At 53.3% G+C, this 102,359-nt stretch overlaps 3 protein-coding genes and 1 long non-coding RNA gene across 27 annotated transcripts; 3 read left to right on the forward strand and 1 right to left on the reverse strand.

The window, feature by feature from the left end:
* Positions 1-16,791: 16,791 nt before the first annotated feature.
* On the forward strand, positions 16,792-62,571 carry DOCK6 (dedicator of cytokinesis 6). 15 transcript variants are annotated; one of them, XM_060145100.1, is made up of 51 exons: positions 16,792-16,865; positions 27,804-27,891; positions 28,512-28,687; positions 28,926-28,994; positions 29,244-29,373; positions 30,327-30,539; positions 31,831-31,916; positions 33,637-33,703; positions 33,803-33,952; positions 34,871-34,951; positions 35,067-35,220; positions 35,385-35,512; positions 35,621-35,714; positions 36,220-36,382; positions 36,665-36,769; positions 39,424-39,541; positions 39,613-39,683; positions 39,906-40,044; positions 40,139-40,240; positions 40,913-40,999; positions 41,415-41,646; positions 41,897-42,058; positions 42,739-42,902; positions 43,571-43,675; positions 45,824-45,916; positions 46,161-46,256; positions 46,601-46,741; positions 49,702-49,815; positions 50,009-50,179; positions 50,529-50,668; positions 50,756-50,925; positions 53,093-53,253; positions 53,523-53,705; positions 53,815-53,941; positions 54,245-54,329; positions 54,485-54,581; positions 54,716-54,850; positions 55,402-55,554; positions 55,736-55,894; positions 56,010-56,110; positions 56,791-56,983; positions 57,076-57,219; positions 58,319-58,450; positions 58,547-58,561; positions 59,862-59,987; positions 60,103-60,192; positions 60,520-60,756; positions 61,122-61,265; positions 61,347-61,453; positions 61,722-61,883; positions 62,328-62,571. In XM_060145100.1, exons 1-51 carry the CDS (start codon positions 16,807-16,809, stop codon positions 62,368-62,370), a joined length of 6,462 nt encoding a protein of 2,153 aa, XP_060001083.1. In that variant the 5' UTR covers positions 16,792-16,806; the 3' UTR covers positions 62,371-62,571. The 15 variants fall into 15 exon arrangements, 13 of the variants coding, with proteins under 13 accessions (XP_060001083.1, XP_060001085.1, XP_060001086.1 ...); XM_060145102.1 differs by having other exon boundaries at positions 39,996-40,044; XM_060145101.1 differs by lacking the exon at positions 16,792-16,865 and adding an exon at positions 20,249-20,378.
* A 1,064-nt stretch (positions 62,572-63,635) lies between these two features.
* Positions 63,636-88,027, forward strand: KANK2 (KN motif and ankyrin repeat domains 2). 7 transcript variants are annotated; one of them, XM_060145116.1, is made up of 12 exons: positions 63,636-64,412; positions 65,015-66,363; positions 66,822-68,033; positions 77,403-77,576; positions 77,672-77,774; positions 78,794-79,045; positions 79,680-79,767; positions 80,321-80,540; positions 81,358-81,500; positions 84,133-84,333; positions 84,413-84,502; positions 85,919-88,027. In XM_060145116.1, the coding sequence occupies exons 2-12, from the start codon at positions 66,327-66,329 to the stop codon at positions 85,970-85,972; spliced, it is 2,574 nt and encodes an 857-aa protein (XP_060001099.1). In that variant the 5' UTR covers positions 63,636-64,412; positions 65,015-66,326; the 3' UTR covers positions 85,973-88,027. The 7 variants fall into 7 exon arrangements, with proteins under 7 accessions (XP_060001099.1, XP_060001101.1, XP_060001098.1 ...); XM_060145118.1 differs by lacking the exon at positions 63,636-64,412 and having other exon boundaries at positions 64,421-66,029; positions 66,248-66,363; XM_060145115.1 differs by lacking the exon at positions 63,636-64,412 and having other exon boundaries at positions 64,421-65,237; positions 66,248-66,363.
* On the reverse strand, positions 75,626-94,879 carry LOC132517613 (uncharacterized). 4 transcript variants are annotated; one of them, XR_009539780.1, is made up of 4 exons: positions 94,724-94,852; positions 94,530-94,584; positions 93,594-93,801; positions 75,626-75,878 (listed from the first exon to the last, which is right to left on the reverse strand). It is a non-coding gene; the product is annotated as an uncharacterized LOC132517613 (long non-coding RNA). The 4 variants fall into 4 exon arrangements; XR_009539781.1 differs by lacking the exon at positions 94,530-94,584 and having other exon boundaries at positions 94,763-94,879; XR_009539779.1 differs by lacking the exon at positions 94,530-94,584 and having other exon boundaries at positions 94,724-94,861.
* A 237-nt stretch (positions 94,880-95,116) lies between these two features.
* SPC24 (SPC24 component of NDC80 kinetochore complex) lies at positions 95,117-100,398 on the forward strand. Its single transcript, XM_060146680.1, has 5 exons — positions 95,117-95,276; positions 98,524-98,684; positions 98,841-98,941; positions 99,098-99,174; positions 100,179-100,398. The coding sequence occupies exons 1-5, from the start codon at positions 95,117-95,119 to the stop codon at positions 100,283-100,285; spliced, it is 606 nt and encodes a 201-aa protein (XP_060002663.1). The 3' UTR covers positions 100,286-100,398.
* The last annotated feature ends 1,961 nt before the right edge of the window (positions 100,399-102,359 follow it).

The raw sequence follows: 102,359 nt of genomic DNA on the forward strand, positions 1-102,359 counted from the left end.
ATGTATACAATGGAATATTACTCAGCCATAAAAAGGAATGAAATAATGCCATTTGCAGCAACATGGATGGACCTAGAGATGATCATATTAAGTGAAGTCAGACAGAGAAAGACAAATATATGGTATCACTTATAGGTAGAATCTAAAGAAATGATACATATGAACTTATTTACAAAACAGAAACATACTCACAGACATAGAAAACAAACTTATGGTTACCAAAGGGGAAGGGGTGGGGGGAGGGATAAATTAGGAGTTTGGGATTAACATATACACACACACAAAAGATGATCAACAAGGACGGACTGTATAGCACAGGGAACTCTACTCAATATTCTTTTTTTAAAAAAATATTTATTTATTTATTTGGCTGCACCAGGACCTAGTTGCAGCACGCAGGATCTTCAAGACAGCCTGCAGGATCTTTTCTTTTTTTAAGGTGCCGGCATGTGGGATCTTTAGTTGTGGCATGCGGGATCTTTTTAGTTGCAGCATGCAGGATCTAGTTTCCCGACCAGGGATCAAACCCGGGATCCCTGCATTGGGAGTGTGGAGTCTTAACCAGTGGACCGCCAGGGAAGTCCCTCTAATCAATATTCTGTAATAACCTGTATGGGAAAAGAATCTGAAAAAGAATGGATATATGTATATATATATAACTGAATCACTTTGCTGTACACCTGAAACTAACACAACATTGTAAATCAACTATACTCCAATATGAAATTTTTTAAATTTATTTATTTATTTATTTATTTTTGGCTGCATGGGGTCTTCGTGGCTGCGTGCAGGCTTTCTCTAGTTGCGGGGAGCCGGGGCTACTCTTCGTTGCAGTGCGAGGGCTTCTCATTGTGGTGGCTTCTCTTGTTGCAGAGTGCGGGCTCTAGAACGCAGGCTTTAGAGCCCGCAAGCCACAACTACTGAGCCACATGCCAAACTACTGAGACCGTCCACCTAGAGCCCATGCTCCGCAACAAGAGAAGCCACCAGAATGAGAAGCCCGTGTACTGCAACGAAGAGTAGCCCCTGCTGGCGCAACTAGAGGAAGCCCACGCACAGCGATGAATAAATAAATAAATAAAAAGTCAAACGTGGGACTTCCCTGGGAGTCCAGTGGTTAAGTCTCCGCCCTTCCACTGCAGGGGGCACAGGTTCGATCCCTGGTTGGGGAATCAGGATCCTGAATGCCACACGGTGTAGCCAAAATAAATAAATAAATAAAATTTAAAAAGTAAAAATAGAAAAGTGAAATATAGAATTACTATATGATCCAGCCATTCCACGCCTAGGGTATATACACCCAAAAGAATTGGAAGCAGGGTTTCAGATATTTGTACACCCATGTTCATAGCAGCGCTATTCACAATAGCCAAAAGGTAGCAACAATCCAAGTGTCCATCAGTGGATGAATGAATATCAGAATGTGTATGTATACAGTGGAGTATTACTCAGCCTTAAAAAGGAAGGAAATTCTGACACGTGCCACAACATAGGTGAATTTTGGAAATTTGCTGGGTGAAATAAGCAAGTGCATTAGTCAGCCAGGACTGCCTTAGCAAAGTACCAACACCCTTTTATTTTCTCCCAATTCTGGAGGCTAAAAGTCTGAGATCGAGGTGTTGGCAGGGCTGATTTCTTCTGAAGCCTCTCTCCTGGGCTTGCGGCTGGCTGTCTTCTTCCTGTGTCCTCATACAGTCTCCCCTCTGTGTGTGTCCTCTTCTTATAAGGACATCAGTCATACTGGATCAGGGCCCACCCCAGTGACCTCATTTCATCTTAATTATCTCTTTACAGCCTCTATCTCCAAATAAAGTCACATTCTAAGATGCTGGGGATTCAAACTTCAGCATAAGAATTTGAAGACACAACTCAGCCAGTCACAAAAAGACAAATACTATGTGATTCTACTTACAGGGTGTCCCTAGAGGAAGCAAATTCCTAGACATAGAAAGTAGGATGGTGGGTGTCAGAGGCTGGGGGGAGGGGAGAATGGGGAGTCAGTGTTTCATGGGGACAGAGTTTCAGTTTGGGGTGATGAAAAAGCTCTGGAGGGCTTCCCTGGTGGCGCAGTGGTTGAGAGTCTGCCTGCCGATGCAGGGGACGCGGGTTCGTGCCCCGGTCCCGGAAGATCCCACGTGCCGCGGAGCGGCTGGGCCCGTGAGCCGTGGCCGCTGAGCCTGCACATCCGGAGCCTGTGCTCCGCAGCGGGAGAGGCCACAACAGTGAGAGGCCCACGTACCGCAAAAAAAAAAAAAAAAAAAAAGTTCTGAAGATGGGTGTTGGGGATGGTTGCACAACAATGGGAACGTACTTCATGCCCCTGAACTGGACATTTTAAAATGGTTAGAAATGGTAAATTTCTTGTCGTGTGTATTTTACCACAGTAACAAATAATAATACAATGAATAAATGGAGAGGGGATAGAGGCCTCCGGGTGGGAAAGAGGGAAGTGAATGATGTCAACACACATTTCCTGCAGCTCCTGTGGAATTTCATCCCTTTCTGATCACTTTGGACAATGTAGTGGGTGGGATAGTGACCTCCCCCCAACCCCGAATTCAATTTATTTGACCTGGAGCCTCGAATGTGACCTTATTTGAGGATCATCGCAGATGTAACTAGTTAGGGATCTCGAGATAAAATCATTCTGGATTTAGGGTGGGTTTGGGCCCTAAACCCAATGGCTTAGGGTAATTGTGTCCTAATTTAATAAAAAAGAAAAAAAAGAGGGAGATTTGGACACAGACGCAGAGAGGAGAACGCCACGTGAAGACAAGCTTGGAATGCCAGGAGCCACCAGAAGCTGGAGGAGGTAAGAAAGGACTCAGTTCTGCTGATACCTTGATTTCACACTTCTGGCCTCCGGAAAGGTGCGAGAATAACTTTTTATTGTTTTAAACCACCAAGCTTATGTTAATTTATGGCAGCCATAGGAAACTAACAGAAGCAGAAAACAGTGGGTAGCCGACAGCATGTATTGCAGCTGCCTGTGTGTGTGAGAAGCAAAAGGTTTGGGAAAAGGGTCCACGTCCAGGGTCCAGGGAGGGGTCCTTTTCTAAGAATAGGGATGCTGTTCAGATCTTGCTGGTGGCCTGGGCTTTTAAAAAAAAATTAAAACATTTTCAATTGAACATCTCGATTTGGAGTTTCTCTTGGAAAATCCAGAGATGTGACCATGCTGGAACTGCCCTCCTCCATTCCTCCACGCCGCGCCCCGTGGCCACTTGCCGCTGAGCTGAGTACCTGCTCTTTTCTTCCTGGGTGGGGCATAGGGTCAACTTCCAGTTTGCCGGCGTGCCTCCACCTCCCTCCAGCAACCTGCCGGTCAGGTAGGCATCTCAGTTGTGGCCCCCTCAGCCAAGACAGCCACCTGACTGAGATATCCAAAGGATGTCCCCGCAGGTAGAACCCGGCTGCAGCCGCCGGTAGAAAGAAAGGTTCAGAAAGGACGATGGTTAGATATCTAAGTGTCTGGAATTCCTCTTCCTCGAGAGGAAATGGAGGGCGGGGTCCACCCACCATTAAGATCCTTCGAAACGCGACCGCTTTCCACCACTTTCCGTGTCCATCCCCTGACCTCGCTCACCTGGACCAGTGCAGTAGCCTCTTCCTTCGTCTCCGGGCTCCTCCCCTCCCCGACGGCCGCCAGAGGGCGCCTGTGAGCACCTGAGTCGTTTGGGTTCATCCGCTGTTTAGAACCACTCCCCCGTGGCTCCCACTTTACTCAGAGCAAAGCCAAGTCTTCCTCATGCCCTGCAAAGCGCTGCTGTGTCCTCAGAGCCCAGAAAAGTGCCTAGCACACAGTAGGTGCTCAATAAATGCTTCTTGAGCGAGCAAACTAATGCAGTGACCAGCCTTCCACATCATCTGATTATTATGGCAAACCTTCTGCCTCACGATGAGAAATCATTGCCCAGCCAAGCTACTGGACATTCAACTGTGAGGCTGGAATTACTTTTATGCCCATTTTATAGATGTGAAAGCTGAGGCCAGAGCGGGGGGTCTGACCTCCACAAGCTCATCCAGGGAACAAATGGCAGAGTTGGGATTTGAACCAAGTGTGTCTCTTTCATTTCACTTCGGTTATAATTTGAATTCCTCAGGTAGATTTGCTGACACGCCTTCCAGGCTATCATTCACTGTCTGACACACGTCTCCTCGTGGTTTGCTGGGTTCTATCCACCTGTCATTGTGTTGTTGGTTCTAGCAAGCCAGGAGACAGGCCCACAGCCAAGCCAGCGTGCTGAGATTCAAGACTGAGGGTCATTCATCAACCAGGCAGGGAAGTTAGGCAGCGACACGGCATACTCACTCCACTTCTTTTTATCATCAGTCTCTGAGATCTTGCAGGACCCTGCTCTAGCCTGTACAGGCCAAGGGATATGTTTGTACCTTCTGGGAAGAATGCAAAGTCATGATCAGCATAGCTGTTGAATTTCGTCTAAAATGGAGGAAGATTTACTTGTGAACTTGAACTGCCAAGTTGCCCTGAATGATTCAGCAGCTGGTGGTGTCGATTCTGGAGCTGCCTCCTTGCACAACTGTAGGGGCCGCTGCTCCCATTAAAAGCATATAAATGGCATCTCCTAGAGCTTTCTAGCACAGCAGTTCCCATCTTAGGGATACATACCATTCCTTCTGTCTGTGTCAGGCCTTCCCCCAGACACTGCCCTCTCATGGCAGTGGGTGCGGCTACCTCTTCTTCTTACTGCGAAGGAAACAAGCCACAAAGCTTAAAGAACCCCCCAGGAGAACACATCTCACAGGAATTCCCTGGCAGCCTAGTGGCTGGGACTCCTCGCTTTCACTGCCAAGGGCCCGGTTTCCATCCCTGTTCAGGGAATTAAAGTCTCACAAGCTGCGTGGGGTGGAATGTAAATTGATACAGTCACTGTGGAGAACAGTATGGAGGTTCTTTAAAAAACTAAAAATGGAATTACCATATGACCCAGCAATCCCACTGCTGGGCATATACCCAGAGAAAACCATAATTCAAAAAGACACATGTACTCCAATGTTCACTGCAGCACTGTTTACAATAGCCAGGTCATGGAAGCAACCTAAATGCCCATCGACAGATGAATGGATAAAGAAGATGTGGTACATAGATATACAATGGAATATTACTCATCCATAAAAAGGAACGAAATTGGGTCATTTGTAGAGACGTGGATGGACCTAGAGACTGTCATACACAGTGAAGTAAGTCAGAAAGTGAAAAACAAATATTGTATATTAACGCATATATGTGGAATCTAGAAAAGTGGTACAGATGAACCTGTTTGCAAGGCAGAAATAGAGACACAGATGTAGAGAGCAAACATATGGACACCAAGGGGCTAAGGAGAGGGGTGAAATGAATTGGGAGATCGGGATTGACATATATACAGTAATATGTATAAAATAGATAACTAATGAGAACCTGCTGTGTAGCACAGGGAACTGCACTTCACTGTACAGTAGGAACTAATACCATATTGTAAAACAACTATACCCCAATATAAATAAATAAATAAATAAAAACTTGGTCATTTTACATCAGATTTGGGAAGCACTCCAGGCCAAATAAGTCCCTGGAAACCTATCCAATTAAAATATAGGGTCAAGCAGGGTGTAAATTGGTACATCTAGCAGAAGGGTAGTTTGGCACTAGGTATTGAAATCTGCAGTTGCGAGCAATTCCATCTCTCCTAAGGAAGCCCAAAACTGTGGCTCTAGAGATGTTCACCACGCCATTATTTATAAATGTGAAAAGGGAGAAGCAACCTACATTCCATCAACAGGGGATTGGTTGTGACTGGCGGTTAAAGAAAGAGGCTATATGTTAATTCAGACAATATTTCTGCGGAACAGAATTGATTGAAGAGGAAGCTTAAATGCATATTGTTAAGTGAAAGAAGCCAGTCTGAAAAGGGTATGTACAGTGTGATTCCAACCATGTGACATTCTGGAAAAGGCAAAACTATACAAACTGTAAAAATCATTAGGTGAGGGACTTCCCTGGTGGCGTGGTGGATAAGACTCCAAACTCCCATGCAGGGGGCCTGGGTTTGATCCCTGGTCAGGGAACTAGATCCCACGTGCATGCTGCAACTAAGAGTTCACATGCCACAACTAAAGATCCCTCATGCTGCAACTAAGGAGCCGGCGAGCCGCAACTAAGACCTGGTGCAACCAACCAAATAAATATTTTTAAAAATTAAAAACATAAATAATTGGGGAACTTCCCTGGCTGTCCAGTGGTTAGGACTCCATACTTCCACTGCAGGGGTTCGATCCCTGGTGGGAGAACTAAGATCCCGCATGTTCCAAGGCTCAAAAAAAAAAGAAAAAATCATTGGGTAGTAGGGATTCAGGATTGGGGTAGGGACAGGGGTTGGGGGGAGGAATACAGGGAGCACAGAGGATTTTTAAGGCAGTGAAACTGTTCTGCACGACGACGCTGTACTGGCGGATACAAGACATTGTGCCTTTGTCAAAACCCATTGAGGGGCTTCCCTGGTGGTGCTAGTGGTTGAGAGTCCGCCTGCCGATGCGGGGGACATGGGTTCGTGCCCCGGTCCGGGAGGATCCCACATGCCGCGGAGCAGCTGGGCCCGTGAGCCATGGCCACTGAACCTGCGCGTCCAGAGCCTGTACTCCGCAGCGGGAGAGGCTGCAACGGTGAGAGGCCCGCGTACCGCAAAAAACAAAACAAAACAAACAAACAAAAAAAAAACCCATTGAATGTACAACACCAAGAGTGAACTTAACGTGAACTATGGCTTCAGTTGATAATAATGTATCAATATTGGTTCATCGGTTTTAACAAATTTACCACACTAATGCTAGATGTTAATAATAAAGCAAACTGTGAGCAGGGACAGAGGAGATATGTGAGAATTGTACTTTCCATTTAATTTTTCTGTAAGCCTAAAACTTTGAAAAACTAAATTCTATTAATTAAAAACAAAGTTCATTATTTGGTAATCACTTTAAATGGAGTATAACCTATAAAAATATTGAATCACTATGTCATACACCTGAAACTAATATAATACACTATGTCATACACCTGAAACTAATATAATACTGTAAGTCAACTATACTTCAATAAGAAAAGAAGTACTGGGACTTCCCTTGTGGTCCAGAGGTTAAGAATCTGCCTTCCAATGCAGGGGACGTGGGTTTGATCCCTGGTTGGGGGACCAAGATCCCACATGCCACGGGGCAACTAAGCCCACACACCGCAACTACTGAGCTCACACACCACAACTAGAGAAGCCCATGTGCCACAATGAAGAGCCCGAGCACTGTAATGAAAGATCCCACATATTGCAACGAAGATCCTGCCTGCCGCAACTAAGACCTGACACAGCCAAATAAATTAAATTAAATTAAATTAAAATACTTTAAAAAATACCTCCCAAAATAAAATAAAATTAGTGAGAAACTTAAAAAAAAATTAAAAATCTGGTAACGGGACTTCTCTCGTAGCTCAGTGGCTAAGAATCCGTCTGCCAATGCAGGGGACATGGGTTCGAGCCCTGGTCTGGGAAGATCCCACATGCCACAGAGCAACTAAGCCCGTGCGCCACAACTACTGAGCCTGGGTGCCTAGAGCCCGTGAGCCACAACTACTGAGGCTGCATGCCACAACTACTGAGCCCGCGCACCACAACTACTGAAGCCCACACGCCTAGAGCCCGTGCTCTGCAACAAGAGAAGCCACTGCAATGAGAAGTCCGTGCACTGCAATGAAGAGTAGCCCCCCTTCGCTGCAACTAGAGAAAGCCTTCGTGTGGCAATGAAGACCCAATGCAGTCAAAAAATAAATAAAATTAATTAATTTTTTAAAATATCTGTTTGGCTTCCCTGGTGGCGCAGTTGTTGAGAGTCCACCTGCCGATGCAGGGGACACGGGTTCATGCCCTGGTCCGAGAGGATCCCACACGCCGCAGAGCGGCTGGGCCCGTGAGCCATGGCCTCTGAGCCTGCGCGTCTGGAGACTGTGCTCCGCAACGGGAGAGGCCACAGCAGTGAGAGGCCCGCGCAAAAAAAAAAAAAAAGAAATCTGGTAATGGCATCTGTTTTTTGCTCCAAACTCATTTGTGCTGTTTGCCATTTAATTTATTTAAACAATCTTTTTTTAATGAGGACATAGAACACAAATACAGAAAGCTCCATAGAGCATGTAGGCTGGATATAATGAATCATGGCAAAGCAGACAGCGTTGAATGAGTGTTTTGTGATTTTATATAAATAACGTAGCACTGAAGGTGTGATTTTTATAACTTGCTGGGAAGGCAGTGCGGTGTCATCCTTAAGAACATCTTTCTCTGCTGTTGACTCACTGTGGGGGCCAGGGTTGTTGTGAGATTAAGTGGAGTAATATATCCCCATTTTACAGATGAGGAAACTGAGGCACAAAGCTTAAAACTGTCCCACGGAGTCCGAAAGTGGCGGGAGCCAGAATTTGACCCCAGGGCCTCAGTCTTAACCACCACATAGATGTTTTGCTGTCCACCCATCTGCCCACAAATATACAGTCTTTCTTATCTTTTTTTTGGCCACACCATGCATGGCATGTGGGATCTTAGTTCCCTGGCCAGGGATCGAACCCGGGTCCCCTGCAATGGAAGCATGGAGTCGTAACCACTGGACCACCAGGGAAGTCCCCAATCTTATCTTAAAGTACAGAATCCACCATGGCCTTGGAGGGTCAACGGTGGGGAAAACCCACAGAAAAATCCCGTCATGTTGCCAAGAGGACACAGCAGTTCCCAAAGTCGTGCGTTCAGAACAATCCCAACTTTTGAAAAATTCGCACAGATGACTGTTCTGTAGGGAAAAATGACCAGGAGGAAATTCACAAAAATGTCTGCATTGGTGGGCTTTTGGGCAACTTTTTTTTCTTATGTAGTCTTTTCTGAAAAATGTTCCCAAATTGTCTAGAGTGAACATGGATTCCTTTGGCACGCAGAAGAAATTGTTTAGAAAATGGAGGGATGTTTTGATTGTTTGTAAAAGGTGCCTGGGGGCGGGGCAGTGGCACTGGAGGACAGGCTGCCTCTTCGGCCGAGGCCTCTGCATTCCTGGGAGGGTTTTCTCACCATCTCAGCGGATGCTCCTCGCTGAGCCTGGCAGGGATGTTGGAAACCACGACTTCATCTTGGACCATGCGAGAGAGAGATGATCTGCAGAAACAAAAAAACAGCTCTGACCCGAAACTTAGCCAGGACCTCAGGGGTCATGGAAAACAGTCCCACCCAGCACAGGAATTTCCTTTTCAGTCTGGGTTCAGACTGTTTTCTGTGGTTCTCTCTTAAAAGACCTGAGAGAGTGGGTGTAGACATTTCCCGTAGCCCTTACTCCATGTCAGGTGCTTGAAAAATGGTCTGGATTCTTCCCTCCCCTCCTTGGAGGTAGGTGCTCTTACTACACCCATTTTACAGATAAGAAACTAGAGGCACGGTGGCAGAAGCCCTGTGCCCCAGCCCACACAGAGGAGATGTGAAGGCCTGTCTCCTGGGTCCAAAGTCAAGTCTCCTTTCTGATGGGTGGCATCTCCCCACTCTCTAATTCATTCAATTTTTTATTCAAAGAACATCCATTGAACACCCAGTATATGCCCACCATTGTGCCAAATAAGACAGACGCAGTCCCTATCATCCCAAACTCAGATATTTTGGGGACCCAGATGTGTAAACAGACAATTACAACATTGAATCTGGCTTCTTTCTTTTTTTTTTGGCCACGCCGCGCGGCTCAAACCTGGGCCCCCAGCAGTGGAAGCACAGAGTCCCTAACCACGGATCACCAGGGAATTCCCTGGACCTGACTTCTTTCTGAGAACATCGGGTGACGGGGATATCGCTACCTGACAAAGCAACTTGGTCAGTTATTGGTGGACTCCGGTCTGACCCCCTTATTCCTTGGGCCAGGGAGCTCTCAGGCTTCCATGAGGCAAAGGAGACTCTGAGCCCACAGCTGTCTCCTTTGGAAGTCCAGCCTTACATCTGCATCCTCACCTCCTGTTCCTGGGCCTGGCTTTCAGAGTCTGCCAGGGGTAGCCTCTGGCCCCTCATCTGCAGCCCTTCTAACACCCGAAGACCCAACAGGCATCCCTTGACACCTTTTGTGTGTTTAATATGGGCAGGTGTGACTGCTGGCACCAAGTATTTAAAAACAAAATGAAGTCTGGCCATTTTTCATCACAAAAATAGTCTGTGCTTATGATGCCACTTATATGAAATAGCTGGGGTGGGGGAGGGGTGGACTGGGAGTTTGGGATAAGCAGGTGCAAACTATTATATATAGGATGGATAAACAACAAGGTCCCACTGTATAGCACAGGGAACTGTAGTCAATATCCTGTGATAAACTGTAATGGAAAAGAACATGAAAAGGAATGTGTACATGTGTATAACTGAATCATTTTGCTGTATACCAGAAATTAACGCAACATTGTAAATCAACTACACTTGAATAAAATAAATTGTAAAAAAAGAGAGAAAGAAACTAATAAGGACCTGCTATATAGCACAGGGAACTCTATTCAGTACTTTTTAATGGCCTTTATGGAAAAGAATCTGAAAAAGAGGGGATATATGTATACATATAGCTGATTCATTTTGCTGTACACCTGAAACTAACACAAAATTATAAATCAATTATACTCCAATAAATTTTTTTTTTAAAAAGAGAAATACCTAGAATAGGCAAACTGACAGAGACAGAAGAGAGAATAAAAGTTACCAGGATTGGTATCAGGGAAGTTATTCCTAATGGGTGCAGAACGTCTGTTTGGGGCGATAAAAAATTTTGGAATTAAATAGTGGTGATGGTCCCATGACATTGTGAATGTAATTAACACCACTGAACTGTACACTTAAAAATAGTTAAAATGGCAAATTTTGTGTTATATATATCCTACCACAATTTAAAAAGAGCATAAAAAAATAACCTATGCTTAGTGTAAAAACACCCAAACATTGTAAAAATTGATAGCCACCTAGAAAAAGAGAGTCCCCCCAACTTATTTTTTTGGCAGTGAAACTGCTTCTAATCACTGGACCGCCAGGGAAGTCCCAAAAGAGTTCCTTTTAATCCCATATATTCCTCCAAATTTTTCTACCTTATATTAAACTTAGTAACATTATTTTAAATAATCTAGGTCCTCTCCATGCCCCTACTCCTCACAGTTGCAAGGATTCCTGTCTGCTTTGTTCACTGGATGTCTTCAGTGCCTGGTACACAGTAGGAGCTCAATAAAGACCCATCAACTCTTTATTCAAGCTTCAGTGAAATGAGAAAACCCTTGTGTCTGGGGTCTAAAGATCTGGGTGCCACACCTGGCACTGCCCCTCACTGACTGTGGGATCCTGATCCATGCTTAGCCTCAGTATACCTGAGTCTTATCTGCAAAATGGGCTCAAGGAGAGTTTTCATGTGAGGATGTGCAGGAATAGATGCCCTTATACACTGCTGGTGGGAATGTACAATGGCACAGCCACCTTGGAAAACAGTCTGGCAGTTCCTCAAAAGGTTAAACATAGAATTACCATCTGACCCATTTAGATATGCACCCAAGAGACATGAAAACATACGTCCACTCGAGTACTTTGCTGACTTTTCCTTTTTGGGAGGGGGGGTACTTCTCGCAACTTGTGGGATTTTAGTTCCCCGGACCAGGGATTGAACCTGGGTCCTCGGCAGTGAGAGCTCGGAGTCCTAACCACACACAAGTACCTTGTACTCAGATGTTCAGAGACGCGTTCGTTATTCACAATAGCCAAATGGTGGAAACAACCCAAAAGTTCATCCACTGATGAACGGATGAACAAATTGGGGTATATCTATACAATGAAATATTTATTATTCAGCCACACAAGAAATGAAGTTCCGACACATGCTACAAGGATGGACCTTGAAAACATTATGCTAAGTGAAAGAAGTCAGATGCAAAAGACCACATGTTATTTTATTCCAGTCATAGGAAGTCCAGGATAGTAGGTTAGTGGTTACACAGGGCTCAGGGGATGGGCACAGGGGACAGGAGACAAGAGGGTGAGAGCTAAGGGTACGGGAGTTTCTGAGTAATGAAAATATTTTACAACTGACCATGATGAAGTTTGCACTTATCTGTGAAAATACTAAAAACCACTGGAGTACACTTTACATGGGACATTGTGTGGTATGTGAATTATATCTCAATAAAGCTATTTTTAAATTAATTTAATTTATTGAAGTATAATTGATTTACAATGTTGTGTTAGCTTCAGGTATACAGCAAAGTGATTCAGTTATATATATGTATTCTTTTTCAGATTCTTTTCCCTTACAGGGTATTACAAAATATTGAGTATAGTTCCCTGTGCTATACAGTAGCTCCTTACTGGTTATCTGTTTTATATACAGTAGTGCATTTGGGTTTTTTTTAATTTTTATTGGTGTATAGTTGATTTACAATGTTGTGTTAGTTTCAGGTGTACAGCAAAGTGAATCAGTTATACATACACATATATCTACTCAGTAGTGTGTATATGTTAATCCCAAACTCCTAATTTATCCCTCCCCCACAGTAAAGCTACTTATTTATTTATTTATTTATTTATCTTCTCCAGGTCTTAGTTGCGGCGTGCAGGTACTAGTTCCCTGACCAGGGATTGAATCCAGGCCCCCTGCATTGGGAGCATGGAGTCTTGACCACTGGACCACCAGGGATGTCCCAAAGCTTTTTTTTTTTTTTAAGTATAGTTTTTGCTTCTGAGCTGGAGGTAAGCAGAAACTGCAGGCTGAGGGTAGCCCGAGGTCAGCTGTCCATCCATGGGAGTGTAGAGAGAAGCTGTGGAGAGAAGATACCCACAGCTCAGCCCGAAAGGCTGAGGTCAGGTCAGCCCATCCCTGAACTAGTAACTATTTCCTCTGTGGCCTTAAAGAAAACAGGCTGAGACCTTGCTTTGTGGCTTGAACCCTTGGAGCAGGTTTTTGTCATGGACCCTTCCCTCCCACGTCGGAAGTTTTTCCTCATGGGTTTTTGGAGCAAGCACAGTGGCTTCTGTCGCTCTGAGGTCTGGCCCTGCCCCCTTGGAGACCACCCCCTCCTCTGTCTGCATCGCTCCAGGTGGCCTGGTAATCCCAGGTCCTCTGAGATTCTCTTCTTTACCCATGGCACCTCTGTACCCTGGGGTGGCTTTGTCTTAACTGGACCTCTTTTTTTTTTTTTTTAATTAATTTATTTTTTGTCTGTGTTGGGTCTTCGTTTCTGTGCGAGGGCTTTCTCTAGTTGCGGCAAGTGGGGACCACTCTTCATCGCGGTGCACGGGCCTCTCACTGTTGCAGCCTCTCTTGTTGAGCACAGGCTCCAGACGCGCAGGTTCAGTAGTTGTGGCTCACGGGCGTAGTTGCTCCGTGGCATGTGGGATCTTCCCAGACCAGGGCTCGAACCCGTGTCCCCTGCATCGGCAGGCAGGTTCTCAACCACTGCGCCACCAGGGAAGCCCTGGACCTCTTTTTAACTTAACGACTTCTTTAAAGACCCTATCTCTGATTGACACATACACACTACTATATATAAATTAGATAATTAATAAGGACCTTCTGTATAGCACAGGGAACTCTACTCAATACTCTGTAATGACCTGTATGGGAAAAGAATCTAAAAAAGAGTGGACGTATGTATATGTGTAACTGATTCACTTTGCTGTACAGCACAAAACTAACACAACATTGTAAATCAACTATACTCCAATAAAAATTAATTTTAACAAACAAACACCCTGTCTCCAAATACAGTCCCATTCTGAGGTCCTGGGAAGTAGGGCTTCAACATATGCATTTTGGAGGGAATTCCCTGGTGGTCCCGTGGTTAGGACTCTGCACTTTCACTGCCCAGGCTGCCAGTTCAATCCCTGGTTGGGGAACTAAGATCCCGCCAGTCATGCTGAGCAGCCAAAAGAAAAAAGAAAAAAAAAGGATGAATCTCAAAGAAAAAAAAAAAAATCTCTATACTCAGTCAAATAAACGCCACCCGGTTTCCTGAATGTCTCTCCTCTGGGCCTCTGTTCATGCTGTTCCCATGGCCTGGAAGGTCCTTCACCTGCCGGACTCCAGCACAGCCTGTTAAGTCTCAGCTCAGATGCCCCCTCCTCTGAGAAGCCCTCCGGCTGGGTCAAACATTGCATCAGGGCCCCCTCAGTGCCTCAGTGCCTGGCATTCCCCCCACGACAGCTCTGATTACTGGGTCATCATCATCCGCTGTCCTGCCAGTGAGCTCCAAAACTCCGAAACAATCCCTCAGATTCCCTCATGCTGGCCTTTTGTAGTCAGCCCCAGGCAAATACTGACCTGCTCTCTCATGCTAGAGGTCTGTTCTCTGAGAATGTTATATATTTGGAATCATACGACATGCAGCCTTTTGAGCCTGGCCTCTTTCACTGCAACATAAAGCATTTGGGCGTAAAGCTTTGCTGCCTGTATCAGTAGTTTGTTCCTTTTTGTTGCTGAAGAATATTCCATTGTACGAATGGACCCAAGTTTGTTTTATATTCACCCATTGAAGGACAATTGAGTGTTTCCAGCTATTGGTGATTATGAATAAAACTATTGTAAATAATGACATACAGGTTTTTGTGTGAACATAAATTTTCATTTCTAAATTCACAGCAGTGGGATTGCTGGGCCGTACAGTGGTTGCATGTTTAGTGTTTTAAGAACCACCAAACTGTTTTCCAGAGTGGCTCACCATTTTGCATTCCCACTATTCCCAGCCAGGGTTCTTGGCCTCCTTAATCGATAGAAATTGATAAGAGGCCAGACAAGAAATTCAGGCAAGGCTTTATTGGGGCTCCTGTTGCAGCAGGAGGGAGCAAAAACAAGTAACAGGTTCCCTGGAGGGGTGACTTAGGCGGTCTGTCCACCCCCATGGTTGTGCTGTGTGGGTTTTTGGCCTTTTTGTATCTTGTCCATAATTTGCCCCAACTGCCCATGCATGCAGTTGTTTTTAGTCCCTTATAGTTTCTTTGTATTTTGTTGCTGGAGGAGGCGTTTGTCCAGGTGCAAGCACGGCAGCAAAGGGTCCCGGGTCCCGGCCTGTCTCACCACCAGCAGCATCTGAGAGGCCCAGCTTCTCTGCATCCTCATCTGCACTTGATATTGTCGGTATTTTTAGTTTAGCCATTCTAATAAGCGTGAAACGAGTCTTTTTAGGCTGGCATCATAGCCAAGGTGCAGGATTTGAACCCGAGCATCGGAGCACGTAACCACTGCAAGGTGCAGTGGTAAAGATACAGGAAGTTGCTGGCCTGAGAAAACTTGTTCCACCTAGAAGATAGAGTTTTGTGGAAGTCATTGCCGCCTGCTCCAAAAAGTTGTGCTAAGGAAGAAATGCCACAGGATGGAGGGCACGGCTTTCATGCAAGAGGTGGCGCTGGGTTCAAGTCCTAACTCCACCACTTCTCAGCTGGGTCGCCAGAGTCTTTCTGAGCCTAGTTGGCTCATCTGGTGAATGTGCCTCATAGGTTCCATCTCACAGAGGCAAGGTGTCCCCCAGAGCCCTGGTCGGTCGGTGAGAGAGTTCTTGCAACGTGTGCCCCAGTTCCTTACAGCCAACTCACACTTGTGCTTCAATGGTGGGACAGGTGACACAGGGAACTTGAGAGGAGAAAAGGTCACTGTAGGGTCCAGTCCGGACAGGAGAATCAGATCTTCCTGAAACAAACCAGAGGGTGCCCCTGTCTTGCTCTGCACCCCTCCAGGGTTCCCCAACTACCCGCTGGGCTATGCCCAGGCCCCCACTGGGAGGTCCTGCCGGACCTGATCCCACAAACTCACCAACCATGAGTCTCATCCTCTCCTCCCTGCGCTGCACACGGGTGACTTCTACTTCTCCTCTCCATCTTTGCCTTGCTGGTCCGTCTGCCTAGAACTCCCTGCCTCCCCAACTCAGCCTGAACTTCAGGTCTCAGCACTGACATTACCTCCTTCCCATGCCTGGCATACAGCAGGTGCTCAATAAATGCTGCTGGAGTGAATGAATGAGGTGGGAAAAGGAAGGGGGAGCAGTCTTATGGGGCAGATGAGGGAGTCTGTAGGCCACAGGGAGGAGCTTGGCTCCTTCCTGCAGCAATGGGGAGCCACAGCAGGCTTTAGGCAGGGAAAGGCGTGTTGTAGGGGGACCTTTTTGTGCCGTGGGCCCTTATCAGTGGACGTTTGTAAGTGCCTAAAATAAAACACCTCAGATGGTAAAGGAAACCCATTACAAACCCATTACATGCAATACAGTTATCAAAATATGCTTTAATTGTGATGGAATTTGTACAACTTTCCTCACACTTAAATACCGAGGCCCGGTAGCAGCTCTAATGACTGTTAACGTTAGGAGCAGGGGCAGGCGTGAGTGATGCAAGTTTTTCCCCTCCAAATTCATGGACCCCCCCCACTTCTATTTGTGGACCCCTTGGGTGTCTGGGACCCCTGGAGAAAAATTCCCAGACGTTGGAATGTGACCAGAGCACTGGAAATGAGCAAACTGGACAGAAGTGTCACCAGGAGGGATAAGAAGTGATTACTAAGGACGTGGATTAGCATCCACACAGACAAGCGTCAGGAGGCTTGGCCATCTGTTCAAAGAAAAACAGGAAGCCTGTGGCCTGCCCCTCTGGCCTCTCTGGGCCCAGCCTTTGTCTTTGTGACTTAAACTCCCAAAGGCAGGCCTGGACACCCTGAGCCGGCTCCCAGCTTCCTCCCCCGGCTCCGGAAGCGGCAGGAAAAACAATAGGACAAAGGCAGCATCTCCCGGGTTCTGTGCTCTCCTGACAACATCTCATGGGCACCGAACATGGGCCCACAGGGTTGGCTCTGAAGGTAACATCCCCATTTCACAGGTGAGGAAACTGAGGTCCAGAGAGCCCCACCCCCACCTCATCCAGGTCACTTAGCCTGGCTGTGGCCAAGCCAGCATTGGAATCCAGGTCTTTTTGGACTCCAAGCCCTGCCTGTGATCATTCCTACTCTGAACTCACCACCTGGACCAGTGCAGTCCCTCCTCCTAGGTCCGCAAGCTGCTGCCATCAGACCCCACAGGCTGTTCTCCCACACCAGCCAGAGGAGGCCAAAGTCCCCACCAAGCTCAGCCTCTGTTTGAGCAGCTGCCGGGGTCACCCCAGCCCCGCCTGGCTGAGTCAGGCCTGGTCATATCCTGGAGAGGAACTGCCTTGTTAATCAAGTCTGGCGGGCACCAGGGTGGGCAGGTAGCTAGAGCAGAACCTTTATTTGGAGGGTTCCTTGAAGAAGTTTTTCCACTAAGACAGGGCTCATAGCCCCCACTGGCTCCTGTGTGGAATCAGCTCCCACAAGGGCCTGAAGCTCAGTGCTGACCCCACCCCTCACTGAGCAGATGAGGAAACAGAGGCTCAGAGAGGTTGAGAGATTTACCCTGGGTCACACAGCCTGGCCTGGATTGGGATCCAAGTGGTATTTATTTTATTTTATTTTGTTATTTTATTTTTTATTTTTGGCCATTCCTGAGCGTCACTTGGGATCTTAATTCCCCGGCCAGGGATCGAACCAGTGCCCCCTGCATTGGAAGCGCAGAGTCTTAACCACTAGACCGCCAGGGAAGTCCCCCAACTAGTATTTATTTATTTATTTATTTTAAAATATTTATTTATTTGGCTGCATTGGGTCTTAGTTAAGGCACACAGGATCATTGTTGTGGCATGTGGGATCTTTTGTTGCAGCGTGCGGGCTTCTCTCTAGCTGTGGCGGGTGGGCTCCAGAGCACGTGGGCTCAGTAGTCGCAGCGTGTGGGCCCTCTAGCTGTGGCCCACAGGCTTAGTTGCCCTGGGGCATGTGGGATCTTCGTTCCCCGACCAGGGATTGAACTCACGTCCCCTGCATTGGAAGGCGGATTCTTAAACAGTGGATCACCAGGGAAGTCCCCCAGCTGGTATTTAGAGACAACCACTTTGGAGTCAGGCTTCCTGGGCCACAGATCTGGAATGACAGATCTGACACTGATTCGTTGGGTAAAATGGCACAAGTCACTCTGCGTCCCTGAGCCTCAGTTTCCTCATCTGTACAAGGGGTATGGTGATGGCACCGACGTGTGGGAAGGAGAACAGCATGTACAAAGGCCCTGAGGTGGAGTTGCGCCCTAGTCTTTAGAGACACGTGGAAGAGGTGGGCAGCTGGAGTGGCATGATTAAGGAAGACGGTGGGAGGAGGGGATGGCAGGGAGATGACAAGATCAGATCATGCAGGGCCTTGTGGGCCACAGTGAGGACTTTGGCTTTTACTCTGAATGAGGTGGCAGCCATGAAGGATTCTAAGCAGAGGAGGGAGCTGATCTGATTCGGGTGTTCCCAGGCTCTTTCTGACCATCGAGGGGAAAACAAACTGTGAGGGGTGAGGGCGGGAGCTGGGAGACCAGGTATGATGGGGGCTGGACTGGAAATAGGCAAAAAGGAGTGGAGAAACTCGCCAGTCTTTGCTCATCTTCACGTTTCCTGCCCAGCAGCTACCAGCAGACTGAAAGGCGAGGCAAGGACTTTAGCCTGGGAGGCTGCAGGTTGCAGCAAGGGTAACCCGGGGTGGGGCACACCAGGGCGTGATGAGCAGGGTTACACCTGGCATCTCCCGGGCCAAAGTGGCTGGACCACTTGGGAAGGTGCGTGGGCTGCTGACACATGTGTGCGCATATCACATGCCAGGCTGGGAGCCACCCTCCTGTGCCCTCAGGAGCCTGGGGCCCCACAGTCCAGGCCTCCCTCCTGTGGGCTCAGGATCTGACACTGATCCACTGGGCAACTGGGGCAAGTCACTCTGCTTCTCTGGGCCTCAGTTTTCTTTCTTTTTTTTTTTTTAAAGATCTTTTTTGGTGTGGACCATTTTTAAAGTCTTTATTGAATTTGTTACAATATATATTTTTAAAATTTTACTTATTTATTTTTATTGTTGGCCGTGTTGGGTCTTCGTTGCTGTGCACAGGCTTTCTCTAGTTGTGCTGAGCGGGGGCAACTCTTCATTGCGGTGCATGGGCTTCTCATTGCGGTGGCTTCTCTTGTTGCGGAGCACGGGCTCTAGGAGCGTAGGCTTCAGTAGTTGTGGCACGCGGGCTCAGGAGTTGTGGCTCGCTGGCTCTAGAGCGCAGCCTCAATAGTTGTGGCCCACTGTCTTAGTTAGTCCGCGGCGTGTGGGAGTTTCCCGGACCAGGGCCCCGCCGTGTCTGGCAGGCGGATTCTTAACCACTGCACCACAAGGGAGGTCCAAATTTGTGACAATATTGCTTCTGTTTTATGTTTTGGTTTTTTGGCTGAGGCATGTGGGATCTTAGCTCCCCGACCAGGGATCGAACCCTTACCCCCTGCATTGGAAGGCGAAGTTGTAACCACTGGACCACCAGGGAAGTCCTGGGCCTCTGTTTCCTCATCTGTAAAAGGGGGGAATAATGACAGCACCCATACACAGGAATGGGAACAGCACATGCAAAGGCCCTGAGGTAGAGCTGAGCCCTAGCATTCTTCAGCCCCCAGTTCCTAGGCCCTTTTCTAACCAGGGCTAGAAGGGCCATCAGGAGGAGGCACCTGGGCATGCAAAGCCTGGGAGGTGAGCGAGAAATTGGCATATGCAGATGCTGAGTGGGGGCTGGAGAATCCACTAAGACTGCTGCCTTGGGGCTGGTAGAGGAACCTTTGGGGAGAGATTTTAGACCACATACTGGCCAAGACATCCGCACATCCTCCTTGCACTGGAGGCGGCTGGGCCGGTCCAGCCTCCCAGACTGGCTCACTCAGGTCCCACCACTGGGTCCTGTGTCACATCTCCTAGCGCCTCGGAGCCCAACTGGACTCCTCTGCCCTCACCCCAGACTGGGGCACATCCCATGGAGACCCCTAGGTAAGCGCCTGAACATCCCTGTGCCTCAGTTTACTCATCTGTAAAATGGCGGAAAGAATAGGTCCTCCCACATATCAGAACTACAGGGCCGTGCTTAATAAACACTCGAGATTATAATTATTATGGTGATTATAGTGATTGCTAGCCAGAGGGCAGAAAGAGCAGCCCCCGGGAGGAAGTCCGAGGCCCCCAGCCTCAGTCCCGTATCCTCTCCTCCCCTGCCCCCCTCAGTTTCCCCAGGCCAGCCTCGAGGGCCGCAAAGGCGGCCGGGGCACCCGCGCCCCCTCCGGCCAGCAGGGGCAGCACGGAGCGGCCCGGGACACCCGGAAGGGCCCCGCCCCCGGCCCCGCCCAGCCCGGGCTGCCCAGAACCGGGAGGCGGCGGTGGCGGCGGCCACGGCGGGGACGGTGCGCGGGGTTGCAGCGGCGGGGCCGGCGGCTGGACGCGCGGAGCACCATGGCGGTAGCCGAGCGCCGCGCCTTCGCGCACAAGATCAACAGGTAGTGCGGCCGCCGGGCCCCCTCCCGGGCCGCCCCCACGTGTCGGAGCCCCGCCCCGGGGCGGCCCGGCCCTCCCTCTTCTGGGCGACCCCCATTCAAGCTCCTTCCGCCTTGGCCAGCTCCGGCCCGCTTCCTCCGGCCGGGGGCGCAGGCGTGGGGAGGTGGGGAGGACGGGGGGTTCCGGGCTGGGGGTCGCGGAGGGGCTGCGGGCGCGGTGGTGGCTGAGGTCTTCCCTTGGAACCGGTGGGACGCGTGGGGGCGTGCCCGGGGGGCCTTCCTGGAGGAGGCGGCGCGGGGAAAGCGCTGCCCGGCGCCCTCCGCGCGTCCTACCCATCTCCTGGCCCCTCCCCCGGCCCCCTAGCTCCTCAAGCGTGGGAGTTGGGGGGCTTTTTCCGTCCCATCCTCTGGGCCTGGTGTGGGGCAGGGACGCATCAGGCGCCGAGATTTGGGAACAGGGATGGTGCTCCTGGCGGCCTTTGAACCTCCTCGGGAAGTTTCCCGTGATCTTCTCCCCGCGAGGGTCCCGTGCCCAGCTGTCTGGGGGGCAGGGGACAGCTGTGAATGTCCCCCCGCCCCCAGCCCTGCTTCAGGCTCTCCCAGCACCGGCTGGACGCTCTGGAGATGGATGGTGATTGAATGGAAGGAGTGGGGGCGGGGGACGGAACCAGCTGGTGGGCAGACGGGGGGAGGGGACAGGCGCCAGGCGCTGGGGGATCCATTTCCGTGGCCACTGGTGATTGTAAGAGATTGACCAGGGAGGGGGATGTCAGACTCTCTGGGGCTGAAGAGCCTTTCACCCATTCGGGTCTTTGCCTCCAATAGTGGGATCAGAATCTGCTGGGGTGGGGGGTGTTTCTCTCACAGCGGGGCAGGGGTGGGGTGAGGTGGGGTGGGGCGGGAGGCGGGCAGGGACCTCCCCTGATCAGCCCCAGGTGAAAGAGTCAGCCCTGCCCTGACGGAGACACAAGAAAAGATCCCACCCTTGGGGGCAGATACAGTGGGGGAGGCAGAGGAGAAGCAGGATAAAGTAGATTATATGTTAGTGGTAAGTGGTATCAGGACATACAAGGCAGAGAAGGGAGATGGGGAATGTGAGGACTATTTTAGATCTGGGAGGCGGGTCAGGAAGCCCTGGAGGAGAAGGTGGCATTTAAACAAAGATCTGATGGAGGTGAGGGAGGGGTCCATGCCCAGACATGGGGGAAGAGCAGTCCAATCACAGGGAAGGGCAAGTGCAAAGGCCCAGGGGCAGGAGCAGATGTTCACAGAGCATCTGAGGAAGCCAGTCAGGCTGGAGCAGAGTGAGGAGGGGGGCAGGTTGTACAGGGCTTGTGGGTTGTGGGGAGGAGTTTAACTTTTACCCTGAGTGAGGTGGGGGCCATGAAGAGTTCGGAACAGAGGAGGGACATTGTGACCTGGTGTCTGGGGCATAGTGGTTGGGCAATTTTTATGTTCTGTTATCTCTGTGTGTCTGAATCGTTCCTGTCTCTTGGACCTTTGGTGTTTCTGAGCTTGGGGAGGTTATTGCTGTCTGTTTTTTTGCCTCTCGGTCCCTATGTCCTTGGGTCCTGGCGTCCACTCAAGTGAGAAAGAGAGGCCCTGGGTTTTGCCCTGGGGAATGGTTGCTCTATAGAGTTCAGGGTAAGAAAAGCAGAGAAAGATCCTGGGGCCCCAGTGAACCACAAGCAAATGGCTCAAGTCTTCCAGCCACCCTCTGACAAGGTCTCAGCAGACTGGTGGGCACCCAGGTATCTACATGCTCAGACCTAGGCCTATATTCATCTGCTTGTTCATTCAACTATTCATTCCACAAATGCCATATTAATCTGAATATTAGACAGTCCCCCAGTTTCCTAATGAACAGGTCCATTTAAAACAAAGATTTGGGGGGACAACTTAAAAATACAGACTCGGGAATTCCCTGGTGGTCCAGTGGTTAGGACTCGGCGCTTTCACTGCAGGGGCCTGGGTTCGATCCCTGGTCAGGGAACTGAGATCCTGCAAGCCGTGAGGCATGGCCAGAAGGAACAACAACAAACTCTTATGAACGTACACAACACGTACAAATAGTATTGTATGCAACATAATGTTCTTTTTTTTTTTTTTTGACTCGTACTCTTGAAAATAAAGTCCAATCTGGAATGGTGATAACGACCAGCACTTTTTTTTTTTTTTTTTTTTTTTGGCTGTGTGGCTTGGCTTGCGGGATCTTAGTTCCCCGACCAGGGATCAAACCCATGACCCCTGCAGTGGAAGCCTGGAGTCCTCACCACTGGACCGCCACGGAATTCCCATGACCAGCCCTTCTGATGTGCTTATCGCATGCTGGTCCCCATCTGAGATGTCACTAATTGTCACCAGAGCCCGTTGACATCGGTATAACTATTGAAACCAAAACCCAGAGTGGTTAGGTCACTCTCAAGGGTCTCTCGTGGGGGGGAAGTAGCCCAAGAGTGTGTGGCTCTAGAGTTGAGAACAGTCTTGGAAACCGTGCCTCTTCCTGCCCTCTCCTGTCCGCAAGGATGTCCATTCATGCTTCCCAGGCTTCTGAGAGCAGTGTCATTATTTTGCCCCTCAGTTGTCTGATGTGGGGCAGTTTGCCCTTCTCATTTAAAGAAATGCTTTGTTGGAGGGGTGGGAGCGCAACCAGACATACATTGACGAAATTCCAAAAGTACCTGTGGGATTTCCAGGAAATATCTTCCTCCCACTCCTGTCCCCAAATATATTTGCAGACGTGAGCTTAGGCGTAGGTGATTATTTTTTACCTTTAAAAAAATTGTAACAGGTGACATGTAGACAGAAAAATGCTAAGTTTAAGTAAGGAGTAATCATGAAACAAGTGCCAGGGGAAAAGTCACTCGGATCAAGACGGGCTGTCTTGGGAATTCCCTGGCTGTCCAGTGGTTAGGACTCCGTGCTTCCACTGCATGGGGCACAGGTTCAATCCCTGGTCGGGGAACTAAGATCCTGCATGCTGTGTGATGCCGCCAAAAAAAAAAAAAAAAAGGACGGGCTGTCTCTACCTTCCCAAGCCTCCCCACTCCAGCAGGCCCCTCTCAAGGTGATCTGCACTTGATTCTGCCCCTCAGGGAACGGCCATGCTGGTGGCAGGTACTGTTTCTTCCTCACTTACATTATGGTTTCTCCATCCAAGTTGGCTTCCCATCTGCAGTGGGTTGGCTTTGTCTGTTTAGAACATCTCATAAACGGAACCACACAGGATGTCAAGTCCTATGTGGCAGCGTAATGTCGGCAGCATCTGTGCTGCCGCCTGTAGTCTGGCTCATCCTTTTTCATTGCTGCATACTATTCCCCCTGCTTCTTGTGTGTTCTCCATCTTTGGTCAAGGAACTTGTGAGTTGTTTCCCTTTGAGGCTGTCATGATCAGAGCTGCCATGAACATTCTCGGCCGTGTATTTCCTCCTGAGTATCTACGCCTCAGAGTGGAATTGCTGGATTGGCATATTTTCAACTCTGCCTGTAAATTTACAGATGGTTTTCCAGAGGGGTTCCTCCAGCAGCAGATGAGGGTTGCCATTGCTCCGCATCCTTGCTGGCACTCATATTATTTGCCTTTAAATTCTTCTGTCAGTCCAGGAGGGGTAGGGTGGGATATGAGGAGGAATCTCTTCATGGTTTTATATTTACTCATTTTCTTCCCTCACTCTTTACAGAAGTGGGAACACAGCATCAAGGCTTAAGCCATTCTTGTTTCTGGTTTTGTCATCCTCCTCCCCTGTGAGAGTAGTCCTCTGTTAATCTGGCCAGCCCTGGAGGGGAGGTACACAGTCTCACATGAATTCCCAGTGATGCCACTGCTTCATGTTTCCCCTCTGAGCATCTCTTTAGTAGCACATAGGGTTGTGGAGTTTTCACCTTAGAAGGATATATCTCACCAAGAGCTAAAACCCACCACCTGATCTTTGCAGTTTCCCTCATTGAATGCTGAGATTCCTTCCTGAGAAAACCCACTAAATTCAGCTCAGCATTTCGCCTCCCTTTTTGAAATGTGGTCCACGGGAACATCTGAAGCAGATCTGATGTGGGAGCGAGAAAGAGAGAGGGGTTGACGGTGACTCCCAGGTGTGGGTCCCAAGCATCCAAGAGAGTAGGGCTGTCCTTAGTGAGACAGAGAGGATGATGGGAGGGCAGGTTACGGTCATGGGGCAGATTTGAGGATCTGTTGGTGTTTAGATGGTGTTGAAGCCTCGAGACTGGATGGGACTGCTCTTCGGAGTGGGGAGCGGGTGAGTGTGGACAGGGAAGGGGCAGGTTCTGGAGCCCCTGTTCTTGGCCCTGCTCCCCGTCATGGAATGCCTAGCGCTAAAGGACTTTGACCTCCAGCTGACCAGGGTTCAATTCTGGGCACCGCTGCATTCTGCTGTGTGACCCTGGGTGCCTCACGACCCCTCTCTGAGCCTCACTCACCTTTGGTATACAAAGCAGGGTCAGGAATTCCAGTTTCCCAGGATGCTCTGTGAGGCAACGTGGGGACAGCTAGCTTTAATTGAGCACTTACTATGTGCCAGGCCCTACACTCAGAACAGCTCAATAAGTCGTGGGTACTGTCCCGAGCCCAGAGGTCCAGAGAAAAGATGTCATTCACCCCTGCTCGCCCAGCTCCAAGTGCAGAGCTCTGTGACTCAGTAAACTGGCTCCCGTGGCCACACCGTTGTGGACCCAGCCTTCTCCCACTCTGGGGGCCTCACTCTAAGGCCCGTGGCAAAATGAAGCTGGAGGCTCAGCCCTCCCCACCCCCCTCCCTGTTCTGGGGCAGCAGCTGCAGAACAGCTGGGACCAGGGCACAGACAGGTTCCCTGATACGGCATCTTTCGTAAATCACCCCCAATCCTCCTCTGTGTGCCCATGCTTCCAGAGGAAGTGGCCTGGACTTGGGGAATTTGAGGACAAATCCCTAATTTTTCCTCCCCCCAAGCATCGCCTGGCTTGCAGGATCTTAGTTCCCCAACCAGGGACTGAAGCTGGGCCCTCAGCAGTGAAAGCACGGAGTCCTAACCACTGGACCGCCAGGGAGTTCCACAAATCCCTCATTTTTAACATTCTTTGAATTTCCTACAAGCTTCTCTTCCCTTCCCCGCTTCCCCGCACCTCCCGTCCAACGGAAGCAAGACTCTGAGACAGTTGACAGAGAAAAGAAATAGAATCCAGGGACAGAGAAGGAATGAGGCTGGGGTCTCAAATTGGAGGCCCCACATTGGATCAGGGTCGTGGCCAAGTTTTGTTTGACTCACACGGATTTGAGTTCGGAGGCTCGCAGGCAGAGCTGAAGCTCCTAATTATCCCCACTCCACACCTGTCTTTCCTGGGCCCACCTCACACATCCATTGCACTGGACGCTTGTGGGCCACATTTGCAATCCTCAACATAGCGCTTTATGGGGCACAACTTTTTATTTTTATTTTATTTTTAAAAAATGTTTATTTATTTGGTTGCTCTGGATCTTAGTTGCAGCATGTGGGGTCTTTAGTTGCGGCATGTGGGATCTAGTTCCCTGACCAGGGATCGAACCCGGGCCCCCTGCGTTGGGAGCACGGTGTCTTAGCCACTGCACCACCAGGGAAGTCCCAGGGGTACAACTTTTTATTAAGAAAATTTCCAAGCATAAGAGAAAAGAGGGAAGCAGGAGCGATTGAGGCCTGAACCCCTCAGCCGTTGCCTTGCCTTGCCTTGCCTTCCTGATTTTAAGAGAAACTGAGGCCCAGAAAGGTTGTTCCACCTGTCCAAAGCCACACAGCTAAAAGATAAGGGGCTTCCCCCAACTGACAGTAGATTTACGCAAGTTGGACCAAGAGGGAGATTGGAAGGGATTCACTCATTCCATCAAAAAAACATTTATTGGGCTTCCCTGGTGGCGCAGCGGTTGAGAGTCCGCCTGCCGATGCAGGGGACACGGGTTCGTGCCCTGGTCCGGGAAGATCCCACATGCTGCAGAGCGACTGGGCCCGTGAGATGTGGCCGCTGACCCTGTGTGTCCGGAGCCTGTGCTCCACAACGGAAGAGGCCACAACAGTGAGAGGCCCACGTACCGCAAAAAAAAAAAAAAAAAACATGTATTGATGGGAATTCCCTGGCATTCCAGTGGTTAGGTCTTGGTGCTTTCACTGCCGTAGACTGGAGTGTGATCCCTGGTCAAGGAACTAAAATTCCACAAGCCGGGCTTCCCCGGTGGTGCAGTGGTTGGGAGTCCGCCTGCCGATGCGGGGGGCGCGGGTTCGTGCCCCGGTCCGGGAGGATCCTGCATGCCGCGGAGTGGCTGGGCTCGTGAGCCATGGCCGCTGGGCCTGCGCGTCCGGAGCCTGTGCTCCGCAGCGGGAGAGGCCGCGGCAGTGGGAGGCCCGCGTACTGCAAAAAAATTAATTAATTAATTAATTAAATTCCACAAGCCATGTGGCGCAGCCAAAAAAAAAAAATTTATTGAGCATCTACTATGTGTGGGATCCAGTGCTGGGGCCTCCACAGGGAAACACAGCCCTAGTCCTGTTTTCACAGAGACCCCAGGGAGCAGGGATTTCCAGGCCCAGAGAACAGAGCCCAGCCTCAGAGCCTTTGCACTCGCTGTTCCCTCTGCCTGGCACACTCTTCCCCCAGATAACTGCATGGCTCCCTCTCCTTCCAAGCTCAGCTGAGGGAATTGAGAGCCTGGGGAATCCCTGCCCCTGTAGGGTTTGTTCGAAATTCCCGTGCTGGCCCCCTCCGCTGTGGGTCTTGCCCCTTCACCGTCATCCTCTGGGACTCTGAAGGTCAGCGTAGATGCAGGCGGCCCATGAAGACCACGGCACCGACCTTGGTGGCTGGGTTGTGCTCTCTGAGAGTCATGCTGGCCTCTTACACACAGTCAGCCTCAGTCTCAGACTCCCTGAGAAGGTGGGTGTGTGGCATGCCCACTGAATGCCAGGCCCCCTGCTCAGCTCCACTGGTCTGTGAGAGCAGGGCAGCTACAGATGGATAAACTGAGGTTCAGAGGCAGAAGTGACTTATCTGGCAAGGGTGGAACGGTTCTCACGTTCCTGATGAGAGGCAGAGGTCCTCCAGATGAGGAAGTAGAGGCCTCTCTCCAGACCTGGAAGCCAGTCCTGGTGGGTCAGGACTCAGAGCCTGGGGGCCAGGGGGAAGAAGGACGCGCAGGAATCAGTGGCCCTCAGGCCCTGCCCAGCAGCAGCCCTCTATCTGTGCTTGCAGGAGGAAAGGGGACGATGTATGCGCCACAGCCTTGGGGCCCACACGCTGAGATCTGTGACTCCTGAAGCCTGGGTTCTCTTGGCCCGGAGCCTGATTTTTTTTCTTTCCATAGCCTGGATTTTCCTCTCATGGAATGAACTTGTCAGCTCTGAAGCCCCGGTTCCCAGGGCCCCGCTGCCCAAGTTCTCCTGCCCCCAACTACCCCCTTCCTGTCCCCCACAGGACGGTGGCTGCCGAGGTGCGGAAGCAGGTGTCCCGGGAACGCAGTGGCTCTCCCCACTCCAGCAGGCGCTGCAGCAGCTCCCTGGGGGTGAGTGTTTGGGAGCCCCCCCCCCCCGCCGCTGCTGTGAGGACCCTGAGGCTGGGAGGGACCCAGCTGTGGCAGGGAAGGGGGTCCCTGTCCTGGCCCAGCACTGTCCCCATTCCTGTCCCCAGTGAGCATGAGTGGGAGGGTGGTGGACCCCCCTCTCTGCAGGGAACAGCCCTGTGGGTGGTCGGGGTTGTGGGGGAGAAGTTCAGCCTGCTGTGGCCCGCAACTCCTGCTGCCTGGACCACCCAGCTGGGGAGGGTGGGGAGGGCGGTCTGGGGGATGGGAGGTGCTTCTGGCTGCAGTGGGGAGGGGTGGGGCTCTCTCGCCCCAGGGCCTGAGGAGTTGTCTCTTTCTTTGCTGCAGTCCACAAACCTTTCCTTCCACCATGAGTTTCCTGCCCCTCCAGGCACAGGGTGTGATTTCCTGCCTGGAAAGAGGGTCGGGGCCGGCCAAGCTGGGGTGGGGGTGGAGTGGCTGAGGTCACTGTCCTCCAGGGCCCCTCCAGCTCCAACACCCTCCATGGCTCCCACCGCCCTCTTGTTTGTTCAAGGCCAGCCCAAGTCCACACTCAACCTCCAGCCCCCTGGGGCACAGGTCACAGCCACTCTGCTCCAACTCAGGTCCCACTGACTGAAGTCATTGAGCCACTGGACTTTGAGGATGTGCTCCTGAGCCGGCCGCCAGATGCAGAGCCTGGGCCGCTCCGGGACCTGGTCGAGTTTCCAGCTGATGACCTGGAGCTGCTGCTGCAGCCCCGGGAATGCCGCACCACGGAGCCTGGGATCCCCGAGGATGGGTGGGTTCAGCCCCACACCCTCCCTGTCTGTAACTCCACCTACCTCTGTGCCCCCCGTGAATACCCTCTTTCAACTCTTGGCTCCACTGTGTGACCTTGGGCAAGTCCTCTGCCCTCTCTGAGCCTCTACCTCTGTATCTCTGAAACAGGCAGAAGGACAGGCCCCACCTCACAGGCCACTGGAAAGATTAACACTGGGCCCTGCCTCTGTTTATTACCCTGATTGTATTTTGTGCAGAAAGCTGGATGCCCAGGTGAGGGCTGCCTTGGAGATGTACACGGAGGACTGGATAATCGCCCACAGGAGGTGGGTCTGGCTCGGGGGCAGCTCAGGGTAGAGAGGCCAGGTCTGAGCCCAAAAGAGCCCATTGTGTGCTGCCGGTCCTCCTGTTTATCCACCCACCGTCCCTTTAAGGGTAGCCAGACTTCTCCGGCAGAGCACTGGGAGGGTGGATGGCCTTGCAGGCATCATCTGGACCTTGGAGGTGTGTCAGCACATCCGGGAGCCCTGGGGAGCCCTCATTCCTGATACCCACCAAGCCCCGCCTCCTCCTAGGTACCAGCACCTGAGTGCAGCATACAGCCCCATCACCCTAGAGACGCAGCGAGAGAGGCAGAAGGGCCTCACCCGCCAGGTCTTCGAACAGGACGCTTCTGGGGATGAGAGGTCCAGCCCGGACGACTCGGTAAGGAAGCCCTGGGCAGGGGTCACTATAAGCATATGTACATGCATGGGCTGCGGCCCCAGCTCTCAAACGCATATGATGGGAAATAACCCAAACAGCCTTGAACCCAAAAGGAAATGTATCAGCCCTGTAAGTGAAAAGTTAAGGGTAACAATTATAAGCATTTATTAAGGGCTTAGTGTGTACTAAATGTTTTATACTTGTCCTTATCTTTCATCCTGTGAGATCGGGCAACACCCATTTTACAGATAAAGACGGAAGTTCCCTGGTGGTCTAGTGGTTAGGATTCGGAGCTTTCACTGCTATGGCCTGGGTTCAATCCCTGGTTGAGTCTTGAGCCTGTATTTTGTCAGCCAATATTTATTGAGTGTCTACTTTTACCAGTAATAATCATGTCAAGAATTATTGTTTCCTTGTTACTATTTATAAATGTAGATGGGGAAACTGAGGCCCTTAGGGTTGGGATCAGAGACCCAGGATCACAGAGCTGAGCTGGGATTTGAACCAAGGTAGTCTGCTTCTGACCATAGCTGAGTCTGGGAGGTCAGGCAGGGTCCTGGGCCATTGACAGCCCCAGTGAGAACTCTCCCTCCCCTGGCAACAGTGAGCAGAGTCCCAGGGAAGGCTCTCATTGGCCCAACCCAGGCATATCCTGACCTTGGAGCCAATCCCTGGGGTTGGTACCTGTTTTGTTCTGACTGGCCAGACAAGGGTCATGTGATACCCAGACTGGGATGTAACCTCCCCACAATAGTAAAGGAGGGAGCTTCCCCAGACAGAAGGTTCTAGAAAGAGAGTCAGCAGAGCCCTCAGGTGACCCTTGTAGTGGTGACCCCAGCCCCTGGCCCTCAGTTTCCCCATCTGTAGGTTGGGCATGAGGACAGTCTCACCTGAGTAGGATGGAGATGCATTCAGCTGGCACTCAGCGCTTGCCCATTCTCTACTGCTGGCAGGATGACCCCCGGCACTCCTCAGGCTCCCCAGACGACACCCCACGAAGCAGTGGTGCCTCTGGCATCTTCGACCTGAGGAACTTGGCAGCCGACTCATTGCTGCCCTCACTGCTAGAGCGCGTGGCCCCGGAGGATGTGGACCGGCGCAATGAGGCCCTGCGGCGGCAGCACCGGTCCCGTGCCCTGCTCACCCTCTACCCGGCGCCCGACGAGGTGGGTGCCCACTAGCCTGCACAGGCCCTGAGGTCAATACACATCCAACTGACATGTATCACAGTATATGATCCCAGCAAGATTTCCTGGGTGCCTACTGTATACCCTGCAATGTATACTTTAATTCAATGGCTTCTATTGGGTGCCTACTATATACCCCTATATTTTTCCACCCAGCATTTATTGGGCACCTACTATATACTGCTATATTTACTCAACCAATATTTATTGTAAGCCTACTGTATAATCTTTTCTTTAATCAAACAGCATATAATCAACCAATATTTATTGGGTACCTACTGTGTACCCTATTTTTTATTTGATGACTTATTATATATACCCCTATATTTATCCATTCAGCATTTATTGGGCACCTACTGTGTACCCTATATTTTTATTCAATGACCTTTATTTATTATACATACCCTTATATTTATCCACCCAGCATTTATTGGGCATTTACCGTATATTCATATTTATTCAGTCAATGTTAACTGTATGCCTACTGTATAGTCTTCTATTTAATTAAACAGCATTTGAGCAACTAATGTTTATCGAGCACCTACCATGTGTACCTATATTTATCCAACTAACTTTAATAGGCACCTAGTATATACATCTGTGTTTTAATTCAGCCATTTATTGAATGCTTGCTGTATACCCCAATATTTTATTCAACTAGTACTTATTGGGTGTCTAGTACACGTCTCTATATATGTCCAGTCAGCATTAATCAAATACTTTCTGTATATGTCTATTCAACCACTTTTTAGTAGGTACCTACTACATACCTCTGTGTTGATCCAGCCAAGATGTTTGAGTGCCAGTTATATAGCAGGCACTGGGGATACAGCCACGAACAAGATAGAGCCAGTCTTTGCTCTCCGAGTTCACAGCCTAGGGGAGGAGAGATACCAGGAAATGACAACCCAGAATAGTACCATGATGAGGTGTGTGTCATTGTCCCTCACATGGCCCACAATGTCCCAGCCATGTGGCCCATTGCAGCAGGGCCTGTTGAGCATCTGGAACATCAAGTGGCTCTGAGTGAGGGAAGGCTTCCTGGAGGAAGTTCCAGCTAAGGTGCGACCTGACGATGAGCATGTATCGGCCAGGCAAGGAGGAAGGGAGAAGAAGGGCATTCCAGGTAGTGGGAACAGCATGTGCAAAGGCTCAGAGGCAGGGGACTGAAAGAAGTTTAGTCAGCCTGCGGGTAGAGCTGGTCTCAGGCCACACATTCCAAGCCCTTCCTGGAGGATGTGTTCCCAGCTGCCCCTTCGGCTCTTGGCAGGATGAGGCCGTGGAACGCTGCAGCCGCCCGGAGCCACCCCGAGAGCACTTTGGACAGAGGATCCTGGTCAAGTGTCTGTCGCTTAAGTGAGTGTGCTGACCCGTCCCTGGGGGGGGGGACCATGTGGCTTATGGTGTGGCACACACTCGGCGCTCACTACTCGAGCTATGCCATTACCGTGTGCAGCCCTGAGACCTATGAGGACACCTGTGGGCTCTCAGGCTGGAAAATAAGACTCCCTTTTGCATTATTCAAAACCGCCAATCCTAAGCTCCAGTTGTGTGTCAGGCTCAGTTCTCAGCCCTCCATGTGTATTAACACTGACCTTCACCACAACATGCGATGTGGGTGCAGGTGGGAAACCAAGGCACAGGGTGGAAAGGTCATTGTGCCCAAGATCACGAGTTGTGAGGCCAGAGTCTGGCCCTCGCCCAGGCTGCTGCTAGGACCCAGGCTAGAGGGGGCGCTGGTGACCCTGGGCCTGGCTTCCAGCTGCCCAAGGCCCCCTCCACATCGCCCCCTGGGAGCAGCCAGCGTTCGTGGGAATGGAGCTAAACAGGATGTGGCCTTGGACCTGAGCCCGGCCCTGCCCCTCCCCAACTCTCAGTTCCTGCCTGGATGGGGGCAGGAAAGGGAGGTCCCATCTGGCCTGAGGCCCGGGTGGGCCTCCTGCCTCAAGCACACGGGCTGGGAACTGGCTCTCTGAGCTCATCCAGTCATTCAACAAACACTCATTAAGCATCTACTGTATGCAAGGCCGTGTAACTGTGGGATGACCACACAGGGCTCTGTAGGTGGGGGATACAGCACAAACAGAGGCCAGTAGATGTCTGGAGAAAGGAAAATTGAGGCCAAGAAGTGGGCGGGACAGGGCCACGCAGGGCAGTGAGGAGCCTCAAATTTTAAGTTTTGGGTTTTTTTTTTATTCTTACTACCTTCTTTTTTTAAAAAATATTTATTTATTTATTTGGCTGCATCAGGTCTTAGTTGCGGCATGTGGGATCTTCTTTGCAGCATGCAGGATCTTCGTTGCGGCATGCAGGATCTTTCGTTGTGGCACACGGGTTCTTAGTTGTGGCTCACAGGTTCAAAGTTGTGGCACGCAGGCTCTCTAATGGTGGTGCGGGCTCAGTAGTTGCGGCGCGTGGGCTTAGTTGCCCCGCGGCATGTGGGATCTTAGTTCCCCGACCAGGGATCGAACCCACGTCCCCTGCATTGGAAGGTGGATTCTTAACCACTGGACCACCAGGGTAGTCCCAAATTTTAAGTTTTAAGATGTTTCCTTAGGAGGCACGTGGATGATGAGTAGAAATGAGCAGGGCAGAGTAAGACAGGGAGGCGGTTATGGGGGCTGTTTCGGCGATCGAAGATGGGACTCAGCCCAGGATGGCAGAAGCCGTAGAGGACACCTCAGGGAGGGGAGGCAGGGAGGCCCAGGAGTCGAGAATTTCAAGATGGGACTCGGGTGTGGGGGGGGATTGATGTGCCAAAAGCTGCCTCCATGCCAACCGCACAAGGGCCGTGGTTTCAGCAGGAGGGACTCTGTGTGAGTTACTTACTGAGGGAGGAAGGCGGGTGGGGGAGGTGGGGGAGGGAATCTCTCGGTGCCTTGGTTTCCCCTTTGGCAAAATGGGACAGGTCTTTCCTACAAGCCCTTGAATGGTGCTTCTCTGTGACCCAGTGGGAAACAGATGCCCCCCGCCCCCACAAAGCACCAAGGCTGGGCTGGACCTCAAGAGGGAGTGGGGTGTATGGAGGAGGGAGTGTCAAGGTCATCCTCTGCCAGAGAACCCCCGTTTACTGCAGGTTCGAGATAGAAATCGAGCCCATCTTTGGCATCTTGGCCCTGTACGACGTGCGGGAGAAGAAGAAGGTAGGAACCCCTTTCTTCCCTTTCCTCACAGTCCCCCTCCTCGCTGCAGGGTAGTGGGCTTCCTGGAAGTGGTGGCCCAGCTGCCTCTTGTGCCCCCAGATCTCGGAGAACTTCTACTTTGACCTGAACTCAGACTCCATGAAGGGGCTACTGCGGGCCCATGGCACCCATCCTGCCATCTCCACCCTGGCCCGCTCTGCCATCTTCTCCGTGACCTATCCCTCGCCCGACATCTTCTTGGTCATCAAGGTACCCACTGGGGCTGGCAAGGGGGTGATAATGGTGAAGGCTGCAGGCGAGGTCCCCACTCTCATGAAAGAAGACAGACATGTCACTAAGAAGGGGGATCAGGGCTGTCATGGGGGAAGTACAGGCAGCTGGGTGAGAGCCCAGAGGAAGCTTCTGACCCAACCCAGGTGGGGAGAAATCACCAAGGGCTTCCTTGGAGAGGTTACAGCTCAGCCGACACCCATGAGTGGGCAGCCTGGGGAGAAATGGCATCCCAGCACATGTGGGTGGATGTTTAAAATTTTTTTTAGTTGAGAGTTTTTCAGTTTATTAGAGGAAGAAAGACCTAGTTGGCACATTCGTTTGGGATTTTCTTTTTCCGGGAGTGAGTTCAAATTTCCTTCCCCAAAACATTCAATTAGGTTACGCTAATGACATTAATTGAACACCTTAAGGCAGGCGCTGCTCCCAGTCGGTTAGGCTTCACAGGGATTCTGGTCTTTGGTCCTCACAGCAGCCCCGGGAGGTGGGAGATGACATGGGGCCCATTCTACAGTTGGGGAAACTGAGGCACAGCACTGGTAAGGAATGTGCTCAAGGTCCCATAGCCCCTCAGTGGTCAGGATTGGAGTCCAGGCTCAGAGCCATGCTTGATGTGGACTCTGTTTATACTAACAAAGAAAGATGTAAATGTGGGGGAAAAAATGGAGTCTTGGGTTTGGGGCCGGGTTTAAAAGGTGGGGAGGGTGTAGCTGGTTGCCCAGGCTGAGAGCTAGTACTCAGTCCCAAGGACAGTGGGAGCCATGGTTGGTGTTGGAACCGAGAGCCCTAGCTGGATGGAACGGAATGTGTGGGAGGCTGTGAGGGTCAGGGAAGTTGGGTGTGGCTTGGGGAGGTTGCAGTCCCAGCAGTGCCTCACTGGCCTTGTCTGCCCCTCAGCTGGAGAAGGTGCTGCAGCAGGGGGACATCAGCGAGTGCTGCGAGCCCTACATGGTGATGAAGGAGGTGGACACAGCCAAGGTAAGCGTGGGAAGCTGGGCCAGGTAGTGAAGGGGTCCCCAGGCAGGGCAGATCCTGGATTCAGAGGGCCTGGGGCACTGAGATTGTGGGGTGTGTTTCCGGCGTCTCCCCACAGAACAAAGAGAAGCTAGAGAAGCTGCGCCTGGCGGCTGAGCAGTTCTGCACCCGTCTGGGCCGCTACCGCATGCCCTTTGCCTGGACGGCGGTGCACCTGGCCAACATTGTGAGCAGCGCGGGCCAGTCGGACCGGGACTCGGACTCGGAGGGCGGTGAGGAGGCGGGGCCGACGGGCCAGGGGCGGAGCTACCGGGGAAGGGGTGGGGCGCCCTCTGCTGGCCGGACTTGGTACCAGACCTGAGTCCGCACCGTCTCTGCCCCTCCCTGCCTCTCTCTCATTTCTGTCCCTCTCCATCACTGTCACTGTCTCCCCTAGAGCGCCGACCCACTTGGACTGACCGCCGCCGTCGGGGGCCCCAGGACCGGACGAGTAGCGGGGACGACGCCTGCAGCTTCTCCGGCTTCCGCCCAGCCACGCTAACTGTCACCAACTTCTTTAAGCAGGTGCCGTGGCTCAGGGGGCAGGGGGCTAAGGGCTACCCCCCTGTGGCTGCCCGGGCCCCGGGGACCCCAAGCCCCTCAGCCCTGGTTCACCAGGGCGGGTCCCTGCAGGAAGCTGAGCGGCTCAGTGATGAGGACCTCTTCAAGTTCCTGGCTGACATGCGGCGCCCGACATCCCTGTTGCGGCGCCTGCGGCCCGTGACCGGTGCGTGGTGCGCGCGCTAGACGAGACGTGTTACTCATACAGTCACTCAGCAAACCCACACTGAGCATGTACTGTGCCAGGCCCTGGGGACCATGATAGGCAAAGCCCCGACTTCACGGGTGGACCTTCTAATGGGGCCCAGAGATGAGAAACAGAATAAGATAGGACTTCCCTGTGGTGGTCCAGTGGCTAAGAATCCACGCTTCCACTACAGGGGGCACGGGTTCGATCCCTGGTTGGGGAAGATCCCGCATGCCGCGGAGTGCGGCCAAAAAAAAGAATAAATAAGACAGATAGATAGTGGGTCACGGGGAATGTGGTGGGCAGAGCTGATCAAATATGAGGGCAAGACATGGGAGTTGAGGCCATCTTTCAGCCTTAGCACCTGAAGGATAGAGCCACCAGAGGGTGTTGTGGGAGAGTCAGAGCCCTGATCCGAAGCCCAGAGAGGTAGGGCCTGGCTCGAGGCTCCCAGGCATGTGCAAACTGACTACCCCCTCCCCAGCCCAGCTCAAGATTGACATCTCCCCAGCCCCTGAGAACCCCCACTTCTGCCTCTCCCCGGAGCTGCTTCATGTCAAGCCCTACCCAGACCCCAGGGGTCGGCCCACCAAGGAGATTCTGGAGTTCCCCGCCCGTGAGGTCTACGCCCCCCACACCAGCTACAGGTACAGCCTCTGGGGCAGCCGGGCGCTTGAATAGGGGCATTCAGGCATCGTGCAAAGGGAGATGCCCTTTCCCCGACACTCACAGACACTGGCCTGAGATGCCACTGCTCTGCTTTAATGGGGGATGGATAGGAATGAAGGGGCGTGTCCTTCCTCCACCCCTCCTCGACGGTCCGTGTCCTCTGCCTGCGTCCCTGCCTGCTTTCGTCTCTGCTCCATGGCCGGAAGTGGGGCCCAGCGCCCTGGCCGACCTCAGCAGACAGGCAGCTCCTCCCCGTGCAGGGGCCGCGTGGGGCATGGCAGCATCCCCCGGTGCGTGACTGGTCCTCAGTTCCACCCAGACAGGTCTCAGGCTGGGAGCGCCGCCGTGTGGAGTCTGGGAGGGAGGTGAGGTTCAGCCAAGGAGCAGGGGTCCCCATCCCGCTGCCTGGCACCCCCAACCCCCCACCAGGCACACCTCTCCTGAATATCTCTCAGCCGCTGCTGCTGTGCCATCATCTCCTGCTTCTGTCGCTGCATGTGGCCCATGAGGGCCCACACGATGTGGCTCTGCTTGTCTGCATGGGCCTGTGGGGTCAGGACAGAAACCTCAGCTGGGGGCCTCCTCACCTCCTGTCCCTCGACCCCACCCAGACCCCCCTGCTCCCCACTGCATCTGTGTGACCCGGCAAGTCACTGCCACTCCTTGGCCTCAACTTCCCCACCTGTAGAATGGGGATGAAACAGGAGTCCCTCTGTGGGGTTGTTATGAGCATGGAATTTTAGAGGGCATAAAACAGTGCCTGGATACATCATGGGCACTCAAGAAATTCTCTAAATAGTATGCATTTATTGAGTAACTCCCATGTGCCACCCCCTACTGAGGATTTTATCTGCACTGAGTCCCTGGCTCTGCTTTGAGAAATCAGTTGTCACCCTTATTTGCAAATAGGGAAATCTGAGGCATGGGAAGGGACATGGGTTTTGCCCAGAGACACACAGAGTAGAGGCCAGGGTGCTGGAAGGCTGCCCTTTGGGGGGTCTCTGGGACAAAAGGTTCAGAAATGAGGTCTGGTTGTGAATCAGGGTCTTGACTCCCCCAGGGCTGGGAACCCCTTACCTTTAAGGCCTCAAATTCTTGGCGGGCATGGCCCAGCCAAGCGCCTCTCAGCTGGACTTCCATCCGCTTCATTTTCTTCCGCAGCACCTGCTGTCCTTGGGCCACTTCCTCCAGCGCCTGGGCTGTGGCTTCTGCCTGCAGCTTGAGACCATCCTCTGCCATCTGATCAATAGATAGTGGATGTTAGTAGGATGACCTACTGGGACTGGCCTGATTTTAACACTGGAAATCCTGTGTTCCAGGAACCCCCTCAGTCCTGGGAAAACCTGACAGTTGGTCACCCTAGGCATAACTCTCCCATAGACTTCTATCCGCCCCACAACACCCCAACTGCAGCGTCTACCTGCATCTCCAGTAGGCTCGCACGTAGCTCCTGGGCTGCATCCTGGCCCTGGCTGACCTCCTGCCCCAGGAGCCCCAGCGCCTGGCCATAGAGGCTCAGGCTGCGCCCGGCCTCTGTCAGCTGTGCCTCGGTGGCCCTGTACACGCCGTTGAGAGCCTGGCTCAGCTGCAGGGCCCCGTGAAAGAGCAGGGTCAGCTCCTCCTGCTGCGCCGGCTCCGAGCCGCTCATGGGGGCCACCGGGGCAGGCTGGGCCACCATCGCCAGGGCGCACAGCAGACACAGCATGAGCATGGGCATGACTGGGGGGCTGGGGGTGTGGCCACAGCAACACTGCTGCTGCCTTTTATGCCTTAACACCCCCCTTAACCTCAGGTCAATCGTTAACTGGCCAACCGGGTGCCCCGTGTTGTGCAAGGGCCTGGCTGGCACTAAAGTTGCATCAGGCGAATGTCCAGCCGGGCCACGCTGGCATCACGCTGGCTGGGGCTCGGGGCCAGGTGTGGGCTGGGGACGCTCGGAGAGAACAGGCCCAGGCCCCGCTGGGAGACCCTACGGCTCCTAGCCTCAGTTTCCCCTCCTGTGGACAGGCATGACAACAATAACGGCAGTAACAGTGAAGCTTTTATGAGTTCCAGTGGTTTGCCCAGAGCTGTCCCACTGCTGTTATAGTAGCTGGTCTCATAATCCTCCCATGAGCCTGTGATGCTGGAGTTTTTGTCGGCCTGGTTAAGAGCTAAGGGAGCAGGTACAGATGGTGGAGACTCTCGCAGGGCCACACAGCCTGACTCCAGGACCTCCACGTACCCTGGCTCAGTGCTAACTGCCATTTGTTTCCCTGGATGACTGTGGGCAAGTGCCTCTGTTTCCCTGTGAAATGGAGTGTGATGTGAGTCCCTGCCCACAGGCTGCTGGTGAGAAATAAAAGTCATTTCACGTCGGGTGCTTAGAACAGAGCCCAGCACACACAGAGCCAGCCGCTATCACATTTGTGTTTGGTGCAATCATTGACATTTTTGTAATTTAGCATCGTTGGTATTACAAAGGCTCAGCTGGGGAGGCTTGGTGCCCCCATTAGACAGATAGGGAAACTGAGGCCCAGGGGGCAGTTAGGGTTTGAATGGAGTTACCCTGGGGGAGGGAGACAGAACCCTGACCCCAGCCCAGCCCTTGCCTTCAACTCCAGCCTGGGTTTCCCTGCCTGAGAGACACGCCATATAATTCTAGTGGCCTCTTCTGGGGGAAGGGGTGGTCAGGCTGCTGAGCTGGGTGATGGGCAGGTCAACCTGCGCAGGGCTCAGGCCTGGTGCTGGTTGCCTGGGCTACCTTCTCGGAAGTCTGGCCCTCAGCACCCATCTGCCTCCTGCCCTCTGCCTCACTGTGTACCCTCAGTACCCCCGAAGTCCCTCTGTTCCCACCGTCTGCCACACCGTTCCCCCGCCTGTGCTCTGAGGGTGCCCGTCTATCCTCCATTCTCTGCCAGTCACATCTCCCGCCTGGTGCCCATACGTGTCCCTGACCCGGCTCTCAGTGCCCCAGCGGTGTGGCCGCCGTCCCCCGGCTCTCTGTCCCTCTGACGTGGACATGCCCCTGCCCCCGCAGGAACCTGCTGTACGTGTACCCGCACAGCCTCAACTTCAGCAGCCGCCAGGGCTCCGTGCGCAACCTCACTGTGCGAGTGCAGTACATGGCGGGCGAGGACCCCAGCCAGGCCCTGCCGGTCAGTGGCTGGGCCCAGGGGGAGGTGGGCGGGGTGTCCCCCACCGGCCCCTCATGCCCCTGCTCCCCCAGGTCATCTTTGGCAAGTCCAGCTGCAGCGAATTCACCCGCGAGGCCTTCACACCAGTGGTCTACCATAACAAGTATGTGGGGTCGCGGCGGGGGGACTGATGGGGGTACGGTGGGGCAGGAAGGGGCGCCAGGGTCGGGGGAGGGGTGCCGTCTCCTGGAGTGCTAATGCGGGAACCCGAGGCAGAGAGCAGGGACAGTGGGGCCCAGCAGCACTGGGGGAACATGTGGCAGACGGGGCGGGGCAGGCAAGGGGGAGCCCAGCCCCCAGCAGAACCCCCAGCCGGCCCTGCCAGGTCCCCTGAATTCTACGAGGAATTTAAGCTGCGTCTCCCGGCCTGTGTGACTGAGAACCACCACCTGCTGTTCACCTTCTACCACGTCAGCTGCCAGCCCCGGCCAGGCACGGCCCTGGAGACTCCTGTGGGCTTTACTGTGAGCTCCCCTCCGCCACTGCCAGCCCGCACCCCCATGCCCAGCCCTCCTGCCGCCTGTCCGGCCCCATACCTGACCCCCAGCCTCTCCCCAGTGGATCCCACTGCTGCAGCACGGCCGCCTGAGGACCGGCCCCTTCTGCCTCCCTGTGTCCGTGGATCAGCCCCCGCCCAGCTACTCCGTGCTCACACCGGACGTACGTGCTCTGGACTCCCTGCCAGCTAGCACCCTGTCCCCCATCAGTGCTCCCAAGTCCCCCATTCGTGCCCTGCTTTCCTTCCCACCAACACCCCTGGGAGCCTTGTCCTCCATTAGGGCCTCCGGGGCCCCTGCCTGCCTCGTCACACCCACCCCCATTATTAATCCTGTGTGATCTGCTGTCCCCGACTAGCCCTGCCTCGTTACTGCCCCCTCCCCTGCCTCTGCACTCACTGTTCCATAGTGAGATTCCACTGCCTCCCCGCTGCAGCCCCCCACTTGCAGCCCTGCTTGCCTCCCTAATCACTGTCCCTAGAGCACCCCCTCCCCATGCGAATGTTCTGTCACCCTCCCACATAGCCTTTAATTTGCACCCCGGGGACCTGGAGTCCTCCCATCATGCTATTTCCTGTTCATGCCCTCCAATAACAGTCACTCTGGGTCTCCATTCTCCCGTGAGCATCCCAGGCTTCCGGCCTGCCCGGTGGACCCCCATAGCGCTCCCCTCCATCTGCCCCCATCTCTGGGTTGGGCGGGGCCCGGGGGCAGGGTGCCAGGTGGCTCCCCGGGGCGGGGCTGTGCTCAGGCCACAGTGTCGCAATGGCTGAGGCTGGTGGCCTGAGCGGTGGGGAGGGCCGGCCGGTGCCCACTTGGTGTGTCCCTCCCGCAGGTGGCGCTGCCGGGCATGCGCTGGGTGGATGGCCACAAGGGTGTGTTCAGCGTGGAGCTCACGGCTGTGTCGTCTGTGCACCCCCAGGTAGGGGGTGGGGCCAGAGCCCAGGAGTCCGGCCCTGGGGTTGGGCAACAGTTTCCGCTGACCACGGAGGCCTGGCTTCGGGCCATTGGACACGACTTTGGTCAGCGGGGCCAGGCTCCAGGGAAGCTGCTGACGCAGGCGGGGGCGGCCGTGCCAGTGGCCGTCCTAGCTGGAGCTTTGGCCTTTGCATGGTCTCTCCTCCCCCCGCCCGATTTGTCCCTTGTTATTTCTGTGATCACTCCCCATCTTTTCCTTTTCTTCTTGATCTACCGTCTTGTCCCTTTTCTCATGTATTTTCCATTCACTGATCCCAAGCCTCGGTGTCCCAGCCTACTCAGCCTCGCACTCGATCCCCTGTGCCCTTTCTGGACTGGGGGCCCTGGCCTCGCCCTGCTCACCCCTGGTCTCCCACCAGGACCCCTACCTGGACAAATTCTTCACCCTGGTGCACGTCCTGGAGGAAGGGGCCTTTCCATTCCGGCTCAAGGATGCCGTGCTGAGCGAGAGCACCGTGGAACAGGAGCTGCGGGCCAGCCTGGTGGCCCTGCGACTCGCCAGCCCTGAACCCCTTGTCGCCTTCTCCCACCACGTACTGGACAAGCTCGTACGCCTGGTCGTGCGGCCCCCCGTCATCGGCGGCCAGATCGGTGCGCGGGCACAGCCTCATACCTTAGTTTCCCCATCTGGAGAATGGGCCTTGGGTCCCCTGGTCCTGGGTGACCTCCCATAGCCCATTTATCTCTCTGGTCTCAGTTTTCCAATCTGAAAAATGGCCCCTCAGTCCCCTAGTCCCCTGAATTTTTGATGGCCACGTGAGCCCCTTGGACCCTGAAGTCTCTTCCCTGGGGAAGTAGGAAGCCCTGGGACCTGGAACTTGACCTCTCTTCTGCCCGGCAGTAAACCTGGGTCGTGTAGCCTTTGAAGCAATGGCTCATGTAGTCAGCCTCGTCCACCGGAGCCTGGAGGCTGCCCAGGATGCCCGTGGTCACTGCCCACTGCTGGCTGCCTATGTCTACTATGCCTTCCGACTGCCTGGCACGGAGCCCAGCCTCCCAGGCGGTGAGTGTTGGTGGGAGATTCTGGGGCACGGGAAATACCTGGGAGCAGAGCATCCCAAGCAAAGGGAAGGGCATGTGCAAAGGTCCTGAGGCTGCACAGGCTTTGGCTGGTTTGGGCAATTTACAGGAGAGAGAGAGAGAGAGAGAGAGAACTTTTTGCCCCAGCCCCAGGGGTGTGGTCTTTGTAAACTTGAGTGGCATGTGATTCAGGCAGTCAGCAAGCAGGGACTCAAGCAGAGCTGTCTGGATTTGAATCTCAGTTCTGCCTACAAGCTCTGTGACTCTGGGCCAGTGACTTGACCTCTCTGGGCCTGTTTTCCCATCTATAAAACGATGATAATAATAGTGCCTCTCACAGGGGTGCTAGTAGTAGTCAGTGGCATAGTAATCCATGCAAAATGCTTGGCACACTGAGCACTCAATAAAGTTGGTTTTTTTTTCATTTGCTAAATAATTGACAATTAGCACTAAGACTTATAACGTGCCAGGCACCGTTCTCAGTGTTTTTCATTCTCCCCAAAATTGCTGTGAGGCAGAGCCATTATCACACCCATTTTACAGGTGAAGAATCTAGAGGTTCAGAGAAAGAAAGTGACTTCGCCAAAGGCAGCTGACTGGGAAGGGGCAGGGGGTCATGAGGGCAGGTGGGCAGGGGGCTGAGCATATTCCTTCTGTCATCAGGGGCCCCTCCAGTGACGCTGCAGCCTGCCACGCTGGCCCATGGCCCTGGCCGCCCCGCAAGCCTCTACCTGGCCCGCTCTAAGAGTATCAGCAGCAGCAACCCTGACCTGGCCGTGGCCCCTGGCTCCGTGGATGACGAGGTCTCCCGCATCCTGGCCAGCAAGGTAGGGCAAGGGGCCCCTGCTCTCTCCAGCCTCAGTGGTCATGGCTGCCAGGTGGGCAGGTGAAAGATCTCAGTATTGACAGAGGATAGGAAAGACAGCCAACAGCATGGATGAAGACTTGACCCTGGGTTATTCCCTGGCGGTCCAGTGGTTAGGACTCCAAGCTCTCACTACCAAGGGTGCGGGTTCAATCCCTGGTCAGGGAACCAAGATCCTGCAAGCCACACAGACTGGCCAAAAAAAAATAGACTTGACCCTGGACATTAGGGTTGGGCCCTGGCTGTCACAGGTTGGGAGCTGTGCTCGGACTCTTAGGCTGACCCAAGGACAGGTGACTGGATCTTGAAAAAAGAGCACCATGTACATAGCGCAGTGGTGCATTTCCATGTGTACCCTATGCATGTACGTACACGGGGCACGTATATGCACGCACCCCACGCACATGGGAACGCGGGTGCATGTACTCATGCATTCCACGCACAGACGTATGCGGGATGCATATACGTGTGCACCCCATGCGCATTTGCGCACACACACATATTCCAGGGTTGCGTGTGGGTGTCCACGTGGGCACACGTGTGGCCCAGGACAGTGAGCACGCTTGGTGTTTCACGCTGGTTTCCCTGCCCTCTGCCCATAGATGCTACCACTTATCCGTGTATCTCCAGGGTATCGACCGCTCACACTCCTGGGTGAATTCTGCTTATGCTCCAGGAGGCAGCAAGGCGGTGCTGCGACGGGCACCCCCTTATTGTGGGGCCGACCCCAGACAGGTGCCCTCCCTGCCTGCCCCTGCACGTGTGTCACCCCACCTCAGCATGAGCTCCTCCCACCTTCCTGGCTGGGGCCGACTAACCTAGGGGGGCTGCCTGGAGGAGGCAGCGGACTCCCCCCCCACCGCCTTTGTTTGGGGCTGTGGAGTGGATGTTGTAGGCAACACAGGGTCATCTTAACCAGCCTTTTGCTGCCACACAGACCACAGCCTCAGGCAGAGACAGAAGGGGCAGGGTGGTATGCAAATAGCATGCAAATGATATGCACATTCAGCCGCTCTAACCTCACTGTCCCGCATGGCCTGTTTCTCTCCCTTCAATCCACTCTGTTCGGGGGACTCTCAACTGTCCCCTTGACACAGCAACCTGAATGATGCCCAGGGGATGGAACTGAACCTCTGGGCTCCCCAACCCCGTTTCAGGCAGAGCGACCCCTGTGGGCAGCTTCCTTTGCTTTGCCCCTTCCTGGGACCTGGTGTGGGGAGGGGCTTTGCCATCAGACCCTGGATCGGGATCAAGTCCTGGTTCTGCTGTGGGCTCCTCCTGCGCCCCAGGTTCTGAATTTTCAGAAGTGAAGACTTGCTATTCAGTGCAGCGGTCCGAGCCTGGGAGGGAGTTAGGGCATCACAGGCAAGATTTTGTTGGGGAGATAGATCCTCAACCCAGCTTCATCCCTGAGTTACTGGCTAGTCGGGGAGAGAGACACCCATCAAACAAACACATGAATATATAAGTGCAGGGGGTGAAAATACCTGAGAGGAAACGAACTGAAACAGGCCACCAGCCTCCCTCTGGGTGGTCTGGGGAGCCTCTCCCGGGAGGCGACATTTTTGCTGGTACCTGAAGGGTAAGATAGAGCCAGCCAGTGAAGGGTGGGTGTTCCAGATGGAGGGAAAGGCATATGCAGAGGTTGGAACCAAGCGCAGAGGCCCCTGGGCACCAAGGGCTGGATTCCCTGCATACCTGGCCCCAGGCCGTGTTCCAGTTCTGTACCTGTCACCTAGGCAACCTGCACCGCATGGCAGCCAGGGAACTGTTCACAGCACGAGCAGGGGGACTTTTGGACAGTCTTCTAAGATTTGCTGGGAGTCTGGGTTCATGGACCTTTCCAGTCCCCCCATGTTTTTAACAGGTCTCCCCACCAGTGCCCTCAGTTCTCGGGGGTGTCAGCTGGGCCTGGAAGAGCACATAAGAGGTGACAAGGTGGCAGGAGGGCAGGCATTCCAGGCAGGAGGCGGCAGTGAGGCTGGCCTTTGCAGTAGATGGCCCATCTGATGCGGGCTGAGGAGCCCAGGGCGTGTGGCTGGGACTATGGGAGCTGCGGGGGCCCCCACGGCCAAGGCAAGGACCTGGGCAGTTTCCAGGGCCGGGCCAGCTCCATCACTGGGTCTCCTCTGTCACCTGACCAGCAAAGGAGGCGGGGAGAGTGGAGCTTGAGCACCTCATGCCCATTTCACAGATGGGGACACTGAGGCCTGGCAAGGCCCCAAGCAAGGCTGGAGTGGGGCCAGGCCTGGAAACTGGGGCTCTCTTGGCTGCTCCCACCGTCTCTCATCACCACCTCACCTCCTCTGTCCTTATCTTTCTTTTTCTTATTTCTCCTCCTCCATCCTCCCTTTAATCCCCTTTGTCTACACTCTACGCCCCTGTCTGCACTCTTCCTCCTCCACCCTGGTGCCCTCCGCCTCCTCTGTCCATCCCTGGACTCACGGACTAACACACACTCTCCGCCCTCGTCCCCACTTGGCTCACCTCCTCTGACCACGTTCTCTTCTCCGTCTACACTGATTTTACCCTCCCCACCTCCACTCCTCCCATGTCTTTTCTCTTATCTTTGTCTGCTGGGTCCTGCTCCATCTGATGGGTTCCTGTCCACATTCTTGCCTGTTCCGTTCACCCTGCTTGTCCGTCCCCTCCTTACCTGTGTCTTGCTTCTTCTCGTCTCTTCCATCACATTCTTACTCTCTCCATCCGCTCCCACACACTTCTGTCTTTATTAACACGGCTCTCCCCATCCACGTCCCCACTGTCTGTCCACACGGCCATGTCTTTCCTCCATCCACGCCGACTGTCTCTCTCCTCTGTCCATACCGCCTGCACCCACCCTGACCCCCCTCGCCATCCCATCCCCTCGTCATCCCATCATAGGCCATCGACCGCAGCTCTAGCCGAACCTCTTCCTACCTCGAGGGCTCCTCCTCGACCCCACCAGCCACCCAGCCAAGACCCACTGTGCAGAAGGTAGTGGGAGGCAGGGGGTGGGTGACTCCATTTTGGGGTCCAGAGCTCCCTTGCCCTCGAGCCGAGCAGGGTCTGGAGAGCCCGGGGAAAGGGCATGTTGACTCCTCCTGGCCCCTTTCCTCCTGCATGGCCTCTCGCTGCTCTAATCCCAAGCCCTCCAGCTGCATCCTCCTCTGTCACGCCCTCCAGACGGGGGTACGGGGTGGGCTCCTCTGCTCTCTGTGATCCCTGCCCCTGCCCCCAGCTGCTTCACGAGGAGCTGGCCCTGCAGTGGGTGGTCAGCGGCAGTGCCGTGCGCGAGGCTGTCCTGCAGCATGCCTGGTTCTTCTTCCAGCTCATGGTGAGACACCCTCCTCCCCGCCCAAGAACAAGGGGCCCCCAGGGGAGACTCTCCTTGGGGAGAGAAGCCCCCTGAGATTGTACCTAAGCTCCCTGAGAAGTGTCCCCAAGAGACCCACACGTAGAGAGAGATAAGAGATACCTAAGGGAATCTCTCCCTGGAGAGGCCCCCTGAAAGTTCCCTGAAACCCCTTGCACAGTGAGAAGGATCCCCACTACCCACCTTCCCTATAAGACCATTGAGAGACCCCTGACTCACAGCCCACCCATCTGCTCCCTTCTGGCAGGCCACCTCCACCCATAGCCCCTCAAGACCCACCCCTCACCCTCTTGCCCCACCCCCAGGTGAAAAGCATGGCGCTGCACCTGCTTCTGGGCCAGAAGCTGGACACACCCCGCAAGCTTCGCTTCCCTGGGCGCTTCCTGGATGACATTGCTGCCCTGGTGGGCTCTGTGGGCCTGGAGGTCATCACCCGCGTCCACAAGGTAAGGGGGAGGGGCCTCCATGGAAGGAGGGTGGGGCAGGGGTGCTTAGGGAGGACATAGAGCCAGCCACATGAGGCATCAGTCCTGTCCAATGCCTCCTGGCTACAAGACCACGAATCCCATTTGCTGAATCAGTCTGTTCACGCAACATCTATTTCTTAAGCACAGCCCTGTGCTGGGAACTAGAGACACAGCAGTGAACAAAACAGACCCAGTTCCTTACCCTCACGGAGCTGACTTTTAGGGGAAGACTTGAAGGACATGAGGGAGCAATCTATGTGATATCTGGGGGAAGAGCATTCCAGTCATGGGGGGAACAGCAAGTGCAAAGGCCCTGAGGCAGGACCGTGCCACTGTCAGAGGAGCAGTGAGGAGGTGAGTGGCTGGGGTGAAGTGAACAAAGTGGAGAGTGGGAGTTGGTGAAGGCAGAGAGGTGACAGGGCAGATGCATTAGCCCTTAGCACAGTATCAGAATACAGTAAGTACTCAGTAAATGGATGTTGATGTTCCGAGACCTTGATGGTTATCCAGGCCCTGGACCACTAATTCCAGTGCTCACAGAAGCTGGGCAGACAGTGATAATAGTAATAAAATTATGCATTTATTGAGCACTTACTGTGTACTTAAATACTTTATTTTTAAATTTTATTTATTTATTTTTATTTGTTTATTTTTGGCTGCACTGGGTCTCCATTGCTGTGCGCGGGCTTTCTCTAGCTGTGGCGAGCGGGGGCTACTCTTTATTGCGGTGCGCGGGCTCCTCATTGCAGTGTCTTCTCTTGTTGCGGAGCACGGGCTCTAGGCACGCAGGCTTCAGTAGTGGGGGCATGCAGGTTCAGTAGTTGTGCACGGGCTTAGTTGCTCCACGGCATGTAGGATCTTCCCGGACCAGGCCTCAAACCCATGTCCCCTGCATTGGCAGGCGGATTCTTAACACTGTGCCACCAGGGAAGCCCTTACCTAAATACTTTAGATGGATCACATTAAACTCTCCTAACAACTCCATGAAGTTAGTAGTATTGTTTCCTCCATTATACTGTTGGAGAAACAGAGGCAAAGAATGACTGAGTAACAACTTGATACCATATAAGTGGGAATGGGCAGAATGGGGATTTGAACCCTCACCACCAGCTTCAGTTGGGGGAGTAGGGCTTATGGTGGACCAGAGGGCATGTGGCCAGAATGTCTGATTTTTAAAGAGAAAGGGGACTTCGGATTTGATGGGAATTTTCCAGATTTTTGAAATGCTAGTTGGCCCAAGCTGGTCCTTGTGCAATCCCCTGCGACCTCTGGGCTGGTCTCAAAGGTTTTAACCTTGTTTCGCTAGAGCCTCCCCAAGGGCTGAGTTCCCGGAGGCTGATCCAGATTATGAGGAAACCCTCCTCAAAAGGGCTGCAGGAAGGGGCTTCCCTGGTGCCGTAGTGGTTGAGAATCTGCCTGCAGGGGACACGGGTTCGAGCCCTGGTCTGGGAGGATCCCACACGCCGCGGAGCAACTAGGCCCGTGAGCCACAACTACTGAGCCTGCGCATCTGGAGCCTGTGCTCCGCAACAAGAGAGGCCGCGATAGTGAGAGGCCCGCGCACCGTGATGAAGAGTGGCCCCCGCTTGCCACAACTAGAGAAAGCCCTCGCACAGAAACGAAGACCCAACACAGCAAAAATAAATTAATTAATTAATAAACTCCTAACCCCAACATCTTCTTTAAAAAAAAAAAAAAAAGGGCTGCAGGGAAGAACAATGCCCTTGAGAAGCACCTTCGTCACAGCGCTGGGGGGGTATCAGTGACGGGCCACAGCGGTTTCATTCCTTCACTTGACATTTATGGAGTACCAACTGTATCAGGCTCCACGCACAAGTCTCTGCCCCACTTGAGGACTCAGAGCTCAGGTGGATTTTGTATTTTGTTTCTTTGGGTTGCAGGGAACTGCGGGCCACCGAGGCTAACTTGTGAGGCCAAGAGTAGCTCCCGAAAGCAGGAGGGCAGCTGGGCCTTGAGGCCATGGGAGCCTCCTTCCTTGTCGTTCCTCACACGTGCCAGGCGCTTCCTGCTCCAGGGCCTTTGCACTTACTGTTCCCTCTCTTCAGAACGCCTTTCTCCCCTGGGCTCTTGCTCACCCTTCAGGCTTCTCTTGAAATAGCACCCTGTTTGTTGTCTTTGAAACACATAGAGCTATCTGGAATACTCTTATCCCCCATCCCCGCCCCCATGAGACTGAGAGCTGGACAATCAGCAGGGACCATGTCTGTCTTTTTCACAAGACTTGGTACATAATAGATGCTTGTTAAATGATTTCTTAGGGTTTATCAGTTAGGGCAAAGGTTAATTTGCTTGTCATCACAAATGGTTTAAATGTGACCAAAGTTTATTTCTGAGCATAGGTGGGCTACGGAGGGCTCCACGGTGTGGGCCGGGCCATCTCAGTTCATCATGGTACCTGCCACATCAGGCATTACAGGCTATGGAAACCGGAGGACCTGCCCCTTCTGTTTAAGTGGCCAGGTCATTCCTCTCAAATCCCATTGGCCAGGATGTGGTCACATGATTGTTCTCAGCTGCATGGGAGGCTAGGAAATGTAGTCCCTACCCAGCTCTGAACTCTGAAAAAGCATCCCAATACCTATGAGAGGATATGGTAGGGGGTCAGCAGCCAGTCTCTGCCATCTGTGTTGTGTTACTCAAATCTGGTGAGAGAATAAAAAAGAGTTTCCTCAACAGAGCCGGGTGGAGGGTAGACACTAACTGTGGGGAAGGGAAGGACTAGTCAGAGGGAGGAGGACAACCAGGAAGCCTGGGAGTCCAGAGCCTAGAGACAAGGGCGTGTCGAGGAGACCCAAGGTTTTCGGGCAGTGACACGGCTCTTAGGGGTCACTGGTGGCCTTGGCGAGAGCCAGGCCAAGGGCAGGGACGGAGGCTTGATGGGGTGGGTGGGCATGGCCTGACAGGCCCTGTTCCCCCAGGACGTGGAGCTGGCCGAGCACCTCAACGCCAGCCTGGCCTTCTTCCTCAGTGATCTGCTGTCCCTGGTGGACCGCGGCTTTGTCTTCAGCCTGGTCCGGGCTCACTACAAGCAGGTAGAGGTGGGCGTGGTGGGAATGGCACACCTGCAGAGACGTGGTAGGAACAACACACCTGCGGGGATGTGGTGGGGACGGCATACCTGTGGGGGACTTGGAGGGGACAGCACACCTGCGGGGACATGGCAGGGGGTGGTGTGGATTGGTGGGCAGAGCAGTGTAGTGTCACCCGCTGAACCCTCCCCCGCAGGTGGCCACACGGCTGCAGTCGGCTCCCAACCCGGCGGTGCTGCTGACCCTGCGCATGGACTTCACCCGCATCCTATGCGGCCACGAGCACTACGTGACCCTCAACCTCCCTTGCTGCCCCCTGTCACCCCCGGCCTCACCCTCGCCCTCCATATCTTCCACCACCTCGCAGGTGGGCTGGCCTCACATCTGCTTCCTCTTCTTTACCTATGACCTCTTACCTTTCAGCCCTTCTTGTGTGGTTCCCTCATCTCTGTCCATTTCGCAATAGGCCACTGCCCAGGGGACTGACCCCTTACCTCTGACCCTTCACCTCTGACCCTGCATTCTCAGCAGTTTCCTGGGAGGACCAGCTTCTGATTTGTCACCCCTAAATCCTAACTCCCAGACTGGCGTTCCATCTGCCATTTCTCAAATCTCTGACTTTGGACCCTGTGCCCTGTCATCTCACAGATGAGTTAACCCTAACCTCTCACCTCTGACCCTGGGCCCCTGGTCCCTTGCTTTGTCCCCCTCTCCAGAGCTCCACCTTTTCCAGCCAGGCCCCAGACCCCAAGGTGATCAGCATGTTCGAGCTGAGTGGGTCGTTCCGGCAGCAGCACTTCCTGGCTGGGCTCCTGCTGACGGAACTGGCCCTGGCCCTGGAACCTGAGGCCGAGGGGTGAGCACAGGCCCTGCCTGGCCGTGGGGCGGGAGGAAGGTCCAGGAGCCACACCCACTCTGTCCTGAGCACCTCACTACCCCACAGGGCGTCCCTGCTGCACAAGAAGGCCATCAGTGCTGTCCACAGCCTGCTCTGTGGCCATGATGCTGACCCCCGCTACGCCGAGGCCACTGTGAAGGCCCGGGTGGCCGAGCTATACCTGCCACTGCTGTCACTGGCGCGGGACACACTGCCACGGCTGCATGACTTTGCTGGTCAGCAGGGCAAGGAGGGGTGGGGTCCCACAATCTGGGGGCCTGATTGATCCCACAAGGCTCAGATCGGGAAAGGTGGGCGAGCATGTTAGGAGTAAAAACATGGGTGTTAGGATCAGAGGAGTGGGTCCAAGTCCTGCTGTGGGGCCCCAAGAAAGCCATTAACCTCTCTGAGCCTCAGGTTTACCACCTGTAACATGGAGACAGTGGTAGCACCAACTACCTCCTAGGATTATGTGAAAATCTGAGCACGTGTAGTACTGGGATATTGTCAGCGTGCAATACATGGGAGGTGAATTATCTTCTAGAAAGAGGTGTGAGGAGGGAAAGGTGGGGAACATCAGTTGGGGCCCTGTGTTCGTTCATTTATATGCACTTTCATTGGCACCACCAATGGACAAGTGTGTTCAGTGGTTGGAAACACAGACCTGGGATTGGTGGGTTGATCCCCTTCGTCATTCGGGGGAAACTCTCAGTTGTTATCTCTTGAATTTTTTTTTCTGCCTCGTTTTCTCTCTTCTCTCCTCCTGAGACTCCAATTACACGTATGTTAGACCTTTATGATCATGTCACAAGTGTGTGCTGTGCTCTGTTCTGGTTTTCATTCTGTTTGCTCCCTGTGCTTGAGTTGGGAAACTTTCTCTTCACATGTGTTTGAGCTCACTACTTCTGTCTTCCGCTGTGTCTGGTCTTCTATTAATCCCCTCCACTGAGTTCTGAATTTCAAATTTTATATTTTCCAGTTGTAAATTTTGATTTCGTTGTTGTTGTAGATTCTAGTTCTCTGCTGAAATTCTCCATTTTTTTAACCCATGTTTGTGCATCTTTTTTATTTTTTATTTTAAAGTTTTGCTCACTTCAACATTTGATCATTTCTGTGCCTGCTTCTATTGTCTTTTCTCCCTTATCAGTCACCTTTTCCTGCCTCTTCACATCTTCTGATTTTGTATTGTATTTTGGACATTGCATGTAAAAGGAACATCAGGACTGAAGCAATGTCATCTTTTCCCAGTGAGCATTCCCCTTTCTGTCTCTTAGGCAGCTAGGATAAGGGGCTGATCACCTCAATCCAGTCAGGAATGCAGCTAGGTTAAACTGGGCTGGAGCTTTAGTAAAACTCAGTTGACTTTGACCTTTTATTTCAAGACTCTCTGGAGTGAAACCTGTTCTGTATTTGTTGGCAGCAACTCTCTCTCTCTGATGAGACTGTGTTTTTTGGGGAGGGGGGAGTGGAGACAGTACTCTCTTAAAATCAGAGATTTTTTTTTTCTTTTTTTTTCTGGCTGTGTTGTGTCTTCGTTGCTGTGCACGGGTTTTCTGTAGTTGTGGTGAGCGGGGGCCACTCTTTGTTGCGGTGCGCGGGCTTCTTATTGCAGTGGCTTCTCTTGTTGCGGAGCACAGGCTTTAGGCGTGTAGGCTTCAGTAGTTATGGCATGTGGGCTCTAGAGCACAGGCTCAGTAGTTGTGGCGTACGGGCTTAGTGGCTCCGTGGCATGTGGGAATCTTCCTGGACCAGGGATTGAACCTGTGTCCCCTGCATTGGCAGGTGGATTCTTAACCACTGTGCCACCAGGGAAGTCCAAGATCAGAGATTTTGGAACCAGACTGTTTAGATTAAAATCCTAGCTCTACCATTTACCTACTGTGTGACCCCAGGAAAGTAACTTAACCTCTCTGTGCCTCAGTTTTTTCTTCTAAAGAGTAAGGGTGATAAAAGGAATTATCTCATAGGGTTGTTTTGAAGAGTAAGAGTTAATATTGTTAAAGTGCTTAGAACAGTACCTGACGCAGGAAATGCTATGTAAGTGCCAGTTGGTGCTATAATAATAGCAGCAGCATTTATTATTGTGGTTGTCACCATTGCCATCATCATCATCGTCGTCATCTCTACAATGACTGCTCCTGTGCACCAGGCCACGTTCTAAGTGTTGAGTTTAGAGTGGCCAGAGCAGATACAGTCCAGGCCTTTGTGGATCTTAGAAACAGTTGCATGATGCATGTAACTAATTACAAGTACAATAAGTGAGCTCTGGGAGTCAATAACTAGAGACTCCACCCTGGTCTGGGGGGTGGAATCACGGAAGGCTTCCCTGAGGAGGTGACCTGTGAGCTGAAATTTGAGACAGAGACAGCACTTAACCACGGTCTCATTCTTTTCTCGACCCAGAGGGACCAGGTCAGCGGTCAAGACTGGCCTCTATGCTCGACTCAGACACAGAAGGGGAAGGGGACATGGGAGGCACCATCAACCCCTCAGTGGCCATGGCCATCGCTGGTGGCCCCCTGGCCCCTGGTTCCCGGGTCAGCATCTCCCAGGGCCCAGCGACCGTGAGTACCAGCCTTGTCCCCAGAGACCCCATCCAACATTTGATTGTTTTTGTGCCTGCGTCTAATGTCTTTTCTCCCTTATCAATCACATCTTCCTGCCCCTTCACGTCTTGTGATTTTTTTATTGTATTTTGGACATCGTGTGTCCGATAACCTGGTAACGGAATTTATGCAATGAAGTACCAATTGGCCAGGTCTCATCTTAACATGGAGAAAAATGAAAGTCACCTCTCTCCCTTCTGAGTGCCCTGTCCCCTCTCTGCCCCCAGGCTGCTCGCTCGGGCTGTGCCCTCTCCGCCGAGTCTAGTCGGACCTTGCTGGTGTGTGTGCTGTGGGTCTTGAAGAATGCTGAGCCAGCCCTGCTGCAGCGCTGGGCTGCGGACCTGGCCCTCCCTCAGCTGGGTCGTCTCTTGGACTTGCTGTACCTCTGTCTGGCTGCCTTTGAATACAAGGTTCGAGGGGTGGGCGGGGGACTGGGGTATAGGAGGCAGAAGAAGCAGGACCAGGTTAGCCCACAGAAAAGAGCAGAGTCAACCTCGAACTTATTCTCTGTTCCTGCAGGGGAAAAAGGCCTTTGAACGTATCAACAGTCTCACGTTCAAGAAGTCACTGGACATGAAGGCCCGGCTGGAGGAAGCTATCTTGGGCACCATCGGAGCCCGACAGGAGATGGTGCGACGGAGCCGTGGTGAGAGGGAGATGTACCCCATGCACGTCCCTACCCGGTGCCTCCCAGCCTTTGTACCAGGGGCCCCAAGGCGGGGACCATCTCTGCCTCTATTTGGCTTACTTTTCCCAGAAAGAAGTCGACGCGTTATCCCCGTACACGTGGGTGTTTGTGTTCCCTGTTCACGTCTAACTGCATCCACTCTGCAAGCATCCACGTCACCCAGCGTCCTCACAGGGATCCCATGTGTGTGGGATCCATTCTCATGGTCACGTGTGTCTCTCTGTTTTTGCACATCTGTGAACATGCACCTGTGTGTCTCAGAGAGGAGCCCATTTGGGAACCAGGAGAATGTACGCTGGCGGAAGAGCGTCACACACTGGAGACAAACCTCGGACCGTGTGGACAAGTGGGTGTGGGCAGGAAGTAGTTTGCTGGGGTTAGACCAATGTCCAGAGAACTGGCGCCCCCCCGCCCCAGGGCAGCCGAGGGAGGGGAAAGACCTCAGCCGTGGGGTGAAGTCTGGCCCTGAGAGGCCCCCTCAATCCCTCCTGTCCCCTCCAGGACCAAGGATGAAATGGAACACGAGGCCTTGGTGGACGGGAACCTGGCAACCGAGGCAAGCCTGGTGGTCCTGGATACACTGGAGATCATCGTGCAGGTAGGGCTTGATCCAGCACCTCCCTCACCTCTGACCCCACCACAGGGCCTTGTGATCTCTGACTCCAGAATCCCTCTCCTTCCCTGACTCCATAACCACCCCAGTCTCTAACAGCTGGATTTCTGGCCCCCCAGACGGTGATACTGTCAGAGGCCCGGGAGAGTATCTTGGGCGCGGTACTGAAGGTTGTGTTGTACAGTCTGGGCAGTGCCCAGAGTGCCCTCTTCTTGCAGCACGGCCTGGCCACACAGCGGGCCCTGGTATCCAAGGTGAGTACCTCTGACAGCCACGCTTCTTAAGAGTAACAGTTGGGCTTCCCTGGTGGTGCAGTGGTTGAGAGTCCGCCTGCCGATGCAGGGGACACGGGTTCGTGCCCCGGTCCGGGAAGATCCCACATGCCGCGGAGCGGCTGGGCCCGTGAGCCGTGGCCACTGAGCCTGCGCATCCAGAGCCTGTGCTCCGCAGCGGGAGAGGCCACAACAGTGAGAGGCCCGCGTACCGCAAAAAAAAAAAAAGAAAAAAAAGAGTAACAGTCACAGCCCATTCATTGAGCAACTGTTGTGTGCTCAGCAGCTCCATGAGGCAGGCAGACACTCCTTAGCTACAGCTTGCAGAGGAGGGAACTGAGGATCAGAGTGGCAGAGTTACTCACCCGGAGTCACACAGTAGGGGCTTAAACCCAGGTCTGACGCCAAAACTTGCTGGGCTTGGCCCGAGAAGGCAGAACACAGACCGATGCTTCTGCTCATGTCCCCATCGGGGACCTTCTGAGCCAGAACGGGGAGGGGCTGACTGGTGTCTGTCCCGCCCTGGGGGCCAGTTCCCAGAGCTGCTGTTTGAGGAGGACACAGAGCTGTGTGCCGACCTCTGCTTGAGGCTCCTGCGACACTGCGGCAGCCGCATCAGCGCCATCCGTACGCACGCCAGCGCCTCCCTCTACCTCCTCATGCGCCAGAATTTCGAGATTGGCAACGTAAGTGGGGGTGTGGCGGTGGGGGTGATCTATGGCTCTGGGGAGGGCGGCCGACTAGGGGTCTTGACGCGATAGACGCACTGCAGGAGGGGAGAGGGGTGAAGTCAGTGGGTCAAGCAGGCTCTGGTGTGAGGGTCCGAGGTCCACAGTCAGGCGTGCTCTTCCTCCCCGGCCTACCCAGAACTTTGCCCGCGTGAAGATGCAAGTGACCATGTCGCTTTCGTCCCTGGTGGGGACAACGCAGAACTTCAGCGAAGAGCACCTGCGACGTTCACTCAAGACCATCCTCACCTATGCCGAGGAGGATGTGGGGCTGCGGGACAGCACCTTTGCTGAGCAGGTGACCCCGCCGGACCCCCGCCCGACCTTCCGCAGCCAGGGTCTTTGCCCTGCCATGCTTGACCCCTGACCCCACCACCTCGGCTCTGTCACTCCTGGCCATTCCCCCGTTCCAGGTCCAGGACCTGATGTTCAACTTGCACATGATCCTGACTGACACGGTGAAGATGAAGGAGCATCAGGAGGACCCGGAAATGCTCATTGACCTCATGTACAGGTGAGGAGGGCCGGTTGGAACCTTCAGCCATTCACAGACAGGTGAGGGGAGAGGAGGTGGTGAGAGGAACAGGTGGGGAGGGAGCAGGTGAGCGTACAGGTAATAAGAGAGACAAGTAAGGATAGACAAGTGAAGAGGGACCAGGAGAGGAGACACGTGAAGATGACCAAGTGAGAGGGCAGACAGGTGAGGGGCCAGGTGAGCAGACAGGTGAGGGCAGGTAAATGAGCAAGTAAAAATGGTGCCGGATGAACATACAGATGAGGGTGACAGAGGAGCACAAGAATAAGTGAGGGGGACAGGTAGGAGAGACAGGTGAGGTGCTAACACATGAAGGGGTGACAGATTAGGGGAACAAGTGATTTGGAGGTGAGTGAAGGGTATTTAGTAAGAAACTGGGGAGTGGGAGATGGGGGCCCGGGTGATGGAGACAGGGAAGGCAGGGGGCATACAGAAGGGCTGGGTCTGGGCAGACCCAGAGTGACACTTGTGGGGGTAATGAAGAGATGGACAGGTAAGGAGTGGGATAAGTTAGGAGACAGGTGAATGGGGTAAAGGTGAGGAGATTGGCTGGGGCAGATGGGTGGGGCCACAGGTGAAGGGGATGGACAAGTGAGGGGTGGGCAGGGGGGCAAGGTAAGTCTCCATCCTTCTCACATCCCCCCTCACCTGGGTTCTAGGATTGCCCGGGGCTACCAGGGCTCCCCAGACCTGCGGCTGACATGGCTGCAGAACATGGCGGGGAAGCACGCGGAGCTGGGCAACCACGCGGAGGCTGCGCAGTGCATGGTTCACGCGGCCGCCCTGGTGGCCGAGTACCTCGCTCTGCTGGAGGACAGCCGCCACCTGCCTGTGGGCTGTGTTTCCTTCCAGGTGAGCGGCAGGGATGGGGGGTGGGGTAGTGGCGGGCAGGGGGTGGCACACGTGGGCCGAGGACCAGGCTCTGATGCCACCTCCCACCCCAGAACATCTCGTCCAACGTGCTGGAGGAGTCCGCCATCTCTGACGACATCCTGTCGCCTGATGAGGAGGGCTTCTGTTCCGGGAAGCACTTCACGGAGCTGGGGCTGGTGGGGCTGCTGGAACAGGCGGCCGCCTACTTCACCATGGTGAGGCCTGGGGCTGGGGCGACATCATGCATCTGCTTGTGGGCCTGATACCCGCTCCCAGAGCCTCAAGGTGAAGCTGCTGCCTGGACCCTTTCTGGGCAGGGGATTTGCGGAGAAGGACTGGGATCCCTCAGAGGCCCTGTTACCTGCCTTTTTCCCCATAAAACCCTTGAATATATTCAGTTACCATTTTAAATTCTTTTTTTTTTTTTTTTTTTTTGTGCCGCACCCTGTGGCTTGCAGGATCTTAGTTCCCCGACTAAGGGGACTGAACCCAGGCCCCCCTGCAGTGAGAATGTGGAGTCCTAACCACTGGACCACTAGGGAAGTCCCTAAAATTCTTTTTTGTTATAAAAAATTTCAAGAACACATAAAAGAAAGTTGTATCCCCACCACCCCCCCTACCCAGCACTCAAATTCAGTGACCACCTATATTTACCATCCTGTTTCAGTTCTTTGCATCAAGCCTTCTTTTTTTTTTTCCTTTTTTTCTAGAGGTTTTTTTTTTTGTTATTGTTGTTTTTATTATTATGATCACTTTGCTGGAGTCTCAGAGACAGAGGCCTTGGGAATAAGCCAGACGGTAGACACAGATCTCTAACAGTCAGCAAATAGCTCAGGATACCTGCCGTGTGCCAGGCTTGATGCTGGCCCTGACTGGGGGCCAGCGGCACTCAGGAGTGGCCGTTACCATGTGCTGGGAGGCAGTTGGGTGTGGAGGTTTTAGACACCATGCCAGAAGGGCCGGCCTTCAGGTCCTGGCCCTGGGGAGCCCCTCCACGTCTCTGAAGTTCAGTTTCCCCTCTGAGGAATGGAAAAAGATGATGACTCCTCCCACCAGTGAAGGAACATGGGTAGAGTGTACATGTACACAGCACCGGGTCCGTAGTAAGCATGGTGGAGACCACAAAGGATGTTTGTAGGGGCTGAGTGGAAAGGCTGGTACCCCATCTGGGGCAGGTGTGGTCAGGGTGGGCTTCCTGGAGGAAGTGATGGAAGATGGCACCCTGGAGGGTGGGTAGGAGCATGGAAGGAGGGTTGTTCCAGGCAGGAGAGAAGATCAGGGCTGGTGCTGGAAATCCTGATGTTCCACCCCCAGGGTGGGCTCTACGAGGCAGTGAATGAGGTCTACAAGACCCTCATCCCCATCCTGGAAGCCCACCGCGACTACAAGAAGCTGGCTGCTGTGCACGGCAAACTGCAGGAGGCCTTCACCAAGATCATGCACCAGGTGGGCCCAGGATGCCCTCTCAGACCCTGCCCTCAGCCCCAGCCCCTGGCCCCTGCTGAGCTCAGCTGACCTTGACCCTTCTGTCCCCACCCACAGAGCTCCGGCTGGGAGGTGAGTGGCCACCTGCCTCTGGTCAACAGTGGTCAGGGACCACCAGGGGGCGCTGGAGGAGCACAGCTGCCTGGCCGCGGGGGCTCAGTGGGCGATGACGCACCCCACTACTTCCCCCCCGGAGCCCCCCTCCCTGCCCCAGATCTCCAGGGCAGCCTGTGACTCACCCAGCTGGGAGCTCTCCAGAGACACCCCTCCCTCAGGCAGGGCCAGCTTGGTCACTGCCTGGAAGGGGGGGCCTCCAACTTCCTCTGTCTCTGTTTCTTTTTCTCTCTCTTTGTGTCTCTTGGTCTCTTTCCGTCCATCTCTCCCTGTCTCTGCCTCTCTCCTTGATCACTCTCTCTGTGTGTCTCCCTTGGTCTCTGTCTCTCCCTGTCTCCCCAGCTTCCCCCAGGGTCTCTGCTCATTGCCATTTAATGTCCCCCCTCTCCCGCCTCTCCCCGACTTGGGTCTATTTTTAGGCATCTCCTAGTTTGGGGAGAATTTTCTGGCCAAAGATGGCAGGAACCCAGAACCAAGGGGGGAGGACTGGGTGGGAGCTGGGCGGGGCGGTTAAGTCCTCTCCCTCCCCGGATCTCCTGTCTCTGCCCATGGAATAGTTCTCATGGGGTAGCATAACCAGGACTCTGGGGGTTGGGGGCTGTGACCTCTGACCTAACCCATGACTTTGTCTCTCTGCCCCCTGCTCCCCACCTCCGTCTCCTGGTACCTATCTCACCCTGCCTGGATCTGCCTTGGTGAGTGAACATGGAGCCACCCCCATCCTGAAAAGTAGCCTACCTGGAGGGAGGGGGTCCTTCTTGGCAAACTTAGATCTGGGAGGGGAGGGGATGCACTGGAACAAGGGAACTAGAGCCTCTGTCCCAGAGCAAGAAACGGCCACGCCTTCCCTCAGTCACTCATGCATATGAGCACCTACTGTATACCCAGACCTATAGGCATTGAGGACCTAGTTATGAGCAATAGGGCCCCGGTTCTCATTTCATATTGAGATCCAGACTCTGAAGAACTGCATGGGTCATGAGGGAGAATCAGAAACTAGGGGTTTGTGTTAAATGAGAATAAAGATTTGTGGGAGGTAGGAGACAGGCTGGGGAAAAAGAGTGAGGGTGTGGGCAATTGGCAGTCATGTGGGTCCGTGCCCCTGCCTGTGCCTGTGATGTGATGTTCTTAGGGTGTCCGGGGTCCTCCGCCCATGCCCACCTCTTCTGCACGTGGGGCCTGAGGACCCATGTGTCTCTGGCGTAGGGGGACCTCCAGCAGGGCCTCCTGGGCAACAGCAGCTTTCCCACAGCCCCAGCGTGTGTTCGGGACATATTTCCGCGTGGGCTTCTACGGTGCCCGCTTTGGTGACCTAGATGAACAGGAGTTCGTGTACAAGGAGCCATCCATCACGAAGCTGGCCGAGATCTCACACCGGCTGGAGGCACGTCCTGGCGGTGGGGGGGCGGGGTGTGGACAGGGCACTGGGCTGCCCTGGGGCGGGGTGCCCTGGGACAGGGCACTGGGGCTGCAGCTGTGAGTCAGCCCCGTGTTCTCAGGAGTTCTACACGGAGAGATTTGGGGAGGACGTGGTCCAGATCATCAAAGATTCTAACCCTGTGGACAAGACCAAGCTGGACCCCCAGAAGGTGAGGACTCCTTACTATCCCCCCAGGGACCCCAAAATCCTATATTCAGGGAGACTCCAAGTCCTGTAATCCTGTGGCCCCTCAAATCCTATATCTCTGGGAAACTCCAAAGCTGATCTCCCTCGGGGACCCCACGTCCTATTCCTCATGGGATTCCCAAACATCCAAAGGAGATATAGGGAGACCTGGGAACCCCAGATCCAAAGCCCCCAGACCCAAGGAGGCCCAAATCCCCTTTCTCCAGGGATGGGGCCCCTGCGGGAGGCCAGCAAGCCCCAGGTGTGTGTATTGGGGCTGAGAGCCTCACCCCTGAGCCCCGTGCCCCAGGCCTACATCCAGATCACGTACGTGGAGCCGCACTTCGACACCTATGAGCTCAAGGACCGGGTGACCTACTTCGACCGCAACTACGGGCTGCGAACCTTCCTGTTCTGCACGCCCTTCACGCCGGACGGGCGCGCACACGGAGAGCTGCCCGAGCAGCACAAGCGCAAGACGCTGCTCAGCACAGACCATGCCTTCCCCTACATCAAGACACGAATCCGCGTGTGCCACCGGGAGGAGGTGGGCGGGGCCCAGGCCTGGGGGAGGCCCAGGGATGGGAGGTACAAAGACCCCAAAACCAAGGGAGGCCAGGGACCCCCAAACTCCAACCTCCAGACCCCAATCTGCAGACTCAAACCCCTACTTCCAGACCTTGCTGACCCAAGGCTGGACGAGAACCAGACCAGAGTTATCAGAACCAGACAAAGGCAGCTGAACCTTGGCCCCCACCCTGCCAGACCCAAGCAGGCAGGAGCCCCAGGCCTGGTTCCTTACAGCCTCTTGTACCCCTGTCCACCCCCAGCTGGGGTCCAAGCTGCCGTGGGCTGGGTTGGGTCAGCACATCCTCAGGCCCCGACGTGTGCCCGCTCATCTCCACCCCGCAGACAGTGCTGATGCCAGTAGAGGTGGCCATTGAGGACATGCAGAAGAAGACTCGGGAGCTGGCCTTCGCCACCGAGCAGGACCCGCCTGATGCCAAAATGCTGCAGATGGTGCTGCAGGGCTCCGTGGGGCCCACTGTAAACCAGGCACGGTCGGTGGGGTATGCAGGCTGCCTGAGGCCCCCGGGGGCCGTGCAGACATCGTCACAAGCCCCTATCACCCCACAGGGTCCACTGGAGGTGGCCCAGGTGTTTTTGGCCGAGATCCCGCAAGACCCTAAGCTCTTCAGGCATCACAACAAGCTGCGGCTCTGTTTCAAGGACTTCTGCAAGAAGTAGGCCTGACCACCCACCCCAATCAGAGTCCCTCTAACCCCCGCATTATGGCTCTCTGCCTATCTGACTCCCCAGTACAGCCTGTCTATAAACCTGAGCCCCCATCGTAGCCTCTCTGATTTCCATTTAGTCACATCCACCTGCCGGACCCCCATTATAGGCTCCTCTGCATGCCTGACCCCAGCTCGCGAACTCCCCACCTCTGGTCTTGCTTTGTCCTCTGAGTGTCAGCCCCTGAGCATCTCCTGCCATCTGGTCCTCCCTCAGGTGCGAGGATGCGCTGCGGAAGAACAAAGCCCTGATTGGGCCGGACCAGAAGGAGTACCACCGTGAGCTGGAGCGCAACTACTCCCGCCTGCGGGAGGCTCTGCAGCCTCTGCTCACCCAGCGCCTGCCTCAGCTGCTGGCGCCAAACACAGCCGGCTTCAGGTGCCTGACCCAGGCCTCCCACCCTAGAGAGGGAGAGAGGGGGCAGGCAAAGCCAGGCAGAGCGTGGGGGCCGTCATACACGTGCACATCAACACGGGTGCTCGGGGCTTTGCACAGTCATGTGACTACTCAGACACGTACACATATTCAAGCTCAGGGCAACCGTTTCTGATCATTTCCCAGGTGTGTGACTGACTTCATTTTTCTGAGCTTCAGTTCCCACATCTGTAAAATGGGCGTGATTCACATCTCCAGTGGTGGATTCTAAGAGAGAATTTCTGATTCCATGGTCAGATCAGAACCAATGTAAAAGGAGCCAGGAAGACCATAGAAGACCTCCTTGGAGGAAGAGGGTGGAGGAAAAGGGGGAGGGGGAGGAGGCTGGGGAGCATTGTGGAGTTGGGGGCCCTGTGGCCATGTTGATCCACTTCACTCCTCCCCCAGGAACTCCTTGAACAGAGCAAGTTTCCGGAAGGCTGACCTCTGAGCCCACGGGGCCTGAAGCCACACCCAGAGGAACCAGCACCCTGGACTCAGCTGTCTGTGCCTTCCTGACAGTCTCCCCCACTGCCCACTCAGCCATGGGGTGACCACATCACACATGGGTCTGGGCCCTCTGTCCCTCTGTTCCCGTCTGTGTGCACTGATGCCTCTTACCTTTTCTAATTTAAAATGGTTTTTATAAACAGCCTGTGTGGTGTGGTCCCTGGGAGCTGGGTCCCATGTGCACCCTCTACCTGCACACCCTGATTGCTGATGCATAGACACTGAGAACCAGTTGGGTGCCAGGGACACAGCAGTGGCAACGGATGCAAATTTCTGCCCTTGTAGAGCTGACATTCTAGTGGGGAAGGCAACACACAAAGGACAATGTCACATGTGTGCAGGGGGAATAATAGTAACATTTATTAAACTCTCGTTAAGTGCCCAGCCCTGTATAATTGGCTCCCGCAAAGACACTGCCCCGTTTATGGGCCTTTCTGCCTGAGGGACCTCTATTAGGCCCCTGCCTCATGGTTATAGACTCATCTTAACACCACTATCAGACAGGCAGCATTCTTAGCCCCATTTTACAGATGGGGAAACGGAGGCAGCAAGTAAAGGCTTGGTGGAGTTAGGATTGGAGCCCAGGTCTGGCTGGCCATGGAACCCAGGCCCTAGCTACGGTCTGTGCAGCCTCGCGCTGACCCAGCCCTCCCTTCCCGCCCCGTGGTGGTCACGCCACCGTGTACCAGGCCTGTGCTGGGCGGCTTCCAGCCCTGAGCCGGCGGGGGGTGGGGTGACCTCCCGCAGACGCCGCCGCCACCACCGCCCTCCCTCCAGGAGCTGGATCCCGGCCAGCCCCGCCCTCTCCCGCCCCCCGCAGCGGCCCAGCGGCAGCTGTCGGGGGGGAGGATAGCGGTGGTGGGACCCTGCCCCGAGGACAGAAAGAGGGGGCGAGGCCGGATACCCCACGCGCGCGCACACAAACCTGCCCGTCCAGGTGCAATCGTGTCCCCCCCCCATCCCCCTCAACAGTGGCTGGGCCGCTGGCGACTAGAGGGGCGGGGCCAGCCCGGGGGCGGGGCGGGGCGGAGCTTCCGCCGAGGGCCGGGCGCTCGGGCGGCGGCGCGCTGAGGACGCACGGGCGGCGGGACGCTGGGACAGCGGCGGCCGGAGCGCGCGAGGCGAGTAGGACCCGGGCTGGGTCGGGGTTCGAGTCTGGTTCGGGGTTCGAGCGTGGTCCCCACCCCACCCACCCCACCCCTAACCCCGGGGCGCGATCTCGCCGGTCTCTACCAGCTGCTGCCTCCAACTCCATCATCTATGCCCAAACTTTCCGGACTTTGAGTGTCTTGGTCCCTCGCCTCTGCCCCGTCCTCATCTTTGACCCTGTCCCTGCTTCTCTCCTCCAACCCCATCCTCCATCCGTTCCTCCCTACCCCTTTGCCCCATCACTGCCTCCCCTCTGCCCCTCTCCCACGTCTCCATCCTCCTTTCTACCTCTGTCCCGCCTCCCCACTCGCCCACTCGGTCCTCCTTCGCCCTCCTCCGCGGCCGGGCCGGAGCCAGGCCCAGGCGGCGGGAAGGCGTCCGGGCGTCCGGCCGGGCTGGGCCTCGGCCTGGCGGCTGGGCCGGCGTGGGGAGCAGCAGCTGTTTGCCATTAGCTGGGGACCCCGCAGGCCCCGCCCCTACCCTGTACGGGGCGGGGTCCTCCTCGCCCCCGTCTTTGAGGCGAGGAGAGGAGCGGGAAGACCCCAGAGACGTCCAGGCTGGTCTGGGAGGGGGGCTTTAGGGAGACCCCGCCGGACATTCAGGCCTGCCCGGGACCCCCCGCCCCTTCCCTGAGCCTCCCACCTGTCCCCTCTTGGAGTGTCCTGTCCCTTTCTCTCCATGTCTCTCTGTCCTATCCCGTGTCCTCCGCTTTCTCCAGGGGTCCTACAGAGGGAGAGGAGTCTCAGCCACAGACACCCACCACCATTACACTTGCCCCCACCATCTGCTTTCTCCACCTGGAGTCAGTCACCGGCCCACGTGGAAGACGGTCAGGTGGCTGGAGACCCTCAGACCTCAGTCTCTCTGCCTGGGAAATGGGCAGAGGAATGTGGCAAGGGGCTTAAGGGTGGCTTGGCTGGCAGTGGGGGAATCTACCAGGCTTAGGATTCAAATCCAGACCCAGCTAATTCCCCCTTCAGTGACCCTGGGCAAGTCACTGTGTATTTCTGTGTCCCCAAACACCGCATCTGTAAAACAGGGTGATAACTACCCACCTGGTAGGGTTGTCATGATGATCAGATGAGTTGCCGGGATGATGATTATAGTTATTACTGTTATTCGCCTCACACCCTCCACCTCCAGGGTTCCACGCCGGGGACCGTTCCTGGTCCCTGCCTCCAGTCTCTCTCAGGTCCCCAGAAACTTTTTTTAAATTCACTTTTATTTTATCAGCTGTGCGACGCATCATGCGGGATCTTAGTTCCCCAGAGATCGAACCCATGCCCCCTGCATTGGAAGTGCAGAGTCCTAGCCACTGGACCGCCAGGGAAGTCCCTGCAGAAAATATTTTTGGTCACCTCCCTGTTGTGCATGGAATGGCCCTCCAGGCAGCTGGAAAACCAAATTTCCTACAATTGGGTGACTGTGTGTTCCAGGCATTGAAAGACAGAGAAGTGAGGACAGAGACGTGGAGAGACAGGGAGAGACAAGTGAAGAGAGACACAGAGAGACAGAGACTTGGAGAGACACAGAGAGACGTGGAGAGACGAAGCAAGACGCTAAGCAAGGAGGGTGTGAGACAGGAGAAGCTTGGCTGCCCCTGGAGCCCCGGCCCCGCCTTCATGCCCAGCAGGTGGCCCACCTGGCCCATCCTCCCAGGTACCCACTGCCCCAGCACCTGCAGCTTGCAAAGGGTCCTCTCTGGTGGTGGGATGGACCGGGACCTCTGCAGCAGGGTGGCTAGGGGTCAGACAGCAGAAAGGACTGTCCAAACTCAGGTGGAGTGTTGGGGACAAAAGTGCCCTGGCCAGCCTCCAGGGCTGGCGGGGGGCAGGTTAGTGAGAGGCCCTCCTTGTCCCTCCTCTTTGAAGCCTCCAGGCACCCCCTCTTACTTCCTCCCCCCACCCCCATGACTTCTCGGGCCTCCACCCGGCCTTCTATCCCCGCCGCGCTGCCCCCCGCGCCCCCCCCCAGCCCTGAGCCGGACGCATCCTTGGTCGGGGTGGTGGGGGGGTGGGGGCAGGAAGTTCTCGTGTAGCCCGGCAGCGAAACTGTTTATTTTTAGAGAAAATTGTTTCCATAAAGGGAAAAGGCTTTGCTCCTCGCTGCCTCCCCCCAACTTTCCCTACCGCCCCCTACCCGCACCGCCTGGCCTGACCCAGCTCTGTTTTGGGGTCCCCTACCCTGAGCTCTATTCCTCTTTGTGCCCTGTGTCTCGTCTCCTCGGATCCTTGCAGGAAGGCTGTCTCCCCACGAGTGCCCCAGCCCTCGGTCCACCTAAGCCCCCATCTGTCCCAGCAGCCAGCTCTTGCCTGGGCTAAGGGGAGGGGGCTCAGGAAAGGTGGGGCCTGTCAGGCTTAGGGCTCCTCCTCGGCCCGGGAGCCTTGTGGAGGCGGGGCTGTGGGAACAGCTGGAGCCTGTCCAGGGGCCGGACAGATGTGCGGGCAGACTGTGAGTTTTGGTTTCTTTGTTCCAGGCTCTGGGGGCTCCCCACCCCTTTCCACAGCCAGGCTGGGTGTGCACCTATGAGAGGGTCCCACGCCCAGGGGAAGGGGGAACTTGCGGGGAGGTGGAGGGGGCAGAGGGGAGAGGTGGCCACATCCCCTCCCCTCCCCCTGCAGATTCCCAACTCGGGGGGTGGGGGGGGCTTCATCACACCCTCTCCCCAGGTAAGCCTCAGCCCGTGCTGCAGGTGGTCTGATTCACAGTCGTCCAAGTGACTCTTGAGGAGCGTCTGCAGGCAGGAGGATGGCCCAAGTCCTGCACGTGCCAGCCCCCTTCCCAGGTCAGGGGTCTCACGGGGAAGAGGGCCCTGCCCTGGGGTTGGAGGTGGGGGAGGGGAGACACGGCCTCGGGGAGGGGAGAGGGCCCTACTTGAGGAGGCTGAGGGTAGGACGCAGCCCTGCCCTGAGGGCCTGAAGAGGGACAACTTGGTTCTGCCCTGGAGAGTGTGATGGGAGAGACTGGGTCTTCCAGGGAAGGAGGTTGGTCTGAGGGGGGAGACAGGGTCCTGTCTTGGTTGGGAGGTTGGAGGCACAGCCCTGCCCTGGGAGGGTCTGAGGGGGTGACAGGGCCTTGCCCTGGCCAGGGAAGGCTCGGAGACCGCAGACACAGCTGAGCAGTTGAGCACCCGGTGGGCTCCTATCCTTTGGGCAAATAAGCCTTGACCCTCCCAGGGGCATCAGTTTGCCCCGAGGAGGGGACCGCAGTGTTCAGAGGCGCTGGCCTTTCCTCCCACCCCAGGGACCCCCGGCCCAGCCTCCCCGCCCACCTTCCCCTCCAAGGAGCCCGACCTGCCCTACTCCGTGGAGACGCCCTACGGCTACCGCCTGGACCTGGACTTTCTCAAGTACGTGGACGACATCGAGAAGGGCCACACGCTGCGGCGGGTGGCCGTGCAGCGCCGGCCCCGCCTCGGCTCCCTGCCCCGCGGCCCTGGCTCCTGGTGGACGTCCACCGAGTCTCTGTGCTCCAACGCCAGTGGGGACAGCCGGCACTCGGCCTACTCCTACTGCGGCCGAGGCTTCTACCCGCAGTACGGCGCCCTGGAGACCCGCGCTGGCTTCAACCCACGCGTGGAGCGCACGCTGCTGGACGCCCGTCGCCGCCTCGAGGACCAGGCGGCCGCCCCCACCGGCCTGGGCTCCCTGACCCCCAGCGTGGCTGGCTCGACAAGCTCACTGGTGGGCGTGGGGCTGCCACCCCCGACGCCGCGGGGATCGGGACTGTCCACGCCGGTGCCGCCCAGTGCTGGGCACCTGGCCCACGTGCGGGAGCAGATGGCGGGGGCCCTGCGGAAGCTGCGGCAGCTGGAGGAGCAGGTGAAACTGATTCCCGTGCTCCAGGTGAAGCTGTCGGTGCTGCAGGAGGAGAAGCGGCAGCTCACAGTGCAGCTCAAGAGCCAGAAATTCCTAGGCCACCCGGCGGGAGCCCGGGGGCGCAGCGAGCTCTGCCTGGACCTCCCCGAGCCCCCCGAGGACCCGGCGGTGCTCGAGACCCGGAGCGTGGGCACCTGGGTCCGAGAGCGGGACTTAGGCATGCCCGACGGGGAGGCAGCCCTTGCCGCTAAGGTCGCCGTGCTGGAGACCCAGCTCAAGAAAGCGCTCCAGGAGCTGCAGGCAGCTCAGGCCCGGCAGGCCGACCTCCAGCCCCAGGCCTGGCCGCCACCAGACAGCCCAGTCCGTGTGGACACTGTCCGGGTGGTGGAGGGGCCGAGGGAGGTAGAGGTGGCGGCCAGCACAGCTGCGGGGGCCCCTGCACAGCGGGCCCAGAGTCTGGAGCCCTACGGGGCAGGGCTGCGGGCCCTGGCGACATCCGGCGGGGCCGAGAGCCCCCCTGTGTTCCGCAGCCAGGAGGTGGTAGAGACAGTGTTCCCAACACCCCCTGCATCCACCAGCAATGTCCACCTGGTAAAGAAGATCAGCATCACAGAGCGCAGCTGCGATGGGGCAGCAGGTGAGCCTTAGTGGGGGGGGGCAGATGGTGGAGGGTCCCTCCTTCTTCCTCTGAATGCCGGGGTCCAGCCCCAGCCCTGTCCTCCTACCAGCTCTCAGAGCCTCGGTCTCTTCATCTGTGAAAAGGGGACACTTATGCTGCTGACTCAGTACCTCTAGGTACCATGAGAAGAAATTGGGTGTCTGTTAAGCGTGTGTGCTCATGTCTAGCACATTGTAAATGTCTGGAAAACAGGAGGTATTTAGGGGAGGGTCCCCAAGGCTGTTGGTTGCTGGGCAAAAAATCGTCCCTGATTGGCAGAAACCAATCTCAGACTGTGAAAAGGAAATGTGTTGTCCGTGTAACTTAGTGACGGACGGCTTCAGGCGTAGCTGGATCCAGGTACTCAGATATCCTCAGGAATCTCTAACTCCCTCTTTCTCTTCCTCTGTGAATCGTGGAGCCTTCTCTCTCAGGCAGACAAAGGTGGCTCCACCACTCCGGGCATCTGTCCTTGCAGCTCAGTGGAAAGGGAGCCCCTCAATCCAGATAGCACCAAGAAAAATCCCACGGGTGGCCCTCCTTGGCTGGCTTGGGTCATATGCCCATCACTGAGCTAATCACTGTGTATCTCACTGCCCAGGCCCAGATCCTGGGGGTAGAGGAGCCCCACCCAAGTCCTGAGGGAGGAAGGGGCTGCTCCCTGGAGGAACTGCTGAGTCCTCATTCCAGGAAAGGGGATGTGGGATGTGCAGAATGGCAGCTGTCCCACCACCGCCCGTCCTGAGGCCCCTGGGAGGAGCTGCCAGAATGATTCATGATAATAACAGCTGTTCTTTATCGAATACCAGTTTGGTGCTGAGGGCTCTGATAAGTGTTTCACCTACAGAGGAGGTTAAGATGGTGGGCAGTGCAGCCAGGCAACCTGGGTTCAAATTTCACTTCTTACTGTGTGACCCTGAATGAGAAGCTCCACCTCCCTGGGCCTCAGCTTCCTTATCTGTGAAGTGGCATAATAATGACCCCCCACCTCTAAGACTCTTGTGAATTAGTGCATACAGTAAGTGCTTAGCCAGTGCTTGTTACTCCATCTACTAATGATTCTCAGGTCAATTTTTGTTATAGCTGGGGAAACTGAGGCCTGGGAAGAAGCTTCACTTGCCCTGTGTCACACAGCCAGGATCTAAGCCCAGGCCATTCTGAACCTACAGCAGAGCTCAAAGGTGGGGCCCAGATCCCCATCCCAGCCTTGAATGTCAGGTGGCCAGAGCCCATGGAGGGACCAGAGGGCACCAGCTGCGGGTCAGGGACCCAGCTGTGTTTTCTTACTTCCCCATGTTGTTCCTGGACAGCTCTGGACTCCACCCTTCTGCTCTGTCTATCCCAAACACCCAGCCCTGCGACCCTGGCCCCCAGCCAGAGGCCCCGCCCTGCCCAGCCTCGAGATCTCTTGAGAGGCAACCTCCATTCCAGACATGCCTCTCAGGGCAGCCATGGGGCCTTCTGCCTGCAGAACACACAGACCTAGCAATGTCCCCACCCTGTGCAAGCTACCACCCTTGAGAAAGTTCTTCTTTGTGTCTCACTTAACTCCTTCTTGCTGCAGCCAGCCCTAACCTCTGCCTTGCTTGGGTGGAACTGGTGTGTGCTAATTCATTTCGATACCTTCTCATCCGGCAGACATTTATTGAGTGCCTGCTATGTGCCAGACTCTTCCAGGCACTGGGGACACAGCAGTGAACAAGACAGACAAAAGCCCCGGCGATAAACAAATAAGAGACCACCAAAAACACGGGAAGAAAAATAATTTCAGAGAACACGTTTGGAGCAAATAAAATGGGCACGGGGTGGGTGGTGGTTGGATGCGGTGGCGGCCTGTGTTCAAATTCCGGTTTCCTTGCTCCCTAGCTTTGTGCCCTTGAGCAAGCTGTTTAACCTCTCTGTGCCAAATTTGCAAATTGGGGGTCCTGACAACCTGATGTCACCAGATCAGTGTGATCTTAAGTGCATCAGTTGGTGTGAGTGTTCAGTATGGTACCAGGCGCTGGTAGGTTGCTCTTTGAACCAAGATGTGAAAGGAAAGAAGCAGCCGGGTGGCTGCTTGACAAGTGGTTTCTGTTTGTGTATTTGTTTTTCTATTTTTTGGCCACACCACAAGGCATGCGGGGATCTTAGTTCCCCAAGCAGGTATCAAACTCACGCCCCCTGCAGTGGAAGCATGGCGTCTTAACCACTGGACTGCCAGGGAAGTCCTTGATGAGTGTTCGGACCATGTGTTCTTTTAGGTCGGTCAGCTCAATGGGTAGGTCAGGGAGGACTCCCTGGAGGAGGAGGCAGGAAGGAGCCCAGCCTCTCTGACATCTAGAATTTGCTTGCTGCAGCCAAGGGCAGGGAAGGTGAGAGGCAGCCTCCCCCTCAGGCTGGCAAAGGTGGGTGGGGCAGGCAGAGGCCTGGAGACCCCATAAAGTCTCATTCACCCCTCACCTTTCAAAGGCACCACAGAGAGATTAGTGGGAGAAGGGGTAGCCAGGCAGGTGCATCCGTGAGATCTCTCCAAGGCTTTGAAATTTCCTGTGCTCTTGTTTGAAACATAGTCCTATGAAAGCAATTCATATTGTTTGTGGAAGGTTTGGAAAGTACAGACGAATCTGGAACACAAAATATAAGCCCCATAAACCCACCACCACCCAGACACAGCTGCTGTCAACACTTTTGCTTCTTTCCTTCTGATTTTTATTTATTTATTTATTTATTTATTTTTGGCTGTGTTGGGTCTTCGTTTCTGTGTGTGGGCTTTCTCTAGTTGCTGCGAGCGGAGGCCACTCTTCATCGCGGCGCGCGGGCCTCTCGCTGTCGCGGCCTCTCTTGTTGTGGAGCACAGGTTCCAGATGCGCAGGCTCACGGGCCTAGTTGCTCCTCGGCATGTGGGATCTTCCCAGACCAGGGCTCGAACCCGTGTCCCCCGCATTGGCAGGCAGATTCTCAACAACTGCGCCACCAGGGAAGCCCCCTTCTGATTTTTTTTAATGCAGAAAATAATATGTATTTTTCAAGTCTGGCAACATATAGCTGATGGAATTTGTTGTGTTGCTTTATTTTATATTTAAAAGCATTTAGGCAGCCCTTACAATGGGCCAGGGCATTATTTGATGCCCTTTTTGTATTTTAATTCATTTACACCCCCAGCAGCGCTATGAGGTGGGTAGTGTTTTTATCTCCATTTTACAGATAAGAAAACTGAGGCCCTGGGAGGTAAAGGAATTTGCCCACAGTTTTCAAAGCCAGGATTTAAACTCTCTGATTTCTTTAATTTAACATTATCCCAGGGCCATTTCATCACATTGTTAAAAATTCTTGGGGGAATTCCCTGGCGGTCCAGTGGTTAGGACTCTATGCTTTCACTGCCAAGGGTGTGGGTTCAATCCCTGATCAGAGAACTAAGATCCCGAAAGCTGCAAGGCGCGGCCAAAAAAAATTCTTGGGACATGCTATTTATTTTTTAACAGCCGGGTGACTCTTTACTGTCAAAGATGCTATGCAAATGTCCTTCTATGGGAACCCTTGATCCCCCCACCCCCTTTTTTTTTGGACTCGCCAAGTGGCTTCCAGGGATCTGAGTTCCTGGACCAGGGATCGAACTTGGGCCCTCTGGACTGCGGAAGTCCTTGGAAGGGCATTTTTAAGGACCGTGATGTCTGTTATTTACACACACACACACACACACACACACACACACACACACACACCCTCCGTGTACAGGTTGGCCAAGTGATTTAATTTTTTTTTTTTTTTTTTTTTGCGGTACGCAGGCCTCTCACTGTTGTGGCCTCTCCCGTTGCGGAGCACAGGCTCCAGACACGTAGGTTCAGTGGCCATGGCTCACGGGCCCAGCCGCTCCGCGGCATGTGGGATCCTCCCAAACCAGGGCACGAACCCGTGTCCCCTGCATCGATAGGCGGACTCTCAACCACTGCGCCACCAGGGAAGCCCCACATTTTTAATGTATACATTTTGATGAGTTTGGCTTCTCAGTTCTGCCTTTGTAGCACTTAAGCAGGTTTAGCCAATGCATAAATGAAAGAGCATGGCTGTGTACCAATAAAACTTAACGTGTGGACACTGAAATTTCAATTTCCTATAATTTTCACGTGTCCCAAAGAGAATCCTTCTTTTGATGTTTTTCCCAACCATTTAAAAATGTAAAAACCGTGTCCGTGGGCCGTGATTCAGCAACCGCTGCTCAGTCATACACCTCCACCCCCACTGTAATATCCTTCCTTGCCACCCATCTTCCAGAAGCTTATTTAGATATTTGAATGTTCTTGAAAACTATGCCCTATGCTTGTTTAATTTCCTAAAATGGTATTGCGCTTTAGGGAAAAAAAAATCTCATTCTGTTTCTTATTTTTTCCTCTCTACACACTATTTTGGAACTCTCCACCCTGATGTTTATAAATCTGGTTTGTCACTTTTAATGACTGCGTAGATTTCTGCCCTAGGTATGTGCTACACTTTCTTATCTGATCCCGCCCCCCCCCCTTGGTGGGCCCCCTGGGTTACTTCCAGCTCCTGGCCGCTTTGAACAGTATGGCGCCATCCTCACATGTCCCTTCTGGTGGGCCTGCTGGGTCACAGGGAATGTACAACTTCACTCCAGATTTCGTCTTATCCTCTTCGGAAAAGGTCTCCCTGTCCACGTTCCCAGCGGCCATGCTTGGGCCTGAAGTGCCCACTTCCCTACATCTGCACTAACGTACAGTTTTACCTGTCTTTCTAATTTTTTGCCCATTTGACACCGGTGCAAGGTGGTATCTGCTTGTTTTTTTTCGTTTTTGTATTTTTTTTTTAATTGGGGTATAGTTGTTTTACGATGATGTGTTCGTTTCATATCTCCTTGTTTTAATTTTCATTCCTTTGATTTCTGGTGAGGTTGAGCATCACCATATAAGTTTAACAAGAATCCTTGGTGAGTTGCTTAGTTTTAGCCTTTGTCCATTTTTCTTTGGGCAAGTTTGAGATGTTCCTGGCATATTTCAGAATAGAGGTTGGCAAACTACAGCCTGCAGGGCCAAATCCAGCCCACTGCCTGTTTTTATATAGCCCATGAGCTAAGAATGGTTTTTATGTTTTTAAATGGTTGAACAATGTGAAAAGAAGAATAACATTGTGTGATATGAGCAAAATTATATGAAATTCTAACTTATTAGAATACAGCCACGCCCACTCATTTATATACTGTTTAGGGCTGCTTTTGTACTATTTGCAGCAGACCTTATGGCCCGCATAGCCCAACATATTTACTGTCTGGCCCTTTACAGAAAAATCTTGTTGACTCCTATTCTAGAAAGTAATCCCTTGCCTGTTTTTGGCATTATGACTATCTTCCCACAGCCTGTATTCTTCTGTAGATTAACTTTGTCTAAGAGTTTTTTTTTTTTTTTAACCAAATAGAAATCTTCATGTTGATGTAGTTAAACCCATCGTATTTTTCTTTTTTAAATTTTTGATATTTTCTGCTTTATTGAGATATAATTGACATATAACATTATATCAGTTTAAAGTATACAAATTAATGATTGGATATATGTACATACTGCAAAATGATTACCACAATAGGTTTAATTAACATCCATCACCTCACAGAGTTACAGGTTTTTTTCCTTGTGATGAGAAGTTTTAAGATCTCTCTTAGCAACTTTCAAATATACATCAGAGATATTGCGGGTTCGGTTCTAGACCCCCTGCAGTAAAGCAAGTCACACAATTTTTTGGTTTCCGAGTGCATATGAAAGTTATGTTTACACTGTAGTGTAGTCTATTAAGTGTGTGGTAGAATTATGTCTAAAAAATAATGTACATACCTTAATTAAAAAATACTTCATTGGGCTTCCCTGGTGGCGCAGTGATTGGGAGCCCGCCTGCCGATGCAGGGGACACGGGTTCGTGCCCCGGTCTGGGAAGATCCCACATGCTGCGGAGGGGCTGGGCCCGTGAGCCCTGGCCGCTGAGCCTGCGCGTCCGGAGCCTGTGCTCCGCAATGGGAGAGGCCGCAACAGTTAGAGGCCCGCGTACCACAAAAAAAAAAAAATACTTCATTGCTAAAAAACGCTAACCATCATCTGAGCCTTCAGCGAGTCATAACATATTTGCAATAGTCACATCAAAGATCACTGATCACAGGTCACCATAACAAATATAATAATGATGAAAAAGCTTGAAATATTGTGAGAATTAACAAAACGTGACACAAAGATACAAAGGGAGCAAATGCTGTTGGAAAAATTGTGCCAATAGGCTTGCTCGATGCAGGGTTGCCACAAACCTTCAATTTGTAAAAAAAATGCAGTATCTTCGAAGCACAATAAAGTGAAGCCCACTAAAAGAAGGTATGCCTGTATCTTATACCTGGAGGTTTGTACCTCTGGACCACCTTTACCCATCCCACCCATCCCCTGCTTCTGGCAGCCATCAATCTGTTCTCTGTATCTCTGAGGTTTTTCTGTTTTGTTTTTGTTTTTTTTATTCCACATTTAAGTGAGATCACCTCATACTTTTCATATATGGTTAGTGCTCAGAGGGCTTTTTAAAGGGATCTTTCCCCTTCTTGAGGCCACTGATATTCTGCCATATTTTCTTCCTGTAGCTTTGTCATTGTACCTTCATATTAGTCCTTCGGAGTTTATTTTTTGCATAAGGTGTGAGGTAGGGATCCAGCCTGATTTTCCTTGGGCAGAGTAAGCTGCTTTCCCTACACCACCCCACAGAGCTCACCCTTGACCACTGATTTGTGGAAAGCCCTCTGCTTTACCCCAAGTTCTTTCAGACAGGGTCTGTGCTGGAACTCCTTTCCTTTGGCCCATTTCTTCTTGCAGCCATGCCCTGCTGATTTAATTATTGTGACTTTGGGAATATGTGTTACTGTCTCCTAAGCCAGCTTCCCCATCCCTGCCCATTTTTGTAAAATTAGCTGGCCATGGACTTTTGTTCTTCCTTATAAATTTTGGTAACAGTTTGCTCCATCTCCCAGTAGAATAACAATAATAACTGTTACCAGTTTTGTTATTGTTATTTTAGTGTTGCAGTGTCTGACCTTGAACTTCTCAAGCTGGAAGGAGCCATGCTTTTCCCTCCGGGCAGAACGGGCCATACAGCTGCACCACTTCACCTTTTTTTTTTTTTTTTACATTTTAAAAAATTGCGGTAAAATACATATAACATAAAACTTACTCTCTTAACCATTTTAAAGTGTCCAGTTCAGTGGCAATAAGCACATTCACACTGCTGTCCAACCATCCCCACCATCTTTGTCCAGAACTTTTCCATCTTCCCAAATTGAATCTCTGCCCCATCACACACTTACTCCTCAGCCCCTGGCACTCACCATCCTACTTTCTGTCTCTATGGATTTAACTCCTCTAGGGACCTCATATAAGTGGATTCATGCAGTATTTGTCCTTCTGTGACTGGCTTCTTTCGCTGAGCATAGTCTGATTTGCTGAGTAACAAACATCCCAGGTGTTTACATCAGGAGGCCTGAGTTCGGGCAACCGTGAGACCGTGCAGTGGTCCATCTGCCTCCTGATAAATTCCACTCACATAGTGCTTTTGTTTGTTTGATGTGAATTTATTGACACGGTTTAAAAAACAATCTGGAGATTCATGTAAAAACCCGGTGTTTGCTCTTGGTTCCCCATGGGAGTTGGAGCTCCCCGCTCAGGAATCCGCCTGGCCCGACTGGGCTGGGGCGCCGTCGGAAGCATTCATGGCCAATGTCTTATCCATTCTATGTGCTTTGCTTCTGCTGAGTGTTTACTCCCCGTTCTTAGCTCAAGTTGAGTGTTGCCCATGGACTTGAGGAAGTAGTTACTGTGGATGTCAAAAAAAGTTAACCGTTAAAGGGAATTAAAATGAATTGGTCTGCAGAGCCCCTGGCCGGTTGGCAGGAAGGGGACATCCTGGAGAAGTGGTGACACAGAAGCCACACGTGGCCTGGCCGGGGCGGGGCTTGGGGGGGAAACCTGAGTGGGTTCCGAGACCCAGGCAGCCACTCCAAGTGGCAACTGGACTTTTGTTTCTAGCTCCAGGCTGGTGATCCGGGGCTGGAGCTGTCTGCCAAGCCCACTCCCGTTTGTGCATTGGGCACCCTTGGGGCCCAGGTCCTATAATGTCACCTTTGTTCTCAGACCAAACTGGGCGGGGTTTTTTCTAATGATGATAAAATATACATAACATAAAAGGTATCATTTTTGCCATGTTTGAGTGTCCAGCTCACATTGTTGTGCAACTGTCCCCACCCTCCATTCCCAGAACTTTTTCATTGGCCCAAACTGAAACTCCACCTGGGTGGGGTTTTAGTTTTCAGTTTCTAATAGCCCTTATTGTTTCTTTTTCATGATTATTAAAAGGAACACCTGCTTAATTTCTTTTTTTTAATTTATTTACTTATTTATTTTTTGGTTACGTTGGGTCTTCGTTGCGGTGCGCGGGCTTCTTATTGCGGTGGCTTCTCTTGTGGAGCATGGGCTCTAGGCGTGTGCGCTCAGTAGTTGTGGCTCGTGGGCTCTAGAGCACAGGCTCAGTAGTTGTGGCACACGGGCTTAGTTGCTCCATGGCATGTGGGATCTTCCCGGACCAGGGCTCGAACCCGTGTCCCCTGCATTGGCAGATGGATTCTTAACCACTGCGCCACCAGGGAAATCCCCTGCTTTATGTTAAGTAAAGAAGAAGGAAGTGAAATACAAAATGTTATCTACAGGACAACCCTACTTCTGTTAAAAAAAAGTATAATATTAAATCTTATCAAAATATAGTTTACAATTCTCTTGAATTAACAAATGCTCTTCAAGTGCTCTTGATGTGCAGATGTTGTTCTAAGCTCTCTCCCTCACATTACTGTCTTTAGTCTGCACAATGCCATGATGTAGGAAATGGTGTTTGTCCAAGGCACAGAGAGGTTAAGTGACTTGCCTGAGGTCACACAGCTCTTTTGTGGGAGATATGAGTCCCGACCATGACCACTATGCTTGGCTATAGTTTCCAGACACTACTTAGTATGAAGTCAGAGGGGGTCACAAGCCAGGATTATGGGGTCTCGTAGTCTTCCCTGACCCTGACCCGCTTCGAGGCAGGCAACAAACCAGGGTTGGAATGGATTCTGCTACTTGTTTGCTGGGTGACCTCAGGCAATCTGTGTACCTCAATTTCCTCATCGGTAAATAATCCAACTTCTGCATGGGCTGGGAAGATTTGATGAACTAATGCAAGAATTAGCCCTTGGAGCACCTGGCCTGGGGTATGTGACCCGGCCCCCCCGCCAGGAGGTAGCTGTCGTTACTGTCCTTGTTTTGGTATTGTTACCCACAGTAAGCATCTCTTTTCCTGCCCCTTCAGGTCTCCCACAGGCTCCTGCAGAGTCATCCTTGTCACCCCCGGAGTCTGAGGGGGACTCCCTCGCGCAGCCAGAGAAGAACACAGGCCTGGTGCCTGCCCACGACGCCACCAACAGGGAGCCTGCCAGGCAAGCAGCCCCACAGGAGTTGGAGTCAGAGGAGGCCGGGGGTGCAGGTAAATGGGGGTGGCCACCGAGAGGGTCAGGTGCCAACGGCCCGGCATGGGGTCTGGCTTCGGGAGACCCTCACGACACCACGCTCCCCCACCAGGAGGGCCCCCGGCAGGTGTGCCATCCATCATGAAGCGGAAAGAGGAGCCCGCAGACCCCGAGACCCGCCGGAGGAGCCTCCAGTTCGTGGGGGTCAACGGCAGGTGAGAGAACCTGGTCTGAGCCCCTCACTTTATGGTTCATTCATTTAACCAAAGCACAGTAGACAGACGAGGAAACGGAGGCACAACGAGGCCCTGTGGGCTGGCTCCAGAGCCTGTGCTGCAACCACTGTACCACACTACCCCTCGGGAGGTGCTGGACTCGGCTCCCTGCCCTGATGGAGCTCCTGGTCCACTGCGATCTTGGGCCCTAATAGGCGATCCCAACACAACATGACTGGAGCAATGATGGGGGATGCTCAGGCAGTGGGGGGACCAAGGAAATAACTGACAGAGGGGAGCACATGTGCTGCAGGACAAGCAGAAGCTTGCGAGGTGCAGAGTGGGAGGGGTGGGGTCTCCTGATGGAGGACACAGCCTGGATAAAGGCTCACGGGTGGGAGGAAGCAGTGACGTGAAAAATGGGAGGCCTGGGGCTTCCCTGGTGGCTCAGTGGTTGAGAGTCCGCCTGCCGATGCAGGGGACAAGGGTTCGTGCCCCGGTTCGGGAAGATCCCACATGCCGCGGAGCGGCTGGGCCCGTGAGCCATGGCCGCTGAGCCTGCACGTCCGGAGCCTGTGCTCCACGACGGGAGAGGCCACAACAGTGAGAGGCCTGCGTACCGCAAAAAAAAAAAAAAAAAAAAAAAAAGGGGGAGGCCTGGGGAACCGGGCCAGTTGGGGGCCTTGAATGCCAGGCCCAGAAGTTTAGATGTGTTTGGAGGTAGCAAGAAGCATGAGGGTCCTATTTTCAGTCGGACAAGGGTCTGAATCAGTATAACACCTGTGTAAGGAGCAAAGTGTAAGAGGTACCAAAGGGTGGAAGGGAAAAGCAATGTCCGTCCCTGGCCCCCCCAAGCATGATCACAATCACGGCCGGTGTTTGTTGATCACTTACTGTGTGCCAGGTGCTATAAGCTGCATCCCTGGAGCCCTGTGAGCTAGATACTGCCATTACCCCCATTTAACAGATGGGGAAACTGAGGCCCAGAGAGGTCAAATGACCCTCCCCACCACCTGCAGCGTCTCCCCCAGGTATGAGTCCTCATCCGAGGATTCCAGCACAGCAGAGAACTTCTCGGACAATGACAGTACAGAGAACGAGGCCCCAGAGCCGGAGGAGAGGGTTCCGAGCGTGGCTGAAGCCCCCCAGCTCAGGCCCAAGGAGACGGCAAAGGCCAAGATCAGCCGGGAGGAGTGCCAGCTGTCCCGGGAGTCTCAGCAGGCGCCCACAGCTGAGGGGGCATCGGGATCCAGTGCGGAAGAGGAGATCCGGTCAGTTTTCTGTGTGGGAGGGATTTAGGCAGGGCCTGGGGTGACCTCAGATCCCACCATTCAAACCCTCTGAGGGAACCTCCCATCAGTCAGTCATGCCCACCTTAGTCTGAATTAGTGAACAAGCACTTTCTCCTTCTGGGCATCTGAAGGTCCGGAGGCTTTGATAAAGGGCCTGATGGGGGCAATTTGGGCTGTTCAGGTTTGGGTTTAAGGGGCAGACCAAGTTTGTCCTTAAGCCATCCACCTTCTTTGGGACATTTGCCACACCTGTCCATCCTGTGTATGTCTCTTTTTTTTTTCCCCCTGATAAAAAAAAATCTGTCCTCAGAGAAAGATTTTCCATCTGCCACTGGCCACTTGGAATAAATGTTGGCCCACGTGTCCACTTTCTCTTGGGGTCTGTGTGCTCCCCATGTCTGCCCCTTGGGGTGCTGTGTAAAATTATGTCCCCAGGGAAGGGGGTCTGAGATTCTACCACTCGGGTGAGCCCTGGCAGGACTGGGTGAGTGCCTTGGTGGAGAGTGTTGAGGGCCTCTCCGAGCACCCCAGCTGGATGTGGGGAGTAGGGGGCACCCAGGAGGCTGAGGTGGGTGCTTCCAAGATCAACTCCCCGTTTGTCTGCCACCGGCAGGATGGAGCTCAGCCCCGACCTCATCTCAGCCTGCCTGGCCCTGGAGAAGTACCTGGAGAACCCCAATGCCCTCACCGAGCGGGAGCTGGTATGGTGGGGCCCTGGGCCTGAAAGCGGGGCGGGGAGGGCTTTGTCCCTTCCACCCTCACCCTGGCTTCTCCTTGTGCTTTGGATCATGGGGACCCCAGGATCCTAGCTGGGAGCTTGTGGGGGGCTCCGAGGCTTGAGTCTTGGTCTTTGGAGAGGTTCCAGGGAGGCAGGGAGGGGCCAAGGATGATTGCCCGCCGGCAAACCCAGCCTTGGTTGCTGTTCCTTCGGGGGCTGGAGGGAAGGGGCTGCCATATTTCCCTTGATGGGTGTCTACACATGCCTTTGAAGGTCACATCCAGGGTGGAGATGCTCACACCTTCTTCTGGGGGCGTACCTGGTACTGCAGTGTCTACACTTCCCTTTAGGGTTCTTGTACAGGGCAGGGGACACTGCATCTTCCTCCAGGGGGGCTCACTGGGGTGGGGCGCCCATGCTTCCCCTCAAGGCTCGGGTTCAGGGTGGGGTGTCTGCACTCCCCTTGGGGGGCTTCGTCTGGGATGGGGTGGGCTTCCGTGGCCCTCACACCCCTTTCCTTCCCAATCTGCAACCAGAAAGTGGCCTACACCACGGTGCTGCAGGAGTGGCTGCGCCTGGCCTGCCGCAGCGATGCCCACCCAGAGCTTGTGCGGCGCCACCTGGTCACCTTCCGGGCCATGTCGGCGCGGCTGCTGGACTATGTGGTCAACATCGCCGACAGCAACGGCAACACTGCGCTGCACTACTCCGTGTCCCACGCCAGCTTCCCCGTGGTGCAGCAGCTGCTCGACAGCGGTGAGCCAGGCGGGGCGGGGACAGTGGAGCCACTGCCCTCCTGGTTTGCGGGGGAGGCCACCCTCATAGTTTGATGGAGGAAATGCTGCCCTCCCCGTCTGATGGGGCAGACGCCGCCCTCCCAGTCTGATGGGGGAGACGCTGCTCTCCCAGTCTGAGGTGAGGGGGATGCAGGCCCCACCTGTGGCCCCGGTGTACTGGAAAAGGCAGACATGGTCTTATGGAAAATATGTGGCCCTTCCCTCCCCCCCCCAACCAATGACCCCTGTATAATGAAAGTGACACCTCTGGAACCCTAGTCTGAGGGAAAGACATGGATGCGGCCTCTGGCCTGGGGCTTGGAGAGAAGATGTGGTCCTCAATTCGACATGAAGAAATTTGCTTTCCCCTAGTGTAATGGGGAAGACATAGCCCCCTAGTCAGTCTGATGAAGGAGGCAGAGCCCACAGTCTCATGGAGGAAACTGACTAGGGACTCTTCCAGATCAATGGGGGAGACACAGCTGCTCCTTTCAGCCCTAAATGTGGGTGCCAGTATCCAGGGGCCCCCAGTCTGATGGAGGAGGCACAGTCTACACCTTTAGGAGCCCCTCCCATAATAGAGGTGGAGACCCTAGGCCAGAATGGGGTTCTCAGTCCAAGAAAAAGGAGTAATTAGGCCAGGCCTAGACTGCTGGAGGAGGCATGATTCCCAGGCTTCCAGTCTGATGGTAGAGACATGACCTGGTCCTCAGGGACCACCCCCCCAGCCTTAAGGCAGACCTGGCCAGCATCAGGGGTGTCTGAGGCCTGTCGTCCTCCTGGTCCCCTCCCCTCAGGTGTCTGCCAGGTAGACAAGCAGAACCGCGCCGGCTACAGCCCCATCATGCTCACCGCCCTGGCCACCCTGAAGACCCAGCATGACCTCGAGACTGTCCTGCAGCTCTTCCGGCTCGGCGATGTCAATGCCAGAGCCAGCCAGGTACGGGCCCTCGGCGCTGCAGACCGGGATAACTCTTCCCATTTATTAACTCCTGGCCATATCCAAGCCCAAGGGGAGAATCCCCACTCCACAGGCAAAGAAACCAAGGCTCAGGGACGTATTCATTTCCTCCAGGTCAAACTAGAGGAGGGGGGACTTGAACCTGGGGGTCTAGCTCCCCATCCTTTTTTTTTTTTTTTTTTGGCCGTGTCACATGGCATGTGGGATCTTAGTTCCCCAACCAGGGATCTAACCTGCGCCCCCTGCAGTGGAAGCACGGAGTCTTAACCACTGGACCTCCAGGGAAGTCCAGAGAGCCCCATTCTTTTTTTCTTCTTTTTTCTTTTCTTTTCTTTATTTATTTTTGGCTGCATTGGGTCTTCGTTGCGGTGAGTGGGTTTCTCATTGTGGCTTCTCTTGTTGCAGAGCACGGGCTCTAGGCATGTGGGCTTCAGTAGTTGTGTCATGTGGGCTCAGTAGTTGTGGCTCGCTGGCTCAGTAGTTGTGGCTCACTGGCTTCAGAGCACAGGCTAAGTAATTGTGGCGCACGGGCTTAGTTGCTCCGCGGCATGCGGGTCCTCCCGGACCAGGGATCGAACCCGTGTCCCCTGCGTTGGCAGGAGGATTCTCAACCACTGCACCACCAGGGAAGCCCCCGAGAGCCCCATTCTTAATGACCTGCCTGCCAGGGTGCCTCTGATACAGAACCTCATGGTGGAAATGGGGGTGTGGGAAGACATGGGGGTCCTCAGCTTTCCTTAAGCCGACGCCATCCCACATCCTGCTTGGTAATTCATTGACCAGCAACTGGACGCTGGGGACTTAAATGTTTGACAAGCAGGCACAGTCCCCACCCTCCCAAAGCTCACTAGCCAGCCAGGAGCTCCAGGAGCCCAAGCATTGGAGGCTTAGCAGGGGTTTGGACCCAGGGCTGTGGGAAGCCACCAGGGCAGGGGCGAGGGCTGCTTTCTGGTTTGGAATCTCCCTTCGGCTGTATGTTGGGGAGCAGAAGCTGGGAGACTGTGGAGGTGACTGGGGCATGGATGGGTGTCTGGGCAGAAGAGCAGGGCACCCAGGACTCCGTGGGAACAGCAAGGAGGGGAGAGATTAGCAGCAGCCTTACCGCAGCAAAGGAAAAGGGGGAGGTGCTGCCGTGGTGCATAACAGGCAGACCCTCCTTGCTTTTTTACTGATTTTTTTTAATTAAAATTTTTTTCTTGGTGGTTTACTTTTTTTTTAATTGAAGCATAGTTGATTTACAGCGTTGTGTTAGTTTCTGGTGTACAGCAAAGTGATTCAGTTTTACATATATGTTCTTTTTCAGATTCTTTTCCATTATAGGTTATTGCCAGCTATTGAATATAGTTTCCTGTGCTATACAGTAGGACCTTGTTGTTTATCTGTTTTACATATAGTAGTTTGTTAATCCCAAGCTCCTAATTTATCCCTCCCCCCACCTTTCCCCTTTGGTAACCATAAATTTGTTTTCTATGCCTGTGAGTCTGTTTCTGTTTTGTAAATAAGTTCATTTGTATCATTTTTTTAGATTCCACATGTAAGTGGTATCATATGATAATATTTGTCTTTCTCTGACTTACTTCGCTTAGTATGGTAATCTCTAGGTCCACCCATGTTACTGCAAATGGCATTACTTCATTCTTCTTTATGGCTGAGTAATACTCCATTGTGTATATATGTACCACATCTTTATCCATTCATCTGTCGATGGACACTTAGATTGCTTCCAAGTCTTGTTGTAAAAGTGCTGTTGTAAAAGTGCTGCTATGAGCATTGGGGTGCATGTATCTGTTTGAATTCGAATTTTCCTCCTTCCAGATGTATGCCCGGGTGGTTTGCTTTTTTAAAAATTGAGGTGAAGTGCACATAAGATCAACCCTTTTAAAGTGAACAAATCGATCCCTAATGCTGTGCCACCCCCATCTCTGTCTACCTCCAGAACATCTTTACACCCTGATAGGAGACCCGGCACCCACAGCTGTCACTCCCACCCTCACTTCCCCAGCCCCTGGCCCCCTCCAGTCTGCTCTCTGTCTCTATGGATTTGCCTGTTCCGGGTATTTCATATAAATGGAATCATGTAGTATGGGTCCTTGCGTGTCTGGCTCCTAGCACGGAGCGTAATATTTTCAAGGTTCATCCACGTTGCGGTATGCTTCAGGCCTTCATTTCTTTTTAAGGATGAATAACGTTCTGTAGTATGGATATATAAATTTCTTTATCCATTCATCCACTGATGGATGTTTTTTTTTTTACAGTGAAGTTTAACTGGCAGACAGAAAAGTGTACAACTCTTAGCTCAACACATTTTACTTACGTTTGCACCTGTGAGTTAGGAATCTGATTTAAGTGGGCATAGCGGTGGGGAGGCACAGAGCATCTCCCCGAGGAGGAGACATTTAAGCTGAGACCTGAGGGAGGAGCCAGCAGGAGGAAGACGGATCAGCAGGTGCAAAGGCCCAGTGGTAGGAAGGATTATTTGAGATACAGAAGGAGGCCCGTGAGTGGAGGTGCTGTTAGCGTCAGAGTACCCAGGAACCATGGATGGTTCCGGAGCAGGGGTGTCACGCTCTGGAGGCTGCGTGATCCATAAGCTGTTCCTTGCCCTACCCAGGCGGGGCAGACAGCCCTGATGCTGGCGGTCAGCCACGGGCGGGTGGACGTGGTCAAAGCCCTGCTTGCCTGCGAGGCGGACGTCAACGTCCAAGATGATGACGGCTCCACGGCCCTCATGTGTGCCTGCGAGCACGGCCACAAGGAGATCACGGCGCTGCTGCTGGCTGTGCCCAGCTGCGACATCTCTATCACCGACCGCGTGAGTCCCCACCCAGGCGCACTCCGGGGAGGGCGGGAACATGGTGCAGGGTGTCAGCATAGCAACTGATGCTTTGCAGGACGGGAGCACGGCTTTGATGGTGGCCTTGGATGCAGGACACAGTGAAATTGCATCCATGCTGTACTCTCGCATGAACATCAAGTGCTCGGTGAGTCTCGGCCCGGGCAGGGCAGCGGGTGCGGGGCTCTGGGAAGGGATGGTGTATGGGGACCATCCCGAGGGCTGCATGGTCAGCTGCTTGTTGAACCTTCACGGTGCCCCCGCGAGGAAGTAAGGCATGAGAGCTGAGACTGCACGGTATTCGAACCCGGATCTGTCTAGTTCCAAATCATGCTCTTAATTACCACACAGAGGACTTGGGCGTGCCTCCCAAGCATGACTTCTGGAACCTTCCACAATAACCCAATTCAGTTGCATAAAGTACTGTTACTATTACCATTTCTCAGGTGGGGAAGCTGACGCTTTGAATGGTTACATTCCTGGCCCAAAGTCTCACAGACAGGAAGGGGCAGAGAGACCTCGGGGTCTGAATCCAGACCACGGGCAGGAGCCCTCTGCCCCCTCCTCTTCACCCCCACCTTGTACCTGCCCCGGCCTCCCCAGGCACGTCTGGGGCCAGGTTCAAGGGTGGCGTGGTGGGCGTCAACCACAGCAATTCCCCAAATGGTCTAGGAGAGAAAAGGTTGCTGAGACCAAAGCCATTTGGGTCCCGACTGGCCTCCAGCTTCTTCCTGAGGCCCCGAGTCTTTCCGTCTTCACTGCGTAGGGTGTTAGGACACCTGAGCCTCCGTTGTAGTGCTTAGGGGATCCCCTTGGGATCAGCTGTGGGCCTTCATGTCCTCAGCTGGAAAATGGGGGGTGATGGGGCTGGGTGGCGTCCTGCTGTCTGATCTGTGGTCCTGCTTCCCAGGGCTCCTGAGGGATGAATCCCACTCCTCCATCACTGTCCCCCTGGACCATTGCCACTGCCTCCGCTCTGCTTCCCTGGCTCCCACCCTCACTGTCCCCTCCACTCTGTTCTCCCCACAGCGGCCAGAGGCCACTGTGAGCACCTGAGTCGGGGTACATCCCTCCTCTGCTCACAGCCCTCTGTGGCTCCCACCCCACTTAGAGAAAAAAGCAGAAGTCACCTCCAGAGCACACCAAGCCCTGCTCAACACCCCTCACCTCCCCCCACTCTCTTTCCTCTCCCCCTCGCTCACCCTGCTCCAGCCACACTGGCCCGATCGCCGCTCCTGCCTCAGGGCTTTTGCACTTGCTGTTTCCGCTGCCTGGAACGCCCTGCCCCTTGGCTGGACCCCTAACATCCTTCAGCTCAGACGTCACCCTCCCCAACCGCCCACTCTCCACTTTCACTGCCTTCCACCCCCTATCCCTCAGGAAAAACCCTCCACTGCATTCATCTGTGAGCTGCTCCGAAGCATCTCCCCAACGTCACCTCCTCGAGGCCAAGGAACCAAGGCCTCTTGTTCACTCACGGCAGGCGCGGGGCCAGCCAACAAAGTCGGCGCCTCATAGCACAGGAAAGGATGCCCAACAAAAGGAATTCTGCCTCTCGTTTCAGTTTGCCCCGATGTCGGATGAGGAGAGTCCTGCGTCGTCCTCCGCAGAAGAGTAGCCGTCAGAGGGGCCCGAGGCGCCTCTCCCGGGGGCCAGGCAGCCCCAGAGCGAACCATCCCTGGTCCCTCATGCCCTCCCTGGCCGGCCCCCACTCTACCCACCAAGGCCCAAGTCTCAAATGCAAGTGGGGTTTTCTTCTGCTTCCCCAGGGAGCCCCCAACAGCCCTGAGACTTCAGCCGAAAGCAGGTTTTTTCCCAGCACCCCGGTTCAAAGCAGCCGCAGCGCAGACCGAAGCTAAATTCTTATATAAATTGGCGCCAGTGGCTGATGCTGGGGCGTGGGTTTGCGAAGAACGCTGAGAACAATCAACTGGCAATTAAGGATGGAGGAGGGTGAGAGGGAAAAATATTGTATTTCGGAATCATGTTCGGGGAAGGGGGGGGAAATTTGAAAGTCACTGGAATCGCATATTTTCATTTTAATCCTCAATGTGATTACGCACGGATCACGTCTGGAGTGGCCTAATGCGCCCCCTGCTCGCTCCCCTACATTTAATTGTTCGGTATATAATAGCATTTTGTCCACTTCCCCCTCCCCAGACGGCTTTCTTGGTGGAATTTTCTTCTGGTCTCTTCACAAAGCAGACCCTGTCTTTGTCGCCCGGGGCAGGAAGTTTAGTCGTTTCTTCTGCCTTCACGTGGCCACTGCCAGCGTCTCCCACGCCCTCATTCAGGTGGGGGGCTCAGGACCCAGCAGCCAAGGTGTGCAAGTAGTTCATATCGAGAGATTACCCAGAAATCCGTCCCCTCCCCACATGGGGGCCCTGGCAAATACTCATTTTCCTAGAAAATCCTTTAGATGTGGAGGTGCAGGAAATGAATCCGGTCCCCAGAGTGGTCCTTGCATCCCTAGGCTTAGAACGCCAGTAGCAGGGCCATCCTTTTTCTCCCCAGACTCCAGAATGTCTCTCCTCAAAGGAAAGAAAACAGGGCATGAGATTGTTGGCAAAGCATAGGACCAGTTCCAAAAACTCCATGTGTGCTCGATTAAAAGTTGGCTGCCCCCAAGGGCTCCCAGTGCAAACTTAAAGAGACAGGGCTTTGCCGAAAACCAAACAAGGGCCAGCTGGGTTGTTTTTTTTTTTTTTTTTTAACAACGTACAGGCTTTCCAGAGCTGCCTGGAACGGAGCCTGCTGGAAACGGGGCTCTCCCGACACACGTAGTTTCCTGCATGGCCTATTTTGTCCCCAGAATCTCAGCAAAGTTTTCTTTCCTGTTCCTTCCTTTTGTGACCAAAAAAAAAAAAAAAAGGGGAGGGGGGAAGGGGGACAGGTTCCGAGCGTCGAAAAGTGCCTTGTGACCAGGGAGTAAGATCCCTAGTTCTTAGGTGTCCTGCCCTCTCTTGTCCAGTTCTCAGCCTAGCTGCTGGGGTGGAAGCCAAAACCCCAGCAGGACAGAGCAAGCCCTCGGCACTTACACGTTCATTCAGTACAGCCAAGTGCTGGCTTCTCTCCTAGAAAAGTAGGTTTCCTGGCTTGATGGAGTCTGGCTTGCTTTGATTTTGATGGAAGGGATGGTACCCAAGTCAAGAGAGCTTAAATGGTCAAAGGAGAGAGACACCCCAGTGTGTGTGTGTGTGTGTGTGCGCGCGTGCGTGCGTGCGTGTGCGTGCGTGTGTGTGTGTGTGTGTGTGTGTAAATGGCGAGGAAAGGAAACCCAAGCTGACTGGGGATGACCACCGACAGAAGGCCACAGCTTTGGGCAGCTTTGAGAAGCGGTACAAGCGTTGTGTGCCTGTGTGTCTGGCCCTGGAGCCGGTGGGTGTGTTTCTTTTAAGCTTTTAGAAGCAGTTCATTGACACCCCCTATAAGTCCATAGTTATCCCTGTGTTCCCTTCTCCCCAGCTTACCCACTGGACTTGGCATGGTAGGCTACAGGGGGTCCTGCCTCTGATCCCACTCTCTTCTCACGTGTATTCATGACCTTTAACTTCACTTTCCAACCACGGTACGTCCATAAAGACAGTATTACACTTAAATGAAGTATTCCTTTTAGTAATCGTTTTTTAGAAAGTAAAGGAATTTAATAAAGCTACCTTATGATTATGCCAAAGCATCTGTGTCTGGTCTTTGTTACTGTACTACTCTTGAAGTTTTAAAATAGATCCTTTTTTTTTTTTTTTTTTGCGGTACGCGGGCCTCTCACTGTGGTGGCCTCTCCCGTTGCGGAGCACAGGCTCCGGACGCGCAGGCTCAGCGGCCATGGCTCACGGGCCCAGCTGCTCCGCGGCATGTGGGATCTTCCCGGACCGGGGCACGAACCCGTGTCGCCTGCATCGGCAGGCGGACTCTCAGCCACTGCGCCACCAGGGAAGCCCTAAAATAGATCTCTTTTTTTAAAATGGACTTATTTGAACAATGTTCCAAGCTACAGAAAGGTGACAAGAATATTACAATAAACGCCCTTATGCTCTGCCCTACACTGGCACCACCCAATACTACAGCCACTAGCCACCTGTGGCAATCTCCATTTAGATGGAAATCAACTGTAATTAATTCATGGTCAGTAGCTGCACGTGGTTGGTGGCTACCCTATTGGGCTGCAGAGATACAGAACACTGCCACTGTGGCAGAAAGTTCTAATCAAACCCATTGTGGGTGGGACTCCCCTGGTGGTGCAGTGGTTAAGAGTCCGCCTGCCAATGCAGGGCACATGGGTTCGAGCCCTTGTCCGGGAAGAGCCCACATGCCACAGAGCTACTAAGCCCGCGCGGCACAACTACTGAGCCTGTGCTCTAGAGCCCGCGAGCCTCAACTACTGAAACCCAGGCACCTAGAGCCCGTGCTCCGCAACAAGAGAAGCCACCGCAATGAGAAGCCCACGCACCTCAATGAAGAGTAGCCCCAGCTCACTGCAACTAGAGAAAGCCCGCGTGCAAGACCCAAAGCAGCCAAAAATAAATAAATTTATTTTTAAAAAACCCACTGTGGGCAGAAAAAAATGTTTACTAATTGTTTTTTCCTCATGACAAAAGAATTTATAGTGATTGTAAAACACAAAGTTTAAGCAATACAAAAACATTTGGCATAGTGGAGGGTGCCATGGTCCTACTTGGTAGCAATGCGTGCCATTGTCAATACTTTGGAGAATCTCCTGTCAAACCTTTTTCTTTTCTTTTTTTTTTTTTTTAGTGTTTATTTATTTTTACTTGTTGACAGTTTGCTTTATTTATTTATTTATTTATGGCTGTGTTGGGTCTTCGTTTCTGTGTGAAGGCTTTCTCTAGTTGTGGCAAGCGGGGGCCACTCTTCATCGCGGTGCACGGGCCTCTCACTATCGCGGGCTCTCTTGTTGCGGAGCACAGGCTCCAGACGCGCAGGCTCAGTAATTGTGGCTCACAGGCCCAGATGCTCCGCGGCATGTGGGATCTTCCCAGACCAGGGCTCGAACCCATGTCCCCTGCATTGGCAGGCAGATTCTCAACCACTGCGCCACCAGGGAAGCCCAAACCTTTTTCTTATAGGTTGGATATTAAAATACTTAGTTTTGCTGTTTTATTTTTTATTGAGGTGGCGTATACCACTTGCATACAAGTCGTGTACAGAAGTGTACAGCTCCATGGCTTTTTGAAAAGTGAACATCTATGAGTCACCAGCTCCAGGAAAGGAAGCGGAGCATCCTCAGCAACGCTCCCCAGCCCCTAGGCCACTCCTCTCTCTCCCCCAAGGACGACTGATGATGGAGGATTGCTCTCCTGATTCTCACTTCCTCTGTTTTTCCTCTGGACTGTTCAACCAGGAGATAACGGGTGGTTTTCAGAGGTTATAGGAAGTCCCAGAAATTTTACACAAAGTTGTATATTTCTAAGTGGAAGGTCCACTGATCTTGTCAGTTTTCCAGAAGGGTCTGTGAGCCAAGAAGGGGCCTTTCGGAAATTAAAAAGAAAAAAATTGGACGCTCCCTGGTGGTCCAGTGGTTAGGACTCGGTGCTTTCACTGCCATGGCCCGGGTTCCATCCCTGGTCGGGGAACTAAGATCCCACAAGCCACGTGGCGTGGCCAAAATATAAATAAATTAAATTAAATTTTAAAAAAATTGTTTCTCACAAGCAATCACCCAGGACCATTTATTTCATCATCTTTGTTACCCTGTTCAGCTCATGCTTAAGACCCCATTCCCCACCCTCCAAACCCAGTGTCTTGCTTTGCTTTTTAAAAATACATGTCTACAAAAAGGAATGAAATTGAGTTATTTGTAATGAGGTGGATGGACCTAGAGTCCGTCATACAGAGCGAAGTAAGAGAGAAAGAGGAAAACAAATAACCGTATGCTAACACACATATATGGAATCTAAAAAACTGGTACTGATGAACCTAGTGGCAGGGGAGGAATAAAGATGCCGACATAGGGAACGGACTTGAGGACACAGTGGGGGAAGGGGAAGCTGGGATGAAGTGAGAGAGTAGCATTGACATATATACACTACCAAATGTAAAATGGATGGCTAGTGGGAAGCAGCTGCATAGCACAGGGAGATCAGCTCAGTGCTTTGTGTCCACCTAGAGGGGTGGGATAGGGAGGGTGGGAGGGAGGCTCAAGAGGGAGGGGATATGGGGATATATGTATACATATAGCTGATTCACTTTGTTGTAGAAACTAATACAAAATTGTAAAGTAATTATACTCCAATAAAGATATTACAGGGACTTCCCTGGTGGCACGGTGGTTAAGAATCCGCCTGCCAATGCAGGGGACACGGGTTCGAGCCCTGGTCCAGGAAGATCCCACATGCCACGGAGCAACTAAGCCCATGCACCACAACTACTGAGCCTGTGCTCTAGAGCCCGTGAGCCACAACTACTAAGCCCGCGAGCCACAACTACTGAAGCCCTCACGCCTAGAGCCCGTGCTCCACAACAAAAGAAGCCACCACAATGAGAAGCCCGCGTACCACAACGAAGAGTAGCCCCCGCTCGCCACAACTAGAGAAAGCCCGAACGCAGCAACGAAGACCAAACACAGCCAAAATTAAATAAATAAAATTTTTTAAAAAAGACATTACAGAAAAAGAATAGAAATTGTGCATGAAAAAAATATGTCTGAAAAAAATATATGTCTATTTTTGTGGCAAAATATACATAACAAAACATTTACCATCTAAACTATTTTTAACCGTGCAGTTCAGTGCCATTAAGTACATTCACATCGTTGTGCAACGATCTCCACCATCCATCTCCAGAACTCTTTTCATCTTCCCAAAGTGAAACTCTGTCCCCATGAAACACTGACATCATCACTCCCACACCCAGCCGCTGGCAACTGCCATTCTATTTTCTGTCTCTGAATTCAACTACTCTAGGGACCTCATATAAGTGGAATCGTGCAGTGTTTGTCTTTTTATGGCTGGCTTATTTCACTTAGCATAATACACTCAAGATTCATCCACACTGTAGCATGTGGCAGAATTTCCTTACTTAAAGACTGAATACTGTTCCACTGTTTGCATGCACCACGTTTTATTTATCCATTCATCCATCAGTGGACACTTGGTTGCTTCCACCTTTTGGCTATTGTCAATCATGCTGGTTATACAAACATCTTCAAGTCCCAGCTTTCAATCTGGGGGGGTATATACCTAGAAGTACAACTGCTGGGTCATACAGTAGTTCTGTTTTCAGTATTTTGAGGAATAGCCAGTGTTTTTTCCGGGGCAGTTGCACCAATTTACATTCCCACCAACCAGTTTTTCCATGTCCTCACCAACAACTGTTATTTTCTGATTTTTTTTTTTTAATAGTAGCCATCCTAATGGCTGTGAGTGGTTCTCTCTTTATTTTTTGGAAGTGAGGTGAGTGGCCTTTTTGACAGGAGCATTTATATATTTCAGGCTCTGGTTGTGCAACCTGGAATGGCTTAACTCTTGAAAAACCTCTCCCAGCTGATAAGAGAGCTATCATTAGCCCATGACTTAGAAAGGTTAAGAACTTGCCACGGTCATAGGTGAACTGCAGAGCCAGAAACGGAACCCATGGTCTTATCTCTTCTTCATTTCACTCAGCACTGTGCCCGCCTTTAGGCACAGAGAAGGCCAGCCCCTGCCACCAAAGGTCACGTAGCTGATGGTGACAGAGCAATCTCAGCATCAAATGCTCAGCGAACAGGAGGGTGAGCGATGCCATAAGCGCTGACTCTGGAGACCCAGCTCCATGCCCCGACACCGACATTTCTGCAGGAAACAACTAAGGTGTCATCACTTATACATCTGCTAGCCACCCTATGAGATAAAGGCTGTGGAGCTTCTTAACCTGAACATCTGGGGATGGCCTTCTGGGGTCCTGAAATCCAAAAATTTGTGCCTGTTGGGTACGTTTTTCAAAGAAGAGCCTGTCTCGTTGCTCTCATTAGATTTCAAAGGAATCTGTGACCCGGGGAAGACTAAATAAATATATTAGTCTTAGGGTGTCCCCAGCTCCATGATCGCTGTCAAAATATTACAACATGAACAGTCCCTGGGGTCTTGGCAAAAATTATCCCATGAAAGTAAGCTCTAAGGAGGAAGGTGGCTCCAGGCTTGGGCTTGGGGACCTGTCAGATTCTGGATGGTCAGTGGAAATCTTGACGCCTCTGTTGTAGTTTCTCTCCTCTCTCCCTGGCTGTGCCTTCTCTATCTGGCCGGCTTCTCCTCTCTTCTCCAACGTCTGCAATTGGTGGGTCTCAGAACTTAGTCCTCAGACCTTGTCCTCTCCATACTCTCCCCCAGGAGAGCTGTCATCTGATATTGGCTGCACCCTGACGACGCCCGGATTTCTATCTGCAGCTCAAACGTCTCTGCAGGCTCATAGCCAAGCAACTATCTTTTCTTTTTCTTTTTTTTTTTTTTGCCACGCCGTGGATCATGCGAGATCTTAGTTCCCTGACCAGGGATCGAACCCACGTCCCCTGAAGTGGAAGCACGGAGTCTTAACCACTGGGCCGCCAGGGAAGCCCTGCAACTACCCTCTTGATAGCTCCACGTGGTCAGCCTCCAGGCACTGGGAACTTCCCCAAGCTTTCCATTTCACGCAGCCCTCCACCTCCAAGCCTGCTCCCTTACCCGCCTTGGCCACCAGTACCACCACCACTACCCACCACCCAACAGGTGTTTGGGCCAAACACCCAGAAGTATCCTTTCTCTTCCTCAGAGAAGGATGGAATCCAGTCTTGCTGGCAAGTTCTCTTGATTCTGGAAGATCTGGAGCCAATCCACTCCATAGCTCTTCCCTGCTTAACACCTTTGAACTTACTCTTTCCTCTCCTGGTGCTTTGTTTCCTTTTTGTTTCCTTTTCATCACTCGGGTCCCAGTTCATATGTTCCCTTCTCAGGGAGTCCATCCCTGACCACGTAACCTAAAGCCACTTCCCTCCCCTGCCCCAACTCTGGTGACTCTGTCCTATGACCCTGGTTTATTCCCTGTAGCAGGTGTTCCTGGCTAAAATGATTCTGTTCATCTGTTTCTTTGCTTACTGTGAGGACTTGCCACTACAGCTGTGGCTTTCAATGGTTTTTTACACAACCCACAGCAAGATACAAATTTCACATGTGACCCAGTGATCCAGGTGTTATGGCTGCATCACAAATTACCCCCAAGTTTACTGGCTTTAAACAAAAGCTTTAAACAAAGGCATCGATGTTGCTCACAGTTTGGGCCGGGCTTGATGGGAACAGTTCTCTCTCTCCTCCTCTTGGTGTCAGCTGGGACGGCTCAAAGCCTGGGGGCCGGAATCATCTCAATGTTCACTCACTTCTCTGGTGGTTGATGCTGGTTTCAGCTGGGACCTTATCTGGGAGACTCCTCACGTGGCTTGGGCTTCCTCACAACATAGCAGCTGGGCTCACAGAGAGTATCCTGGAATTGAGAAAGAGGGAGAGAGCGAGCTAGCACCAGGCAAAAGATGTATTCTAGTTTCTGACTTAGACTTGGAATTCACACGGCGTCCCTCCTGCCACATTCTGTTTGTTGCACAAATCCTGCTCAAGTTCAAGAGAAGAATTGGAGTCTGTCTCTTGATAGGGACTGGCAAAATTGGAACTATTTCTGTAGCCATTTTTTTGGAAAATACAATCTTCCACACCCAGTAGACAAATGGGGGGAGTTTCCCAAAACAATACTTAGCTTTCTGTACACAATGCACTGATTTTTTTTTTCATTGTATTTTGTTGAAAATGCTGGTCATGACCCGCTTATTTTTTCACCTCATTTTTTTTTTTTTTTGCGGTACGCGGGCCTCTCACTGTTGTGGCCTCTCCCGTTGCGGAGCACAGGCTCCGGACGCGCAGGCTCAGCGGCCATGGCTCACGGGCCCAGGCGCTCCGCGGCATGTGGGATCTTCCCGGACCGGGGCACGAACCCGCGTCCCCCGCATCGGCAGGCGGACTCTCAACCACTGCGCCACCAGGGAAGCCCTCTTCACCTCCTTTGAGGGACATGTCACAAAAGTGAACAGTTTGTCTTTCCTCAACCGTAACCCCGCACACAGCATGGTGTTCGGTGAGAATCAAACACCTCACCCACTAGCCTTCTACGTATTTTTTATTTAACACCTATAAAGCACGTACTGAATACCAGGCACTGACCTCATTCAACTCTCACACCAACTCTGAAGTAGACACTATGATGATCCTCATTTAACTGAGGAGGAAAGTGAAGCACAGAAGGATGAAGCAATTTGCTCGGGATAACACAGCTAGTAAGTGGAAAATCTGGGATTGAAACGCAATAAATCTGGATGCAGACTCCATTTTGCTACGCAGCCTCTTATAGAATTTACTTATTTATGATGTTTATTGTGAGTGTCCCACACACACACCGCTGAACCTCAGCTCCACGAGAAGTAGTTCTTGGCTTCGCCCCTAGAACAGCGCGTTGCTCGCAGCAGGCACTGGACCCGGAAAGAAACAGCTTCAAGATCTTGCAGCCGCTTTCCAGCCTGCGCAGGCGCATCAGGCCGGACGCCGGAGGCACCCCCACGCTCCCTACGCAGACTGGCCATCGCCAATGGTTGACAGAGGAGCCGGCGCAGGCGCACTAGTCCGACTAGACGCGGCCTCCCTCATTGGCTGATGACTGACGTGGGCTAAACCCAATGGAAACGGGCCTCTCCGGGAAGGGGGCGGGGCCCAGCGGGCAGTTAAATTTGCGCGGGATTGGTCCTAGTGTAGTCATGGCGGCCTTCCGCGACATGGAGGAGGTGAGCCAGGGGCTGCTGAGCCTGCTGGGTGCCAACCGCGCCGAGGCGCAGCAACGGCGGCTGCTGAGGCGCCACGAGCAGGTGGTGGAGCGGCTGCTGGAGACGCAAGACGGTGCCGAACAGCGGCTGCGAGGTGAAGGCCGGGGCGGGGGGCGGCGGGCAGCCGGGCCCGAGTGGTGGTGGTGGTGACCAGGCCGGCCTCAAACCTCCTCCCTTCTGGGCGCCCCATCCGCTACCGTATTTCCCCGTGCGACCGGCGGATGAGCATTGTCCCCTCTGAGCCTCGGTTTCCCCACCCATGAAATGGGCTTCAGGACAGCAGCCACCTCCCAGGGGTTTAGTGGTGAATGTAGGAGGTCTGACGCGCTGTGAGCAGGAGCTGGGACTCAGGGTTTGAATTGGGGCTCAGGTGTCAAAGCGTCGGGTTTGAATCCCAGCACCGCCACTTCCCAGCTGTGAGATTTGAGGTGACTTACTTAACCTTGCAATGCCTCTGTTTCCCATAAAATGGTTGTAATAATAAATAGTCCGCATCTTCCTGCTGAGATTGTTCCCTTGTCTTACTGAGCACCTGCTGGGTCCAGGCATAGTGCCAGTCATGGGGTGACAGCCGGGAACAAAGCAAACAAAATCCCTGGGGTGGGGGTAGAGCTAATATTCTAGTGGGGTGAGGCAGAGGATAAACAAGAAAAATGGATTTGTCAGGACGTGATGGGCTAAGGATTTCAGCTGTTAACTCATGAACCCTCTTGTCCCAGTCCAGTGCTTCCCTCTCAAGCCTCAGTTTCCTCATCTGTGAAATGGGGTTGCTGATAGCACCCCTTGATGGATCAAAGTGAGATTCATGGAGATGATGCTTGCACAGGAGCTGCCCTTGTTGCGGCTTTTCTCAGCATCAGGGTTTTTTTGTTTTTGTCTTTTAAAGGCTTCAAACTTTTTTTTTATTGTGGTAAAATTGACATAACCTAAGATTTACCATTTTAACTATTTTCAAGTGTCCGGTTCAGTGGCATTAAGTACATTCACATTGTTGTGTGACCATCACCACCGTCATCTCCAGTATTCCATGGTATGGATACACCACATTTTGTTTATTCATTCATCCATTACTGGACACTTGGGACACTTCCACCCCTTGGCTATTGTGAATAATGCTGCTATGAGCATGAGTGTACAAATATCTCTTTGAGTCCCTGCTTTCAATTCTTTTTTGTATTTTCCCAGAAGTGGAAATGCTGGATCAGATGGTAATTTGGTATTTAATTTTTCTGAGGGGCTGTCATCTAGTTTTCCACTGTGGTTTCAGTGCCAGGGATTTGTAATGCCTTTTGACAATTACACTTTATGAGGGGGTGCCGTTTGGGTTGAGACTTGAATGATCTGGAAGCTAGCCATGGGATGGCTCCGGGAAGAGTGTTCCTGGCAGAGGGGACTGTCAATGCAAAGGTCATGAGGTGAGAATGAGCTGGAGACCCAAGAGAAAGAGGTAGAAGATGAGGTCATCAGGGGCCAGACTTGCCAGCCTGTGAGCCCCCAGGAGGAGGAGTTTGGATGTTAGGCTAAGCACAACAGATGTCCTGGTCAGGGTCTTCTGCTCTTTTCTCCTTCCTCCTTCCTTCTCTCTCCTTTCTTTCCTCCCCTCCCGCTCCATTAACTCCCCTTTCACTGATGGTTGAGGAGAAGCTCCGCATCACCCAACCTGCCTGGGTTTCAGAAGAACGGAGGGATTTGGGGCAGGGAGACAAGAGTCGGTGTTCTAGGGAGCTGGGGTTTCGATCAAAAGGATCCGGTTCAGATCCCAGCTTCAGAGCTAAGTGTGTGGACAAGCCACTGGACCTTGGGCTTCTGCTCATCGCCTCTCAAATCGGGGGAGGGGTTCAGCCACCCTCAGAGAGTGGTGAGAGTTCAGTGAGTTGGGGCCCCGTGGTCACCTGTGGCACTTAGCACACATTCGGGTAAAGACAGCTTATAATGAACGTCCATGGGGAAGAGATCATCCCAGGAGACTCGGTTGTTGTTCGGAGGGTGAGTGGAGAAGGGGCGGGAAGGCTGCAAAAGAGAGCCAGACCCTCAGCTCTCCTAACAGGAAGTCAGCAGGCACCGTCTAACACAGACAGATCAAGAAATAGCAGCATAAGCAAATTATTTAGAAATATGAAGGTCGATGCCAGAGAAAACAGTGAAGAGTTTAAGTGGCTGCTTCAGAGGGTTGGAGAGGCTTAGAGAGGGTTATATGTGTGTGTGTGTTTAAATTTTCACAACCATAGACATGTGGTGCTTTGATTAAAAATTAATATAAGTTTATAAACACTTAAACACTGGCCCTTTAAGAAGCATTTTCATCCGTGCCTTCTCTGAGTTGGCAGGTTTCTCTGACTCTGTGGGAAGGAACACAGTAACCTTCTTAGGGTGTTTTTGATCTTTTTGGATGTTTTGTTCAAAATGTGTTTATTCTGAGTAGGTGTTGGCGATGTACAGTGATTTTAAGATGCAATCTGTGCTTTGAAGAAGAGAGACTTGGGAATAAATAGTCCATTGTGATAAGGGCTGTCCTGGGAGCACAGTCTCGCCCCAGGAGGGAGAAGAGAGTGTCCAGCCGCCTGAGTCAGGCGTTATCCAGAAGGCCTTAATGCTGGGAATGATGCGCCAGTGGGCAGGGACACAGGGGTACAGGTCCCTGGAAGACCGGCAGGCAGGGGCCCAGGACTGAAAAAACATGGCGTGTCTGCACGATGATGAGGCATCTTTGCAGCCAGAGCAAAGGGAAAAGCACATGGTGGGGCAAAAAGCAGGGAGAGAGGAGGTTGGCAGGGATGCCGAAGGTGCCCAAAAAGACCTGGACGTTATCCTGGAGACTCTGGGGAGCCACGGGAGGTCTTTGATCAGGGGAGCGACTTCACATTTGGCCTCTGATGCAGCTGCTCTGAAGGCAGAGAGCAGAAAGGATTGGCAACGGGAGAGACCAAAGCAGGACACGGCCGGGAGGTTTTTGGGGTGGTCCTGGAGGCATGAAGGACCAGCACGCAGAAGAAGGGGTCCTGCCAGACGGGATGGCTAACTGGATCCAGAAAGTGAGTCCCAGGCTTGTTGCTTGGACAATGGGGTCGAGAGTGACGTCATAAATTAAGACTAGGTGTGCAAACAAGGACCAGGCTTTATTACTTTGGATGGATTCAAGTGTGATTTCGGTGAAATGGAAGCACGTGTGCCAGGTCCAGGTGGGACTCTCAGGCGGGCATTTGCAAATAGAACGATGGGTCAGGGAGCTAGAGATGGAAGTGGGAACGTGGCCATAGATGGGAGCATTGAGGCTGCCCTCTGCTCCGGGGCTCTCCTGGGGAGCCCGAGATGAGGAACGCAGACTTCTCCCTGCCCTGCAGAGGTCCTCACTGCGGAGAAGGAGGTGGCCCAGAGCCTCCTCAACGCGAAGGAGCAGGCACACCAGGGCGGCGCCGAGTTGCAGCAGCTTGAAGCCGAGCTTCAGAGGGCCAGCGAGGAGGACGCCCGTCTGAAGGCCAGCCTCCTATATCCTTTCCTGTGTGTGCAGGACAGCCGGGCCCCAGCCTCACCCAGGATGCCCTTGTTCACTCTAGAGAGCACACCTGGAGCCAGCAGCCCCGGGCCCGACGGGGTTGGTGTGAGCACGTGGGCAGCCCTCCCTCCAAAGCCAGGAGTCCTTAACTGCCTGTGTACTCAGCTCAGCAGAGAGCTGGAGGAGCTCAAGGAGATCGAGACTGATCTTGAAAGACAAGAGAGGGAGGTTGACGAAGACACGACAGTCACCATCCCTTCAGCCGTGTAGGTCCACAGACGCGGTGTGAGTGCGCATGTGTGCGTGCACGCAGCCCACAGCTCTTTGTTGGAGTCGACGCTGGAATAACTTCTCTCTCTCTCTCTCCCCCTCTCCCTCTCCCTCTCCCTCCCTCCCCCCCCCCGTTTTGTCTTCTCACACAGGTATGTGGCTCAACTTTATCGCCGAATTAGTAAAATTGAGTGGGATTATGAATGTGAGCCGGGGATGATCAAAGGCAGTATCCTTTGTGGTGAAAGTGGAACCCTGTGCACTGTTGGTGGGAATCTTAAACGGTGCAGACACTATGGTAGATCCTAAAAAATCCAGAATGAACACATAACCCAGCAGGTCGGCTTCTGGGGATACACACGAAGGCATTGAAAGCAGGGACTTGAGCAGATGTTTGTACATCCATGTTCATAGCAACACTGTTCACAAAAGCCAAAAGGTGGGAGCAACCCAAGTGTCCGTCTGCAGATGACCAGATAAACAAAATGTGGTCCATCCATACGGTGGAATATTATTCAGCCTTAAAAAGGGAAGACATTGTGGCACACGCTACAACATGGATGAACCTGGAACATAATCTGCTGGTTGAAATAAACCAGACACAAAAAGTCAGTACTGTGGGCTTCCCTGGTGGCACAGTGGTTGAGAGTCTGCCTGCCGATGCAGGGGACACGGGTTCGTGCCCCGGTCCGGGAAGATCCCACATGCCGCGGAGCGGCTGGGCCCGTGAGCCATGGCCGCTGAGCCTGCGCGTCCGGAGCCTGTGCTCCGCAACGGGAGAGGCCACAACAGTGAGAGGCCCGCGTACCGCAAAAAAAAAAAGTACTGTATGATACCACCTACATGAGGTCCCTAGAGGAGTCAGATTCATGGAAATAGAACGTAGGAAGGGGATTATGGTGGGAGGGGGAGTCAGTGTTTAATGGAGACAGAGCTTTGGTTTTGCAAGATGAAAAGAGTTCTGGAGATGGTAATGATAGTTGCACAACAACATGAATGTGCTTAATGCCACTGAACTGGGCACTTTCAAATGTTTAAGGTGGTAAATATAATGTTATATGTATTTTACCACAATTTAAAAAAAGACAGTTCATTATCTTAACTTTCTGTTCATGAAAATGTCTTTCAGTCTCCAATTATCTTAATAATAACAATTTAAAGGCAGTGTCCTTTCGTCGTGGGGGGAGAGGGAGGGCCATGTGTGCTGGGTTTCCCTTACATCTGCACCCTCAGTCCATCATGGCCCCAGCGTTGCTCAGCCCATCCACCTGGACAGCACCCAGCTCTCCAAGAAATTCATCAGCGACTATCTCTGGAGCTTGGTGGACACAGAGTGGTAGCCAGGAGCCTCTGGGACTGCATCGTACAGTCCCACACAGTGGGAATCAGCCCGTGGTGGGTGGTCAGTGCCTCAGTGGTGAGATCAGCTTAAAATTAAATGTTTATACGTAAATGAGTTCTTTACTGGATTTCTTCCCCCGTTCCCCCGTCTTGACTTTGGCCTCAAATGCTGGACTAGGTAACCAAAGAAAACGGACTTAACTGTGCCAGGCCTGTGACTTCACGTCTGTGACAACACATACAAATGACACCGTAGTATCCGATGACAAATTCCAGGTCTTCGTCATCTGTGATTCAGGTTTGGCCCTTTTTTATCCGTTCGTTCTCTGAGTGCCACTGTGTGTCCGAGCTGTGCTGGGAACCCAAGGCAAGATGAAGGATCCCTTGAGCCAGTGGAGGAGTCAAAAGTGATCAGATGACACCCTCAAGCTAGAGAGCATCCAGAGTGCTTCAGGACCCTGGCCAGGGAGGGGGCCTGCCCCAGGGGATGGCGGTGGCATTTTTGCTGGGACTGGAAAGGATGAGTCAGTCATGAAGAGATTACATTATAGGCTGTATAGGGGCCCATCGCTGGCTCCAGGGTGGGCTGTGTGTCAGAGACCACTGTTTGCCTCCCTGATATTTGTTCTCCCCTCCCCCCTTGGTAAGGAAATCCTTTTAGCTGCCCAGTCAAAACACAGCTTTTCCCAGCCTCCCTTGCAGTTAAGTTCAGGACAGTGAAATGTAAAAAGAAGTGTTGTGTGTGACTTCTTAAAAGGCAAGGTAGTATACCCTTTCCCCCTCTGCTCTGTTTTCTGGAACTTGAGTGTGAAGGCTGGAGCCCTAGCAGCTGTATTGCCACACTTAAGGAGGGGTGCAATCCTCTAGGGATGATAGGAACCTGGTTCCCTGATGATGGTGTAGCTGGGTATCAATGCTGGACTTCCTTGCGGGTAGGGGCTAAACTATTATGTGTGCCTTTGTTATTTTAGTTTTTCTATCACAAACAGCCAAAATAAACCCTAACTGATTCAGCATGCAACCAGGGCCTGGGCCAGCCAATTGATTTCTTCACCTAACCCCCATCCTCAGTGACTGAGGTACTACTAAGAGTGGGAAGCCTGTGGCCAGCCTGCCTGCCTGTGTGAGGGTAGAGAGTGAGAAGTAGGGTCCCTTCAATATCAAGTGCCTCTTGGATACAGCTTTTCCTGAAGCCAGTAGATTTGGTAGTTACATGAGCCTCTGGGTGTTGGGTTTTGTGCACCTCTGTACCATTTACAGTGAGTACAATTTGTATTTCTTGATCAGAGAGGGACATGCTAAGCAGAGGGAGCAGTGAGTTCTAGCAGCTCCTGAGTACATCAAGTGGGCACTAAAAATAGTCCGTTCCGGTGTCTCTCAGAGGCCTTAGAGCAAGGGATCCTGCCTGTTGGGCTCCAGGAGATAGACCCAAAAAAGGGGTTGTTAGTCTCCCTGAAATGTAAGCAGCCCCAGTCCATCTGGCTCACAAAGAAGGATTCCCAGAAGAACTTCAGAGGCCGAGGGCCTGGCTTTACATATTCAAGGAAATGTTCACATAAGCCCTCCTGGGCTGTTTCCATTTTCAAGGCTGGCAGAGTTTTTTATGATGTGAAAAAGAAGCAGAGCCCTTTATTCGTACCCTTGGCCCCCAAAGGGCAAAAGACTTGATCTAGACCAGGGTTTTCCTGCCTCAGCCTTCGCGATGTTTGGGCTAGGTCACTGTCTCTGGTGGGGGCTGTCCTGGACATCACAGGATATCTGGCAGCATCCCTGGCCTCCACCCACTAGATGGGAGGAGCACACCCCTGTCGCAAAAACCCTGCGGTGGGGGGGGGCAGGCACACTCAGGGCTGCCACCCCCCGCCTTGCAGCCTCAGCCAGGAACCCATCAGTCTTCTGCCAAGGTCAGCTGACTAGCTGCTGTCACCTTGGTGGCTGTTCCTGCTGACACAGCCAGCCTCCACCTGCTCCCCTGCAGGAGTGCTCCCCACCCTGAGTAGACCCGGCCTAGCTGAGCGTCCCAGGGCGGGCAGAGAGGCATACTGCTCTCTAGTGCAAACAGATTTGCAGGTG

Source organism: Lagenorhynchus albirostris, chromosome 3 (genome assembly GCF_949774975.1).
Source record: "Lagenorhynchus albirostris chromosome 3, mLagAlb1.1, whole genome shotgun sequence".
NCBI classification, from domain to species: domain Eukaryota; kingdom Metazoa; phylum Chordata; class Mammalia; order Artiodactyla; family Delphinidae; genus Lagenorhynchus; species Lagenorhynchus albirostris.

Bases quoted from the DNA above. Each gene is read 5' to 3' on its own strand.
- DOCK6 (XM_060145100.1), top strand. From the start codon at position 16,807: ATGGGCACCGAACATGGGCCCACAGGGTTGGCTCTGAAGGTAACATCC. The intron at 29,374-30,326 runs GTAAGGAAGCCC...TACTGCTGGCAG, and splicing joins GGTCCAGCCCGGACGACTCG to GATGACCCCCGGCACTCCTC. The intron at 39,542-39,612 runs GTCAGTGGCTGG...CTGCTCCCCCAG, and splicing joins ACCCCAGCCAGGCCCTGCCG to GTCATCTTTGGCAAGTCCAG.
- KANK2 (XM_060145116.1), top strand. From the start codon at position 66,327: ATGGCCCAAGTCCTGCACGTGCCAGCCCCCTTCCCAG. The intron at 79,768-80,320 runs GTATGGTGGGGC...ATCTGCAACCAG, and splicing joins CCCTCACCGAGCGGGAGCTG to AAAGTGGCCTACACCACGGT. The intron at 80,541-81,357 runs GTGAGCCAGGCG...CCCTCCCCTCAG, and splicing joins GCAGCAGCTGCTCGACAGCG to GTGTCTGCCAGGTAGACAAG.
- SPC24 (XM_060146680.1), top strand. From the start codon at position 95,117: ATGGCGGCCTTCCGCGACATGGAGGAGGTGAGCCAGGGGCTGCTGAGC. The intron at 98,685-98,840 runs GTGCAGGACAGC...CTGTGTACTCAG, and splicing joins TCCTATATCCTTTCCTGTGT to CTCAGCAGAGAGCTGGAGGA. The intron at 98,942-99,097 runs GTAGGTCCACAG...CTTCTCACACAG, and splicing joins GTCACCATCCCTTCAGCCGT to GTATGTGGCTCAACTTTATC.